Below are 106,249 nucleotides of genomic sequence, written 5' to 3' on the forward strand. Positions count from 1 at the left end.
AGTGAGCAGGTAAATATTTTATAGAAACAAGCAGCTTCAATAAGATAAAAGATCAGAAATTCGCATCAGACCAGTTACCCAAATAATTCCAGTTGACAGCATGCTCTGTTAAACCAGCATTTTGCACTACCCAATGCATGCTGCCCCCTATTTCATTATACATGGAATATTTTCTAATTCCTCTTATTTCATATATTCATTTTCCAGTTATTTCAAATTTTGATCATCACAAAAATATTTACAAGCCTAAAAGCATGCATAAACCTGTTGGAAACCTCAGGTTTATCTTTGAAGAAGTTCATATGTATTTCCAGAAGTTTTTTTTGTTTGTTTTCTCTTTATTTTATTTTATTCTGCATTTTAACCAATGGCTGTCATGAACTTGTACAACTCAAGTTTCATCTTTATCATATGTTTAGTCCAGATCATACATAGTCCTAGACTTGAGTAATATCCAGACTAATGCATGGACTGGGAGGTATGAGTCAGCTGGGAAGTGTGACTAAGAGTTGAAAAGGAACTGCTTTCTAAACCACTTCTCTCATGTGAAGACAACACCTTCTAGCTCTGTGGTAAAAGCCAGCTTAAGCCATCCCCCAGCTGCCTCTGCATTAAAGCACTCTGATGTCTGGCCACAAGATTTGAAATGTTTGCTTAAAGCACTGTGGCTTGAACTGGCGGTTTGACACTGACTTGTGATCAGCCCTGAACACTCAGGCATGGGTTGGTTTTCTTGTTCTCTGGAAGATGCCACCTAAAAGTAGAAATTCAGTCTAAGACACTTTAGTATCCTTTCCTATCTATTTCTGCTTCTCAGCACAAGTTCCTGTCGAATATTTCTCTTTCCACGCTGCCCATGTCGGAGCACATTGCCTTAGAACACCTGGCTCTTTGTTTCCTAGGGTGAGCATCACAACCAGGGCTTGGGGTGGGTGTGGGTGCAAGCATGCAGCGTGCACATCTCTGGGGACATGTGGTTCTGGTGGCAGCCACAGAGGCAAAAAGTTTGACAGAGTCCAAACAGCTGCACAGAATGAGACACAGAATCATAGGCCTCCTCACAGGCTGCTCAGGCTTCAGCATTGTCTCTGTCCTTCACCATGTCCCAGCCTGTAACTCCTTAGGGGAGGCTGGGGGACACACAGAGACATCCCTGCCTGAGGAACACCGCCTGCCAAGACGCTCCTACGGCTCACAGAGTTCGCTGGGGCTCAGGCAGCAGCATGGCACATTCACAAAGTGCCACCGCTGCTAAGGGACACCGGCAGCGCGACACACCGATGGCACGGCTCAGATTCACCGGGATGATCAGCACAGCAGCCACGCTGGGTGAGCCGATGGCACGGCTCAGATTCACCGGGATGATCAGCACAGCAGCCACGCTTGGTTCGCCTGACTCGGGTCCATGTCCCTATAAAGAACTGTGACCAGTGTTTAATCGTTCTGCCACCCTGTGGCCCTTTCAAGAATTTAAGTATGAAAATGCCAGTTAGAAAATTGTGGTGAATCGATGCTCCACAAAAGAAAAAGACTGTTAAATTAAGCTAATTTTATAAAGGAATAATTTTTAGACAATACAATCTCTGCACATAATTAAAAACACAAACATATTTGACTCCATCATTAATTTCCCTCCTCAATGAACATCAAAAATAACTGCCCAATCTAGTAAAAATGAAAAAGTCAGTAAAACACCAGATAATTCAATATTCTTTTTCAGGAAGGCACTTTGCAAGTATTTGTCTAGGACTTCCTGGGTTCTCAAAGTATTTCTGGAAGTCTTACAGTGCTGAAGCCATGAGATTAACTTAGTAGAACATGATTCTAAAAGAAATCAGAATCTACATTGTGCTGAGATATAGCAAAATGATTTGCTATGACCCATCCCTCTATTGAACTGAAGAGAAAGTATCTTCAGCGCTATTGAGAACCAGAATTCTTCAGTGTAGAAAGAGTTCTTCTGCAGCTCTGCATCAGGGTAACTGGATGCCAAAAACCTGTTGGAAGGAAGCATCAAAGACAGAACTGGCATGAAACAGAACCATATCAAGGTTCTCTCATAAGACCAAATTCAGGTGTCTTTAAATAGATAACTGGTAAACCATATTGCCAAGGGCTGAACTGTAGTGGGAACACTGTTCTGCTCTCAACAGCTCAGCAGGAAAATAGCATGTAAAAATCAGTCTGTAGTTGTTGAGTCCAAGAAGAAAATTTCACCAAGGTGTACTCCCACAGGGAAGAAGGGTGAAATGAGGATAAAAAAAAGTCCAGGAAGCACCAACAAAGAGGATTGGTGAGAAAAGCATCCCATTAAAAACATAAGTAAGATTTGGTCTGGAGAAAACAGAGGGAAAGAAGCTGGAACAGCAGCAATAAAGCCATGATGAGGGAGGAGATGGAAGGAATAAATTTTCTTTGTGAGGTTCCTCAGAGTTTTTCCTGGTATTACACTGCCTTCACAGCAACTGTCAGAGAGACAAGACCTTTCCTCCCTATCTGCACTGACTTCTCTCTCTAGAGAGGAGCCCTCCAAATTGTCACTGTTAAAGATGTCAATATAGAAAACTCACCCAGAAGCATCTCAGAAGGCCCACTTAATGCACATCCCCACCATGGAATAGGATCAGCTACACCTGTATTTTTTCTATGACACAATTTGGCAGACCCCGGTGTTCACTCCCCCAGGAATGGAACCTGCATAGAATTTTTAATTAAAGCTTTCAAAGTTTTTAAATTGCCTTTGAGGTTTCTCTCATTCAAATAATTAAATTTTGGAGGAAAACTCATTTAGCTCTCTGAAGATGGGCTTAAAGGGAAGTATTTTGCCCCATACCTCACACAGGATCTCTTCTGAAGCAGTTCATGATGAGAGCAGTCTCATCATCCACTTACCAAGCAATTTCCTGGGTTGAAGCAATTCTGTTAGGTTAGGTCTGTGTCAAAACTGATGACCCAGTCTCCAACACTTAGGCAGGAGAAGGTGAGAGGACAAGAATCTCTCCTAAGTGTACAGGCAGTGAACTTTTCTGAGTCAACAGTGACTGTGGATCTGAGATGCCAAAACATCCAGTGAATGGGAAAATTACTTGTTCTATCTGGTTATAACCTACCACATTATGTCAAATTTTTCAACATCTCAAGACATTGGCAGCCCTTTTGATAGTAGCCCCTCACTACTATTCAATACTCACAGAGTTGTAAAAAAAATTGAGATACTAATTTACACAGTGATTACAATGGGAAAATGGTTGTCCTCTTAACAAACTGGAATTTAATAACCAGTATGCAGCAGCAGAAGAAAAAAATTAAAGATGGTTAGCATCTTCACAGAAAAATACCAAAAATATAATAGACATGGGATGCTTTAGGCATAGGGCCTAGTACCTGATGAGGGGGTAGATAGAAATCTTCAGAATAAAATTTTTCCTGCAGAGATGTCTGCAGAATGTTTCATTTTCATGTCAGGTTGATGGTTTGGGGCTAAAAAGGGCATGGGATTAGAAGGGCTTCTAAGTATATTGGGGAGGAAGATGTGAAAGGTATAGCCTGCTCATCTAACATTTCAGCATTGGGAAGAAAGTTGAGAATAACAAAATCGAGTGAAATGGTAATTCTTGTACAGTTACAGCCTGAGATTGCATTATTCATCTTGACTGAGAGTGAAACTAGAAGGCCCTACAAGCAGAAGCATGAGAAGCACCTATAATGTAACAGAATCAGACATTTGCTCTGCAGCTCATTCCAGCATTAGATTTGTTGGACATAATTTTCATTATTTCATTTGTTCATTATGATTTACATGTTCATTTGTATTGCATTTTATTCTTTCCCATATAAGGCTTCTGCTCCCTTTGTTACATGAGCTTTTCCCATATGGGCTTATTCTCATTGAAGTTTTCATCTTGCCATTTTTCACTGTCATTTTCCTGTGCCACTCTATTCCTTCATTGTATTCTCTCTACAAATAAAATACTTGATTCATTTTCCTGTTTGGGTTTTTAAAAATATTTTGCATTAAATGGCTATAATTTTTGAATTAATTTGATTAATCTATTTATTTATTTTAGATTCATACAGAAAGTGCAAGGATGTAGTTTGCTGGGATATATTTGTGGTATATATCCCCAGCAATGTCTTAAAAATTAATGATAAACTAAAAACCATCCACTCTCTGAGGTTACTGCTATGCAGATAGCATCTAGTCAAGAAGTGAGATGAGAGGATAACTTGCCAGATGATACATACTGGTATTTAGTTTGTCAGTATTAATAAAGTCTTCAGATTGAAATTAGCCAAAAAATTCTCTATACAATATTTTTAAAACTACATTTATTTGCATCTATCTCATGTAACCTCTCAATATTAATAATAACACTATTTAAAATATCTCTAGCAGCAGGTGTTTATGTGATTAAATTTTAGGGACTGCAGTAAAGTATTGATGCTAATTTTCCCAACTAGCAAAATTATCTGAGTCTGAATTACAGGCTTTGCTGTGGTAGAAGCACTCTGGAAATCTACCCAGAAAATGATGTACAGGGAGCAAAAGATTTTAAGATGTACTCATGCATGAACTAACGTGGCTGACTGACATATATTCTAAATTTAAAAGGATCCCTGTAATTATTACATTATTGAAAGAAACAGCTTGCTTTTTCATGGCAATGTGAACAAAGATCATAGCACCTTCCCCCACCCATTGCACCAGTGTTTGCACTGGGAGGACGTGCTGTGCAGCAATGAATGTCCTGGCTGACTGGCTGAGACTGGGAGAAGCTCTGAATGTAGGCTGGGTACCAGCTTGCACAAGTTTACCACACCTTATCTTCAAATCAGTGTTGCATGACTGATCCTCTGCCTTTGTTTGCAATTACACATGCAGTCCCTGCAAAGAAATAACATACAAAACAAGTCTCTAATTGCTGGTTGTCTCATAAGCAATGAGCATCTGGGTTCTTGCTTGTCACAACAGTGTGCAGTGACATTCTCAAAGTCAATTCCAAATTTTCTTGACCATGTTTGAGCTCTGACTATTTGGTGTATGCTGTCCAGCTTTGTGGCTGAGTGTTTCTTCTCCACTATTTCAAGGCCAGAACCAATTATATGTCACCAAGATACTCCAAGATATTGTATGTTTTACACGAATATTTAGGCTTGGTTACAGCTGTTTATTTTCTCCTAATTTAAATATATGTGTTTTGCTGATATATGTATCTCCCTGTTAAGATTGACAAGACAGCCTTGGCTGAGGCAGCAATGAGCTATCTGGTTATTCTACTAATTGGCTGAAATTTTCTCTTCTTGAGTCTTGGACTCATTAGTTCCTGCCTTGTGATGCTTTTCTGGCGGACATCATCAGGTATGATGGTTTTACTGGGATACAGTAATACAAATGAACCAAGGTCTGTAACACAGAATATGCAAGCCACTGCTTTGCTATTTTACATTTCACTGCTAAAAAAAGAAAAAAAAATAAAAGAATTTGAAGTATGTCTCAATAACCATGGAGAGCAGGAGCGTGTGTGCTCTGGTGATTTAGGGGGTCTGAATTTATTTAGGATCCTGAGTTATGACTAAAACCTGAATATTGTGGTTAAGAGAGACAAGCACATCTTTATGAACTTGTTTGACTCTTCTGTGAATCACAGTAATTTTGACTTTCACACATCTCCCAGTTTCTCAATGTGTTGCACACAAATTTATTCTCTCCTGTTATCCATTACTTTCTGTTCTTTTCATCAGTAATCCCCTAGTTCTTATATTTAAGACAGACTAGCCAATCATTATCCAGGATAGGTGTGCACCATGGATTTATACAATGGCATAATGATATTTCCTGTTTGGTCTTTTCTCTTTCTTGTTTTCCTAGGAAGGAAATGTAACACAGTCATTGTAGACAGTCATTCTCCCACTGTCTCACAGGAGTCTGTGATGTGCTGAAAGAGCTCTAACCCCAGTCACACCTAGAGCTTTGGTGGTCACCTTCTGTTCTGAAACACAATGAGCACATCCTATGGCCAGTATTTCTAGACAATGAGAAACTGTCATTTAAAGAGTGAAAATGTAACACACATGCTAATTTTACATATTGCAGATGGCATTCCAGCTGAAAAAAGAAATCCTTGAACCGGGGTTATGAGGCTTTAATCAAAATGAGCCTCTCTTGTGGAATAATTCCAAGAACTGTAACTGTGAATTGTGTAATTATCACTGAGCTGATAATGTGTTGCTATATTCAACTTTGGCACTGTGTCAGTTTTTCCAGTGCTGGCTTTATCTTTTTTTTTCTCAGCTATCTCTGTTGTACTTTGAAGAACATCTGTAAATTTCTAGTGTGTACATCTTTGGCATTTGAACACCCCATTTCATGTAGCCCTATTTTCTCACTACATTTTACTGTAGAGCTCCCAAGCACTTGAATTGCAATCACACTGGGAAGTCATCCCCCTAACATGCTACCTAATGACTAGAGCCTGACAGTGGTACCGTGCACTGTTATCTCCTGCTTCACCATTCTGTGTTTCAGTTGTGGAGCTTTGGAGTTCTTTGGTTTGATTTGTCACAGATGCCCTTCATTAATTTAACAGCTCACATCCCTGATGTTTGAGTTCTGGGAAAGATTAAACAGGGCCAAGGACTTCAAAGGTGATCGTCAACCACATTCCATTAACACTAATTTCCATTAACATTTGTCAGTTGAAAAACTATGTCAAAGCTTCTCTTGCTTGAGGCTTGACTCCATTGCTGCCCCATCCCCAGCCCAGGTGAGGATGCAGAGGCTATGTGGCAGTTCAGCTTTATGCTGACAGGTGCACACCTTGTACCTCACACTCACAGCTGCATGCCACAGCAGCCACTTGAGGCCTCCAGTGGGTGGACTGAGAGCAGCTCAGGTGATTAGTTAAGTCAGGATGGCTGAATTTACTGCTTCCTCAACTCTTGCTTCCATTCTCCTACAGGTGAGTTTCACCCCTGCTTGTACCATGATGTTACATGCTCCTGACCCCTGACAGCTTCAGTCCACCAGACCAGCTCAAACTCAAAACAGAACTCATTTATGCTATAGCAACTCCAAAGCAAATAAATAACCTGACAGCATCAATATAAAATAGTTTCAGGATCCTACCAAGCTCTCTTGCCATAGCGTGCATTTCCTTATAAATTGACAGCAACATTGATAGTTCATAATCTCATTTTCTCTGCAATTCAAATTCATTAAATGATTAATCCATGTTCAAGAAACCAACTTCATGAGTTCCTAGACAAACCTGTTTTTGTCAGGTCACTGCTCTAAAGTAATTTCAGTGAAAACAGATGCATAATTTTAGCTGTTTCCTGAGAAATGAAACATCTCTATAGATTTATGTCCATGTGTTTGGTGATAGGTCAGTTGGCTTTTTAGAATGGATCAGAGCAGCATTCCCCCAAGTAGGGTTTTCAATATATCATCCAGCCACTGGTTTCTATCAAAATTCCAGGAAATTTACATGCCAAATTTGCTTGACCTTGAACAGCAGCTTCCAGAGGGGTAAACGAGGGACAGATAAAGAAAGATGGCAGGCAGCACAAACATACACGTTTCAGTTCCAAAATGTAAATATATATATAAAGCATCTTCAACCAGAACTATCAGGATAAACAAAATTAATTAGAAAAATTAGTAACTACTACAAATGTTCCTGACCATAGACCAATGCCAACTCTTGAATAACATCCAGTGATTTAATTCCTATTGAGTTTCTGTTACATAGCAGACCTCTTAGGGTACAAACTCCATGAATCCATGCCTTGGAATCAGTTTCTTGGCTATACCAGAACTTTTTTTTTTTATTTCACAGAATGAAAAGTAGAAAGAAGAAGAAGCAGGTATGCAAGGTCATTGGAAAATTGCACAAATTAAGGTAGCCATCACAAATAAGCTTAGTAACTATTTCAAGACTTGCTTGGTAAAAAGTGATTTTCTGGTTTACCTGAGAGGTGTGTGTGGAGAGATTTATATTAAATCAAAATGTAAGTCTCAAATAAGGCTATACACGTATCAGTTTGCGCCTAGCATTACTAGAAACTAGCCAAAGTTGGAGTGCCTCTGGTTTCCTGTGTGCACAAGGATGGTATTTCCACCTTCCAAAAACTGAAATAAAACATGAAAACATGATAGATTTCTAAGTCTTTGAACAAGCCACTGCACATGTGTTGTGATAGAAGTAGCTGCCAAATAACTTCAGCCAAAGTTTTCTCCAAGGCCATTGCCCCATTGGCACCACTCAGGCACCACCCTCTGAAGAGAGAAGATGCCTGACTCAGTCACATACAACAGCAACTGGTCTCTGCCAGGCTGGGACTGAACAAAGCCAGCTCCATCCCACCAGCTCCTGCTTCTGGCTCCCACATCATAGGGGTTACAACCTCCTCATCTGGGTCATTTGGTACAGACTTTTACCAAGCACAGAGGTACCCTGCAAGTGGATAGACATCGGAGCAATGAGTTAGCAATTTGTTAGCTGATGAACACAGCAGCTAGGGCTCACACACTACCAGGCTGAGTGCTAATATGCCCTGCAGCAAAAAGCAGTGAGTGTCTGAGGAGCCAGTTGTCCTGGGCAAGGCAGGGAAGAGGCATCCCGTGCTGCTCCTTGTAGAAGTCTGACTCTCCCTGCTGCTTAGCTGCTGTGTCCTGAGCCTCTGCTTCTGTTCTCTTCTTATGGTTTAAGGACATCAGTAGACTTCCCCTCGAATCTCTGAGCTGCGGACTATTTCCATTCCAATAATCACACATGCCTGTGGCTTCCACTCATTTGTGTTGTGGCTTCAGCTCGAGCACTTCCTCACAGCTTCCTCTGGCAGACATAGCCACATCAGGCCACAGCAAGAGCCTGAGCTGAGCCCTGAGTCATGGGGTGACAAACCTCTAAACCTCTGTGTGGAGGCTGTGCAAGCCTTTTCCTAAGGGGTCATGTATGGATGAGAGCCTGCAGGCAGCTGCCCTCGGTCAGACTGTCCCCAGAAGGACAAAAGGACCTGGGGTGAGTGACACCAGTGTGGGGCAGCTGCCTCAGCAGTGCTTTCCCACCCACTGTCATGCCCCACTCTGGTGGCTTGGACCCTCAATATCCCTCTCCCCACACTTGCTGTCATGCTCTGGTGTCAAGGAAAAACTTTGAGAGTGGCACAGCAATGCTCCAGGCTTGGGACACGAGGCTGGAAAGCTGTCAGGTGGAAAAGGGATGTTGGTCAACAGTGACTGAACATGAGCCAGGGTGTGCCCAGGTGGCCAAGAAGGCCAATGGCATCCTGGCCTGCAGCAGAAACAGTGTGGCCAGCAGGACCAGGGCAGGGATTGTCCCCCTGTACTCAGCACTGGTGAGGCCACACCTCGAGAACTGTGTCCAGTTCTGGGCCCCTCACCACAAGAAGGACATTGAGGGGCTGGAGTGTATCCAGAGAAGGGCAACAGAGCTGGGGAAGGGTCTAGAGCACAACTCAGGTGAGGAGCACCTGAAGGAGCTGGGGCTATTTAGGCTGAAAAAAAAGGAGTTTCAGTCGAGACCTTATTGCTCACCACCATTCCCTGAAAGGATGCTATAGCCAGGCAGGAATTGTCCCAGCTAAGAAGTAACAGGATGAGAGGAAGCGGGCTCAAGTTGCACCAGCCGAGGTTTAGATTGGACAGTGAGAAAAATGTCTTTACAGAAAAGGTGGTCAGGCACTGGAACAGGCTGGCCGGGGGAGTGGTGGAGTCACCATCCCTGAGGTGTTCAAAAGACACGCAGCTGTGGCACTCAGGGACACGGTTTAGTGCTGGACTTGCCAGTGCTGGATAAAGTGTCGGACTTTGTGATCTTGGAAGCCTTTTCCACCCTAAACACGTCTTTGATTTAATGTTGCCTCAGAGCTGGGCAGTGACTTCCATATTGGCCCTGTTTTTGCAGTGTTTTGTCATTTTACTTAGTTTTGCGCATTTTGTATATTTTTATTCCATTTTTGGCATAACGAGAGACTTTAGTGCAGCACAGCCCGACTCCTGTGCAGCCTGACAGAAATCGGGAGGTTTGTCTCAGATTAGGAGCAGAGGGAAGCGATTCCTGAGCAGTTCCCGCCCGCCCCGCCGTCCGCCCATCCGTCCGCCCATCCGTCCGCCCATCCGTCCGCCCATCCGTCCGCCCATCCGTCCGTCCGTCAACCGCGGAACCAACGCGGGCTGCGCGCGCTGCCGCCGCCCGCTCCCCGTTGGCCCGGCCCGGCCTGGGCGGGAGGAGCGGGGCGGGGAATGCAGGCCGCGGCGGGGCGGGGAATGCAGGCCGCGGCGGGGCGGGGAATGCAGGCCGCGGCGGGGCGGGGAATGCAGGCCGCGGCGGGGCGGGGAATGCAGGCCGCGGCGGGGCGGGGAATGCAGGCCGTGGCGCGGAGTTCGGAGCGGGCCGGGGCCGCCATGCGGAGCCGCGCCGAGGTGGACGCCACGCTGCAGACGGCCAAGCTGAACCCGGCGGAGCTGCTGCCGGCCGTGCACTGCCTCAGCTTCGGCCCGCAGGCCGGCGGCGGCGAGTGCTGCCTGCTGCAGCTGGAGCCGGGGCTCTGCGCCGAGCTGGAGGCGGGGCGCAGGTACGGCGGGCGCGGGGCTGTCCCGGACACGGGGCTGTGTCCGCACTTCTGTGTTCTTCTGATGCGGTGGGCGTAACTGCCCCTAAAATCCCTTAAACCTGTTTCAGTTACAGTGGAAACGAAAAGCCATTTCCTTATAAGCAGCATAAGAAGCGTGTTTTGGTTTTTTTTTTGGTTTTTTTTTTTTTTTTCCTCTGTGTCTGTGTGGTGTTTTAGTTTTTTTGTTGGTTTGGGGTTTTTTTGTGGAAAGCTTTCTGCTGTGGAGACTTCTGAACAGAACTCAGAAGGTGCTGGAATAGGCTCCCCAAAAAGTGGTCAGAGCACCAAGGCTGCCGCAGCTCAAGAAGCAATTGCTCAGCGCTCTCGGGCACCTGGTGTGATCCTTTGGGCAGTCCTGTGCCAGCCCAGGTGTGATCACCTGGTGTGATCCTTGTGGGTCACATCCAATTCGGGATATTCTATGATCAGAAATACAGGTTTAGAAAAGATATCATGCCTCTAAAAGAATTCCGCTGACTTTGAGATTTTCCTGTTAGAACTCTTGAGGCCTGATGGATGGCAGGGTGCCTATAAGTTAGAAAATGGGCAGGGAAGGATGTGCAGTATGGACGTGCAAATTGGCAGGAAGGATGTGCCCTTCTATGCATGGGCATGGGGTAGGATGGTTATGTGACGCCAAACTCTGAACCAAGAGCAGGTTCCACGCAAGGTTTTGATACTGTTTTAAATTTCTTCCTTTACTGCAATGCCAGTGACACAAGGAAAATCTTTGAGGTGATACAAAATGAGAAGTCCCTCTAAAGAAGGCAGTTCTCTGAGATGCATGTTAGTAAGCCATTCCTATTTCATGCAATACTGATGAAGTTTTATCTGTTAGAGGCCTGAATCGTGTGGATCCCTTGGGACACAGCTGAGCTTTGTTCGTGCATGCAGGCTTTGGCAAACAAGAGAAGCATTGAATTGAATTGAATCTGAGCACTTAAGTTAGTGTTTGTAGCCTGGGAGGAACTGAATGTTCCCCTGTCATGCTCCTGCTTTGGTATTATCACGTCCTCATGCAGAATCTTTACTTCATCAAGTATGTGAGCTGAAGAGGGTGCTTTACATTGTCTCTTTGTCCAGAATTGTTCTAGAAGATTATTTTCTTTCCTGCTTGGAATTACTTGCAAGAAAATAGGTATTAATTATCTGAAGGGCTCTGCACAATAAACACAATTTCTGTTTGCTTTCTTGTTTCACAGTGGGCCAGCTTCAGTCCTCATTAAAGAACAACTCTAGTTTGTTATCTAATTTTTAAGATTAGTGAACTAGTTCTCACATTAAGCATCACTTCAGCGGTGTTTTAGGGGGATTGAGAGAATTGGTGTATGACTATAGGCATTCAATTGTGTTCTGCATGAAAACTTGGAATGCTAGTCTTTTGAGTTCCCACACTAAAAGGAGAGGGAAAAACACAGTCAATTAGATTAATTTACATTTTTTTGGTGAACTGTGACTGCTGCTACCAAACAGAACTGCAGTTTGTAATTTCTTTACAAATGTGTATGAATGTGAGAAAATATCAAACAAGTTTAATAAGAGTTCATCCTGAAACAGAGGTAAAAATGCATCATTATTTCCACGTTGTTTTTTTTTTTTCAGCCTGATAATCCGTGGTGAAAAGGATGAACATGCAGTGTTGTGCAGCAAAGATAAAACTTATGACATGAAAATAGCAGATACCTCAAATATGCTGCTGTTTGTTCCTGGTTGCAAAACTCCAGAGGAACTGAAAGCAGATCAGGCATCTTGTAATATTATTCATTCACAGGTATGTCTTTCAGGGTTTTATTTGTTTGTTTTAATTCTGTGCTTTCTTATTCTCTGTAATTTCTTGTGTTTTGTCCAAGATGCATATGTGAAACCCAGCTGGCATTCAGTTGCCTAAACATAGACTTTTAATGCCATTTTAGACACCCTGTGGTATTGCTTAGCCACTATTGCAGGCTGCCACTGGAGAAAGGACGAGTCTCCTATAGCTTCTTTGTGTATTGACCAGTTCCAGGAGGATGGATTTATAAATGTGCTTTTTATACAGGGCCATGCTATGCCTTAGGGTGTCCAAAATGGCTTTAGAGCCTTTCTTCAGGCAGCTGAACTTTCTCTGTAATGTATGGTTATTGTTTCAGAGAAGTTAAAACTGTGCTTTATTTTCATTGCACAGTAATTACTTGTGGTAGGTATTAAAAGCTTGCAAAGAAAATATAATTTCTCAGTGTTAGCAACTGTTTTTAAAGTAAGCTATTTACAGGTTGATTTTTAGGAGTGCTTTTCCCAAAAGGGAGATTTTACCATGTTGTATCTGAATACTATTTTTAAAATATAGAAATGTATTCTAAGGTGGCTCTTTCAATTAGTGTATCAAAATATTTAATTATTTTCTGTAATGGACATAATGGCATCATTGAGGAATAATCCTACTTCAACATCAGTTCTTCCATGAGGTCTAATGAGCTAATGTAAAAAGTTAATTCAAGCTGAAGTAGATTAATGAGAAAGTAATATTCTTTCATATACTTTTTTTTTTTTTACTACATTTAATTGTTTCACTATTCCTGTGAAGTTACACATCATAGAAATGTGATTTGCTTAGGAACTATTTAAAAAGTTTTATTTCTAAGAGCTCTCAAAATTATATCAAAAAGGTAAGATGGTTCATTAACACTGCATATTGTGAAACATGGCAAAAGATACTATGTGTGCTCAGTACTTTGGGGCTTCACTGCCCTTCACTTGCTGTCTTGGTGCTCATCTTTGTATCACTTTCACACTAATACAGCCAAAGCATCTGCCATTTTATTCACCTCACAGAGCTTATCTCAGGTTATGAGCTTTGGAATATTAATTAGAATTATTTATTTCCTTTTCTATGCAGAGTATCTTCTTATTACCAAAATGATCAGAAAACAACTTGGCAGGAAATAAACCTAGCACTTAAGTAAATGCTAATTGACATGAAGCTTGGAAGTTTGTCAGGAAGTTGGTGTTTAGCTGAATTTTTTGCCAAGCCAGTTATGTAATAGATTAAAATTGACAGATTTCTGTGTATTAGAATTTGTATACAATTACTTCTATATATACGTGGTTTTGCTTATAGTTGATTTAAATGGAAAATGATTTTAAAGCTTTAGTTGTTGTTTTTGGTTTTTTTTTTCAATGGAGGACTTCTAAAATACCTCAAGTACTCCAGTAAAGCACTTAGGGTATTTTAAAGCACTGTCTAGAGGCTTTTTCATAGAAGCTGTTTTAACATGGGGCTGGTGATTGGGTCAGGAGTCACTAAGCTGGAGCCTGTTCTGCCTCTGCAATTCTATTCTCATTTCTGTTGGTTTGGTAAATAGTAGAAATGATGCTGAAAGGCCTTCAATAGTCTGGCTTCTTCCAAGAATCTTGCAGTAAGTCAAAGCTGTACCCTGTGAAGCATCTCAGGATTACTCTGAAAGTAAAACTTTGGTAAGTCGGTGTTGTTGAATCAAGAACAGCCAAACTTCCTGTTGCACACTCCTCATTTTTGTGTTGACTCAGGGAGAGGAACAGAGATGTCTTGTCAGGTGTGTGCAAGTGTAGCTTTCTGTCCTTGTTACTGTCTGCTTTGCTTGAGCTTAGGACTATGATGATTCATTAAAAAGACCATGAAGTAGATCCCAAGCTTGGGAAGAAGTGGGGAAGATAGACACAGGTTAATACAGGAAGGCTTTTATGGCAGTAACACAATTTACTGTTAAGGCAAAAAGCAGTTTTGAGGGGAATTGTGCAGAAATATATCCTGTGGTGGTTTCCTATCATTTGCAGGCAGAGTTGAGTTGTTATCTTTGTCTTATGCACTACAAAGATATATTTTATCAATCAGCTCTGGATTTTTATTCTTCATTGTCTGTACTATTTTTTTTTCATTGAAAACATTGCAATGATTGTTTTATCTTTAAAGTAATTACCCTATTAATAGTTACTTGTTTTCAATGACTGGGTTAACACTGCTTGCTGATAATTTTTGGTAAGCAGCTTTGAATCCAGATGCTGTATTAAAATGTTTAAAGAGTTGCTGTTTTCTCTTGTAGATTGCTGGTTTCTCCAAGAACTATTGGGAATTAAGGAGATGTCGACCAAAACTGAAGAAACTGAGGACGCTTTTAATGGAAGATCCATATGAAGGGCCTGATAGTCAGAAAGATCAGACTTCAACATTTTCAAAGGTAAATCAGCTGTGTAAATTGCTTTCTTGTAATTGGTAATGAGCAAATTAAAGTGAAGATACATCCTTAAGTAGAAAAATCCCTTTCCTCATATGATTCACAGTGCTTCTTTGAGTTAATTTTTTAACTCTTCTATTCTAAACAAGTTGATTGTTGCTAACACTTCCAGTGAGTACAAGTAAGCAGCCTTTTTATTAGTTAAAATGAGGGACATGGAAGGAGACTGGGCATTTCCCTTTTCCTGTAGGAAGTTTCTTGGAGCACAACCTTCAGAATCTTTTCTAAATTACTTGAGAGTTACATGACTGCTAAGGTATAGTGCAGCCTTTCCTTCTTTGTGTCTGCCATATATGAGGTCAGAGCACACCATATGCAGATTGCTTGCTAATCAGTAATTGGTGATGACAAGGAGAAGAAGGGAGTTGAAGAGAGTAACAGGATTATCTAAGGCATGGAATAAGACACACTCAAAGAAGGAAAAACACAAATGAAATCCTGTCCTGCTGTCTTACAGTGTTTCCAGGAAATTCATTTTGGGACCTAAAGAGTAATGGGGAGACCTGGACTGTGCAGCATATGATCTCAGCTAAAAGGCTGATAGAAATTATGGGATTTTGTTAGCTTGGTTGGTTCTCCTTTTGACTTGAAGACCAAAAAGTAGTTGTTCCCAAGTATTTTATGCTGAGGCATGATTGAAGCTGACACCACCAAACCATCTGCATGTGTTTGGATGTGCAAACACAGATGTTACTTTTCTCTGGAGAAGAAGGATGCTTCTCTCTTCCCGGATGATTTACAGGCTGATTTCTGATCAGTTACAGAATCTTGCCCCCAGAATTGCCTACCTGTGCTGTTCTAGGCATAGCAGGACATACAGCAAAATAAGGGATGGCAAAGGTTTGAGGGCTTAAATTGTCTGAAAATTATAAGCATTGTCAAAGGCTAGCAACATGAAAAAGTCATATGAAATAGTGTTTATTCATAATATTGAGTATTTTTAAAAGATGTCAGTGTCTCCCAAACATTAATGACTGATTTGAGGATTGATCACCATTTATTTTTGAAGGAGAATGCATTTCCTCTATGACCTTACTGAGTAACAACAACTAGGTATATCTGATAAATGTTGACAAGTGTTAACCTTGCCTCTGGTGGAACTCCTCAATGAATCTGAAAGCTCTCCAGGGGAAAACTCTTTCCTGTGGGACTAATTTTCTCTGAAATCCCAAACAGTATATGTGTAGTAATGATTTCCACTGTTTTGTTTGCTTATACTTAATATTTATTGTGTGCTGGGAATTAATTGGCCACCTTTAATCTGTTTGAAAACAAATTATTCATTTGTTTGTTTACTGTAAGCTTCGTCTCATGATTTTTCAGGACTGTATCATACACAGAGAACCTTAGCAGAAGAGCCATAAAGATCTATAGCACTGTAGGGAACCTGTTGCATTGTGTTTTGATTTAGCACACTAGAGGAAAGCTTAAAAATATATAGGCTAGTACTGAATTTTACTGTGAAATGACAGGGCATACTCAGATGATCACAGACATCTGATAAGAAAAAGAATAAGAAACATATTAAATACATTATCTGGAAGTTGCTGGTGTGGGCGTGGTGCAAGTCAACCCATTCCATTTTATGTTTGCAAGGGCAATGCAGCTGATAAAAGCATCAGAGCTGAGAGCAGTGATGTATTCAAAAAAGCTGTTGGGATTGCTGGGCTGGCCTCAATTCAGAAATGTGTCCCAAGGACTTCTGTGCAAGGCATCTGAATGACAACAATAAACTTCAAACACACATGCTGATTTGGGGATATTTTTGCTCTCAATTGCTAGCAGTGTGTTTTTTTTAAGTATTGTATGATAGGGTCATCCCTCATTGACATACTGATGGGAGCTTGGCTTGGTGATAGGAACAGTATGTTCCAATCATCTGATAGGAATAGCATAGCAGGAAGTGGAGGCCTTTCTGTATTTAAGTGTTTTTTTAACATGTGAATGTTCCATATTTAGTGTTGGTTTGTTCCATTTGTGTTCTCATAGTCTGATAGATCTTAATCCAATACTTAATCCAATGTTTTTCTTTCTGATAGGAAATAATCTTGAGATATAATCAACAGAACTTTAACATTAGAGTTGATATAAAAGGCTCTACTGTGAATAAAGGAATAGGTGTACTATTTCCAGTGCACTGATGTCTGGTATTTCTTCTATTTACTTCACTCCTCATGATAACTTCTGATCCAGCCACACCTTCATAAACCCATCACCACAGCCCCTTCCCATCTCACCACAGAAGCGTTCTGCAGGGAGGTGTTTGTGTTCTGGCTGGGTCTGTGCTGTGCGTGTGCCAGCTCAATTGGGAGACACCAAAACACAACATGTAACTGTTGAGGTGATGGTGGAGGAGACTTTCCCTCAGTGGAGGTACTAAATGCAGGTTCTGACTTCTATCCAAAAGTGATACGTGATTTTTGCTTTGCCTTTACTTTGAATCTCACAGATTAAAATATGTGATTTCAGAAAGGCAGAACACATTCACTTTTTATTCTTGCTGGGATAAGAATCTTCTTATTCTTCACTTGCAAGGTCTACTTGTGCTAGTTTGACATTCTGGAAATCTAGGTATATTACCTAGATCTGGTACAAAAATTTTCCTGTAGTTAGACTGCCTTTTATATTGAATAACCCTTTGAGAAAATGTTTTAAGTTACAAGAAGAGTTTCAGAGAATGTGGCAAACCTTAGAAAATTCCGTCTGGGGGAAAAAACATCTGTCTTAAGTCTTTCCTTCATTATAGCTTATAATGCATTTAGTATGGTCACTGAAGCAAAGAAGAAGTAAGAAAACCTCTTTTATTTCCTTTATTTTTCCCTTGTTGCAGTATACAACAGAAGATTTGTTAAATCTGATTCAAGCAAGTGAGGAAGAAATACTCCACCAATTGCAGGTCATAGATGCCTGCAAAATCGAAGGTATTTGTATCTAAAGAATATTCTTACCTATGAGGAAATAACCCTCCTATTTTCCCCAAAATACATGTCTCCCTTTTTTAAGGCCTATTCTATATCCTTGTCTTTCAAGGTGCAAGTTGCTTTAAAGTTCTAAGACTTGTTCCCATAGATCCATGTCCTCTGCTGCTGTGAATCTGCTCAGAAGGATGAAGCTGAGCAGGCACTGCCAGTCTCTCTCTTTCAGGATAACTCCTTTGCTGCTACAAACACTGGCATCAGAGTATCCCACCCACAGCATGAATATTTTTTTAGCTGGTCACCCTCTTCATGAAGGAGTGGGTGCTGCTTTCTGTAGTTCTAGAGGCAAAAATAGCTGATTCTTAGGTAGCCCTATCCTTTTCATAGTTCTTTCTTCCTCCTGGACTTGCTTTATGTCAGTGTCTTCCTACCACGTGAGGGAAGGCTGGAGCAATGCCTCACCTTGGGACAGGTCCTATTCATCCTTTACTTGGCCATGCCCAAACATTCAGTAGAACACAAGTTGATGGCAGTCCTAGAGTAATCTGGATTTCTGGAGTTTTGTGAACTTCTCTGGACCTGAGCTGTTGCTTTGCAGAGCCAGTGCAGCCCATCCTGTTCATGCAGTTCTGTTCCTCAACTAAGCATTAGTTCTTCCACATCTTGGAGTGATATTTTCAGTGTCTTTGTATCTGTGGCGGTTAAAGAAGTACTGAAGAATTCCAAACAGTTGAGATAATTAAGTTTCATTCTCCTTTACATATGCTCTTATTATTTAGTTCCTTTTCTGAGCTTTTAATCCTGAAAAGAACACAATGGTACTGCATATTATAAAGGTGTGACCTGAATGTCCAGACTCCAGTAATGTATCTTAATGACAACAGAATTAAGGTGTTAATGTTTTCCTTCTAACAGTGTTCTGTGGTGCTCTGTTTGGCAGGATATTGGAGAATTCTAGACTTTGACTATGAGATGAAACTCTTGAATCATGTGACTCAGCTAATAGACTCAGAGTCCTGGCCTTTGAGTAAGGTTCCTCTCTGTACCTGCCTTGAAGAACTTGGATCTCTAGAACCCAGGTAAACAATTATTTTAGTACTTAAAATTGCCTACATTCATTATTAACTATGTGTAATTACAGTACTTGTTAACTGTCTATTAGAATTATAGTCTTGCAAATCTGGATTCTACTTACTCTGATATAAATGATACATTTTCTTTGTTTCTAAAAATACTTAAGGGAATTTTTAGACAGGTTAGTAAACTGATTTTAGTGTTTATTGTTAGTATTTTCATTGATCCACAGTAGAAACATTACTGCTGAGTTGTAAATGATGGAAGGAGCATGTACTTAAGTTGTAAATTGCTCAGCATCTTGAAATAGTTGTTCTGAAGCTATAGCTAGCCAAAAATGTTTGGTTTACCTGTTGCATATTAGTTGAGAGGGGGTATGTTTTCTGGTGTAATTCAAAAGTACCATTCAAAGAAAGTCTTAAGTTTACAATATGTAGCATTTTCCATTTAATTGCCTTTTGGCTCAAAAAGATATCTGCAGTTAGGCTATAATTGATGACAGAGCTTCAGAAAATTGCCTATTATTCAGTAAGGGATAATTAATTGCCAAATTTTTGACTTGCATCATAGGATCATTCAGACTGGTAAAAAACATTAGGATCATTGAGTCCTACCATTACCACACCACTGCCAAGTCCAGGACTGAACCATGTCCCTAAGTGCCACATCTACACGTCTTTTAAACACCTCCAGGGATGGTGACTCCACCACTTCCCTGGGCAGCCTGTTCCAGTGCTTGAGAATGCTTTCCATGAAGCAATCTTTCTTATATCCAATCTAAATATGTCAGGCCATTTCTTCTGATCCTGTCACTTGTTACGTGGGGGGGAAGAGACTGACCCCCACTGGCTACAGCCTCCTTTGAGGGAATTGTAGGGAGTGATAAGGTCTCCCCTGGGCCTCCTTTTCTCCAGGCCAAACACCCCCAGCTCCCTCAGCTGCTCCTCACCTGAGTTGTGCTCCAGACCCTTCCCCAGCTCTGTTGCCCTTCTCTGGACACACTCCAGCCCCTCAATGTCCTTCAGTTCTGGTCTGAGGGACCCAGAACTGGACACAGGATTTGAGGTGCAGCCTCTCCAGTGCTGAGGGGAACAATCCCTGCCCTGGTCCTGCTGGCCACACTTGCTGATACAATTCTTTCTCATTGGAAAAAAAAGATATTGCAAGAGTCTATTCCTTATTTCCCTTACACATTTTAGTCTTTGCTAGTTATAACTAGATCGTGGTAGAGACTTTTGGGGGAGATCCTTCTCTCTCATCTATTTTTTACCAGTTTCTTCATTTCACCCACAAAAATGTATCTCATCATCTGTTCTCTTCAGTTTATTTTCTTCTCCATACCTGTTTCTTAATGTTCTTGGTAACTGTTTTAGTAGTGTCCTAGTAAACACTAGTATTAGAACATGTTTTCTGATTTTTTTTTTTTCCAGACAAATGATAGAACACGTTCTTTTAAGCTATGGCAGGAAATATGTTGATGATGGTAAGTTTGGGAAAGATAACATGGTTTAACTTTGCATAAAAGAAATAGTTCTTAGTGAGGAAATGTAGGTTTTTGAAGAACGGCCCAAAAAAATTACTCTGCTGCAGTGCAAAGGAGAGAGGGAGGAGGGAGCAAACTGGCTAAAAATCAGTACAGTTGTTAAAGGAAGTTTCATAGGTAAAAAAGGCTATTAAACTGTACAAACCAATTGTAAACAGAGGTACTGGAACTGATTTATTAGGTGTGTACAAGCCATAATTTCGTGACTAAAGAGAGCTCACTAGTAAAATTTAGATGACATCTCTCTTTAGATACCCTAGAAGATCTCAGATATTTAAGTAATTAATTGAGCTATTATGAGTAGTCAATGGCATGAATTCAGCTTGCCTGGAGTAGGTATCTGCCTGTGATCTCTTAAACTGCACCACAAGATCTGCTGGTTGTAGGGATTAGATTTGCATTGTCCATCTCATACACAAATACAATACTGCACTGCTGTAATTCAGTCTGAATTCTTCCCCACAGTGGCTTTCATCTCACCTTTGGCTGAAGCAGGAGTTGCACTCAACCTTAAAGAACATAAGGAAGTCATTGGAGTGACAACCAACTCTTGTCTTAGTGTATTTAGGCAGTTTGCACAAGGAACAAGTCTGAATTACAGAGGTGGCTGAAACAATAGAAGGAAGTGTTTATACCTGATTTGGGTCAGAAATTTTAGCCAAGTCAGTGTGAGAGAAAATGAAATCTCATCTCTTCATGATCTCATAAGGGTGATTAATGAAGTGAAAGTTTTGTTTACAAGCCATTCAGAAATAGGAGGAGGAACAGTACACTGAAAGGGGAAAACATGGAGGGCAAACACATTTATTGATACAAATTAATACTGTAGTTGGGACAGTACTGCTGTATTCTGCCTGATTTGTTCCTGAGAATGAGAAGATACCATAATTTATCCAAATTAATACCAAGTCAAATTGCTTCCCAAGGGAAAAAAAAAGGATGCTTGGTGTATAGAAGACTGTAGAACAGAATGGAAATACAAGGCTGTTCTTTTATCAAAAGGCAAGAACCCAAGATAACCTAGTTTCTGCTTCTCTGCAGGGGAGGTTTTCTTTGAAATGCATGAAGATAAAATATGCAGAGCTATAGCACAAATGCTTTTGCAAAATGCAGTTAAATTCAATCTATCAGAGTTTGAAGAAGTCTGGCAACAAAGTGTCCCTGAGGGGATGACAACAAGGCTTGATCAGCTTCAGGTAAACACGTAAAGAAGGATGGATTATTTTGTGAATGGGCTGTAACTGACTTGTGTCATATATAGATTTTAGCCATTATTGGGTATTGTGTTGCTTCTGTTAGCTTTTGAGTTCAAGTATGCTTTATGATATCCTCAATGAGCACGAGTAGTCTGGAATCATAATTCAGGTTTCTGTAACTAAGGCACGTTTCACTGTTTGAAGAAAGGTTGCAGCTATAATTTACTACTTGTAAATGTGACTGGAACAGAAGCTGAAGCTGTTGTTGAATAGATGGTAGTGACAGCCAGTAGAGTAGCAAACACTCCTGGAATCCTTTTGCTTAAAGCAGGCAGAGAGATGTTGGAACCCAATGGATTCTCCCTTCCTTCTTATCATAGAAGAAATGATAAATACTGCCTGTAAAACAATGCCTTTATGATACTTCTTCACTTTGCCTCTGGTAGTGCAGTTCTGGAAGGCTTTGGATCTGCAAAGAGAAACTTGCATGGGATGTTGCCAGAAAGAAGGAAGTTTAATTGTTCTGTCAGTACTTTTTATTTCATTTCTGATGGTGTTCTGCAGGGCTTGGCTCTTGTGGATAGAAGTTTAAGACCAGAGACCATCTTTCTGCTGAAAGTGGAAGACTTACCTGAAGACAATCAGGAAAGATTCAACAGCTTATTTGGCATACGGGAAAAGTGGACAGAAGTGGATATTACCCCTTATATACAGTAAGGATGTATTTATTTTTATTAAAACATAATTAGTACCATATTCTTCTCTTTTTGTATAGCTGGCTTCTGATGAGCCATCACTGCCTCAGTGATACTCTATACTTTGCATTTTAAGTTTAGTGGATTCTCTATGAATAGAATACCCACCTCTGGGATCTGTAACTCTCTTTTTTGGACTTAAATGTGTGTAAGAAGTTGATCCTACTGGGTTTAAATGGGTGATAACTCTCATTTGATTAAAGCAGACAATTCAAACTTGCTGACATTTACTCTATATTTACAACACTAGAACTATAAAGCAATAGTGCTTCCTGTACTGCATCCGTTGTTCCTTTGGTAGTTAAGACTTACACTGCACATTATCTGGAATGTCCAGCTGTGACATATGTGAGAAGATGTTGATGCTGTCCCAGAGGTAACTGCATCAATCCTTTATGAGTAACTCTAAATTTCCTGTAATATAACTGAATTGTTCAGAGCTAGCTAGATTGAAAACTCTGTTAGAGAACAGTAATAATAAAACTCTGCCTAAAACCCCAAATTCTTTTTCTGAAGTAAGTAATGTAGTTTTGCCTAGTGTGTAAATGTCAAGGTAAGTTCTAAACTTGAGGTAATTTAAAGCATTATGTGACAGTTACAGTAGTTCTGGTTTTTTTTCTAACATCCAAATCCAGTTTATTGTTGTAGTTAAAAATGTTTTAGATTAATTTTGTGTGATAGTATCTCTAAATGCTGATGTCCTGTGCTTGATTTTCTCTGTAGAGACTTGTGTGCAGAGAAGCAGACTGTTGGTGCTCTTCTGACAAAATATGCTCGCTCCTCAATGCTGAATGGTGTTAAAGTTTATAATTCTAGAAGACCCATCTCATAACAAGTATTGTTTGAAGAACTGAGGATACTGAATGTAGTAACAGTGAATGTTACTTGCTGCTGCCTTCTGGGGAAAAGAGTGGCCAACCATCATTATACAGCTACTTGAATATGTTGTGTTCTGTGCTCAGCTAAGGAGAGTGTGAGGACACTTGTGGCTTCTGGGGAATTATATTCAGTTCACCTTCCTTTGCCAGCCTTCTTTGCCAACCTTTCCTTTCCCAACTTCTACTTCTTGAATACATGTAATCTGTTTATCCATAAGTCTGAAATGAATATTAAAAACCTTCTTGATAATAATTCAATGAATTCAATTGAATAGCAAAACAGAAATTTTAGTCTTCTGCCCATTATTGGCCATTCTTAAAGATGAAGGTTTCAATGCAGTGTTCACATTTTGAATAGCAAAAAACTCATCAAGCTCATGAACAAATCATTCCCCACTGAGACTACATCAGTCTTGATTTTGAAAATGGGTTCCTTTTAAGGTCATGTCTATGAACAACATCAGCACCTGACACTTTAATACTTGGCAGAATGGCCTTATATATATTATCAAAAAAAAACCTAATTGCAGTGAAGTGTGAATATAAGAGAGAGTAGTTGGATGTTGTGTTACAAATTTCCTATAAACTGTCATTAAAATGTAGCTGAGGTAAAACTAACGCTTTACTGACAACTACTTGTGCTTTTTTAAAAAGAGCCTACAAAACATTGTCGTACAATTATTTTTTAAAATTTTGTTAGGGCAAATGACAGCACATAGAAATTGTGCCTTTCAGTTTTGTAATGATAATACTGTTTTATGTAAATGAAACATTCTGTTTTGATGATACTGCCATGAAGTGGTGTACCTGAGATGGTAATTTTGTAATCATTAAAAAGGATTGTTTGCATGTCAGTAAACCAGAGTTTCATATTAGATCGTTTTCAGATTTATATTTTAAGCTTAACAGTCATTGGTTATTTGATACAAAAAGTATTCTTTCCATCAGACTCAGATGTGAGGTAGGAAATACCTTGGAACTGCCAACATTTCAGCTGTAGAGTGAGTGGGGAGAGTAGAGAAACTCCTCCTAAATCAAACGTAACTCAAGATGCACACTGTGTGCATACTTGGAATTTGGTACAGATAAAAAGCTAAATAAAAGCTTCTTCCTGAGCTCTGTTTATTGTTGCCCAGTGCTGCAAGGTCAGTGTCCTTTGCTGCACATTGTTGGTGCAGGGCTGTGGTGTTTGACCAGCTGTGTGATGTAGAAGGGCTCTCTGCTGGGAAGGACTGCCTTGTTTGCTGTCTGGTTCCAGCAGCTCCGGTCCCCCAACAGCAGCAGCAGGTTCACTCCCAGAGATCAATGGTTATATGAACAGAAAAGCCTTGGAAATTCCTTCCTTTGCATCACAGAAGGCCCCTTAGTTGAAATACGCAACACAATTGATACTTTTATATTTGTGCTCCAAGTTTGTATTTACATAGGTGTTTCTTCGTAAAACAAAAAAGAAATTAAGTGTTTGATGAATAGAACTTTATTACGGCTATGAGAAGAGTTTGTTTACATTAAGTTTGTGTGTAATTGCATGTGTGCAGTGCTCCTGCTTGGTTTTGTTACACATTGAAAATGAAATGACCCTTTCAAACTCCCACCAGTTTCTTCGATGCGAGCATTTATTTTAACCTAAAATAGATGATGAATCTGAAGTTACTTATAACAGTCTTGGTTATAAAGGAACTGTGTCTCGCGTCACCTGCTCCCACCAGCGGCGCCCCCCGTGAGGCGGCAGGCGGAGCTCGCTGCGGGCGCGCGCCGTCCCGCCGCCCCTTCCCGCCTTCCGCCCGCCCGCGCCTGCGCCAACTGCGGCGCCTGCGCACGGGGACACGGCGCGGCCCCTCTCTCGGCTTTTGGGTGGTTCGGGAGGGTTATTTTATTCTTTCTTTTTTTCTTCTTCTTCTCTCCGGCCACCGCCGCCGCTGTAAAAAGCAGCTGCCTTTCTGTAAAAAGGAAAACTCCAGCAGCCTTTCCCGCTGAAGTGACAGAGCTCGGTCAATCGGGCCGTGACCTCTCACCCGCGGGTCGGAGGTGACTGCCAAGATGGCGGCGGCTGCGGAAGATCCGCGGCGAGCGCGCTGCTGAGGGAGACCCGCGGGGCCGACCCTGCCCCGGGCCCGGCCACCGCCCGGCCCGCTCCGCCCTCTGCCAGGCCTTTCCCGGCTGTCAGCGGACGGCGCTGCCCCAGCCGGCGCTCCCGGGAGCGCAGACCCCGGTGCCTGCCCGGCCGTCCTGGCCGCGGCCCTCCTGATTCCGCCGCTCTCGCCGCCCCTGCCCGCTGAGCCGGTTGTTTTCCGTAGTTCCCGTGGAGAGGAAGCGCCTCTGGACTGGTTCCGTAAGCCCAGCAGACCGAGGGGCTGCGTGTGCACCCACGGGAGCTTTTACACAAACACTGCTTGGTGGTGGTGCTGTGGCGATGGCGCTCATTGGAGCTGAGGATTCCTGACTGCTGGGGGGTCACACATCGCTGAGGAGATGAGAGATCAAATACGGCGTGACACGGGGGAAAATCGAAGGACCCGCTGAGTGAGGATGATGTTGGTGCCAGTCTGACGGTCAGCAGAGTGCGTTTAGTGCTGCGGTTCAGGATGAATAGGAAGAAAGGAGACAAAGGATTTGAAAGCCCAAGACCCTATAAATTATAAGTATCCATTTTTTTTAATTGTTGTACTTGAAACCAATGCACACTGATTCAGGCCAAAGGCTGATTAATAATGATTTATTTAAGAAGGAGCTGTTGCTTGTGGTGTAGCTTGCATTCAGAAAAGGTGTGTTGCAGATAAATGTTTGAGTGTGTAAATGGACTTACTCATGGGCAGCAAGTCTGTCAAACATGCAGTCTTATAAAGATATTTACATTATGCTCTTCAAACTTAGGACATCTCTTCACACAGTGTCAGTACTAAAGACCAGCCTACGATGTTCCATATGTACTGGTGTGTCAAAAAGCCTTTTGACTTAAGGGCTTTTTATGTGTAAAAAAAATGTTTGCCTTTGCAGCAAGCCGCTTTGTTAAGCAAATTGTCGTTTTCACACGTTCACTATTTGGCTTGTAACCAAGCTATAAAGCAGTTGGTGGTGGATTTCAGTACATTTTAATAGATTTCTTGTTATACCTCTTTGATTCCTTTATAAATCTGTTACACAAATGTATTGGTAAGTAGAATCAGTCTTCTCATACACACTTAATGTAAGTAACGTTGAATCTGTTTTTAGATGTAATTCTCTTATAAGAATTTTTTTATCTCATCTGAAGCAATTTCAGTTCTTAATGCACTGGATATGTGCAGATAAAGCATGATGTGCCACAGAAGTTGAATTACTTCAAGGTTTTGTCTTGAGTCATGAAATGCACTACTGTAAAGATGACACCCACTACAGAAAATTGCACAGAAATAACTTACAGGATTTTTAGAAAGTTGGCATTATATTATCTCCTACCTTTTCAATCAGTTTTATTTGCCAGGAGTTCTAATATGTCACTCAAAATTTAAGCAAATGCATTTGACTAGTATAAAATACCTATCTTGATTCATGTATTAGCATTATTTTAAATTATAAATTCTTATGGCATGCTAATTGTAAAAGCACATACTGTATCTTTTAATGTGTAATACCTGCTTATATAAATGATGTATGAGTGTCGACTTTCCACAGGTTTCTGATTGCAAGCTCATGCCATTACTGATACTGCTCATCACCACAGTGTTAGACCTGGACACTGCTATTTCTAATTCTTTATTTTTGCATAAAAATAGGTGTTGTTCAAAAATTATGTTATCTTCCTGTATTACTGGTAATGTTCATCCTGGTATGATAAGTGTTTTATTTTTTGGGGGGAGTTTCCTGACATTGTGGATAACTTCTATTCATTATTTGGTTTGGACCGCATAAAAGATTGGGACAATCATTAATAATTTTTATAGAAGTATTTTCTCTTGGCTGTATTTATGTACATATATCCTCTGTGGCTCTCTCTTAAACTGGGTTAAAGCATTATTTTAAATGCTGGCAGTTGTGCAAAACCTTACTTTGTTTTTTTTGTTGTTTTTTTTTTTCTTCCAGCACAACTCATCAGGTAGTTTGTATCAACAACATAAATTTTCAGAGAAAGTCTGTTGTAGTAAGTATTTCTTAATAAAGTGTGAAGTAGAAATTAAGTGTCTGGATTTTCTTCATACTTTTAGAGGAAAAAACTGCACTCACAAGCTATTTATGCTGTTCAGCTACTTTATATGTTATACTTTCTAATCTGATGCTTCTCATAAGTCTGTTATTGCTTGACATAAAGTTCTTTCTAACTGTGAGCACTTCTAGAAAAAGATTTCTAAATGAAAGCTGCTGCGTTGTAAATATTACAGGGCAATTTGCAGTTCAGAATTCATGCTCACACTGTGTTAGCTGATGTTTGGGATAGACTTACAGTTTCCTCCCTTGTATGTGAGTTCACTTGGGCTTTGAAGAGACTTTCATCATTTCAGGCCTAAAGTCTTCAAGGGTCTTTGTCAATTGACATATCTGTTTAAAAGCATTCTGCTTAGGTTTTAAGAATTCTTGTCTCAAATTCAAGTAGCAAAACATAATGATGCTAATAACTTGAAATCTAGTCAATAGAGGCAGATTTTCTCCAGTAAAACAGGCATGATTGTCAGTCACATTGAATTTTTTGTTTTGTCTGTTTCATTTACAGCTGCGAAAATTCACCTGTTAAATGGCATGAAAGAAAATGCAGAAAATCTAAAGGGCAATTCATTTTCCTTTTTAAATATGAAAATATCATCTTTATACCAGTGATTTTTTTAATTGTATTAGTAACAATTTTTCTGTATGTCTCTAGTTTTTAAGTTGTTAAAGATTTTACAGAAGATTTTGATTTGTGTTTTCGTAGGGTTATGTGGAACTCACAATATTTCCCACAGTGGCAAACCTGAACAGGATCAAGCTGAACAGTAAACAGTGCCGCATTTACAGAGTGAGAGTCAATGATTTAGAAGCAGCTTTCATCTATAATGATCCCACACTGGAGGTCTGTCACCATGAGTCAAAGCAGTAAGTGGTGTGTTTAAGACTCTGCACATGGAGTGTTTTCTGTTGCTCTTAAGTATAACCTATCAAGTTTTACCTGGTAATTTCCTAATGGTAACTTTTGGTCTGGTCTAATTTTGGGGAAGTATTTTGGCAATAATTTTGATTCTTACACTAGTCTTCTTTAGAGTTTCCTCTGCTCATTTATCTTTGTATTGTTTTGTGAAAGTATAAAAAAATTTTCTGTAAAGTACTTCATGGGGAAAAAGAGCCTGGGGTTTGATCTGTGTGCTTGAGACAGACACTGTGTATTCCTTTTTTCATCAATTATGCAAGAGCTTCAATAATTCGGTTTGCAAATATGGTGTTCATTTATACAGGACACTGAATTTATTATCAGAGTTATGAAATTTTCTTTGAGTTTTGATACTGAACCATTTGGGTATGTTAATTCTGTAATTCTGTTTGCTTTGTGACTTGATGTTTTTGTTGTTGACACTTTTGCTCATCATGTCAAAAATTCAGAATCCTTTATTGTAGGGATTCCAGACTGTTGTGAAGTGCTAAAAAGTAAAGCTTTTGTCCTTTCCTAAGGAATCAAACTTTCATTATTTATTGTTGTAGGTAACAGTATAAGTCCTAGAACCTGAACTCACTTCAAAATTTGAAAGGAAAAGTTTCAAATTTCTTCAACATCTCATATTGAAGAATATGTTCAAAATCATGTGGCATTCTGTATGTTCTAGGGAACTGATATGGGAAGGGGCTTTAGCAAAAGATCTTGTAGCCATTTCATTTTTGGTGAGAGCATGATGGGCAAATGTTTTCCCTGGATAATCTCTTTTGATTTGCTGGCACATTCATATTCTCACACCTTCTTTTGGCTGGCTTGGTTGAATTTACAATTTGCTGAATTGTCGAAAAACTTCTAGTGAAAGTGTTGTTTAACAGCAGCTGATAAAAAAATCAGTCCTTTAGGCTGCAAAAGACTGACTGAAATAATCCAGTCCAGGTCCCCTCAGGGTCAGGTAGAATCGATTCCACAGGGCTGTGTCCATTTGGGTTTTGAGTATCTTTGGGGATGGAATCTCTGCAGTTCTCCAGGCAACTCTGTCCAGTGTTGATGACCTTCTCAGTAAAAAGCATTTCCTCATATTCTGATAGAATTTCATGTATTTTAGCTTACATCCACTGACAGGAGCAGACACAGTGGGCATGAACTGAGACATAGGAGGTTCCCTCTGAACATCAAGAAACAGTTTTTACTGTGAGGGTGACTGAACACTGGGACAATTTATTCAGAGAGACTGTGGAGTCTCTATCCTTGGAAATATTCAAGTCATCTGGATGTGCTCCTGAGCACCTGGTTGTAGGTGACCCTGTTGGAGCTGAGGGGTTGGACTAGAGGACCTTCAGAAATTGCTTCCAACCTCAGCCATTCTGTGATTCTGTAATAACTGGAATACTGTGTAATTCCTGGAAGATGTGAAAAAGGAGCAGCATTTTAAATTATAAGAGTGAGCACTCCCATTATGTTAAAAAAGGGATTAGGAGAGAGAATTCTGTCATTTTGTGGAGAGGTGAGGAGTTTTTTGTTCAAACTATTCAAACTTAATGGAAAATCTCTGTATTTTGTAACTCTATGTTATTCATAGTTATGAAAGACAGAGGTCACTAAATATTCATAACAAAAAACTAGTATCTCAGAAGTTAAAGGCAGTGTGAGTTTCAAAATGTTAGATGAAGTTAGTTGTATTTTTCCATTGAAATACCTGGTCACAGTTAGGTAATTAAATACAGCATCTCTGCTCTTTAGGGAGGATTGCAAGCAGAATTACTAGAAATCTAAAAACTCTAGAATTAGTTCCTCAAAAAAATCATCAGTGTGTTTTCTCTGCCCTTCTTTACATAGAACTTTCTTTACATAGAACTGCTTCTAGAAACAGTGGTTTGTGACAGTAATCTTCAGTCTTTATATCTAATCATACTACTAAAACAGTAGTCTTTATATCTAATGATCTGGTCATCTCTTCCAGGTTCTCATTCGTTATGGCAAGTTTAGTGATGATGTCCTTTTGTGCCCTTGAAGCTGAACTAGCTGCAGCAATTATTTTGAGCAGGGCACAGATTAGACATGATGGTTTGTTTCTGGTCTTACAGGGATCATTACCTTTTGCACTTTTCTTAAGTAGTCTGTTGAACTAGTAAGTGGGAAATTAAGATGGTTCTTGGTAACCTGTTTATTTTAAATATTTTGTTTTCAATCTTTAGTTTTCCCTGTGATGTGTAAAAAGTATAAGTTTGGGTTATACATACAGGATTATATGTAGAAACATTTTCTTTTGTTTTGATAATACTTTTAGTTTCTTAGATATTGTTTTCTAAAAGACTTAAAATCATGGAAGCATTGAAATTGGAAAAGACCCATAAGATCATGTCAACTATCAACTCAGCACCACTATGACCAGTAAATCATGTCTTCAGGGGCCATGTCCACAAGGTTTTGAACACTTTCAGGAATGGTGACTCCATCACTTCCCTGGGTGGTCTGTTCCAACCTTTACAGTCTTGTCTGTGAAAAAAATTTTTCCAAGTAGCTTATCTGGGGCATAAGTGTTTGGAAAATTTGTTAATTTAATTTAATTCCCTACCATTTTATCAAAGTAAAGGGAGTAAGACTTCTTACTCCCTTAGTTAGCAACAGAATTCTACTTAAAATTGAAAACTCTGTACGGAGTAAAGATTAAAAAACCTGCTACAGTGTCTCTGACTTGAAAGGTTGTGTTTGCTGATAGAAGGTTAAGAGAGAAGTGGTTCACTGTTATGTTGTGCAAATTTTGGCATGCAAGAAAACAGTTAAAAGAGGATTGAGAAATTCAGCTTTATGTATGACACAATTCTTCTTCAGAATTCTGGCTTCACTATGATGTTCTTTGCTACTTCTTGGTGAGATATGTGAGATCACCTCTTTGTATTCTGAATTGAAATATTCAACTTGTTTTCAGTTGAAACAGTACTATTGGGTTTTAGCATATTTGAGGAAAAAAAATCTTTGACACGTGGTCTCTGTCATTTCACATTTTCAGTGTTGAAGAAGGTGAAACAATTTTTTTTAGTCATGTGTTTTTTCAGTTCCCCTGAATATTAGAAAAACTCTTACTAAAAAAGTAATTAAAATTTTGTGAAATTTGTAGGAAAGGTTAGAAGCCATTAATTAGCACATTAAGTATATTTTTAGCTTTGATGCCATTTTCATATCAGAATAGGTGGATGAACTTAGATAATGCAATCACTTCTTTCCTGACGGAGCAAACACCTGAACAGGGGTGTAAGGTATGAAATAATCCACAGTGCTTTACTGTGTGTACACAAGATGGCAGAGAATCCCATTTTACTTGTGCTTTTGAGAAGAGGTTCAAATCTTCTGGAGACTGCATGTAGTGTTGGAGATTGTCTGTTTGGGTCATGTTTTGTGGCTGCTGTTTTTGAATGTTACAGTTGCCTATCCTCCTCATCTTTCTTTTTCTTGTAAATTGTTGTGGTTTGATTCCGTCAGTATAAGAGAAATGAGCTTGCTTTTTCTGGGCTATACTTCTACATTCTGTGTAGAAGTCCCAGTACATATTCTGAATACTGAGACAACTGCTTGTATCTCAGCCCTATTTATTTAAAACTGGCAAGGGAGATATGTTTTTTCTTTAATCTTATGGTTGAGATTGTAAACTTTTAAATAGGTGCAGCAAAAGTTTGTGTGCAGTGGTTTGATCTGTGATAAGTGAAGTTTGTGAGGATCCTGTTGCACCTGCTTATGTGCTTCACCTTTATGAGATAATTAGGGTGCCAGGCTGAGAAGCTGTTGCATTTTACTGTTATTATTGTGTAAAGGAAGCTATGTTTTTGTATAGCTAGCTAATGTGCACATAATGCTTTCCTGTGTATTGCTGGTTAATTTGTCTTTTTTTTTAGCTTGAAGCCTGTAGTATTTAAACATTACAAATAGGAAGATGTTCTGATATCCCCTGACTTCACTGTTGCTTTAATTACAAGCAGCAGTAAGCTGTGGGAGGGAGCAATGTGGTAGCCTTAAGGGCACGTCTGTCTTGCAGTGTTTTTTCTTCTGGGAAGTCAATGATCAAGCCTTTAGACTTTGTACAAAATAGACAAATTTCTGGTGGACTGAGCATGTGTTGCCTTGCTGCAATAAATAGCCTTTATTTACACTGATATAATGCTTGTCTAATTGAAAATTCATTATAGACTTTGTTAGATATAAACAAAGTGTCGTGGCCAGGACATAATTCATTTTTGCAGCAGTCAGGAGCAGGGAAAGGCTAAGACCTGGAGATTATTCTCTACCACCTTGCCTTATTTTCCAGGGATGGGAAAGAGGCTCGCTTCCAGATCCCATAGCATGGCAGGGGGTCAGGTGTTTTCATGAGTTATGAAATGCCATATGAAATGCCGGATGAGCAATGCCATGTGAAACATTCACCTCTTTTCTCATACATATTGTCATTGGTATTGTTACTGTTCCTGTTTGTTGTCTTATTTCACTGCCTCTCTGGTAAATTGTTCTTATCTCAATCCGTAACCTTTACCTTTTGTGGCTCCAGTTCTCCTCTGCAGCCCACCAGAGAGGCAGGGTGGAGAGATGGGGTGGCACGTGGTTTTAAGTAGTTTCAATGGAAACACTAAATGGGACAATTCCTAGACCATGACACAAAGGTGCAGAGCACTTTTGAAAAGAGATGACAAAGCCCTTAAACATGACCAGGAATGAAAATCGGGTTTTTCAGCAAAGGTTCAAATCATTGTCCTATTAATAAATCACTTATCTGTGCATGTATTATATCTTTTACATGGTATATCATGTATGTACTCCAATATCAAGTGCTTATTCTATATGGGAAGCAAAGTAAAATAGTAATTGAATTACTGGTTATGAAGAGTAATGCATTACAGGCAGAGCAAATAACTTACTTGGCCAAGTTGATGTTAAGTACTGTAGGAAAACAGTGGTTTATAGACTATATGTTTGGCACATACATTTGTAGCACTGATGGAGCTACTAATATCAAATGCTATGGAAAGTTTGAAATCAATTAGTAATTTTAAAAATAAATCTCTGTAGCATTGCTTCTTTACAGTCACTCAAGCTACATGCACTTGGGCTGTAATTGTGTGTTTGTGGTGAATGCTGATAACAGAATGTATCTCTGCTGGGAAAAGACCATGAATACATATTTGTTTTTTCATTGTCAATCCACACTTAGCATTAGGAAAATTTATCATTGTTCCTTGAACTGTAACTTTTGGCATGTGCTCTGTTTTTCTTAAAATGGCCATATGTAGTTGATTGAGAATAGTTCAATCTATGAAAAGATTAATCTGTGGTACTGTGCCTTTAATGGATTCCTTTTACAATGAATCACCCATTTGAACTAGAACACTTCAAAAAAATAGAAATATAAGAATAGACTTATTTTCCATAAAATGTTAAGCTCTGGAGTCTCCCTACTTTGCTGTAAAATCATAACCTTTTCCTGTCTGTGAACACAGTGACGTTTGAAGTGTAGCCACAAGCTCATGACAATTCTCAAAGTTTGAACAAATTCTCACTGTGTAGGAAAGGGATCCCTATCAATAATAGTCAATTTTCAGAAACAGTTTGGAGTAAAATTAAACACAGTCTAACAGAACGTTACTGTGGTTTTCTGTTGCTGGCTTTTTTTTGATTACTAATAGTTCTTAGTCATACAGACTTTTTTTTAAATTGAGTTTTCCCAGTGGTATTTGTTTGCCTTTATATAAGGTATAGGGTGCCATTTGAAGGACAGCTTAAAGCAACTTTGCTCAGGGAGGTTCTTTGACCCCTCAGTATGACAGATCAACTAAAAGCTGCCTGATTAGAAAAAAATGACTTACTTTCCCATTTGACACTTTCTGCTGCATCCCTGTAGGATCATATGAACAATCTCCTTAGTGGGTGAGGGAGTAGTGATGTGTGAGTGAGGCTAGGAGGCAGCACATCAGCTGGAGTTTAAGTGGGCTGGAATTGTTCTGGAGCCATACCTGAACTTTTACTGTATTCCAGGGTACAAACTGAACCTTTTCCTTTTGAAACTTGTTGGCATTATATCCTACCTTTAGGTATAGTTAAATGTGAAAAAGGAAAAGAAAAATATATTCAAACTTGAGGTTTGTGAGTTTCTCTACTGAAATGTTCCCATTTGCTATTCAGAAGCTTTCAAGCAAAGTAGAAAAGTTTACTGCTTCTGACATTCTCGGCCATGGTAGTGATGCCAGGGAATTTGTGCACTATTATTGCCAAAGATGAAGAACTACATGAAAATATGTTCTCAATATATTTCAGAGTTTTAGCAAAATTTTTTATAGTTGCGCAAGACTCAGAATATTAAGCAGGGTGTTTGACATACCTAGACTTAGAGAATGCTGCTGGTGGCATGGTTAATTACACTTTGTTCTTCCAAGTAAGGTACTGTAATGTGGGTTGTTTTCTCTGTGAATGGAGAATGGTTAGATGAGAGCAGAATCCTGAAATGAGATCATGTCTGCTTTGTGTAGACTTCAGATTCCATGGAAGGTGGAGTCTCCAGCCAAAAGTTAATTTACTCCATTGTAGTGCTCTAATCCTGCACCTGGGTCAGGACAACGGCCAGTATCAGTACAGGCTGGGGGATGAAGGGATTGCAGCAGCCCTGCAGAGAAAGACTTCAGGGTGCTGATGGATGAGAGGCTCAGCATGAGCTGGCAGTGTTCATTTGCACCCCAAAAAGCCAGGGGTGTCCTGGGCTGTATCACCAGCAGTATGGGCAGCAGGGTGAGGGAGGGGATTCTGCTCTGCTCTGGTAAGATCCCACCTGCAGGGCTGTGTCCAGCTCTGAGGCCCTCAGCACAGAAGATCATGGAGCTGTTGGGGCAGATCCAGAGGAGCTCACCAGGATGGTAAGAGGGATGGAGCACCTGTCTGTGGGGAAAGGCTGAGAGAGTTGGGATTGTTCAGCCTGGAGAAGATAACAGCTCTAGGGAGATCTTACTGCAGCCTTTCAATACTTAGAGGGGGCTTTATAAAAAGGATGGGGCAAACTTTTTAGTAGGGCTTGTTACAGTGGGACAAAGGGTAATGGTTTTAAACTAAAAGAAGGTAGGTTTGGACCAGGTGCAAGGAAGAACTCTTACTGTGAGGGCAGTGAAGCCTTGGAACTGGGTTCCCAGTAGGTGGTAGATGCCCCATTCCTGGAAACATTGGAGGTCTGGTTGGACAGGACTCTGAGCCACCTCATCTAGTGCAAGATGTCCCTGTCTTCCCCCAGGAAACTTGGACTAGATACCTTGAGAGGTCCCTTCCAACCCAGAGTGTTCTGTGGCTCTGTGATTCCATGACTGCTTTCTGCTTGATTGTGTCCTGCTTGCGCTTGGATTCATCAGCAATACCTAAATTCTGTGGAAAAGGTGATAAGTTAGTCAAACACTTTCTCTTCAGGTATAGAGTTGTATAAGCTTTTGGAAAACTGCGTGTACTGGAGAATTAGAATTAAGAAAGACTTTGCTCCCATGCTTTAAACAGTTTAGAAATCCATTTTGAAAAAGTATAAAAGCTATCACATACAGCTATAAAAGCAGGGTTATTTTTGAACTTGACTGGTCATACTCCAGTAGTTAAATATAATCACATTAAGTAATAAGGTAATATCCTGCTCATAAGTACTTTAACAGAAGACAGATGCTTGTTCCTGCTCATTTCAGTGGAAAACAATTAATCTAAGTCATAACTGAAGTAATGATCTGAAGCAATGAAGTGAGCAGTTAATGAGCAGCTGATTTGTAGCAGTGTGGGGTTTAGATGATGGATGCTGCTACCTGTTTCCCAATAAGCATCTCCTGTGGAAAAGCAGCTTGAGTGAGCATTCAGGCAAAGCAGTCAAGTCCACACGCACCACTCACCACAGCTAGCTCAGCAAAGAGAGGCAGAAGGGCCTTTTGTATGCTAAATTCCAGCCAAGGTGTATTCCAGCACAACAAAGGGGAAATCAGGGACAGAAAACCAAGCCACGTGGTGTGCACAAGGTTAATTAGGGATCAGTGGTCTGAGGGCTCAGGGGTGGTACAGAGGGCAGGACTAAGAGTATTGCCCTACAGGGAAAATGGTGCTGGCCACCAGGGATACCACAACCAAGGAGGAGACAGGGAAAGGAGAAACCACAAGCATTGGGAACACATGGGGAATGAAAACTGGGGTGGATCAGTGCTGGGAGGCTCCATAGGGAAGTCTTCTCTTTCAGCCTAGGTGGAGGCTCTATGGTACATTCTTCCAAGGCAAGGCCCTGGGGATTTTCCTGAGGGGTTCAAAGGAATCCACACTGATACATAGTTGCTCAAACCTGATTACAAAAACTGTGTTTGCATCTTAAATAAATAATGGTACACTTTTAAAAAGAAGAATGTTTTGAAACTAAAAAGTATAGCACATATTTCTGTGTTTGTGTATTAAGGCCAGGACTCTTAACATATTTTATGTGTTATTTACAAGTGCATTTAAAAACCCCTATTTCTATCCATCAAGCTAAAGGGGAAAAATACCATTGCCAAGCTAAAATCTTACATTTAGAAAAGCAAAATAAGAGCAAGACTAAATATACGAGGATGCAGATCTTCAAGACAGAGCTTTAGAATAAAGATACAAACTTCATCCAAAATAAAACTCAGAATTTTTAATTTCCATTCCAATAAATGTAGTTATTACTCTTATTGGCGGGAAAACAACACTGAGCATTTCTCAGTTTATTGGGAGTTATTAATGTTTAAGTCTTTTTGATCACAGATCACTTCTGCAAGAGCCATATTTTAAGTTCTGGTTGTTGAAATCTAATCTTTACTCCTTTTCTCTTCCACTCCTCCTTTAAAAACAAAACAAAACACTTGGTTGTCCATGCACCTTGAAATTCAGTGCATAGAAACACAGTCTTAACATCCACAGCTGTTTTTTGTGGTTCACCACAAGTGTACTTTAAGAATTAACTGGCTATTTCTGACAGGAGGAATCTCAACTATTTCTCCAATGCCTATGCTGCCGCTGTCAGTGCTGTGGACCCGGATGCTGGAAACGGAGAGCTCTGCATTAAGGTTCCCTCGGAGCTGTGGAAACATGTTGATGGTAAAGAGACCATACTGAAAAATTAATTTAAGATGTCAGAGTTGTCAGCTACAAGTTTGCTTAGGAAGATAGTAGCTTTGAAGAAATAGATGTAGTATAACATTATTTTATGAATTTGTGACTACTGTTTCCTTTTTCCTCTCCACTTGAATTCTGAAAAATAATTTCACTTTTTAGTAATAGGGAGGAGTGTTGCAGGGCTTCTTGATACTATATACAAACGTACTCTTCGGTGGTCATGACCCCAGGAGAATACTTGGGGAAGTGGGAATAATGAAGCTTGCTGGGGAGTTAAATTGTAATTTTGAAGCTGCTTACAATATATATGGTCCAACAAAAAAATCATTTACAAGTATATAGTATATACATCTTTTTACAAAGCTCTACTAATTTTATGCCACCTCACTTCGAGGAATGGTCACTTTAAAATTGATTTGGTGTGAAAGTAGACTCCTGTATAAACTGGCATAGTAGATCCTGGAATAAGGAACCGTTTTATTAAGTTACTCTCTGGTGTGTGTATTTTCTTACCAGGATCTACTAGTTTCTTGTATTATTTCTTGCATGGTTTTATTGGTTTTTCCCATGGATTTATGAGATCTCTGAGAGAATAACACGAGGCTGACTCATGCAGTATTGTCAGATGCACCTTAATGGGAAAGACATTTTTGTTTATTTTAATTTTTGTGTAAGTTCCTGTTGCCTTACACAAGAGGAGCAAGACTAGAGGGGAAAATATTCAAACATGTATGATTTCACTTTTCAATGTTTGAATGCCAAAATATGGTGACACTTGTTGGATAAATTTCAGCCTATTCTTGGATTGCCAATCTATTAATAGGTGAGATTTCTGTGAACCTAAACCAAAGTGAAGACACTTAAGTTACAGGAGAAGTATTAACTATAATAAGAGATTTTAAGCAACTGAAAATGATAATAATATGTCTTTTAAGAATGTGCCTACTTCATAGAGTTTTTGGAGAAAATTTTTTCAGCAAGATGCCAAGATCATGGTTAGGATACAGACTGTGTAAATATGCTTTAGTGTTGGGGAATTAGAAGATGAAATGTGACACCAATTGCAGTTTTTATTAATTAGTAAAGATTTTTGTAAATGCATCTCCTATAAGTTGTGCTTAGGGAGGTCTCAGTTTTGTAAGGTTTGAGCTGTACTTTGTAAGTGGACTGGGAAGTCCATGAGAATGAAGTTATCATAGTCTTTAAAGACCTGGAGTCCAAAACTGAGTTACTATTCTACAATAACTTTCATGTAAGTTGTATATACTTACTCAGTTTTGGTCTTTGTGCTGCAGAGTTAAAAGTCCTGAAGGTGCATATAAACTTTTCTCTGGACCAGCCAAAAGGAGGCCTTCATTTTGTGGTACCAGACATGGAGGGCAACATGGCAGAAAGAGGGGCTCATGTCTTTTCATGTGGTTACCAAAATTCTACAAGGTAAGAAAACTGTCTTTGAATGTTAGATTTGTATTTCCTATTTACTCTCAAAGTGTAGGAAATACAAATAATTTCTTTTAATTATTTCAAGTTTAAAAAGTTATAAAATTTAATTTGTGCTTCAAAGGAGCTTACCGATGTGAAGTAGCATCTAATGACTAGTAATTAGAATGTCTCGTCTTTATAGCTCAGCAAGAGGTAAAGACAAAAAAGCTTGTAAAGCTTTATAAAGTTAATGTATTGTAGAAGTCAGTATGTCAACATTCATATATTCTTAAAGTATTTAGGGATATAATTTGGAACTTGAAAGAAAAATCACCTGTGAAAAAGAGTATGATTATTAAGTATAATTGATAACCATTTCCCCCCTAATCTTCACTTTTCTAGATTTTGGTTTCCTTGTGTGGATTCATATTCTGAGTTGTGTACCTGGAAACTTGAGTATACTGTAGATGCTGCAATGGTGGCTGTTTCAAATGGAGATTTGGTAGAAACTGTTTACACCCATGATATGAGAAAGAAGACTTTTCATTACATGTTGACTATTCCAACTGCAGCTTCTAACATCTCCCTGGCAATTGGACCTTTTGAAATCCTTGTTGATCCATACATGCATGAGGTAATCTTCATCAAAGAAGCCTCCTTTTTTTTTTTCTAAAGAATGACTGGTGTTTCATGTTGCAGTCAGTATATATTAGTCCAAGAACAGGTATTTCTAGATCAACCTTCATTAGTACAGCTGTATGATAAAGCTTGTCTTGTAATGCCTGCATTTAAATTTATCTCCAAAAAAAATGCCTTTAAATAAGCAGCAATTCCATTTATGTCTTAATTTATGGGGCAAATGTAGTTGAAATTGGGTTTCTTCCCTGAGATATATAATATACTTGATATTTATGTGTTTAAATATGTTTGTAGGTCTTGTAACTAATTTTCCTTTGTTTGTAGGTGACTCACTTTTGCTTACCACAACTTCTCCCACTGCTCAAACATACCACATCATACCTTCATGAGGTGTTTGAATTTTATGAGGAGATTCTTACCTGCCGCTATCCTTACTCCTGTTTCAAGACTGTTTTTATAGATGAAGCTTATGTTGAAGTAGCTGCTTATGCATCCATGAGTATTTTCAGGTTAGTATTTGAGAAAATGGCACCTTTTAAATCCACGGGCCTAGAAGCTCTAGATCCAATACTGTTGAGAAATGTGTGAAACTCTAGTTATTTTTGTAGCCTGACTGTTGGGCTTCCCAGTTTGAAAAGGCTTGTTTTTATTGACATTATGGGCTTTTAACGCCATTTCCATTTTTATCTGTTATAAAGATGTTGCATTTACTTAAAGAAAAAACTGGTGGTGATTTTCCTTCTGAATTAGAAATGCCATGCATGAAGTAGTTAATCTCAAATTAAGTGCAGAAATATGATTGTGTTTTATTTTGCTCCCGCTGGAATAAGGTATCAGGAATCCAAGAGAGTGTCACCAATTAAACTACTTAGACTCCATACAGACAGTTGTGTATAGATGATAATAGCAGGAGATCTGCCTGAATTAAGATTATTAAAAATTAAAAAATCTGTTACTATCTCACTGAAAAAACACTGAGGAAATTATTTTACTTGCTTTGGTTTTTAAGGCAAGGTCTCTTTTTGTTTCTTTGGAGCCAATGCTCATGTTGTGTTATTTTGTTTTTGTGGGGATCCAGCACAAATCTCTTGCACAGTGCAATGATTATAGATGAAACTCCACTGACAAGGAGATGCTTGGCACAGGCCCTGGCCCAGCAATTCTTTGGATGTTTCATATCCAGAATGTCCTGGTAAGTATTTTACCACAGTATTCTGCAAAAAATGGGGAAGATCTAGGAAGTTCAAAGTTTAATTCGCAAATTGCATTTTATCAAAAAAATAAGTCAAACAGTAATTGTAGAAGAAAGCAAAAATGGGAAAAATGTAAGAATAATAAGCTCAATAAATGAGAATCCATTAGTATTTTTTTGTTGTTTTGAAAGGAGAATAAAAGCTCCTTTTGAGAGATAAAAGCTCCAAAGATTGTATAGATTGAATATATCTTCCTGAATGTTGTAGTGTGCTTTGGTGTCTGAAAATTTTAGAAAGCTGATTCTTTTGCATTATCAATTTCTGTTAGATATTTTGGATGATGAAGTACAGCCTGCATGCAAAGTACTTATGGAGCACAGAACTAATAAGTTAAGTTTTTCAGGGAGGAGAATGCAGAAATTAGTGTCAAATAGGAAAATACCTGCTAAGGTGGCTATAACTCCATGTCTCAGAAAACCTCTCCAAATTGCTCTTGCAGTTCTGATCAGTATTTATCTTAAATCCTTTTGCATGCAGTTTACTTACTAGGGAAAAGTAGCCCATTACTTTTTTTAATGGCAAAAGTCTATGTCCCAGAGCATATTTGTCTTAAAAACAAGGGAAATCAACATGTTCTTAAATTGATGTTTGTACTGTTGTAATTTCTGTGGCTCTTTTCTTTATTTCTAACCTACTTCTGTGATGAAGGCAATTTTTTGCATCCTTCATTACTCCATTTTCATATGTTCTTGTTCTGTTTACTTCATCATATCCTGTGTACAGTGTCATTTTTCTGTTTAAGGTTCTAGTCATGATCATGATCTAGTTTTAGTTTTTGTCTATTTTTTCTCTCTTAGTACATAACTTACAGAAGGTGTGTTTAAAAGGGGGTTCACCAAATTGTGAGATAGGTATTTTGTCTACTTGCTGTCCAGGCCTTCTGCACTTCACAGAGTTGTGTATCAGGAAGTAAAGATCATATTGATTAGCAGTTGCCTTAACTTTAGTGTCCATTTCCACCTGTTTATTATTATTGTTTCAGCTAAAATAGGTTTTATATTTTAATCTGGATTTCTGTGGTAAAAGTTTAGTTTTCACTGACTTTTCAGTTTCATTGGTTCTGTCCAGGTGCCATGTTCCATAAATGGGTTAGCAGCTCATCAGACTTCTGTTGACTTAGAGAAGTTATACAACCTCTTGAAATTTTTGGCTATTTTTGAGCTGGTCAGAAATACCATCCCTTACAAAATATCCTCTGAAGTGATATAATTCATGTTTCTTTCTTATACTAGGTCAGATGAATGGGTGCTAAAGGGAATCTCTGGTTATATTTATGGCCTTTGGATGAAAAAAACCTTTGGTGTTAATGAGTATCGCCACTGGATTAAACAGGTAACATCATAGCATTTTCTATACCTTTCAGACATTTTGCATCAAAGAAAATACAGTATAAAACCTGAGTATAATATAGCTTTGCATTGCAATCTAAAGACCTTTATAGTAGTGACAAACCTCAGAGCTAAAATATTTTTACCACTTGCTGCAAGGAAGAACACCAAGCATACAAACCAACATAGATTTTTGTGACTGACATATGAATAATGAATAATAATTGTTGTTGTCTCTCCATGCAATCAGTTTTCCTCTTTTTGTTTGGACTCCTGAACAAAAAAAAAGAGTCAAAAAAAGATACTACTTTTGTAATATTTAGAATAGAATATAGGATTCATAAGAGTTTGTATTTGGTGAATGTCTTATACTGTGATGGCTATCCATATAGCTCAGAAAGGCTCAAGTATTAGCTAGGATCAGTGGTGTTTCAGGTATCTTTTAGTATCATTAAAGTACTAAATGAAGTAATGAAACAGTACAAAACTGCCTGTTTGAACTGATTTCTTTTCTTGGAAAAAAAATTTCTATCTAGAACTTACATTTCCAAATGTAATCTTTGAGACAGGTACTTTCTAGTGATAGCAGCAATGACTCCTCATTCTTTGCAAGTAACATTTACTCACAAAAAGATAGGTATCTTCTTTCTCTCATCACCTTCTCTTACTCTCCCTATTCCAGAAAGTAAATCCTAACTGTACTTGCTTCATTTACATCCCTTACTCACCTGGGGACCCAGTACCATGTCCTTCTCTGCCTAATGCTTATTCAGTTCACCAGTCTGGTGTTTTCTGTGCTAGAGGTGTGGGTGCTGCAGCGAGCAGTAGAACTGGGTGGAGGTCTTTTGGAAGAGTTCACTGCTGTCTGCAGCAGAAGTTGCTCATGTTGTTCCACATCTGTCCACACTAAACCAGAGGTGTCCACGTAGAATTTGAGGTGCTACTGTCACAGGCTCCAGTTCTGCCTTTTTCCTAGTGTATTACCAATATATGAAAGTGTGCAAGTTGATATGTATCAATAAATCTCAACACATATAAACATTTGGAAGATCTTTACAGTACACTGTAGACAGGCATCAGTTTCCATTTCCTGTCCTTAAGCTGACACAACTTGATTCATGTTGACTTTTGGGTGACAAAAGTCACCCTTACAAACATCCTGCCTTAAGGTGTGCTTGCTAACCTGGCATCACACAAGTTCAGACCCGGCACAGAGCTTGGGCCAGACATATATATATGTTTATTTATATCTATATTTAATATATTGTATTTATTTGTGTGTGTGTAGCTGTTGTTGTTTTCCACTGCATGAAATACTGATCGCATTTATTTATTTTGGTCAAAGACAACTTATTTATTGAATAATAATACTCTGGTTATAAGGTAGTTCAGCACTGTTGGGCATTAGCCCCCTGTTAAGCCCCTGAACAAGTATGAAATACTAATTTCTACTGTTTTATTATTGTTTGTCATTTGAGGAACATCCCTGATTTTAAAATACTTATCCAAACTTATTAGGAGGTATGACTTGAACAATATTAAAACTTTCCTGTCTTCTTTAAATAATTTTTCTGCTCTTCAAAATTATGCTTATGTATTTTGTTCTTAGGAGTTAGATCAAATCGTGGCATACGAACTGAAGACTGGAGGAGTTTTACTGCATCCAATATTCGGAGGAGGAAAAGAGAAAGACAAGTATGTTTATTTAAGCTGCAAGTCATTGCAGGGTATGTTTTTATGGGGCCATTAATATATGCCTTGGGTGTGTTGTGTAGCACAAGGCCAAAGGCTGAAGATGTCAAGCTGCCCGAGGCATGTATTACCAGTCCCATAAAGTACATCTTGAGTATATTCTAACTGTTGGGGTTTTTTTTCCTTTCAATTTGAATCTCAAAGGAAATGAAGCATAATGAATGTTTTTAATGCTGTTACGAAACTGCTTTTTAGTAAGAGGATAAGAGAGAACATGGAGCCAGAATTTTGATGTGAGCTGCTTCTGGAGTGATTAGTGATTTTCAGGCTTTTTCATGGTATCATCAGCTTTCTATTTCTTTGCTCTTTTTTCTTTCTACTCTCAGATACCACCTTGTAGTCTTAGACTGAGATTTCGTAGTATATTGGGGGTAGAAAATTATTAGATCAGTCATCTGTGAAGTACTGTTAGTTACCAGTGGGAACTGGCTGGGTTTCTATTTTCCCAATAATTGTAGCTTCGGTGTGTCCAGCTTAGAATTTCTGATTCCCCTTCCCTCTCTTGTAGTACTCCAGTACTACCTACTGAGAAGTGCTAAACACTGGAGGTGGAAAATACTGCTACATGTCAGATCATTAAGTTGATATGGGTTTCAGTGACAAACTTGCTGGGTTCTTCTTTTCTTGCAAATGTTGATCTCCATTTAACACAGCCTCACAAGAGTTGCTTCTGGAAACACACAAGCAGCCTGTGCACAACTGCAAGGTTGAGCCTGTGCAGGTAAACTACTATGTCAACTTCTGTTCTTTACTGCACAGAAGCCCTTGTCTTTGGAAAATACAACCAAAATTGTCTATAACAGTGGTTCTTTCACACTTGATAGTGTGCAAATCCGTATTTTGTTAATTTAAAGTTAAAACTCTGGGTTTAGAACTGAATGAATTTTGAAAATCACTACATTCATAGTAATAAGATCAGTTGACACTAGAGATAAGGGGCACATTTTTAGATAAGGAAATTCACTAAAATCAAAATCTCTTTCTAACTCTTAATTTTACTAGTTGCACTATATTTATTCTAGAATTGGACACAAATAATTGACAAAATCTGTCGAAGTGCTCTTAAAGTTGTGTTTCCTTGCTGTGATATATTGTTGGAAACTGTTTCTAGTTATTTTACTACTTCATTGTGTTGCAGCTTGTTAATAATAACCACAGCATCACTTAAGTATGAATTACAACTTGCTGTTCTTTGTAGATTGCTATGTAAATTATGGATGTGTTCCTGATTCTGAGAGATAATTTGTATTGAAGGAAAGTATTTTCATAATGGGGCCTAGAACATTTTTCTCCAGTACATTCTATGCATTTCATTTCTTTGTTCTACTTGTTATGATACAGCTGGCAAAGGTATTTGCAGCACAGCAGTTCCAATTAATAATAATATGAAGGAAATTTGTGTTAAGTAATAATCTCATTTTTCAGCTAAATTAGAAGTAAAATATAATAAATCATCAGGGGAAATAAAAACCGAAAACCCAACTTCCTTCAGACACACAAATTAATTTGTGTGCAAAACAAAGGTCTCAGATTCTTCCTGTTTATGTCTGGTGTAGTACCGACACTGCACTCCAGAGTACTTATTCTAAAAGTCAAAGTCCCAGAGCCTGGGAAAATGCAGGAAAGAAAACTGCAGATTAACTGCTGTGTGGATGAAAGCTTCAGAGGGAAGCTTTGTGTGTAACCTTTTCATTTCATGTCCTCCTCTCTCAGACTGTGGTTCTTTTCAGCCTTTGATTGTGCTGGTACCACCCTACTGTAAAAATTAAAAACTTTGTTTCATATGGAAGAAGCTTACTAACAGGCTTTATATGGAATGGCTGGACTCTTTTCAGGAGCATGAGCATTATAAAATTCTGTGGAAAAGGTTCTTCATTGTCTCCTTTGACAAAGGCTCTAGGTCCATATTGGTAATTTTAACACTGTTTTGGTGCCAGTTCAATAAAATAATGATTGAAGAAAAATATAATCTGAAGAAACGTATTAATATTGAGTGAACTACAAGATGTAACTGTCAAATGCAAACTTGTGTCAGTTTGTTTTGCAGTTAAATAATGTAACCAGTACCAAAATCAATCAACACTTAGTAAATTTAAAAAGAGATCTTGGAATTGTGCGTACTGGCTCAGTTGTAATTTGCAAGAAAAGAATTTTACAAAAGTCAATCAACTGTATAATTTGAAGCTGGATAAATAGTTTTTATTCTGAGACCAAATTATTATATAATGTCTGAGCCACAACCTCAGTTTCCTCCTTGAATTTCAATTCTTTCATGGTTATTAATCCTTCCCTACCTCAGAATAGAGAAGTATCCAGAATAACAGGAGAGTTGTGATAAGGAGAGCTTCAGCAATGCTTATCAACTACAAAGAAAGAGTTAACCTACATCTTTTCACAAAATTACTGTACCTTAGAAGGGTAATACTTGCTTAAATTTAGAAACAGTTCTCTTTTTGTATCTTCTTAAGATGTTTAAGCAGATACTCATGAGCAAAGTCAAGAGATTCTCCCAGTACATAGAAGAATGGAAAAGTTATGAAGTTATTGCAGCTACCTTGGTTCTTGCCATCTGAAATATTAAGGGCTGCAGTCAAGGAGCTAAGTGCTGGTACTGTCTTTCTAGAACACTTGCTAGTGAACCTCAGCAAACCTGGTTTCTTCAGATGTGTGTTACTCATTCATGGAAAACTCAGATGTCCTGTGAAAAATACTAAAAGAACAAACATAGCAAAGCAACATACAGTTGCCATAGGCTTGGTTCGTCAAGAAAATTAAGTCAGACTATTAATAATTTCTTCTTCTCAAATAAGAGTCTCTTTAAAAGGAGGCAAAAAAGTCTTCTTCTTCTCAAGGATTAAATATTACCTGCCTAGTGTTCTTTGCCATGTTACCTGATTTAGAAGATACCAAGTTTGCCAAAATATTGAAAGATAAAGTTGCTAACTAAAATAAAAGGAAAGAAATTCCTTACATCCATTACATGAAAGTATTCTGTGAATTGTAAAACTCCTACTTTTCTTGAATTGCAATAATAGTTTATTTAAATACAAAATATTTACTATATACAGTCACTATTAAATGGAAGTGGTGCAGGAAGATTGCTGATTCATGAGTAATTTCCAGACTCAGTCACAGGTTCCTTGCTCAGTGTGCTGGTGCTCCCATTGTCTCTACAGCCCTAGACATTATTATGCCAGCTATCTTGTGCCATTAATCTCTGTACAGTACTTGCTGTATGCCAGGTACATACACCCCTGTCACCTCTCTGGATAAGTGTGTGGTCATATTCAGAGTGCCATGATTTGTAACTGAGGCAGTACAAGAAATTCTAAGTAATTGGTGCAGCTCAAAGCTTGGTTGCTCAGGTACATTTTAAATTTCATTCAATAAAATGCAAAATAAAAGTTTTTTTGATTTTTTTTTTTCAGCCCTGCTTCACATTTACATTTTTCTATCAAACACCCCCATACACTGTCCTGGGAGTATTACACGATGTTCCAGTGTAAAGCACATCTTGTTATGAGACTGATTGAGAACAGAATTAGCATGGAGTTCATGTTACAGGTAGGTATTTAGATGATTATGTGGAATATAAAAACTCCTTGTCTTCAATTGCATTTCTGTTCATTAAACAGAGTTCAGAGAAGTAGAGAACAGGTCATCATAGGATTCCATCTGTGGTTTCAGTTTTAGCAGGACTGCACAAACATTTGGTCATTTGGGTTAGGATTCTTATGCATAACTTACAGTACTTTTTATATGGTGCATATTCTCTTTAATCTTAAGGTGTTTCGTTGGTTTGGGTTATTTTGATTTGTTTTTAACACTGAGAGCCAGTTTTCCTGTCCCTGACTGGTGTTGCTGTGAGCTAACCTAATGAAGTTATAAATAATGAGAATCCAGCTCCAGATCTCTCATTAAATGAAGTTTTCAGTGCTAGATGAAACTTAGATGCTTGTATTAGAGAAGCATTTGAATAGAAGATTGTAATTTTATTCTGAAATACTGAACTTCTGCAGAACTGTAGTTTCTCTTCTTCACTAATTATCTTTTGTGACATACTTTAAAAAGAATAGGGTGCTACAAATAAACAGTTAAAAATTAGTGATATTTTCTCATCTGCTTCAGGTTTTTAGGGGGTTGGGAGTTTTTGCCTTGGTTTGAGGTTATTTTTAAGGAAAACATACATTTTATTGTGCTAGAGCTATTTTAGGTGGTGGTCAGGTTGAAAATACTGCAGAGAATCTGATGAATGTTTAATTTCTGAAAAAGAAGATATAGTCAGTGATTTCTTTTACTGTAGATAATTGTTGAAAGTTGATGATCTTTTAATGGATTTTGTATATGTATGTGTAACTTGGAGGAAGATACATTTGGACTGAAAATTTCTGATACGGTCAAGCAAATAATTTCCTGTAAAGTCTTTATTTTGCAAAACTTTTTTTAAAGCCAGTTATCAGAAAGTGAGTTTATTGACCTTTAGTTGCAATTAAACAGAAATTAAACAGAAAAGCTTATTTTAAATATAAGTGTTTAGGGAAAGTAATAACTTTTTATCATTTTAGGTTTTCAACAAGTTGTTGAGTCTGGCCAGTACTGCTTCATCTCAGAAGTTCCAGTCACACATGTGGAGTCAGATGTTGGTTTCCACATCTGGGTTTTTGAAATCTATCTCAAATGTCTCAGGCAAAGACATCCAACCTTTAATAAAGCAATGGGTGTATCCTTTTTATTCTTGGTCTGGATTGTTAATATGGAAAATGAATTTGTTTTTTTAATTGGCACAATCAAAAGAATGTGAAGAAGGGCACGAAATATTTTTGCATAAAACAGTTAAGTACATTATTCTGTGAATTAGATACATGTGTGAGCCACAAGTTCGCAATCTTTTCATAGTCCTTTGAACTGCACTGGCTTTTCTACATGTTCTTTACTAGAAGGGATTTCATTATTTTAAGTTTTCATTTGAAAGAAACACAGGAACTCTGCTGGAATTTAAGGCCAAATTATACTAAAAGGATTCCAGAGGACACTGCCCATAGAAATATGCTGAACTGGGACATGGAAAATCCTATAGTCTGGTGCATTTTAATATGTGATTTCCAGTAAATCACCATGAAATTAGTAACCTAAAGCACAGACTATTAGTTTATATACTTTAATAGCTTGGTAGCTTGTGTTAATAGTACAGTTTCAGGTAAAATAAACCTCTGTGTGTTGATTCTTCAAATTTAAGTGATATTAGTCAAGAAACAGGGTTTCTTATTTTGAATTGATATGAGGGGCAATTTGAAGTGACTCCGTTTAGCAGGTTTCATTGTTAGTTTTATTTAATGTGACTCCAGGCTAGAGTTGTATGTGACTGCAGCAAAAACTTACCTTACTGTTGTAACAGACAACAAAAGAAGGTATTTAATTTGAGCTGACTCAACAACATTCATGCATCTCAATATCTTAACTAAAAAACACTATATAATTAGTATTTATAGAGTAATTTTTGAGATTAGTATTTTATTTGCATCAGAAGTGTTCATAAAATATAAATACACATTATTCTGATTTACATACCTTGCTGTGCCAAGCACTTAAGAAAAATAGGAGTTCTGTGTTCTCACTGCAGTGACAGCTAAATGTCAGCATTACTATCTGAGCTGGGTGAATCTTAACTGCATCTGTTCTGTAAGGAAGAAAGAATTGTACCTCACACATTTGGGGATTATTTTCACCTTTTCCATACTTCGGCCCCAAGGTTGATCCTGGTAACTATAACTTGTATTTAATTCTGTGATTGCAACTTCCCTAGCATGTTTCAAACACTGCTATTCCTGTGACAGTGGATTTCCTACCCTGTAAGATCCTATGATCTTACAGAAGGTCTTCATGTTGTTTGGGAGATCTTACTGCTGTTAAGTAGTGCTGGCTGTATTATGCCATTAGCAAGGGTTGTGTTGATGCTGAGTGTAAACCTCATGCTGAAAAAACACTAAAAATGTCTTAAACTGTACCTGATGACAAAGTCCCAGAGCTTCATGAAGGCAGCATCCATGAACAGAACCAGTCTGAGATATTTAGTCAAATGGCCAAATTTTGAGAGGAAAGTTAATAACCTCTGTATGAGAAGAAGTGTCTTTGAATATTGAAGCTCTTCCCTTAAATGTTGGGACATGAAAGAACAGATTTTCCTCCCTTGCTTTTGTCTCATATTGTCAGAGACTTGTGAGCGTGTGCATTAGAATAAAATGCTTCAGTTTAGGGTTTTAGTTTACTATAAGTCAAGTGTAGTAATGGCTGTGATACAGAAATGAAGAATGAAAATATTCACGGGAAAAATTGTCTTGAAGAACTCATGGCCGGGGCAAAAATTCAGAGTGAGATTGTTACTTTTTATCATTCATATGGTATACTTTGATGTATACCTGAACACACACACACAAACACACACACACACACACACACACACACACACACACACACACACACATATGAATGCTCACATGACCTAGTTTGGAAAATTATAATAAAATAATGGAGTTAAATGTAGTGTGGGTGGAAGACAGAAATTAATGTCTACATTTTCCCCTTAGTTTTATTTAACTAAAATACATAGTAAAACCATATTGAAATTACTGAAGTCTTACACAATTACTTTTTCTGAGAGCATGCCAAGGACATTGGATGTGGTGGAGTCCAGAATAGGTTTTCATAATTAATTTCCTCATACTAGGTAGTTTTCATTTCATTTCAGTTTTTCTCCATAAGAAACATAAAAGGGAAAAAAATTTAAGGAATGTAAAACCCCAGAATTTCGTGAATGAACATGAATGATTTTATTTCCAAATTTTCTTGGAATGGGAAATTCTAGGAATAAAGAAGCATAAAGCAAGTTTTAAGAATTGAGAATTATGGATTTTTATAACTATTGCATTGTGCACTAGAATTCCTATACTGCTTATTAGGGATCAGAGTGGAGTGGTAAAATTTTATGGTAGCTTTGCATTTAATAGAAAACGGAATGTATTGGAATTGGAAATAAAACAAGATTACACATCTCCTGGGACTCAGAAATATGTGGTAAGGTGCATTTTCCATATTTAACCTACAAGTACAAGTATGGTGTATACATTAATAAACATAAGTTTAATGTTAATAACAAAATCTTGTGAACTTGAAGGGTCCTCTTAAAGTGACAGTGCAAGAACTTGATGGCTCATTCAACCATACATTGCAGATTGAAGAAAACAGTCTTAAACATGATATACCTTGCCATTCTAAAAGCAGAAGGTAAGAGCTGAAATACTAACTGCAGATATTTTTACTATGGATTTATGAAAACATTTAGGGCATTTGATTATAAATATATGCTTCTTCTTAATCTTACTGAATAAGATTTACCTGTGATGTAAGTGGAGAATTTCATACTCTTTAAGGACAGCAAGAAACCTTACACAGTTCTTAATTATAAGTAATTTTGTAGAAGTTTTATGAAGACCTCATTTATGAGAATAAATTGAATGAAGACTCTAATTAATCAAATTATTCAAAATGTCTTTGAATGAGAATCACAAATTAGAGGGAAGACACACGTAGGCCAGAGGAGTGCCTCAAGTGAAGAGAGTGCTGGGACTGTTGGGTAAACCTAAGGAACAAGGAAAGTGACAAACTTCCCTCATAGAGTCTTTCTGTCTTCTAATGGGTTTTGATAGTTACTTTGAATTCTACTTCTCAAGCTTCTGTGTTTATCTGTAATTGTAAAAATAGTGGGAGTAAAAATTATGGAAATGGATACATAGCTCAAATTTGTGAATATTATGCTTTTGTGTGGTGAAAGGCACGGAGTACTTTTGCATTCTTAAACTTAATTTTTAAACATATATTTGCCAGTCTGGTAAGTAATACTTTTTTTTCCACTCTTTTTTAATAGAAATAAGAAGAAAAAGATTCCATTGATGAATGGAGAAGAGGTGGACATGGACCTTTCTGCTATGGAGTAAGTTGGCTTGTTGGAGTTTCTCAGTGTGAGTCTGAGCCATCTTCCCCTTGTCTAAAGCATGCTATTTCGAGGGATTGGATAATAAAGTTGTACTTTATTATATGACTGACAACTTTCAAGACTATCTCACATTTCTCTGTCTTTACTGAAACTTTTCTGCTGTAGCTAGGAAATGCTGGCAAAGTGTAAAAAGTATGGGTTAACCAATATAATCAGATTTTATAAAAAATCTGGACATTGTATGGTGATAATAAATTTCTTCACTCTAACACATTTCCAGTGATAACCTTTCAGCTGACTTCATAGGTAAAATGTAAACAAGAATTTGTTTGAAGCAAAGTGAGAGCAATTTTTATTGGATCTTGATGAAGACCATTTCACTGCCACTAATACAGACAGGTTCCTGAAATCTGTAATTACAAAAGAATTCCTCTGGATTAAAATAATGATGAAGTGCTTTTTACTGAAATCCACACTGACATTCATTTCAGTTGGAGCTGTTAAGCTCTTTGGAAGCAAATTGTTGCTCAATGTAAATACCTGCCTTACCCTCCTTGACTTGGAGCCAGCTGTACCCTCAGAGACAGTGGAGGTGTTGGCACCTGGTGTTCTGGCTGAGGGAAGTAAATATTCTGCTCTTGAAAGCCAGTGGTGTCTCTTTGAAGAAGGATAGATTGCTTGTCACCTTAAAAGTGTTGCAGATTCTCATAAATTTAACCTCATCTAATACATTATGAGAAAAAAATTTGTAATATGTATTTACATTGAGCAAGTCATTGCTATGATTTCCATATGACAGCTGACATATGAATAGTTTATTGTATTGAAGGATAATTACCCTTAATATTTGTGACTATTTCTGCTCATTTGTGTTCAGGTCCCTGCTGCATTACACTGAGCTGATACTTCAGTGATCTTAGAATGACCTTTGAACTGGGATAGGATTTTATGCAAGACACTTGCATTTGATCTGATAACCTGATCTGTGGTGTGGTCATTCTGCTGTCCAGTTTGGGCTTCTGTGCTCCAAGCATGCGTGATAATACACATTCCATTTTCTAAATCTTGTGTATACACTCTTGTACTGTTGTTTCTTCTCTTGCTACTCACTTGGTGGCAATTCTGGATTTTCTACAAACATATACAGAAATACACATCATATTTATAATGATGCTCTTTTCATCAGTCCATACTGTCTGCTAATGCCTTAATGCCTTATTGTATTTTGATTTTGTGATTTTGTATGGAAAAATGAGTAAGAGAATGTATTGCATAATTTGTGCTGTGTGAATAATAAAATGTAAAATGTGTGTTTGGATGGAATACAACTGAGTCATTTTATCTGTGGGATAACTTTATCCTGATTTTTATAATTTTCATGGTTACCCTTGTCTGCTTTCAACATCATAGCATGTGAGTGGTTGTAAAGGAGTTTCACATCTATTGATTAAAAAAAGTGTATTTACCACTAGATTTTTTTTCTTGGATTTTGGTTTTTTTTGGGTTTTTTTTGTAGTCTTATCCTTTGGAAGGTGATAAAGTGCTTATCAGTTAGGAAAATTGTAGCATCCAAGCACATAGAATTAGATATACTGGGATCATACAGTAGTTTACCATAAACAAAGATCTGTAGGTTAAAAATACTAAACCACTGTATTCACTTTGATATATTGGAGGTGTGGACAGATTGCCCTGGGAGGCTGTCGAATTGCCATCCTAGAAGCAAGAGATTGGAGCAGAAGACTTTCAAAAGTTCTCTCTAACCTGTATTTTGTTATGGTTCTTTGAATTTAAATACTTTCCAAATAACTCATAACAAGTTAGAATATCTTTAGAATTTCTATAGTCTTGAAATTTTGTAAGCTATTAATGTTTTTTATGTCTGTCTTAGTGCTGACTCCCCCTTGCTCTGGATAAGAATAGATCCTGATATGTCAGTACTGAGGAAGGTGGAGTTTGAGCAGTCTGATTTCATGTGGCAGTATCAGCTGAGATATGAGAGAGATGTGGTGGCACAAGAAGAAGCCATTCTGGCACTGGAGAAGTTCCCTACTCCAGCATCCCGGCTTGCCCTGACTGACATCCTGGAACAGGAGCAGTGCTTCTACCGGGTGAGAATGCTGGCCTGCTTCTGCCTTGCAAAGGTGAGCTTGTGTGCAGTGAGGGAAGAAATCCACTAGACTTTGTAAATGGCTCAAAATGGGTCAAAACTCATCACAGTTCCTAAACTGGCTTGAGATTTAGCTTCTTAAATGTATTCGCCAAGTATTTTTAACATGAGTGATTTGAAAGGAAAATTGTATTATTTTAGTCTGTAAATGGAGGCTGTAGAAGGCTTTCATAATTGTCAAAATTGAGATGTCAGACATGAAAACCACAAGGGATTTTTCCAGATTTCATTAAGTAGCTGAAATAAAAGACTTTTGTTTCATTTTTTTCAGAACCAAAGTATATTTTTTATTATTTTAGTGGGAAGTTCCTTGGCCAGTCTGTTGAGAACTCTGAAGTGCTGAAATTCATCTTTTCTTAATTGAACTTCAGGTTGCTGCTCTGTATCGTTTCAGATTGAATAGAGTCACAAAAGAAACATCAAGTTGTGATACAATTAAATATTAAAAAGCCAAATAATTGTCTTGTAAAGGGAAGATCTTTTTTTTCCTTACACATAAATTTAGCATTAAGAATGAAAGTTAGTAAACTCCTAATTTTACAAGTGGGTGGAAACACAGAAAAACAAGAATTTCTAAAATGGCATATTGGTGACTTTTATACACATGAAGACATATTGATAGACAATTTGTTCAGATTATTGACATATAGCTTACTTTCTGCTGTGTACCTGTTGGGAATAATTTCATTCCTGTACAGAAATAAAACCTTCAGCCATATTTTGAGAATGAAAATCCCAGTGTTTTTGACAAACTATTTTAATATGAGACACTGATATGGAACTGCCAGTTTATGTTCTAGTATTGGTGCTGCCAGTATTTGACTTAAAATATGCACTTTTTAAAACAAATTCACTTCTAATATTTGTTTGTATATATTCCAGAGGTAAATACTAAAAGTGCAGTGGTTGCAACTTTAAATGCTATAGTTTTTTCTATCTTTACTGTAACTTATTTGGCAGTTGGGCTGCAGATAATCATTGCTAGTTTTGTTCAGTTGTAATTGTATGGAGAATCTTGGGTCTGTGGATAAGGTGGTTGACTTGCAGAAAAGAAGATAATAAGGCAAGCAAAAAGTATGGCTGTGACATGAAATCAAGGTGAAGGAGAATGGCAGAACAAAGTTGTAGATATGTTTATGGAAGTACCTGGGAGGAAAGTGTAGTACATTCTATTACTGATTCCAACACCAGGACATTAATAAGAGTAACTTCCTGTTATCGTCGAGTTTCATTTTCTCAGGTTGTAAATATTCAGGATTTGTATTCTTTATTGAAAAAAGCCAAGTCCTTCATGATTATTCAGGAGGAGGGTTCTTTTTTTGTTGATTTACAGTTTCTAGCTGGGTTGCAGTTACTGTTGTCAAATATTCTCAGTATACTCATGTTGATACAGAGAAATGATATGTGACAATGCAATTGTCAAACTGAATTTGCTATACTTTTTTGGTATACCTCATTGTAAAAAAGGACTTCAATCTCTCAGCAGTGAAGTATCCAGGAGACGTATTAAATCCTTGTTGATAAATTAAGGATATGTGTGAACATGTGTGCACACACACTGTGAGTCTCATTCACCAGTCCTTCAGGACAAATAACAAATACAGAGAAAGGAGAAGATCATGTCACAGTCTTAATTCCTGAGGTTCCACAGGCTGATTTCCCAGTTCAGGTCCACTGCAGTGTAGGTGATGTGTTATAAACTTTGCAATAGGAACACTACCATCACAAACTTCTCCCTCCCAATTCAGCACAGCGTAAAAATGTAGACAAAGATTTAACTCACATGCACATCTATGAATGACGAGATTCATAGATATGCATGTGAGTTAAATCTTTGTCTACATTTTTACTCTGTGCTGAATTGAATGGTGCAGAAATGGAGTGTGCCTCCTGCCTTTTTAAGTAGAAATGCAACACTGGTCATTTGCACTACTGTATGGGAAACTTGCAGTTACATTTAGTTCAGAATGTGTAATGTCTCAGTAGACTAAGTAGAAAAATCAGATTCTGTCAGTAAAGAGAAAATCAAATGAGTGACAACGCATGATAAGACAAAAAAATACTGAAAAGATGATGGTTTAACTACTGTTGATTTTAATTGAAAATAGTTATCTGCAGACTTTGTGAAATTAAATGCTTACAATAAGAAGTTAATATTTTAAAATATACACCCTGATATTAATGGAATGGTGAATATCACGTAAACATAGGACACTTTGATCTTTTGGGGATTGAGTTTTATTGGACATTGCTACATAAATTTTGTGTATGTAGTTTTGAGTTCTTTATCGTGGTTTCTAAGCCGTCTTTGGGATTAATCTTCCTCTGCAGGAAGAGTTACTGTAGCTTTCATAAAAGGCTACATCTTCAGAAAAACCTTCATCTTTAGTTCAAACACTTCAGCTATTGCAAGGGGAAGATCAATTGCAGTATTTTCCCTCTCTGACTTTCCCTTGAAGCCTGACTTAGTGGAAAAATGGTTTTTAATTATAAAGCACCACACTTCCCCAAAAGCAATGATGAAGTGGATTGCTGTGGATTTTCAGATAGCCTCTTGATTTTTCTTCACTCACTGCATATGTAATAGCCTTTGAAACAAGCTACCTAATCTAAAACAAATCATCAAATTCAAGTTTTTCTTTGTAAGAACAGATTTTTCCTTAGTTTGTGGTGGGTCTGTAATGGGAATTCCTGCATCTTCGTAGGGTGCATTGGTCCCATTTGTGTGCACTCACACATCAGGCAGATTAACCATCAGCAGGCACAGGTGTTCTGCAGGCTTTCGGTGCTTCTTACAGCAAATGTGTGAAACCCAGGGTGCTGGGAAGGTACAAAAAGCAGTTCTGTCTTTGTGGAACCTTAACTGTCTTAAACCAAAGCAGACTGTAGCAATAAATTGTTCTCAGTGCACAGTCTTCAATAAATGACAAGTAAAGTTAGAGGGGACTCCTTGCCTTTAACTTTAGGAGTGGTCTTTTATTCTTGGGGTGGCTAAGGCCTGTTTAAAGTCTAGGCTGAGGTTACTGGCAGGGTAAATTTGGGAAGCTGGTATTGCAAAATCCCCTTTCATGACTGGCTTCCGTAGAGTCAGAGAACTTGGCTTAGTAAACACAGAATATTAATCTAAAATATATAAAAGAGGTAATAATTAAGAACAGAAGTTTATCATGGAAGGATAGTTAGTTGCAGATGTCTTCCAAATGGAACAATTTCCATAAAACTTACCTTTAATGTAGATAAGATATATTGGGAATGACAGTGAAAACTTAGCTAATATAAGATAATACACTCCTGAAAGTAAGTATCTATTTAAAGGAGAGAATGTTCTTGGCAATTACCCTTTTTGATTATGGGAAATGTGTATTTTTCTACAGCCAAACTAAACTTGCAGTGGTCATGTTAATATGATTTCCCTTCCCCCTACTTATTCAGATTGCAAATTCCATGGTAAGTACGTGGACAGGACCACCAGCCATGAAGTCACTCTTCACCCGAATGTTTTGTTGTAAGACTTGTCCAAACATTGTGAAGACCAACAACTTCATGAACTTTCAGAGCTACTTTCTTCAAAAGGTAAAATTAATTTTTCTCAATGAATGTTTTAAAAGAATTGTCAAAAATATAAAAATGTTCCTCCAGTTGACAGTTACAGGAATGTGGATAGCATAAACCTGATTTCCTCTTTAATAAAAATCAAAGTAACTGATTCTTTCTCATATGGCTTCAGTTTATTCAATCTTATTAAAATCAATTAACAAATTATTAGCTATTTTTATCTGATTAGCTGAAGTTAAATTAGCAGTTTCTTCAGAAGAATGGAGAATTATAAATTATTATATAATTACTTGCAATTATTTGTGAGTTCATTCTTAAATAGGACCGTAAGGACTGTACTTTTATCTTTTAGGTGAATTCAGCAACTGCCTTTATTCTTTAATAGCAGTTATACTGCAAGTAAAATCTTATAACTCTTAAATTGGTGGACATCTTTAGTTCAACACATTGCGTAATCCTTCTTGCCCTCTTCTTTCTACTGTCAGCATCACATATTGCCACTGTTTATTTTGGTGTTAGCACAGGTTTTTTTTGCTGTAACCTATGGTTGTTCATTGAATAACAGGATTCATGACAATGTTTTTCTTTCAAGATTCACTGGACTGGGTGATTGAGTTCTTATGTCATAGATTCCATATCGATGATTTTATAGAGGGCTCCAATTTTGGTTTTTTCACTCTGTCCAAAATTGTTTCATTCTTCATGTCATTCTTGGACCTTCTTTTTGCATTTTTCTGCTTTTTTGTCATTGTTCAGTCTTTACCACTAAATCTTATCTTCTTCTCCCTTTTTAATCCTGTGTGCCAAGTTTGTAAATCTAGAGTAAGATTCTTATATCTATGTTGAGTAGAGCCTAGAGATCTGCTTAGCTCACTCTAAAATAACTGCCTATTCAGAATAACAGCTGTCTGGCTAATAGTTCTTCAGGCTTCACTGACCCTGTTGGGTCTGTATATCTCAGTGAAAGTGGAAGCTTAGACATCATGTTCACATGAAAACTCTAAAATTCAGTGTCTATCTCAAATTCCATCACAATTTTCTGTGTCTTCTTGTTTTTCATTTGATACCTTTTTGATAATGTCTTGACTTAGAGTCTGTTTTTTGGATGTACATTTTTTTTAAATGTCTGTTTTGTGACTAATTACTGAGCAATAACTACGTACTTTATTTGATCTGAAAATTATAAAGTACATGGTCTTACTGTCAAAAATTATGTAAATACACCTGCTATTGTAAATTTGTTAATTGCTGATTTTCAGGATGTACCTCTTTTCAGGGTGTAACTATCATTTCAATAACGTAAAGAGTGATATTAATTAATTTTATTACACAGACTATGCCTGTTGCCATGGCCCTTCTGAGAGATGTTCACAACCTTTGTCCTAAGGAGGTTTTAATGTTTATTTTGGATTTGATCAAGTATAACGATAACAGGAAGAATAAGGTAAAGACAGTGTTTATTTTAATCTCTCACTGATTTTCTTTTGGTGAAAAAAGTTTTAGTTAGTACACTGCATGATCTTTGATGCCACTACTGCAAATACCTAGCTCAGAGTTGATGAAAAGGTGATGTGGTAAATGTTAGAGAATGTTCTGTAGCTGACATCTCTATGGCAGCACTTCTTGGATGTTTCAAAGCTCTGTGTGCTTGTTGTTAATGCTTGTCTTCCTTTGCACACATACTTTTCTTGCTTTACTCTTTTTCATTCAAAGACCCAAGTGTTTGGAGAAAATGTAGCATGAGAAGTTCAGCACTAGTTTTTTGATGTTTATTTACCTTGAGAGGAGTATTTGAAAGAGCAAGGAAAGGAAATAATCTTTTTTAACACTATACAGGACTCTAGAATTCTGTGTTCTGAGTATCATTTCTAGCTCACAAAACTAGATTGTCTTCATCTGCTTAAATAACAGGTGAACCACAGGTTTATGTTGTTCCATCACTAAACTGAACCATCTGAGTTGGAAATGTTGTCACCCCAAGTTTCTTCCCAAACAGATCGCTTCTGAAGGATGATTAGAGGACCTTTAATATCCTGAGATGATACAGAATTCCATCTCTGTAGCTAGGAGCCTAGCACAATCTTCCCAATAAGTATTCAAAGTGAAGTGGAACCAGTCTAATGTGTCTTAAACTTCATTTTTTTGTGTGTGTAGAACACATACTGTAACAAGACACGTGCTGCTTGTTACTGAAATAAGGATGATGGATGGAGAGAGGTAGAGAGTTGGACATATGAATGCAGGCATCAGTAGTCACATAAAAGGGTGACCTGTGCTGACATCTCAGCCTCACCTTTCCATGTGTCCCTTCTACACATGTTTAACATCCTCTGCTGGATCTGACAGATGTTGGGTTTCTTTAGGTTAAAGTAACTAATACTCAAAGCTAGTACTTCTTTCTGATTTTTTTAAATTTTATATGTTTTGCTGCTTATTAACACAACCAACAGATGCAAAAGACAGCATAATGGAAAGGGTGAAACTATGAGCCCAGGTAAGAAGGGTGAATGAAGAAGAAAGATTTTTTTTCACTAAGCACCAGTGAGCTTACTAGTTTGCTTCAGAAGCTCATGAAGTTGCTGGCTGGATTAATAGTATGATTTTCAGGACCTTTTTTTTCCTGTTTTCCTTTCTTATGCAGTTTCTCCCATGGTCTTGATTTTAAGATCTGTTCTGTAACAGGGCTTAAACATTTCTTAGCTTTGAAAAGATATATATTTTTATATTTTCTTGTGTTAAATATTGGTTTTATGTAGTTTTCAGACAACTACTACCGTGCTGAGTTGATTGATGCCCTAGCCAACTCTGTGACTCCTGCAGTCAGTGTGAACAATGAAGTTCGAACATTGGATAACCTAAATCCTGATGTGCGACTTATTCTTGAGGAAATTACCCGTTTTCTGAATATGGAGAAGCTTCTTCCCAGTTACAGACATACTATCACAGTCAGGTATGGTTTAATGACATTGCTTTTCTTGGGTTTTATGTACCTTTCTGTAGTTAGCTTTTGAGATTTTAGCTTGTATGTCTTAATCTTAAATGTCAAATTCCTTTCAAGTTTCAAAAGCTGATAATGCAAGTTTGTCTTGATTGCTTTACTTTTCAGCATTAATTTTTGTCAGTGTAGTGTTTGTAGATCTTTTGTAGCAGTCATAATTTGATCATCCCATGCCTCTTTAAGAAGAGTATTTGTGAAAGTTTTGCCTTGTAACAATAACTGTAGGGCATGCAACATCATCTGAGCTGTGTTTTCTCTAAGTTATCATGGCTATACTGAAACCAATCAATGGATTTGACAGAATGGAAAATTTTGTTTGTGTTTCTGCCTAATTCAGAGATAATAAGAGCTGTGTGTTAATGCTGTGAAAGAAATTGTAACATGTTCATCATGTTAATGTGGATAACATAATTCAGAAGATTTGCAGTTCTTGATTTGGAAGAAAGTAATTTTATTTTCTTGGCTGATAATCCATAAAGCTGATGTGTATTTTATTCTGCTACCATTTCCAGCTGTTTAAAAGCCATTCGGGTGCTTCAGAAGAATGGCCACGTCCCAAGTGACCCTGCTCTCTTCAAGTCGTACGCAGAGTACGGGCACTTCGTTGACGTCCGGATAGCGGCGCTGGAGGCTGTTGTTGATTATACAAAAGGTACTTTCTTCCAAGTACTTTGACATTTTGTAACAATTCTCATACAAATGTAATGCTTACCTCATTAATATTAGGTTGAAATAGTGTCCACCATTAATGCACCATAGGTATATTAATAAGAAACTGAGGTTTCTATTACTGTTTTGTCCCAGCAGGTACAACTGTTGTGAAGATGTGCTGAGTATTGTTTCTCAGTGCTTTGCAAATTGAATCAGATACCAATGTTTTGAAATAATGATGGCAGTAAGGGGATTTGGTAATTTGTCTTTAACACTGCAGTGACTTTGATTTAGTTGATTTCAGCCATAATTGCTAGTCAAAGTCACTGATTTTGCTTTACCTTTTTCCCGATATCTTAATTGTGCTTTTTGCATGCATTTTGTGGTTATAAATTTTAGAAACTTAGATTATTGTAGAGATATTTTTGCTGATTCTGTTTTGCCATTCCTTATGCATAGCTTACGTTTGTGAGATGCATTCTTTTAATGTTACCTTAATCCTAGTTGACTATTGCAGGTCCAAGAAAAAAAAATCCCACGACAGTTTCTTAAATGATCTGTAGTTTATACACACTCCTGACAGATTTCTAATGGTAGTTAGAAATTACAGCTTCAGTGATTTGCATTACATAAAGTTAATTTAGCATTATATTGTCCTGTTCATTTATTTGGGTTAGTCTTTGTTTGTTCAGGAGATTTGTAGTACTTTTGTGTTTGGAGGTTTATACCTTTCAAAGTAGCCAAGTCCTTCAGCTCTTCCTCTGTAGCAGACTGGTGGATCTAGATTTCTAATTATTCTGCTTCAGATTCCATGGGTTTGTTTTGTTTTCAGGGTAAAGGAGAATTTCCTTTGCTTGTTACACAAATAATTGTTTTCTCCTTTTTTTTAAGGGCTGTATTACTTTGACATTACTCCTGTCTCTCTATCCAGAGACTTCTCAAAGTAGATAAGCAGTGGGAGGTTTTAAGGCAATTGGAATCTTTGAGTGAATGCATTCGGTGAAACTCAGGCATCCAGTCACAGACTGAAAGCAGGCTGTCATTCCAAACAGCTGATAACTGTGAGGGAGGCTGTGCACCCAGCAGGCTCCCTCCTGTAATCCACCAGACACTCTGTATCTTTAATCCACTGGTGATCCTGTGAGTGATACACTGCTAGAATTCAGTGCTGTGCTAGTGCTGTGCATATCTCTCTCTGGTGGGCTAATTGCTTACTCATCAGCTCTTTTCCTTTAGAAGAATCTCCTCACTAATTCATCCCCCCTTGTGGAAAGACAAACTGATAAAAATAATGTTTTCTCATTGAATTCTTGACCTTTTATGGAAGATATTTATAGTTAATAACTGGCTCGAATAAGGAAGTGTTTGTACTACAAAGTAATAAAGTACATATTTAAAACAGCTGATCAAACGGGGTGTTATATAAGCAAGACAATAGGGTAAGTTGCTTGAAACCTACAGGAAGCTAAAACTTGGATGGTGAAAAGTAGTAGATTACTTGAAATCAGTGGTTGAACTGAACAGTTTTTGACTGAGCTCACTGAGATCTGATAACGACAGACTAGACTACTGCTGTACCTAACTGCCTTGCACCTTGCTAACAGCTTTTTTTCTGATGCAGAGGTAGCAGATGCAAATATCTACCTTCTATAAAGTGACTGTAATTCACCACACAGCCTGCTATCTAGCTGGTCATCAGTCATTTTTCAAATACAAGCTTCCAGCAGTGAGCACAGGAGCTCCTGCTCCTGCTGTAAGACTGGTGGGTTTTTGGTGGAGGGATGATCCAGAAACTCAGTGTGCTAACTGACTTCTTCCTTTAGCCATAGAGAAGTTAGCAGTGCTTGTCTTGCAGAGCCCTAAACCTGGCTTTGGTAGGAAAAATGATTGGCCCTCTATTGCCAAGAGATCTGATTCTTGCTGTTCCCAGTTACCTGGTTTCCAGTTCACACTGGATGCAGACCAGCAGCTGTCAACGCCTGTTGCTTGTGCCAAAGCTGGCTTTTAACAGTTCTTGTAAAGGAAGCTGACAGATTTTGTAATTTCCATAAAAAGGAAAGTCTGTGTTTTCTGGGTGGAACTTTCAGAGTAGGAATAACACTACCTTTTTTTGAGTTACTTGAAAAGAAGTAATTTCTTCATGGAACTGAATAACTTGTTTTCTTTGCCATTAATAGCAAGGGGTTTTTTGAGAAATGGTAACTTTTTAAAATGCTTGAGGCAGCATACAAGGGCTTGGACAGTTTATCTAAAGTGGCTTGAAGTGGACAGAGGTTATTAACTTTTTAAAGTTAACTTGTGAGAGGCTATATTACCATTAATAGTTACTTGTATAGAACAAGGCAGTTGCATACTTAGAAGAGATAACAAACTATTCTAAATAAATAACCATTATCAAATTTGATGGATGTTAATGTTCAGTGTCAAAGATATCTGCTGCAATTGAGAACTGAGACAACACTGCTTGTAATTTGAAAAAAAGAATCGCAAGGGGATTTTTGTTTCAGAAAGGAATCACATGTGTTTATATCTACCAGAAGTATGAAAATCTACACATGTTGTTTTTCCCACAGCCTTCTCCTAGACAAACTGGCAAGCTACAGACAGGATGGGTGGTCAGTGCAGTGGGTAAGAATTCAGATCATGGGCCACACTCAGAGGGTGGTGATCAGTGGCTTTTACTCAGGCTAGCAGTCTGTCACAAATGGGTGCCCAGGGAGCATCTTCAGAAATTATGTGGAGAACAACATTGAAAGCAGCCTCACCAGGTTTATTGATGAGAATGCTGGAGATTTTCAAGATGCAGTTGGACAGAGTGCTAGATAATCACATCTAGGCTCCCTTCCCCATGGAAGGCCAGAGCAGATGATCTTGTGAGGTCTCCAAACCAGGCCTAGTATGTGGTTCTTCTGGCTAATAAGATTTGTTCTGTCTGAGGTCAGGTTTAATTTGTCATTGCTGTCCACATTGTTTCATAGTTCCTATATAAATTTGAAGAGCAGGTCAAATGCATTAGTAGCAAAGCTTTGGAAGCCTAGAAGGCTTAGTTTACACTATAAGGCAAATAGCAGGGAAGACTTACTTAATTTCTAGCAGAAGTAAGTTTAAAACACTTTTTTTTAATCACAAAAGTGTGATGTTAGCTGGTTTTGTTATCCAGCACAATCAGCCTAAAGGATTAATCTCCCAGACTTTTCATTTTCTAATTAAAAAGCATTTTAAAATCCATTTTGTTAGTCAAAATAATTACATTTTCCTAATGAGTGTGACTTCATGTTTGCAGTGTTGCAATTCGTTGCTGTGTGGTAATAAAGTACTGTTTTTGTTTCATGCAAAACAACTTTTGTTTGCAGTGTTCTAGCTGCCTTCTCTCCCAAGCCAGAAAGAGCAGCTGTGCATTGAGCTGAGCACAGGAAGTCACTAATCCCTTAAAAGTATGTTCTCTGCATAGTTTTTCAAAGGTTTCTGGTTTTTAAGGCAAATCTGAGATTGTAGATCTGTGTGTATGGATACAGATTTGCTCTGGCATCATCCAGAACTGTGTGGCCATGCTCTGAGCAGTGCACTGTGGGAGCTACACACAGGGTACATTCTGCCTCCAAACAGGGCTTAGTGGAGCCTCACCAGTGTAACCAGCGTTGTTTTGGCTGGGAAGAGCAGGGCTGGCTTGCAAGTGGCCTGCAAAAGACTCTCCAGCCATCCTCTAAGCAATATTTTAATGTAGTTGATTCTCCTAGCCCAGAAAGGGGTCTTATGTTCTAGTTGTCCAAAGCATTTTTAAAACTTACAATAGAATGACATGCTGGTTCTTATATTATAAACAAATGCCTCTTCTGTTAAAAGCAACTTACTGTAGTGAAATAACAAAAAAATAATAGGTATTAGAATTAATTGGACTAAACAAGTTATATTTTAAAATTGTTGGCTGAAAACAATCCAAAATAAGTAAGAAATGTTGAAGTTAGGTATTTAGAGCTAAAAAGACAATTAGCTAGTGGAAGAAAGAAATGTATTGCTAGGACCACAAGATGGAAAGCAATAGAAATGGTTTTGGACCTCTCTATTCAGTAATGATTAATACACTGTCTTCATTGTTTTGAAGAAATGAGAAGAGAATGCTGCTATAAAAATCTTTACAGTTATGCACCTGACAAAAAGATCACAATAAAAATTCTTTCTTGTTTTGTGTAATGAGTGATGATGATTTCCTGTGTAGTTTCCTATTCTGCAGTATTACTCTGATAATCAAAGAAATTTTGTAATATAAGTTACATTTCAAACTAACAAGCTGACTTTGTTTCCAATTTTCTACAAGCATGTGCTGATAGGTTTCAAAATCCATTTTAGCTGCAAAGTATAATGATTTGTAAAACTAATGAAGGCTAATGAGGGGAGCATGATTGCAGTTTTATATAATCCCTGTAGTAGTCCTCCTTCTGTCCTATGTAAAGATAGTAATCTTTCACAGATTCCTGTGTATGAGAATTGCATATTCTCTGCAGAAGATGTTATGCTTCTGATTCTTGAAAGGATATTAGAATGTGTTCATTTTAGGAAGCACACAATATCTAGATCAGCCTTTACTCTGATTTTCCCAATCAATGCTCATGCAAATAGTCAAATTGATTGGTATTGAACCACTGAAGCATGTAAGAGTTTTGTAAATGTTTATATTTCCATGTAAAGTAAGACACTTTTTACTTTGAATTTACTCTGTAATTAGTGGAATTCCTCTTTAGTTGCAATGATTCATGCTCTTTATGTGCTAATTCACAAACTCATGATTGTCTTCATCAAAATCCTTCCAGTTTATATATATTACTAGGCATTTTGTTTTATTTTGCTTTGCAGTTGATAGGAGCTATGAAGAATTACAGTGGCTGCTCTCAATGGTTCAAAATGATCCTGTACCCTACATAAGGTGAGTTAATAAAGAGACAGGTTTTTTTACTAATGCTGAGGCTATTAAGTAAATTCTTCACCTGGAATCACTAGAATAGATCAGATCCTTAAGTGCTTCTTCTCAAAACTGTTTTTCCTTCCTGTTATTTTACATTAATTGAAACATGTTTAGATGTTTCAACAGTTCACATCTCAAAAATTAGTATATTCTGTTCTTATTCTGCATAATGTTATTTTTGTCTTTTTTGTTCTACCTTGTGGCAGAAGTCTGAAGTTAAAGATTCTTTCCTGATCATAAATAAAGAGTATAAATATGATGTTGCATATGGCAAAAAAGTTCTTCATGATATTTAGAAAAGACAGAGGCTGAGACATAGTGCACACAATATTTGGACACCAAGGGGTGTAAAACAATTATCAGACTGTAGATGGGGTGAAAGGATCATGTGAAAAATGTGGTGAAATTTCTAGTATTTCTTGTTTCAACTTCATTTTCACATGAGTGGTTGGGTATTTCAGCCAACCATGTTTATTACAAACCTTTGAACACCAAGGTTCATAATAATTGTTTTTTCCCAACACTTTATTGTTATTACTACCATTGAAATACTGAGTTTCAAAGTTAAATAATATTACTTTTACTATCTCTTTATAGGTGATTTCTTAAAATACCATAGCTGCAAGGTTGTTCTGTTTCATTTCTGTCATTCTTGTTAATGGAAATAAATACAGGTTTAGCTTCAGTTTAAGAAGGAGATTTAATTTTATTTGTATCCTTTTAAAGAGGAGTTTAAATTTTGAATTGAGTGCAATATTTTAGCCTCTTCTAAAAGAAAATGCAAAAAAAAAAAGTCTGCAAGTCTTCTGTTCCAAATGTGTCAGACTGCAAGGTGAAAGCTGGCTATACAGAGAAAAATTGTTAAAATAATAAGTAATGAAACAAAGAATTCATTAAATGTTTTCAAGGCCAGGTTTGAAGAAACAAAAATGTATCTCCTTTCAGCTCAGTCTGTAAATACTGTAAGCAGCATGGTAAGTTCAGGATCTTCAGAAACCAAGGTAACATAAGAGATGGCATTGTTTGTTTCCAGGAAAGCGTGCAAGTCACTGGTTTTGGGCCTGCCATTTTGTATCAGTCATAAACATTTACACTAATTTAAAAACTCTTTGATATCAGTATGTAAGGAGTTTATTTGCCAGTGTTACATCTTCTTGGTAAATTTCCAAGTTAATGTGCAAAAAATGATCGTGACTAAATAGAAGAGCTTAGTGTAGCCTACAACTGTTAACAGTTATGTCTAAAAACATCCTGCTGCTTTGCACCTTACTTTTTATCTCTGAGTTATACTGCTGATGCTGAATGTGTGTCTAATGCTTATTGTGGACAGAAGGAAGAAGAAAGAAGGCATAAAACATTGGTTAAAAATTTGGAAGTAATCCTGTAAGTTTAATAAGTTTGTAAGAATATTAGAAACTGAACAGACTTTGTATCCTTAGGGTTTTTCTTTTGGATTTAATAAAGATTATTTTTGTGCTTCTTTCAGACATAAGATTTTGGATATGCTGACTAAGAATCCACCTTTCACCAAGAATATGGAGTCCCCTTTATGTAATGAAGCTTTGGTTGATCAGCTTTGGAAACTGATGAATTCAGGTTAGGGTTTTCGATTTGTTAGTGGTTTTGTTGTGTTAGACTTTTATTGTGAGGTTTTTTGAAAGAAGTATTAAAAACTTGCTGCAGAATATGCCAAGAGCTCTCTTAGTTTCAGTAGTCAGAAATTGAAAATCCAGTCTCACAAGCTGAATATCATCTATGGACTTCCAGAACACTCTTAGTGACATAGGCTACCAAACCTTGTTTTTAATTCTTCTGGTTACTGATGTAGTGTGCTTTGATGTCCTTCTGCACAGAATCATACTTGGAGTGTTCAAAATTGTACAAAGCAAGTGTTTCCTCAGATAACAGTGTCTGTGTTACACTTAGAGTTTGCTTTACATTAGATGGTCTCTTTTTGTCCTCTTTTTCTAAACTCTCAGAGAATATGAGAGGACAGCATTGATACAGATAATTTAAATGAGATTTTTAGAAGTGCATTATAGACCTAAAACTCAATTTGCCGTGTGAGATTACGAAAGATCCTAGTGAGAGAAGGGCTTGCATCTTTACCATTGACTGTTCTTCATTACTGAAGCAGTTTTAGCCAGTCCTGACAAACTGCCCTTTAACATTTGGCACATTTCCACACAGATTATATGTAAACATTTATGTAGCTTTTTTAGGTCATTGCAGGCTTTCTGTTCTCTGTGTGTCATTATATTCAGTGTTGAAAAGTTTACAGCTACACTCCAGGGGTTGAAGTGGAGAAACTACTAGTAGTTCAGTTTCATAGGAATTGCCAAGTGTCAGACACAGAAAATAAACAATTTTGATGTTCCCATCAGAGAATTTGTTTTTGCTTTTTCATGAGAGAAGAGTGTGTGCAGTGTTACAAGCATTACTTCTTTTTGCAAGTAACAGATAAGGTATACATGCTTATTAAGGTTCATGGGGCTTTAAGCACCTAAATTTCTGTGCCTCAAGATGACATAATGTTTCAGTTAATTTTCTGTAAGGGATAACTGTGGCATTTCAGGGTGCCTTGAGAAAAATTGTTGAGATGTGACAAGCTAGCAGCCAGGTTTAAAGGTGCATGATTCTAGAATCATGAGTTGCTTTCATTTAGCATAAGCACATGTAATGGAGAACAGACTCTGATTGATATATGTAATGGGTTTTTTTCTGTGTAAATCTGAATTAAATTGATAATATCATAATAGTTCTACAATTAATATTTTTGAATGTGTCATTCTCTGGGGAATATTTTAATATTAAAAATGTCCAGATTAATATTCATGTTGCTGTCATTTGTAACTGGGTATGTGTAGCTGGTAATTTATAAGGTGATTTGCTCTGGTAAGGGCAAGCTAAGCTTACTCCAAACACTATTTTGGCCCTATAAAACTACTATTTACAGGGATAGATCTTGTAATTTTATTTTGTGCTAAGTCTTGCACAGCCACATTAATATGGCAGTTGGCACATCTGTGTCTTGTTTACCAGATATAGTTCAATTCCTGCTAGGGAACAATATGTTCAATAAACTTGCAATCAGTCAAGAGCTGGGCTGAGTTAACACCAGAACTGCTGTATTTGCAGCACTGCACCAGATGTTAAATGTCTTTCTGTTGTGATTGGTGCCAAACGTGCTTAGACCATTTGCCTATGAAGATATTAAAGCAGTACACAGTTTGTAGTGAAAAATAATAAAAAAATAAAGCATTGCTTTATGCAGTAAGAATACATACTTTGAGTATGAATACAGATTAAAGTATTGAGTATTCAGTGAAGCTCATGACGTAGTAATGATGTTAAAAAGCATGCTTGTGCATTTCTCTTATTAGTGCAGTTTCCAGAGAGTAAAAATCTTAGTCATGCTTAAAGCTCTTGCTGTATTTTGTGGAATATCCAGAAATATTGGAAATAATATAATACAGTATAATAATATCCACAAATATTTGTGGATATTCCAGATTTATGGAATATCTGCAAATCCATTGATACAGGAAGCCAGTTTGGTAACAAAGTCTTCTATTTACTTGTCCAGTAAAAAAAACTTAAAGAGTGCAGCTTGAAAAATAAAGGCATGTGGGTGTGGTTATTTTTCTTCTATTTTTCATTATGTTATTATAGCATTTACTTTTCCAGTCTTGGTCTACTAAACCTGTCTAACTTGGAACTCAGGAAACTTCAAGCCTTCCTTTAAAACAGGAAAGTTTACAAAGAAAGCAATTAAGAGCTAATAAGAGGCAGGAGTAATGAAGGAAGTGTATCTTAAGCACAGAAAATGCCATACTCTGGTGGGCCTGGATTACTTAAACTGTTATATTTGTGGGAGAGGAGGAGATTTTATCTCTGTATTAACAATCTCTTTTGTATTTTAGGAACTTCACATGACTGGAGATTACGATGTGGTGCTGTGGACCTCTATTTCACACTCTTTGGCCTCAGCAGACCTTCCTGTTTACCATTACCAGAGCTTGGACTTGTTCTTAACCTGAAAGAAAAGAAGGCTGTACTCAATCCAACAATTATCCCTGAATCAGTTGCAAATAATCAGGAGCCTGTGATCAGTTCTAACAATCATGGGCAGTCAGTAGGATTTCAGAACACCGTAAGCACAAAACATCTGCATCCATCCTATTCAGCTGGCTCTGAGTTCTTGCATGGGTTGCTGATTTAATTTTGTATTGTGTTCAAGCCTCTCATGCTTTACCTAAGCTACCTTCTGACCTCATTGCTCTTTATTCTGTCCTCTTGAAAAGCTGGTGTGTACCATGACTTTTTATACATTTTTTAACTGTTTTGCATTGCGTATGCAAGCTTTTTACTTGGTTTTTTTTTCTAGTCTCATCATTTCTGTTCTTTATGAAACTTTATATATTGCTTATGAGATATGAAATGATTCACAGAAATGTTTGATGCTGTGATGAAAGCTTTTTTCATGAGACTGTTTCTTATAGGCAAGTTATCCAGTTTTCCAAAACAAAGCCTTTTATCAGTAAATCTATTGCATCTTAAAATACATGGATACTCCTCATTTTAAACAACTTAAAGTGATGTGAAAGTTGAAATTTTAACACATCTGCATTGAACTTTGGTATTGTGCTCTGAAGGATTTGTAACAACTTCTGAAGAATGGCATACATTCCGTTTGGTATCTTTCTGGATTTGGAGGCTTCAGTCCTAACACATATTCCATTGCATAGTTAGAAAATATTCCATTGCATAGTTAGAAAATAAATTTTTATGAGCTATTAAGGTCATACTTTCCTCAAGAATAACTGCCACTGCTGCAAGACCAAGTATTTTTTGTTGGACAAATTTAATTGTGAGGGGGGGAAAAAAGTCAACAGACATGGAAATAATAAGTGAATTTTTTTTAAGTTTCAAAATCAGCATGTGATTAGCATGTTTGAAACTCTTTCCACCCTTTTGAATAGGATGGTTTACTCTTACTTTATAATAGTTAATGTCTAAATAGTTTTTATTGAAAAGTATGCTGAGAGTACTAATTAACAGTACCCTGCAAGCCCTTTCCAGCAGGGGGAGAAAATGCTGGTAGTCAGATATTGTTAGACTTGTCCTGCATATTTACAGAGCATGTTGTAAGTCCTAATTTGCTGCACCTAATCATTAGAATTAAATAGCAGGAGGCATTTTGTTGGCAGATTTTTAGGCTGCAGTTTAATGAACACCCAAACTTTTTTTGCAACCAGACTAACAAAAGATTTCTTCTTCTTCTTTTCCTAAACTTTCCTCTCCCTTGTGCTAGCATAGTAGTGGTCCCTGCTGGATCAGGGAGGATCTGGTTGAACAGTACCTTTTTATGAACAAATATTTGAGTTTCCTGAGCCAGTTTGTCACATAGTTGTAAAAATGCTTGTGGCACCCCAGGAGAGAACCGTGTATGGATGAGGCTGCTTCATTTAGCAATGTACTGGTTTGCACTGGTGTGGAAATACAGCACTGGTATAAGCCTCAGTTTGTATTTCATCCCTTGTATCTTCTCCTATTCCTCATCTTCATTTTCCTACCCCTTACCTTAAGGTTACCATTTTCACTGTAACTTCCCCAAAATTCGAGGAACTGATTTTCCAGTAGTGTAAAACAAAGACTGCCTCTTACATCAGACAAAGTTAATCCAGAAGTGTTTCACAATAGCAGTGCCTTGGACAAAGTAATAGGCATGAAAAAGGGAAATGCATATTTGAGGGGAAATAAGAGTAAACAGGTGATTAAATTTATCAGATTAACTAGATTCTTTAAACTAGACATACACTGAGAGCATAAATGTGTTAAAATCAGTACTGATAGAGTAGTGCCACTGAAGCTGCTGAGGATGATTGAAGTTACCCACTTCATAAAATGGAGCTTGAATTGTTCAGGGCAAGAGTTTTGGGGCTCGAGTGCCCTTTGTAGGATAGAAGAAGAGCAGTTCAGGGGAACAGTATATGCCCTTTAGAGTATATGGTATCTATGCCTGTTATACTTTTTAGTGAGCTTTTAATTATGTTTGCTTCTGTGGATGCTTTATTTTACCTTTTAAATTTAGTCTGTTGGATTTCTTGAAACACCTATCTCCTATTTTCATTACTATATGTGTAACTTAGGACTCTCCTATTTTTCTACTTCTTTGACCTTGCTCTTTTTATAATCTAAGCAGTAATTTACAAAACAGTTTTATTCTTTTTTTAATAAATATTGTAGAAAAATAAAGAAAAAATTATAAGTACTCATGATTTGTACTAAGTAAAGTAAGCTTTAGCTTTTAAAACAAACTAAAAGAAGATTTAGCTAAATCCCATGTGTAGATCAGAGGCTATCACAGTTTTTCAGCTGAGATTTGTCCTGAGGAGAGTCTGCAAGGCACAGATTTATAGACAGGCTATTCAGAGGCAGCAAATGTTGTTGCACACCAACAGTACCATGATTGTGGGAAGCGACAGAAAAGATGCCAATGCTAGATATGCAGAGGGAGCAGATAGAACTAAAGAGAAACTATGTTTGTAGGAGTGGTTGGCACAAATCCATACAGGGTTTTAGAAAATACTTCTTGCCAGAACTACAGAGAAAACTTTGTTCAAATCACCCACTTTACTCAGAAGATTTTTCAGGTATCAGGTCGCTTTCTCTGAAACATGGATCTTGCTATCTTCTAATTTTGGTCTTTTAATGCTGCTTCAGGAGGATGATCATCTTATTAAGGAAACAGCATCCAGCATTTCTGGTCATCAGCAGGGGGTGAAGAGGAAGGCTGATATGCCACTCGGGTCTCCATTGGAGCCAGGGCAAATACTAGAGAAGAATGAAGACAGTAAAGTCAAACTCAAAATCAGAGTAAGAAATGGAAATTCAACTTGCACAATGTGTAGGGTGTTCAGAATAACAGCAATGGCGTCTGCTGGCTTCCCTTGAAGCTGTGTTGAAACAAAAGGCTTGCTGTGTATATATGTACAGCAGTTGTTTTGCTTACTTTGGCAAAATCATTTCCTATCAGATTCTTTATTGGCTGGCAAGAGCTAAAGTTGACAGATAGTGCTCTTGTTCACACAGCTTCACAGTAAATTAGAAAGAAGGAAAGACACTGACCCTTTTTAATTTTACTGAATTTTTATTCTTTTGCAGTGGTAGATATCACTTCCTTTCCCTCTCACCCCCAGTTTACCTCAAAAATAAAATATATTAAATTCTGCTTAGTAATGTTTTTATGAATTATTAGCATCTGCTTATTTTTTTTCCTGATGTCTTAGTTCTCAAACTCTCAGGAGGAAGAGGAAATTGATATGGACACAGTTCATGACAGCCAAGCCTTCATTTACCATCATTTGAATATGCTGGAGAGACCATCCACACCAGGTATGAGTAACTTTATGGGCAAGGTGGTTGTATTTTTTTTAACTACTTCAGTTGTGAGGTGTTTTTTGCTACTGCTTATTTTCATACTTACAGTGTTGGTAAGTGTTAAATGTTACTGGAATTCCAGGAACTGCAGAAAGGGTGCATAAGAATATTTCTTTAGGTTTCAGTAGATGCACAGAAAAGTGTATACATATGTATTTTTACACATATCTAAGAAAAGTATAAATCATGCTGATGAAAGTGAAAAGCTAAGGAATGAATAGAATAGCACCAAGTTTAATTAGAATCCCATAAGTAATTAGGTAAAACTTGTTTTGAAATTGTTGTCATTTAAAAACAATTTTGAAGATTAAAAAAATAGAAAGAGTCCTCAGATTAAAAAACCTCTCAGATATTAATGATTTATACCTTAACATTGGCAAATGTTAAAGCCTCAAAGATATTTAGAAGATATTTAGAAAGTTGAAAGGATTGCATCTGTGAGTGAAATTGTTTCATTTCAAGCCCTTACTTTCTTTAATTACTTCTCTTAGGATCTTTTTTTATACAATACTTGACAAAATTATTCTCAAGGCATAGTGTTTCTTAGAAACTTTAAAACAGGTTGAACTTCCACCTTTTTTGTTTCTCTGTCTGTAGCTAAAAAAATTGCTGGTTTGTCTCATTTTCTCAAAATGTTTTAACCATGTGTCTGAAGTTCAGTTCCAGAATGTGCCAGTGGAGCAAAGCTGAGGTCATGTGACAATGTACTAATCATTTTGAGGGATCTTCCATAGAGATTCAGAACAAGATTTTAAGGTTGCAGTACTGTATTGTGTAAAAGTGAAGTTTTTGTGTTTAGATTTCAGAGTAATTACCCTCTTGGTTGTTTTTCTGTTTTTATCCAGTGACTGCCCAGTGTAAAACAGAAACAGACCTTAGCAGCAGGATCTGGAATGTTGGTTCCATCTTGAGTTGCCCTAGGTCCTGAGCTATGCTGGCAGGTGACCTTACCTGCTTTCCCTGTGACCAGGCAGTTTAGTGGCCCCATTTAAGAGAAGGGCTGGTGGGAGCTGCTGCCCTGAGGATCCTGCTGAGGTTGGTGCCTTGGTGCCAGTGGTGCAGAAGCTGGAGGCTCGTATCCCGTTATGAGCCTTGGACATAACGTTTTTCCTTCCTTGGCAGATGTTCTAGCCACTAAGGGAGTTTATTTCTTTCTTTTGATTTTTATTTTTTTAATAAAATGTTACTCCTGTCACTTCTCAGCTAAGAAATTAAGGTCATATGGGGACATTAAAACACAGGGAGGTCTAGTTTCTGGATTCCAGATGGCCTTCAGTTAATGACATGTGCCTACAGCCAACTCCACCAGGACAGCTTTGCTGTTAGGTATCTAGAGTAGCAAAACCCACGGCTTTTTTACTAACTTCAACAGGGTAAAGGGGCAGGTTGCATATAGGTTACTCTCATGAACTTAGGAGCCTATATCTGCAAAGCTTTAGTTTAAACTTCTCAGAGCTGCTTTGAGTTTGTTCTCAATGTTATCAACCATCACATTTTCTGTTGTGGCACAGAATAAAGCATCCAGGGCATGCAAGTGCAAAGCTGATCTGCTGAGGATTAGTATCTATAACTCTTACATGATATTTTGGAACAAATTTTTCACTAGATTTACACACTCTATGGAATATAAAGTCATAAACAAAAGTCTGCCAAATCCATCACAAATGGGACTTAGGGGACCCTCTGTGCGCCAGCTCTGTGCTCCGGGACTGTTGTGGGTTGAGTTTGTGCTGGGGGTCAGGAAGGGTAAAGTCTGACTAAGAGTGGAGCAGTGGCCACTTAACTGGTGCTTTTATAGACCCCCAGCAGACACAAGCTGCTTCAAGTCTCACTTGTGTCCTGAATGACCTTCTCACCTCTGTTGTTTACACATTCAGCACGCTCGGATGCATTTTCTTTCATAGGTAATAATGAGACAAATGCCAGGTTTTGCACCAGAATTCATTTTAAATAGTAAGCCTTTGAAAAACATTGTTTTGAAACACTTCAGATTATTTTATTCTTTTTATTTTTGTTTGTGTGGTTAGAAACAGTTCCACGTCACATATTTTTTGTTTCTAAAATTTCACCTCTTTCTTATTCATGGCATTTTTCTTAGAAGCAGAGATATATGCTTTACAGACTGAGTATATAAAGCTAGTTCAATCTTTAGGAAATGGTATACTGCTGAGAAGAAACAGATGGGGAAGAATAAAAGCATACATAAATAAAATTGTTCACACATAGCAGTGTTCTGTTTTACAAAGGAATCCCAGGGCCTGTGAGGTTTTACAGCAGTGATGGAGGATGGGTGCATTTCAGGGAGTGATTATTGTGAAGCAGTTTGACAGGAGGCTCTGAAATGGTCTCAGTGTCTTGTTAGTAAATCTGCCTCAGTTCTGACTCCTTGGAAGGAGTGAGCTCTTAGTCTGCCCACAGTGCTCCTCCCCCAGCTGTGGGCTCTGTCCCCACGTGTCACATGAGGTGTTAGGTCATCAGCTGAGCACAGCATGTGAAAAGCAGCTGCCAGGAGGAAGTTCACGTTGGGTCCTGTAGTATCTGTATTTTTTGCTGGATTGTTGTGTTATTGTTTTTTTTCCATTTCCCAGACCACCCCAAATGATCATTTGGATTTGGTCAAGTTGATGTAACCCCCCTAACAGGAAAATATTTTCCTTTAAAAGTCGGGGTTTCCTTTAAAAGTGGGGGAGTGAGGGTGAGAATGTTTTTGCATGGTTCTGCCCATGGATGTGGAAAGTTAAGGCTGAGACAATAACAAAAAGTTTTCTAATACAACACGTGCTGGATTACAGGTTTCAGTGTTATAATTACAACACCTGTCCCAGTTCATACAGAAAATAATTGGTTTAAATCCTACTAAAGCATCCTAACTATGATAGTAAAACTGTGGACTCTGGCAGTTATAGGGGAATCTAATAATTTTATCAAGAAACTATTAAAACAAACAAACAAAACAGTTGTGAATTGTTTAAAGAATGCTGTTGTGATGATTACTCATCTGCCCTTAGGGCTGGAAACTTGGTAGCCTCCTTTGAACCTCCAAGGCTCTGCAAGGTTACATTTCTAATGTGAGAACAGATTTTATTTGCTATTAATCATCAAGAATATTAGGAACACTCCCTTCACTTAAATCTTAAGATAAAAGACTTTCAAGATGAGATTTTCTGTAAGCAACAGATTTGATCTCTCAGGCTGCAAGGTGACTTGTCTTGCTTTGTTGACTTCAGTGAAATCAGATAAAGGTACACTTCTTTAATATTTCACTCATCTGAAAGTACAGTATGTCAGAAGTAACCTTTAAAAGGTTCTGCTGTATCTGTCAGTGGTTATTGATTGGCCTGGTCTTTTCTGCTTCCAAAATAAATGCCTGGCTGTAGGCTGGAAATGAACTTTTTCCGACTAGTTTTGATGGTTTGAAAGTTGATAAAAAGCAGCATCCAATTCTCTCTTTATTTCTGCAAAGGAAAGAAAAATAAGATACAGTGATGTTGTCTTAGTGCACTGGCATTCTTTTTCTGATGACATTCAGGGGCAGTGAGCTTTGAGGACATCCTGAGCATTCAGACTCAGATCAAACAGATTCCTTGGCCATTCTGTTAAATCTTTTGCAGTTTTCTGGGATAGTCAAATTGGAAATTGGTGCTGCTGACTTTGTGGTTGCTCTGTTTACTGTGTAGATGAAACTTTGGAGGTCTAGACCACAGTCATAATGTTGATCAGATTGTGGTCTTGTTTATCACAGTTACTGCACTTTCAGGCAATTATAGTTTATCTGGATTGACTTTTTTCTGAAACATTTTGAAACTGGACATACTGCATATGCTGCAGTAAAGTGTAAACTACTGTAGTTATTATGTTTAAACAGTACTTTTACAGCAGCAGATCCAAGCCTGGGGTGCAAATCACTGCACCTGGAGTTTGGATGCAGGAGTAAATAGGAATTCAGTCCAAGCTGTGTGAGAAGCCCAGTCCTCTGCAGTTAGGTGAGAGTGCACCAGTACCTCAAAGTCCACCCTTTAGTGGCTCTCTGCCAAAAAGTGCTCTGAAAACATCAGCACACAGACAAATACATAAATGAACACTTCTTGAATTTGAGGGCACCACTGACAATGATGGCTTTTTGCTTTACATTCTAAGGAGGTAAATGTTGTTACAACTGTTCTGATAGAATACCTTTTCGTAACATATAGTATTAATACAGTATCTGTTACACTTTATTACTCAAGATATAACTGTTTCCAAAGTGGTAGCTCATAGGCTTTGAGGTTTTAGATAAATTTGTCTCACTAAAGTAGTATGTGGTTAATAGTACACTTCACAAGGAATGGTGTTTTCCAGTGATTTACTCTAAAAAAAAGCAGCTTTAATAGAAACAAACCCTACAGATAGTGACAACAGAAATGAGAATTGCATCAGTATGTGGCTGCAGTGTGGCAACTCCATGATTTAATAAAAAAAAAAAATACTGTAGCTATGTCTCTGAGAAAACAACTAATCACTCTCAAATCTAGTGGATGAGTAAGGCTAGCAAGTTTTCAAGTGAACTACCTGAAACTGATAGAGGAACACAAAGTATTCTGAATTGGCTTCCTGATTTAGATGTTCTTTCTTTCAAAAACAGGGATTTCACTAGAAAGTTCCAGAATACTAAAATAAATATAGTAAAAGTAACACCTCATTTAAGATATTATTTTAGTCTAAGGCAATATAGTTGTTAAATGAAAGTCAGATGAGAAAAGCAAACTTTTTACCAGTAAAAACTGCATTTTAGTTAAAACACCAACTTGTCTATACAATACTTGAGTTTTACCTGTGGTATAGGTATAAGAAATTGTCTATCTGGTTTTAAATCCCACTAAAAAATTGAAGTCAAATTAATCTGTAAATTTTAACTAGTTAAAATGTTTATGTTGGTTCCAAATTAACTGATTTGTTTACCATATCTTCAGAAAACCTTTTGGCTGGTTTTGTTTTTTTAACTAGACCTTTGTTTTTCACCCTCAAACTTTAATTTTTGTCCCATGGACCTTAAAAGAGCACTTTTCTAGAGAGAAAATTGATAACCCTTTTCAGAGATGTATAATTTGAAAATTCTGGTGCTTTAGACTAATTACAGGACATGGCATTCTGGAAACCTGAAATCATTTATGCTTGGTAACTTTTTCTATGTACTTTGTTGGTGGTTCAACAGATGCATAAACACAGCATTAAATTAAAAAATAGTGTGTCTTGGATGTTTCCAGAGTAACACTAAAAAGAAAAGAAGAAATAAGGAAAAACAGGGTCATTTTGAAACTGTTTTTATGGTATTTTCCATTTTCTGAATGTTTTCTCTTTAGAGAAAATGCTAGTCAGAGATGCACGTCAGCTGCTCTGCAAAGAGAGTGCATTACCTTTCTCATTGGTCAGCTTTCTTTGGCTTCTGAGGGAGACACATGAAGTGTTTCTGCACTTGTATCAACCTCCCCCTCTTCCCAGAGCCTGTCCTTGTCAGGTGCTGCAGCACCAGCCTGTCCTCAGGACCAAGGGCTTCAGACTTTGCTGTGATTTGTGAACTTGTCTTCTCCCTCTCTGATGTTTCAGTAAATTAGGGTGCAAATGGGATTTCAAACAAGTGTCAATTTGTAAAAATCCTGTATCAGCCAGCTGTTTTACGTTTATTGGCCATGCAAAGAAACAGAGGCTGTAAGTTTGTGGCATCCCACTCTCTTCACACAAAATCAGAAGCATAGGAGGGACCATATGAAACATCTCACAGAAGCCTTTTGGCATGTTAAAGTCTCAAGTTACAGGTTTTCATACTGTAAAAGTTCAAAAACAAAATATGGGAAAAATAGGTGAAACACTCTACCCAACAGTATAGTTCAATGCTAATGCACCAATGAGCACTAAAACTTAAGTGAACAGGGTGTTAGAATTATCTGACACCAATTTGTATTATGACAGCAAATGTTACTTTAATGCTTATCAGGATCCAAATCCCTTTAATTTACAGCATCTGTGTTTTCATATTTTATTCTCTCTCACAACATCTACAGCATTTGTATTTGTCCCTGAGGCAAATGGTACACAAATATTCTGATCTTTCCCCCATAGGATCATAATCTTGTCTAATTTTAAGCACCTACCCAGCTAGCTGGAACACCACAAACCCAACAATTACATTGGCCTCTCCACATCCTAAACAGGAGGAGATCCATGTGGACAGACACATGTATGTGCATTTTCTTCCAAGGAATGCTACTAACCACTTCAGAAGGAGCTCCTGGGCTCGCCCTCCACTCCACTTATTTTGTGTTTGTGTGTTTGTGAAACCCGGGTTTCAGTCATGCTCTCTGTGCCAGGAAGAAGTGGGTTCCCTGCAGGAAGAGGGAGTGCTCTGTGCCTCTTTGCTGTTCTTCCCCTGTTGATAAAAGGATGATTATACTTCCCTGTGAGGCAATTTCTATTTAGTCTTATTTTCCTTAACTACACTTGTCATGTTCCTGGCATAGGCTTTAAGTAGGAAGAAAAAAGGTTCTGTAGATTCAACACTGAATTTTATGCATGGAGATCTGTAACATTTTTGATAGAGCTTTTATAGGTCTGTCCATTTTGGCACACAACTGAGTTTAGTAGTTTGTGACCAGTCCTTTGGAGCCATCATCCAGGATCGATATATTTGATTCTTGGTTTCAAAGCACTCTTTAACAGTAGGAGGAAATTTTCTGGATAGCTTTTATTTTTGCATTTAAAAACCCAAGAGACTAGTGTCACAATTGTGGCTCTCTGAAGAAATGGTGTGTGTACTCCTGTTGCTGGCTCAGTAGAAGCAGATTTTTGTAATGTCATTCTTTCATTTCTTACTGATGTCTTTTCCATATTACCAATGTTTACTGCCTCCCTTAGTGTCAGTAGCCCTTGAGTTGCAGTTGGATCTCATTTCTCCCTTTCCTGAAGATCATCTTGCCTCTCTAGGTGGTCACCACCACCCTTTGGTCCTGATAGTTTCAACTACTGTTGCATTTGCTCCCTCACTTACCCCAGTCACTGGTGTTAAAATGCTTTAACAAACAGATTTCTTGAATAACACACCTAAAATAAGTAATGAGGTGATAATACAGTGTTGCCTTAGCAGAGCTGGAAGTTAGTAAACTGCGGGAAATTAGCACAAGTGGCAGGTCATGTAACAGAGTCAGGAAAGTCTGTTTGGTTGCATCCTCCATCTTCACTTGACACTACTGCTACATCATCCCTGCAGACTTTAACCAGTGTTTTTATACCAGTTCTGGTTAAAGTTTTTTAAGTTCAGAGGCTTAGCTTCAGTTTGAGGTTGTTACAACTGTAGTGTCTAGACTTACAGGTTTAGTTTCCATACAAAAATAACTCCACAATTCAGAATTAATGGTGCTTAGAAGTTTTAAGAGTTTGTGTCATGTTGTGTGGGTTTTTTCTTCTATTTGAAGTTGGTTTGATTTTGCCATGTGTATATTAATGTATCATGTGCCTGTAGCTTGAGAACATATGAGAATGTCTTCAGGACTTTAGGTCATCTTTTGTACATTTTCCATACAACCAACCAGTGGTCTTCAGGCTTTTTGCCAAGACCTTTATTTCTGTGTTTCTGGGAGCTCTGTTTGTGTCACTGCCACAGTTCACCTGTAACTACTGCAGCTTATTTTAACAGTATCAAATACTGCCTGCTTTGGCTTTCTGAGATACAACCTCCACCCTTTCCTTTTCTAATGCCCTGAGCCAGATATACTCCTTTTTTCACCATTGTGTCATCTGTTTAATGGCTGGTTTTGTATTCTTGCAGCTGCTAAATAAAGTTGTCTAAACAGTGGATGTTTAGAGGAAGAAGCCCAGGTTATGGGGATAGATTTAGATATGGGAGGAATTCCTTTTAAAAATAGAATTGGAAATAGTTACATAGTAAAGCAGTCTTGTACCTTTTTGCATCAAATGCAGTATACTTGCACACTTGTCTTCATTGTTGAGAATAGCACCAGACAATGTAAAAAAAATGGTAGTAGAAATGCATTAAAGTCAGCAAGTGGAAATTGAAATTGGTGTGCATCTCCTCTACCTGCCATAAGATACATAAAAAAGTAAAGTTGTGAGTTCCAACAATAAATTTTTGCATTGGTAACATGAGCTTACTGCTGCTTAGGTCTGATTAAATAAAATTTAAAGCCTTTAAAATAGCTTTATATTAGAGATATATATTTCAAGTTTATGCAAAACTATTGTACTTCAAACTAACCTCCTTCATAACCTCAACAGAATTTTATATTGCACCATATTCCTCTCTTCTGGTTAAGACCAAACATATTTCTAGAAAGACATCATTTTGCTGCTTAAGACTTCAAGCAATAGAAATTCCACCATGTCCTGTAGTAGGTTATTAACTATCCTCACTGAAAAAAAAAGAAAAATTCTGTTTCTATTCTGACTTCTAAACACTTCATATAGATGTAGATTTTGTTTTTCCCAGACATATTTATAAACAAACAAAATCCAGAACAGCTGTGCATATATGTATGCACATATATAGGAAAATCTAGAGTTTTTTCATATATATATGCAGGATTGAATCAGTCTTCAGTCTTTCAGGTGAGGATAGAAAGATTGCATGGAAATTGTTCTCAATACTTGCTTGTCATAGTACAAGGAGCTGTCTCTTTAGACTTCCAGGAATCATTACCATAGACAAATCATTCTTGCCTTTAGAGTTACACAACCAACCAACAAAAAGATGTACTGGGAAATAAATGTGTTTTCAAATATACAGAAAAAGATAACTGCACAGAAACATCAAATAACATCATTTCTTGTTATTTAATTGGGATATTTTCACCAAAAACTGGATGGGAGAAAGCCCCATATTTAAAGTAGTAATGAAGAAACTCTGTTGTAAGTAATACTTAAAGGATTAGTTGCCTTCAAAAGTCTGCTGGTGCTTTTCTACATTTATGGAGTTGTTAAAGCATCCTTGCAATGTGAGTGATTTGATTCAATTTCTGACTAAAGGAATCAGTATTCCTACCTTCCAAGTGTTTCCACTCTTCAACAAAGGTATCCTTAGAGTAATGCCCTGTAATCTCTACTATTGGAGCTATTGCAGGCTGTCTGAAATAATGAAATATTAAATTAGCCAGAGAGAGAATGAAAAAGTCATTCCTGAATTGAGATGTCATGGATCATATCTCCTTCCTCAGGTTCAGATACCAGGCTTGCTCAGTAAATAGCTAGTTCTAGTCTACTTGTGAAATATATAGTGATAAAGATGGTATCGTTATCTTTATTGGGATTTGGTTGTGTTCAAGAAAAAAACCCTTGCATGATCTTTGAAATAAGCTAAATTGGTTGCAAGAGGCAATTTTTAGAAAAATCAATTTAGTTTTCCACTATCAAAAGGTTTGTGTGTTCTTGCAGGGAGCTTTACCTCCCAACTAAAAAGAGTTCACATCCCAAAAATGCACTTTATTATGCCAGTCTTAGCACTTTATATGAGAATTTTCACAAGCAATTATATTCGCATCATTCAGTGGCCTTCCTACTCTATTTAGAAGTGAATTTCAGGAAGCTAGTATGACTTAAAGTTTCTTAGAGCTCTTTACAGTTCCCAGTTGTCTGGGACACTTTTATGCTATTGAGGAAATAAGGATCATCTCTAAAAATTGTCATAGTGTGAGAACTTGAATGGACTGTTCTGAACCTTCTCTGAAGCTAAATGGTACAAACATTGTAACAGATTCCATGATTTTATGTTTAAATGATAATGTAGGTTTTATCTAATGTTTCAGAATTCCTTATGTTTGGAAACAATGCAGGTTAAACATTTGCTAATCCCACTGAATCCATTCTTTCAGGTAAGGAACAATCTTCAGGGGAGATAAACATGCACCCTGTCTCAGCAGCTCCACTCTCTGTGTTCAGCAAAGAGTCCAACTCCTCAAAACACAGCGACCACCATCACCATCACCACCATGAGCACAAGAAAAAGAAGAAGAAACACAAGCATAAGCATAAACATAAACATAAACATGATACTAAAGAAAAGGAAAAGGATCCTTTTGTTTTCTCTAACAGTCCAGCCAGTGCACGATCAATCCGTTCCCCATCACTTTCAGACTGATACCGATGGCTTCTCTGAAGTTCAACTTGAAATACTCTTGGAGTGGTTAGAAGGATGTACATAACTATAGCTTCTATCTTTTTCTATGGAACTAAGAACATGTGAATTGTCTTAGCAATTCAGAAGAACCTTTGAAGCCTTCTTTTTGCATGTGTGGTTGTTGAAATCTGATTCAAAAATATGGTTTATGATTCTGACTCATTTTGTATTTCACTGTTCTCCACACCTCCCACTCTTTTTTCCATTTTAAACAAAGAAAACAGCCCTTTATGTAAGGGCCCCATGTCCACTGGCAACCCCCTGCACATCACGCTTACCATGTATTGCCAGAATCAATTATGGTTTAATCCTTTGAAGAATGTTAGAAGCAGAGTATGTTTTGAGCAGAAGCCAATTGCCAAGCCTTTGGTGACAGCCTGTTTCCAGAGCAGTATTGTATAACTAAGTGTAGGTCTCCTCAAAAGACAGGGATTTTCTTTAGTCTTCAGCTGACCTGTTTCTTGCTTTAACCATTGCAACGTAATGTCAGCCTTCTAAAAGAACAACAGTATGTAGAACATTTGCATTTGCCTGATACTAAAACTCATGAAAAATTTCAGGCTGCTTTTAAGCTGGTGGTATTTATTATGGATATGAGCCTTTTAATATGATTAAATTCTGCAATTGTTTTTGGAATTTTAGCAAAATGCATAATGCATGTTTTGTCCTGTAATTAGGCTTTTAAAAATCCAATAAAGTTTGCGAATTATTTTGACAGAGGCAGGATTTTTTCTTTAAGCTTACATTGGAATATGTTTTTGAAAGATGCTTGCTAAAATTTTAAAAATTCTGAAAAGTTTAAAAATTAAAATACTGAAAAATACATATTTCTTCCTCCTGACGGGTGGTTTGTTCGAAAGCAAGATGAGCTCAGGAATCCACAGGAGAAATACGTCAGATTTAACTAGGTCTGGGAATTGAAATGATGGATGCATTTAAATTTCTTTAGCTGTGTTTTATGCAGTGTACTGTTTACACCTAGGAAGTGTTTTATTTAAAAATTTTAAAATAGTTTTAATAATAGAGATAAATAATCTCTGCTACTTTTTATCTCTTCTCTTTATATGTGTAGAGGCAGTGTTTTTATTTCCATGTACTGGTTAGCTTCTGTTGCCCAGAGTTCACATAGCATTCTATAAGACGATTGTATTTGGGTTAAATATTTTTTTTTTATCAATTTTCACAAATTTTCATGAGAGACTGATTCTCCTTCTTAGAGAAAGAGAGAAAGTTCAAGAGGGACCTAATAAGACTTTTTTAAGCCATATTCTGTTTCATGAAAGTTAATAAATACTTTTGTATTCTATACCTGCTGGTGAATCCTGTAGTTCTTGGAATAAAAAGTTACCGGTAGGCTAGAAAGATGATAGGCTCAGGTACTTTGTAATATGCACATACTTACTTTGTTATTCAAACACCACATCCTTTTAATAGTGCACAGATAGTTGTGCTAATCATTGCCCTTGGAACCCATTTGGGCTGGATTCAGACACAACAGGCCTGGGCAGCCCTGCAGCCTCTCCTGATTTGCTTTGCCAGGTCAGGGAAAGCCCTCCTGGGTTTCCTTTTAGCAGTAACTGCGAGCTCCTGGAGCTTGGGTGAGCTAAAGGTGCAAGAGGAACACCTAAGCATGGGTTGGATGACGTGCTGGGTGTGTTTTGGGTACTCACCATGTGCACAGCTCAGCTCAGCTCAGCACTCCTTGTGAGACAGCGAGTCATAGCTCAATGGAAATATTCTGAGGTGTTTTTCCCTTGGCTAAGCAGTGATGTAACAGTGCCAGGGCTGTTTGTGGGAGACCTGGGCTAATAAGCAATGAAAGTTGGCATTGTTTGGGAGATTGAAGGCAGATGCATTTATGTTTTAAAAATGAGGTCATGGATAATTTATATTGGTGTAGTTTCTACTTTCAGAGATGTGGATTTACACTCTTAGGCTGAGAGGAAAAGTATTGTTCAGTGATACAGGCACAGAACTGAGGCAGAGCTGTAGCACAGGAATTCTGCCATCAGAGGTTTTGCTGTATGACTAATTGAACTATTAAATACATGCTGAGACAATATGGTGAAGATACTGCCAACAGAAAATTGGAAGGTAAGGGAGGGAGGGGGAGAATCTAAAAAAACTTTTTCTAATGCAGTTTCTGAGGTTACATCATGTTCCTGGTTCAGAATATCCATTAGTGTATTTGATGGAATACAAAGTTTGAGGTCTCCAGGTGGTGCAACATGGACAGGCTGTGTTCACAAACTGGTAAGTGTGCTCAGAAATCAGAATAATTTGGCAGATTGCACAGGTGATTCAAAGAAAGCAAACTGGAATTCAGAAGGAATGAATGTGAAATACTGAACTCCAGGGAAAAGGAAGTGTATGAAAGCAAGCCATTCTCCCCATCTAGTATGCTGCAGTGAAAAAAAGCATCTGCTTGCACAGAGGTGAGCAGTTTGATACTATGGCAAAAGTAGAAGTTACTTAAGGATTAACAGGAATTTTTCAATATAAGATCTGAAAGTAATTGTTCTATTGAGTGCCAGTGATTTGGGGCAAAATATTTTAAGAAGTGGGCATATGGAAACAAGATTGCATATAAGAAAATATATAAACAAAACTGAGTATTCCTGTCTAGAATAAATTAGGTCTGAGGGAGGAACTCGCCCTTCACGTACCTAAAATATTGCTACAACAAAAAGTGTTTTTCAGTTGTTATATTTCCCTTGGGATGGGAGGTATTACCTTTATTCACAAGAAAAAATATTTTTGTTGAATATTAAGATAAAAAGCATTCCAGCAGGCACCCAATGATGAGGTGAAAACTCATTTCTTGTAGGCTTTAAAGCAGCAGATTGGCAAACGTTTGGAGGCGATGTTTATGGGATGCTGCACCCTGCTGTAGTGCAGGGACCTCACTGCTATGGTTGTTTTTGTGGTTTCTTTAATCTTCCATTTTTGTCAGTGAAGTTCTTGTGGTGCCTCCCTGGATGTGACCAACACTTGCAGAAGGTTTAGGAAACTGAGATCTTTGCTCTCACTAATTGTGTTTTAGGTTGAGTTTTTCTTCTGCTGGAAACCTGATGACTATTTCAAAGTTATAACCTGACATTGATTCAAGTTAAAATTTGATATTTGGACAGTGGATTAATCTCTCTGTTCTCTCCACCTTCAAACCTCATAGGTTGCCTGTAACCCATGCAGTTGCTTTTGATCTGATTTTTAGTTAAAACTCCTGCTTTATAGTGCACTCTTTTTAGAACAAAAGTAAAAATATTTTGAGTGGGGTGTTATCCAAATACTGCAAGAATGCACATTATACATATAAGTAGAAATTAATGTGTTGTTGAAAATAGGCAAAACAAACTGGAGAATTTATTTCTGTATAACAGCTTTTAACATTAATTCCTTTATTTTGTTTATTCTGTAATATAAACATTAGAACCCACATAAGTATAGGGCAAACATGTAATGCTGAAATATCTGTATGTGTTTCTAATGCAGACTTTTCATTGGGTTTTTTCTTTATTTCTCAGTATAATTATAGAATAAAATGTCCACAAAGTAAATCCTGCATCTCTTAAATTTGTAGGCATGCTGAAGCATCTAGTGAGGACATAGCTCCTCTCCTTCGGAGTCCAAGTAAGCAGGAGTTTCAGGAGTGTCCCAGTGCTGTGGAGGGAGGGACAGCAGGATGCTGAAACCTTCATGGAGTCCTTGGGTGAGCTCAAAACATCCCTGTATCAATAAGCTCTGCTGTCCATAAAGCGCTCAGGCTGACACAAGGACTCCTAGCAATGAAAATTGGTGTCTTACACTGTTCAGCCTTTGGGAATAAAAGAGCTTCGTAGTTTTAGTTGATTTCATATTCATAGAAATAGATTTTTTTCAAATTCTAATACAAGAAATTTTGAGTCATGTCATTATTTTCAGTTCTTTATGATAGTTTATTCTCAGAACTTAAGAACCCAGATTTTAATGGAACATTGGTATTAAACAACAGCCCTTAAAATACACAAAGTAAGTAAAAATGTTTTAGATGAGATTGAAATACTTTTGTATGTTTCAATTTTTATATATTCATTAAAATATATATTCTAAAATACCTGTGTACTTACTGATTTTATAATTTTAAATGACAATAATATATGAGTGCATATGAATTAAGTCACAGCAGCTAATATCTAAAGTTGCATTATTGCATAGGCATCTGGTACCATAAATATACATATTCTAAACACATTTCTAAGGCTTTCTTTTACTATTATTTTTGTCCTGGTAAATCTTCAATGTTAGCAATCTTTGTAGATGTAGAAGAGTCAGGATTTCATTTGAACCACTTTGCATTTTACTGAAAAATCCTTCAGTTAGTATGGTGCTTAGGTTGTGATAACCACTATAAAGTGACAGAGCAAATGAAAGCATATGTAGCTGGATTTCCTTAATCTCTGAATGAAAGTGAATCTCTGTGGGTATGCTTTGGGCTGGTTTAACAGCTTGTCTCTCCTGCAGCAAGAAGCTCTTTTTTCCCCACAGCTCCTGACCCCACAGCCACATGTAGGATTTTTTTTTGCTATCATGCCACTGGGCTCTTCAGTGAGCCTAATTTCACTGGGCTGTTAGTGAGCTGAAACTTTTGAGCAGAGGCTGAGTAGGCAGCAAGGCTCATGCCTGCCTTGTGAAGTCAAGGGTGGAGTGGTAAGAGGGAGGGAGGGAGGGAGGCGTGAGCAGGAACAAAACCCTCTTTGGCAGCAGCAGCCAGTTCATCTGGCTCCACTGCTTCTTGGGACTTTGCTCCGAGAAAATCATACAATGGGGAGAATTCAAGTTTTCACATCTGCACCTCTTTGGGAGTCTTAATTTTGTCATGAATTGGTTGAGTGATTGTTTTGAATCAGATTCATTTTGGACATTTTGGAAGGTTGGAGCGAGATGAGCTTATGACTGGCAGTTACTTTTTTTAATTTGCTGTGTTAAAAAAAAAAAAAAAGGTCTCAATAATAGAGTGGAAAAGAAACTCACTTCAGAAATTACTCCAAAAGTCATTTCAGGTCAAATAGAGTTTTATTAATTACTTTTGTTATTATTATTAGTAGTAGTACTACTACTAATAATAATAATGTGTTTTTCTTTTATCCACAGAATTGAATTTCACAAGAGTTAATCTGAAGCAATTCATTCTGAAACTGCACTTTTCATTTTCTAAATATTCCTCTGTTTTGTAAATAAAGCACACTGTGAAGTGTAAGTAACTGGTTAAATCTCTAAATTTAAAAATTCCCTGAAAAAAGGCAGAGTTTGAAAATAGAGTACAAATGAAAGCATATTGCAAGACCTGATTGATTCTTCCCCTTTTCAAAACCATATTTCTGGGGAAAAAAGTCTCTTTTGAAATTTATGTGCTTTGTAGCTCATTCCCCACCCAGAAGCTAAATCAAAGCATATGAGGGAAAAAGGTTTCTTAGAAGTTTTGAAACTATTTGACTACAACTTTTCAAGCTGATACAGAGCTCAAGGAAGTTTTCACAATGCTAGTTTTAGTCACTTAATTCCTAGTTTTTCTGTACAGAGAAAAACTTGAGATAGGGAGGAAGAGAAGGGTCTGGGGTGGTCTGTTACCTCAGGGAAGAGAGGCTTAGCGACATTAAATGTCTCCCATCAGCTCTGTCACTCATCCTCCTGAGGCAGCTTCTGCTGCTTTTAGGTATCACAGATACTGCTGCTGTCATCACTTGTTTTCCTGTACTGTTTCTTTGCCTTCAAGTCTTCTTCCAGTTTATAGATGTAATATAGATGTAATAGATGTCAGAGGGATGTCCAAGGTTCCAGAAAGACAAATCACTCAAAGACATCCACTAAAGCAGAGGGTTTAAGCTGCTTAGGAGCAGCTATCCTACACTTGAGGGTTTGAGTCTTGTCATGGCTTTTCATGGTCTGTTCCCAGTTCTGTGGCCAGCAGGCTGCTACAGCTTATTTCTCCTCTCTGAGAACCAAACACAGACATTCCTTGTCCCTTACAATTCCTTGTCCCTTTACAGTTCCTGAGTCTGTGCAAGCATCTTGCTTGCGTTTGAAGCAGTATGTATAAAAAATGCTTTTTCATCTCAAATGTCATTTTATAATGTTGGAATTCTGTTTGTTACTGAGTAGTTGACTAATTTCAAAATACTGAACACTTTCTGTTGCTTTTATTTTGAAAGTTGGATTTTTACAGAGACATATTTTTTATAGCACTGAAAATCTTCCAGGTGTTCTGTGAAACACAGCACTTAAGTAGAATTAAGACACAAAGTAAGAGAGAGAACAAAAGTTTTTTGTACATCTCTTCATGGAAGAGAAATACAATTACACAGTAGGAGAACTGATAAAGGACTTCAAGGAATTGGTTGTTGGCTACAGTTATGATGAAGAGATATGAAAACCTCAGAGTAAAATAGTATGGAAAGGGCAGCTGATAACAGTAGTCTTTTTGCAAAAAAAAAGTTTAAAAATTTAATTGGAGATAAAATCACTTGGGAAATGAAAACAAGAAAGTGGTAATGTATGTAACGTACAACAGCTGCTCAATTTTTGACCACTGTCCTTGAGTGCTGTATTCTTTAACTGAGAACCCAGCAAGAGCCCCATTTCTTTTTCAGAGTCAAGCAGTTTATCATGACTGAATATCTGTCATCCCACACAATCTAACAGCTTGGAGGTTCACTTTTCATTTTCCTTTAGTGATTTGTGCTATCAGTAATAGAGAAAGCTTCTAAATACGTGATTTACAGCTGTTTTACAAAAATCAAATAGACTTTGAATCTGATTTACCTGTTCTGTAATAATGTATGTGATGTATACTTGGGCTGCACAGAAACACAGTTGGGAATTAACCTTTGAGCTGTGTTTTTAGCAGTATGTGTTTCTGATTGTGGCTGTGAGTCGAGGCAATGACTTGTACCTTTCCCTAGAGTCTGAGATGATTTTGGGTAATCAGTGCCACCATTTGAAGAGATATTGCAATGCCATTGAGAGCCCCTTCCAGCTTCCTCAGTTTGAGTGCCAGTTTTTCTCATTCATCCGCCTGTCCTGTACTTAAATATGATGGGGGCTTCACCCAAGGATGACTGGAGGATTCAGTCTGGGCAGATTTTCAGGCTGAGGTGATCCTGCTCCATGTGCTGGGCTTCTGAAGCAACTCCTGGCAGTTACTTCTCTGCTACAGAAAAGAGGGAAGCTGTAAATCCTAGAGTGTTTTTTGGTAACTGATGTATAATGTAAAGATGAATTAGTATAAAGCATCCACAATGCTATTACTGTTAAAAGAAGGTGGTGAGTTGTTGCATGTGTAATACTTAATATTCTCGGGCCTTTGACATTCATTGGAGGGATCTGACCATCCCAGCTTTTTGGATCCCAGTATAATACAGAATTTTTTAGTTTCTTTTTGTATCTGCAGAGTTCATCTCTGTGAAGGCAGCATCTCCCTCTTCCTTCAAATTACTGCTCAGATCCTCTGTTTACATACTAATTACTTCTCTGCCCTTTCAGGGGGGCAAAAAAGCACTTGCAGGTGCCTGGGCTGCAGTCACAAGTTCCAGGACTTTTTCTCCAGCACACCTTCTGCATTGTAACTGAAATGTTCATCAACCACACAAATGAGCTGTTTTGGACATTTCATGTGGCAGCAGGTGCTGTAGCAGCACCTTGCCAGGCAAGGAGGGGATGGGCTGGAAGGTGAGCCCCTGTGTACCTCTCACTGTGTACCTCACACCCCATCAACTCTCAAGCTCCTCTTCTCCCCAGCCCCATCCCCCTGCTCTTCTGTCTCCCCTCTTCCTTCTCTCCATTTTCTTTTCCTCGACTATTGTTTCACAATCATCCAGCTCAGACATGATTTCAAACCTCCTTGAGATGAAGAGCTAAACCAGAAGATGGAAGTACCTTTATGCATAGGCCATCAGTACATGCCACCAAACAGTCTCTCATGGCCTTGAGACCCTTACAGAGGTGGTAAAATCTGCACATGCAGTGTGCAGTGAGGGCACTCTGCTCATTTGCCACTGGTCTACTCCCCAGAACTTGTTGTTTTGCTTTTGCAGAGGTTTTGACTGTCTCCAGTGTTTTCTATGGCCCAGATGGATGCAGTGTTCTGCCCTTGGCACAGCTCTGGGGTGCTGGAGTGACTGGGGACAGGGAGCAGCACCAGTGCCTGGCATGCCTCTGCTTTCTGGACTGGGGGTCATGCTGGTGCTCCAGCAGCAATCAGAGATCTGTTTGATCAAAATACAGGCAGCAATTCACCTCCACATACTGCTCATGTCCAGCACTGTCTACAGGCTGGCCAGGGAGCAGGTGACTGAGCAGCATTTTCAGCCTAGAGGAAAATAGGTCATTTTGTTTAGGATTGGGTATTTTTTCCTTTTTGGAAGGCTACTCTGTTAAACATCTTAAAATTGACCTAATAATGTACTATGTCCTTTCCATTCAGAGACTGTAGATTTCCTTCTATATATGTAAATAAATAAAATTTATTCTGAATAATTGCAAGATTTCTATATAAATTGACTTTATATGGCACCGATCATGCCCCTCTGGGTTAATAATGCTCATACTAAGGTTTGATTCTGAAATATAGCAAAACCTTAGAAAGGCATAGGGAAATGAGAGGCCCCATTGTGAGCTAATGACCTCTGTGAATGAACCAACATGTCAGCACTGTAAAATGAGATACACTTAATAGCTTTTCACAATGAATGCTTGTATACGATACACATCAGCGTACTGTGAAGTGGCTTGTTATGATAAGACCATAATATAGAACTTTTTTGTTGAAATGGTTCTCTCTCCCTACTTCTTGGGAAATATTTGTTCAAATAAATATGTGGGTTAGTGAGGCAACAGATAGTTATTTGTCTCTCAAGTGTGAGTAATGTAATATGAACAAGCATTAATGACCTAACTCTTTAATTCAACAGGAGATCCTTATTTTTCTTACACGCTAGCTTATTTCTTAATATTTTGGAATCGATTGCTCAGTGTGTGTTGTGTGTTCCCAGGGGAGCTGAGAGCAAGTTACAAGCTCTGGATTAACTTTCAGTTTTGCTCAACTTTATTATCTCTTGACTCTTTCTGGGGCTTCTTCAACTCAATGGTTGGCAACCATGTGTATCTGCTCCCTGCATCATCCACTAACATCTGCCTGAAATACTGAAAAACTCACATTTTTCAGTGGACGTGAGAGGCAAAACTGGCCAAACCATTCACGTGATTTAGAAGTCCTTGCCTGATTTCCAGAGGAGACTCCAGCATGGCAAAACCAAAGCCCTGTGAATTTCTGTGAGTTTGCACCTTGATACAAGGCTCAAGCAGTTCACATAATCACTGCCACCAGGGCAGAGGCAGCAGAAGTGAGGGAGCTAAGTGAAGCAAATGGATCAAGAACTGTGAAAGGGAGCCAGTGACAGGCCATAAAGTCAAAGAAATTCTGAGAGGCAATAGCAACAAGGAAGAAAAGCTGGGCATCAAGGAACAACGGGCAAAGATGATGAGACAGAATAATTTAGAGCCACAATCCACTGGGTTGTAGCCAGAGGTTCAGGAGTCTCACTGCTCCTGGCCAACAGGTTTCATATCCATTTGCTTAAAGCACGTGTTTTATTCCTCTGTAGCTGTGAGTTACCAAAGGGATGACAGCCTACAGCAGCTGTGGTTGCCAATCTCTTACCTCATGCAAGCCAGACATGTTCCAGTACTGCTCTTGAACCATGAAGGAGGCAGCACATCACCAGCACAATAGGAATTGCTCTTCTTTTTCAGTCTTTTAAAATTCAATATTTTAAAATAATTTTTAAAAAAAAACAAGCCACAGAGCACTCTCTTTGGAGAATATGAATAAGGCCATTTGAATGGGCATAAGACCATCTGGGCAACTTTATGCAGTACCTTGGCATTCAAGTACAATGAGACAATCTCAACACAGTGTCTGAGTGGGGAATGGGGCTGCAGGGAAATCTGGTCATGCTCAGATCAGCTCAATCTTTTTCTGGAGAGCCGGATCCTGTTTCTGTGTCTCCATAGACAGAATTGTTATGAGATGCTGCCAGGTCTTTTAGAAAATTTTTAGAAAATGTTGGCTTTTAGCTTCTCTGTTTAGCACTCAGCAGAGCCCAGCTCTGATTAGGAGAACTGCTGAGTCTTGATGGGTTCATGTGAAGGTAACAAGTCTGTGCTGCACACATCCAGTACAGCCAGTCTCTGGTAGTGCCTATTACAAACTGTGGTAGTAGTGTATTCTTGAAATTGGCATTCTTGAAGTCTTAAGATAGGCTCTTAAATGTAATAGAAATGGTTTGTTAATGTCCCTGTCTCTTATTTGCAAGTGATGCTGCCTTTACCTGAAAGGAGTGCTGTCAATATATTTTGGTAGCTGCTTGGACACCACTGCAAGGACATTTTTTGATCATCTTGTCCATAGAGAAGCTTTGAATGGTGCTCCTTAATAAAGAAGTAAGGAATTTGTATGCAGTGACTGTGCTGAGCTGCTACGCTGCTGTCAGTACCACTGGCAGCACCTGGAAGATTCAGCTGGTCCTACAGCCTGATGTGCAGCTCTGTAGCATTTGAACAGCAAGGGTGTGTTCTGTGCCCTTTTTTTTTTCAGCAGCATTTAGCATTGCTAAATGGATGTGTCTGAGAGCAAGCTGGTTCAACATTTCTGATCTGGAACAGCTCTCTGCCTGCGTTTGCTGAGTGGTGTTCATGTGGGAAGCAGATGAAGCAAGGGTGTCAGAACATCTGTTTGTTGCTGTGGCTGATGTTGCCTTAAGCAAGGGTCTACAGCACCAAGACCTGTACAGAAAGCACCTGAACAGGACATATATGAGCCAGAGCAACAGACATGAATCAGTGTCTGACCACAGGACAGAGTGGCAGTGGAAATCTGTCCTAGTCTGAGTGACCTAGAGTAAATTTTGGGTGATGTATTTGAAATTTAGGTGATAGTGCTGATACCCTAAGAGCATGTTAAAGCTGGCTGTTGCAGAGATATGAACATACTAAAAAGTGCAGGAGAATTGTGGTCCTACACTGGATGTCTTCTACAACACAGAATTGGTTGCCACCTTGATCAGGTCCCCACTAGCAGAGAAGCACAAAACCAGCTGGGAGCTCCTTCTGCATTAGGCACGAGGTTTTCCCTCAGCCACACTTCAAGCTCCCTTCAGCCTTGTGCTGCTTGTTGAACACTGTGTTGCTTCTCAGTACTTGATCACTGTTTGTATTTGACAGGTGACCTTCGAGTCAAGTCAGCGGCTACTTGCCATCCCTTGTTAAATCCGCCTGGTTTAGGGTCATTGTAAAACTTTAGATGGACTTTTGGTGAATATAATTGGTTTTCTCTTTGGACAACATTCCAAATTTAGCACATCTTCTCCAAAACTTAGCATAGCACTTTGCTGGAGCTGCATCAAATCCCAGCACTCAGTGTTTAAAACTCAGTGTTAATGCCTGTTGGAGATGATGTTGTAATAGCCTCTGTCACACTTTGAGTGATAGTCTTGTTTTCTTTAAATCTCTCTTACCATCTTGGAGATATCAAATTTTGGAATCAAACACTGACTTTAATGCAGGAATGTTCCCCATGAGCCCTGATGTTTTATCCAAGAGTCCCAAACTTTGTATACAATTGCTGCTGTTGATTTCCAGTTTAGGGGACTGTCTCAAACTCCCTCCCAAGTTCGGTGTCACCATAAAAGCTCACATCTCTTTGCAGGTATTCAGAAAGAAGGGCTGGGCATTAGGACATCATCTGAGTTTGTAGACACTGGAAGAACCCTTGATTAGTGGCTCTTGAGCTGAAGATTTATTAAGTGCTTTTATATATTATATTCCTTTTTGAGTGACTGAATGCATCTCTTGACAAAATGAGACATCCCTTTTCTGCTTCTCTCCATTCTGCACAGTTCACGCTCCCCAGGGATGGGAGGAGTTCCTTCAATGAAATACAAACAAAAAAGTCAAGATTCAGTTGCTACATGGGAATAGCAATTAGTATTTTCAATGTTTTAAACCTTTAATATGTTTTAACCCTCTCATTCTTGTTTTCTAGGTGAGGAAATTGTTTTGGCTTTCCTCAGAAAGGCCTGGGTAATCCTGTTGCTGAAATATATAATTTCTTTGTGTAATGGAAAGTGCATGAGCTGGGGAGACAGAAAGTGCCAGCTCCTGGATTGTTTTGTCAAACATTTGCAGTGGATTTGGATTAATTCAGGGAACTTCTTGGTTTTGTCATGAAGGGTGAACTTGACAATCATGTTGTTGCACCTTCAGCTCAGACGTATTTTGATGGAAGTGAATTTTTTATATAAAATTCATGTCCAAGCTGCTCTGTGGCCCCATGTGGGGGTAAGATTTAGTATCAGGTAAAGGAAGGAATCCCTGCTCTCAATGAACAGCCCAGCTGTGTGTTACTGTTGGGCCTGTTGCTAATGTTTTTTCTGATGAGGCATGTTTACTTACTTTCACCATGACTGTCCGGAAATCCCATGGCAAGAAATGTCAGAACATTTGCCAAATCACTACTTCACCCATCAAGCTGATTGTTGTGTGTTACTCAGTCTGGTTCACATTAAGGGTCTGCTCCATCCCTGCCTTTGCTCTTTTTGGGCATATTGATTACTTGTGGTGGGTTTTATAAGAAACAGCCCTTTTTGAGGGATTACTCCCCCCTTTTCTCCCTGAGCCTGTGGCATGTTAGTAAATACAGGACTAATTTTTTCTACTTCAGACACAGTCTATCTAAGGCAGTTCATCCAAAGCAAATCAAAAGCAAACTCCTTCCAGTGGCTGATTATTATATTATAATGTCTTTTGGAGAGCAAACAAAAAAGAAAAAGCCTACCTATAAAATAGAAGGAATGTAATACAACCGGAAGAGGCTTAATTTCTCTTCCTGACAAGTATCTTGTTTTTCTCGATATAAAAAACTTTTTCAAGAATCACAAGTCCTGCAAGCAGAGGTAGGCTGGTGCTGCTTGAGAGCTGGCCTGTGTAAAGGGAAGGTTTGGCAGCCTGGGGTCTGGCTGGCTGGGGGTGCACACAGCCAAGCCCCCTCGCGCCAGCACAGCCAGGGGCCTGAAGTCTCTCCAGGGGTTCCTCCAGAGCACAGGAGGAGATCTGACTGATAAAGACAGGCCTGAAAGGCTGTCTCAGATCTGCTGTCTGCAGTCCCTGTGAAACTCTGCAATGGACAGAGGGGGCCTTTCATAGCCTGGGTTTGGAAGTCTGGCATCCTCCCCAGCCTCTGATTTAACAATTTCATCTTATGTCCAACCTGAGATGAATGGCAAAAGCATAAGGGATCAGAGAGAGTAGGCTGGTGCTTTGCAAGAGAGAGGCAGCACTCTTGGAACCCTCTTGATGTTGTATTATTGCTGTTATTTATTTGCATAGTTCCACATTAATCCTGCTGGTTTTACCTACTGGTAAAATATGAGCTGAATTAATAGATGGGTGAAACTCTGCTGGAGAGTACATGCTCCAATAATTAAATTTTAAAAATTATTACTTGTTTTATTTCTACTATGCATATATTGCATTTATACCTAAATTGGCTTTTTGTTGTGCATCAAGTATTCCTGCATGTCTTGCAGGTAACTTGGGAAGGAAACATGATGGGATTGTGCTCTACTAATCCTTTTAAATGGAGGAAGACACCTTAAAAAGTCATCTCTTAAAGTATATTTGGGCTTAATTTTACTTTTGAAATTCTTATTGGTTCCCTGGAAGATGTGTGAAGACTGACAGTTCAAACAGCAAAATTCTACTTCAGTAGTAATTATGTATTTTCTGAAGGTGCTACCTTGTTAAAGGTAAAATATGATTTTTGCAGAAAGATGTTTATATGCTAAAAATTATGTGGAAATCACTGTCTGTGAGGCAAGAAGAGAAAGTGGAAGAAGGATGGGTGCTGTCACCTGTTAATTTTTGCCAGTCTTCTCTTCTCTTTTGCCAGTCTTCTTGTTCTATTAAATGTTTTTCCCTGAGGTAATGGATGTAGGGGTGGGATGATAGCAAGAGGCATAGCAGGCTGAATCTGGAGGTGTTTTCACCTTTTGAGCCAAAAGTGGTGATAAGAATCAGCAGTGGTACTGAGAATAATGGATCTGGATCTTTGAGATTAAGCAAAAAATTCTGAAACCTGAAATTAGGCTGTGATGAAGAGCTTTTTGGAGTTTTCTAAGCTCAACAGCTCTTCATTAATGCAGTCTGACATATGTTTATTTCAATACTGTGATCCATAACAGCTAACTCCAAATGGAAGCTAGAAACTCAGCTGAGCACAACTTGGCAAGTTGGTGGGGTGTCTGAGTTTTATATGCTCTTCTGGCTACATGGAAGAGATTGCAACAATTTAAACTGGAAATACTCAAAGCCCTAATGAAAGGTTTCATATTTGAGATGTGGACCAAGATTATACTCTAGGCATGAGCCAGAAAATGAGAGGGAGTAGCTGACATCACCTTAGCTAGATTTGAGCTTTTGTTGGCGGAAAAAAGGTCTGAGAAAAAGTACATCTCTGTAACAGCAAATTGTGTTGCTTAGGCCACCTACAGGGACTCCTTGCTGTGCTGTTCATTCGCTGGCATCCATGTCATGAAAGCAGCTGAGATCTGTCAAGAAGTACAGTGCTAGGAAATGTAAAGAAAATAGAGGTGTTCAGCTCTCACCTGCCTCAGGCCTCTTCCTGGGCATCCCCTCACAAGTGCATTGCCTCTCTGTTCCAGTCTCACAGACTCCTGCCCTGTGCACATGGACTGCCAAAATCAAAAAAGGAATCAAAACAAAACCAATCAACCCTGGAGAAATGGCTTTTAAATTCTTTGTTTAGTGAAAGGTGGCTAGGCAAGTGATCAGCACCTCACATTTACTGTATGGGTCCTTGTCTCTGCTGGGATGTTTGGGAGTCTGGTTGAAAACTAATTGACAGAAGTAGTATTGATGGTAAGAGATCCTGCAAGAACTAAAGCAAAACCTCAGGACATACAAATAAATATCCATTTCTTGGTATTCCTAGACACTAACTTGCTGCTGCTTGTGTGCAACATGGCGCAGCTAAAAACTCTGATCACATTACTCAGGTCCTGCTTACCCTTTGCAGGGATGGGAAGGGATTGACTAGCTTCCTTTATCTAGGCCACTTTTCTGTAGTATTTAATCTCATCATACAGCTAATTAAATATGCAAACACTTATTATAAATTATAATAGCTATCGCTGGGAAAATTCAGCAGAAGATGAGTCTCCGAGTTTTCTGCTGTAAATCTTGATGCATTGGCTTGCTGACACATGGTTAAAACACAGCCATAAATCTCCTTGTGAGACATGTTGTGAGGAAGGAAACACACGGAGTTTTTCAGCAGAGCAATTACAAGGAAAAAGCTCGGAGCTCCTTGCTGCTGCCAATCCAGCCCCACTGGTGTCCAAAGTAATTAACGAATTCCTGGCTTTTTACCAAGGCTGGAAAGTGATAAAAAGAAACAATCAAGTTGCTTTTACCTTGATTCCTGTCACTGAAAAGTTCAAACACCCACAAAAGCCTTCAGATGTTTTCACTTGGGTTCAAGTCAAACATTGCAGTTTGCGGTTCCCACCCCCCACTTTCTGACCTGGAGTATGATATAATCAAACTGTTTGCATCCTTACCTTAAAAGTAGGCGTACAGCTAACATGCCAGCTTTGAAATGCATTTAGGTGCTGCTAAAAATCTGTCCAGGTCCAAAAGCTGCCATTGTTTTCAGGAAATCTGCACTATTTTCTTACACTTTTTGTATTGTAAAATGCTGACAAAAAAGGAGATGGTGTATAGAGATATGCAGCCAGAAGGATAGATGGAGCTGTGTCTTTCTCTTCCCTAATTCATGTATGATTCTACAATTAGTTGATACAGGACTTCTAAATGTGGTGGTCTTGTCCTCCTCCCACTCCACTTCTGGGGATTCCTGAGAATCAGCCCAGAGGCTCCGCTGGATCTGGTGAGTCAGTTTGCTAAACAGCCAGAAACCAGATCCAACCAAAATCACGGGGGAAAAAAACAATTTGTGCCTTTTGAAGGACTAAACTATATCCCCTGGGTGCCAAGTGGGAGCCAGAGATGGTACAAGAAGGGGGCAGTGGTGCCAGCTGGGGGCTGCCAGCTTCCAGACCTGCAGGGCTATGGGTGAGATCCTGTTCTTGGGCACTAGGAGGGAACAAACCCCACGGGACTTGAAGTGTTTGGTGTCCAGCACTCAGCAGTACTCAGTAAAAGGCAATTCCATCGTGTGAAGGCCACGGGCACAGAGCTGCAAGCTGGAGGCAGCCATGACGCAGTGGATTTTGTGAGCAGATTTGGAAGGCAGCATGTTTGGCCACTACAAGTGGGAGGCTGTTCCCTGCGTGCAGAGTGGGGACACAGCTCTATGAATGGAGGCATTAATTGGGAGCGCGGCTGCAGCACCAGCTCAGGAAAGCTGCTTGGTACTTGCTTGTGTCCCTTCGATTCCATCAAAGCTCGAGCACTTCATGGAATAAAGGCATATGGGACCAATAAAGCAGATTTAAGGAGATGGAGTCCAGGTGGCAAAAGTGTATAATGGGAAGTGACTTATGGGAAAATGTTGCATTCAAAACTCCTCTGTTGGTTTAGGTGACCCTGTAAATCCAGGCCCGGCTTTTATTCAATGGGACTACTCATGAGAGCTAAATTACTTATGTTGCAGGATTGAACTTACTGAAAGGAAGACTTTTCAAGGAGGTCCAAATAAATGTTCTAACTCAAGCTTACAGTGTTCTTAGTTTTAGCATGAGCCCAGTTGTGAATACAGACAACCAATTTGCTGTAATTTGTATATTTGGTTGGCATGTGTTTACAGAGGGGAGATCTGGATTTATTTAAAGAACTATTTTGCCCCTGGTTTCCATATGCTTCCCTTAATCTCTCTTCACAAAAGAAGCTCAAACAAAACCCCCATACCCTCCTTTCCCCCACTTAATGCAAAACTTGAAAGCAAGCCCTGCACAGTGTACCTTTCATATGCACATAGGTACCTTGCAGTGAAATGAGAAACAGCAGAAGAGCTCTTCAATAACCATGACTGAATGTGCAAGGAAAAAATCAAGCCTTCAGTAGAATACTCCTTCGTTAGATCTTAAAAGCAGAAAAAGTCCCCTAGAAATAAATCCTCAACATGATTCTCATATGAAAGAGAATCTTTCCACGTTGAAACCAAATGTTCAAAAGCTCTGTGCTTTGTTGTATTAATGCCCATAATTTATTCTTCTTAGAAACTATCCCTCACAGGCTGTTACAGCACTCAGTGTGGTACATCATAATAAAAACAACTTAGAAGGCAAAAACATTAGAACAAAAACAAAACTCTGAAAGCTTTAGTGAATAAAGACTTGTAGGGGGGTCTGGAAAAAGGACACAAACGTTGTGAGAAATCAAAAACAGAAGTATGAATTGTAAGCAGAAATATAAACTAAGCTTTGTGAACAAACAAGTCCTTTTAGAATTCTCAAGTAGTTGCATGTAAAATTGATTTGTGCAACCCAAAAACCTTCACTGCAGTCAATTCCTCTCTGCAGCATCCAAAGGTAAACAAGCCAGTTCACTCTTGGGGTTTTTTTTTCCCAGAATTGAGTACATTTCAGTGCAGGAGGAGCTGTCACTGTGATTGATACCTACTCAGTCTAGCACTTGTTAGGCCCTAATCCATGTTGCAGCTGGGCTTGTAGCTTCTTCTCACAATGGATTTTCACACAACAAGGATGAGTTGTTAAATCATGTGAAACAGCTTTTAGACCCCATCTGTAGATGATAAGAAATAAGAAAATTTTATTATTATTATTATTAGTATTAGTATTAGTATTATTAGTATTAGTATTTACTTCTTAAAAATTTATCCAATTTCCCCTGTCCCAAAAAGACTGAGATGTTTATTTTCTCTGGAGATTCAACTTTCTTTTCAGGAAGATGAAAATCCAAGCACTATAGTAATGGTGGCCAACCCCCTGATTTTGAATTACAAATGCTGCATCTACACCCAGGTCATGTCACAGCTTGGACCAACAGCTTCTTGCTGGTACAGCAGATGGTGAGTGGTCCAAATTCCTGACTGTGCTTCAAAGGCTGATCTTGGTGTATCACCTGCAAATCCATGTGTATTTTCAACCCCTGCCCTGCAGAGGGACCCTTGGAAGTCATCAGTCCTTCCTCTGTAAGCCTTGTCCTCTAGGGTAAACCTCTGTTCTCTGGGGTGGATTGACTATATTTGTTGCTTATGTCTGTTGGCTACTGTCACCTATGGATTGGTGTTAACATCTGGGAGTGTGAATTCATCATCATATTTTTTATTATTTAATCTTCATAACCCTCATTCCTAATGCAGCATCTCTTGTCAGGCCTTTATAGTCAGGTTTCAACACTGGATTTTCTGTAGCAGGTAAGAGCAGCCTTGAAATTTATTGTGTTCCCTTCTCTATGGATTTTACTAACTTGGTCCCTAGTTACAATTTGTGAGTTACTGTTTGATTTAAGAAATTTGTACATCTTGTTCAAGATGTAGACTTTGACTTCACTTGAACATATTGTGCAAGACTAGGAACTTCAAAATTAGGTGGAGCTGTAATTGTGTTAGATTAAAGAGATGTTGTTTGGGATAGGGCATAAGGGATTGTCTTTGGGACAAGAAAACCAGTAGAAGAAAAGGATTGAAGGTGTAGAGAGCAATGTCTTAGTGATAAGGCAGGTAGATAAGGAGCCATGGTGTCAGCCCTCAAGCCAGGGAACAGGATCTTGGCTGATGCTGCTAATGCTCTGTTCTGCCCTGTGGCTCTTTGCTGGCCTTATCCAAGGCTTGGAGTGCCTTGCATGATGCCGAAGTGATAAAGCTGTGAGCTATCTCAGCTAGTTCTTGCTTGCTCTCAGAGGAGAGCTGCAGCCCATGCAGAGTCTTCTCATGTTGGTCAGGGAGAACTAGGCCTTAGTTTACAATCTTTATGATTCTTCACACATCCAAACTTTTCCTCCTCACACACATTTACCCCTGGCTACAGTTTATGGCCATTTCTTTTCCATCCTAAACTCCCCATGGCGGACACCCTCACAGAGGTGGATCCTTCTGGTGAAGGTTTGTAAAGTTGTGATATTTTATGACTGCTTGTGGCCTGGTATACTGTGGTTAACACAGCCCAGGACAAGATGATTAATATTTTTACAGATGATTTTTAGAAGCTCTGGATCTGATGACGTTTCAGAGGGAAGACATGTTTTTATTTTAACTGAGGAAAAAGGATACTGTAACATCCCCACTGGTGGGCAAAGTCTACTGGAAATAAAAAACATTTAATAGCAGGAAAAACATTGTTTAACAGAAGTGGTAAAGCTCTGGAGTTTGAACAAAGCTTTTATGTAGCTGTAATACTGCCAATGAAGGGTTAAGAACAAGAAAATATGCCAAAGCAAAATCAGAGATACAAGACCACATAATCCATTCAGATTGCAGACGGAGTAACTCCAGCCATGCCTAGAAGGTAACTGGACAAAGTATGTTTTTTCCATTAGCTCAGCTCACACTATTATGCTGGTACAGGATTACATATTTCTGCACAGTTCTGGCCACATAAGCGATTTCTTCATGCTCAGATCTGCTTGCTGGAGGTGAAACTGAGCCGGGTCATTGGAGCTGCAGAGAAACTTATAATGAAACAAAATCGCATGAGGTTGTGCTTTGCAGGGGGTGGATGGCTGGATTAGGCAGCACACTAAGTAGTCCCTCGGGATATTTTTCAACTGCAACGCAAGCTCAGTGATCAAATATGGAACAGATTAACAGGAGGAGGGGTTGTATATTTCTTGTAAGTCACAATCGTCTTTTATTCGTGACTATCTGCAGTGCAATTTTTTTGAAGCACTGGTTTTTATGGTTGATTTTAGTGCTGTAATACCCATGGCACATCAAGCTGCCAGTATAATTTTCTGATGAATTTATTTGCATTAATACTGTTTAAAATGAGTGCAGTAAGTGCAGAGATTAAAAGAAGTTATGTTTAAAAGGTCTTTGTTTCTAACTGTCTGGCTTATCTGTAAACACAGCTTTTAAAAATAGGATGTTAATGTTAGCTCCATATATATCCATATATAGTTGCTCAATGTGTGGCCTGATTTAATTATATAGCTACTCCCTCTGATTGCATGAGATCAGATTTCTGATTCTGAGGAGAACAGCTTCTTTAAAGCTGAGCTTGTACAATCTTTTCTCCTATGTGTGCTGAATATTGAAAAATAAATAATATTTTTTATCCTTTTCATTAAACCTTAGTTACACATGAAAGCATGAGCCTATGCCCCTTATAGTGAGTACTCTATACTCTCCTCAATGCATTTGTTGTAAAATCAAATTCCTGAATACTGATATCCGAACCCAGAGTACCAGGGAAGTTACCACTTTTGTTTTCATTATTTTGGATGTTTTGCATGATCAAAATAGGACCTTGGTGTCTGACATGTTTTACTTACAGCTATACCTGTGCAAGTGCAGCCCTGCCCTGATCTAAGCAACTTGTGCCTTGCTGCTGCCTAAAGCCAGGTCCAGAAGGCAGATCCAACGTCTCTGATCACAGCTCACTGAGGGTTTGCTGCAGCAGAGGCTCTTTGATATTTTCACAAGGGCATGTAGTGGTAGGGCAAGGAGAAATGGCTTCAAACTGAAAGAGGGCAGGTGCAGATTGGATATTAGGAAGGAATTTCTCATTAGATGAGTTTTAAAGTCCCTTCTGGCCTAAACCATTCTATGATTCTGTGAAAATGAAGTGATGGCCCCAGCCTGTGAAAGGGTGGTGGTGGCAGTGCACAGATCACCTTTTAGGGATGCTAAATAACTCCTTATACATACACATTTCAAAATTTTGTGTTTTTGGTTAGTAATCCATTCCCAAAGCCCTTCAGGGCAAGCAATGGCTTCCACTTCCATCATTGTGTGTCCCTCTGCCCCAGGCCACTGCTCCTGCTTGAACTGAGGTAGTTAATTCTGGGGAAGCAGAACCTAAAGCAATACCCACTGCTCCCCATGACACCGAGGGACAGCAGCATTTGTTTTGCTAAATAGCCTGAATGTGTTTATACAGAGTGAGAGTTGCCTAAGATTTATTTTAATTGAGTATGACTCAAAAGTGAGTAGCTGTATGACAGAGAATGTTGTGGTGTTAAACTGATGTAAAGATTGACCAAAATATTTTTAGAGTGCAATGAATATATTGGGAAATGCTAAATCTTGCCAGTTCCTGCAATCCATGCTGGATTGAGACTAAGTAGGGAAGCTTGTGCTTGTCTTCAAATACAGGTATATATTAACTCTGTAAATGTGGAGAAATAATTTAATTTATAATGTAGACATGTCTTTATTCAATAGAACACTTGTAACACTAAGTTTAAGCACCTCTGCTGTAGAATAGATTCGTTTTCATGGTGTAACAAATAATGAAAAGTGATAAGCTAAAATCAAATTTAAAAAAAAGGAAAATTATATTTAAGTGAGATGGGGTTAAAAGGCTGTCAATGGCATGGCAGGCTGCACATTAGCTTCTAAGGCAAGTGAAATGCATCTTTTTTCACACGGAATTCAAGCAAGTATAGGGAGCACAGTGTTGGGAACAGCCTGCTATGTATGAGGTGGAGATCTGTGCGTTTGCTAGTTTGTTTCTTCTTCTCTGGTACTTTTTTGCTCCCTTTGCTCAGATATTTTGTGTTTAGATATTGCAGAATATATGTATATATTAATTTCCTTGCGTTCATTGCTTGTAGTACTCTAACTGGATTTGTATCTAAAATTCTTTGCAATTTTAATATTCCTCAAACACTTGAAATCTGTCTGCTTCTGTGTTCTCTGTGCATTATCACATACTCTGTGCTGTTTTTCCAACAGACACCCTGTTTATCACAGGACCTATGCAATAGCTCCTCAAAGCTTTGATTTTATCCTCCTTCTCAATGTTCCCTCTCTTAAAAGACTGATGTTGAAGGAAGGGGCTGTAGGGAACAGGGAGGATGGTTAGGAAGATTTCACAGTGGGGTTTGGGGTTTTTTGGGGAGTGGGCTGAGATTTATTTCAGCACAAGAAATTTGCTTTCCCAGCATGCTCAACACCACACTTTTAATGGGAGAGACTCAGACTCTGTGTGCAACTGTGCTGAGGGAGTGGTGTGTGAAAGACAGCCATGACCACACTCCTGGACCTGGCTGAGACTGTGAGCACCTTTTACAACTGCTTTCCTTTGAAATAAACCTGCTGTTTTAATTCACAAATTGCTGTTGTGACCCATGGTCAGTGAGGGCCTCAAAGTCACCCAGAGAAGATGATCTCCAGAGAGCTCAACCACTGGGTGTGAGCAAGTTGCACACAGTGCTCAGCATACACATAGATCTCTTAAAATCTATAACTTGACAAAATTTGTAT

At 38.2% G+C, this 106,249-nt stretch overlaps 2 protein-coding genes across 5 annotated transcripts; both read left to right on the forward strand.

Annotated features, from left to right (window-relative positions):
• The first annotated feature begins 10,363 nt into the window (after positions 1 to 10,363).
• DSCC1 (DNA replication and sister chromatid cohesion 1) lies at positions 10,364 to 24,111 on the forward strand. The gene is made up of 9 exons (XM_059477555.1): positions 10,364 to 10,599; positions 12,241 to 12,409; positions 14,697 to 14,831; positions 17,719 to 17,809; positions 18,747 to 18,885; positions 20,311 to 20,363; positions 21,465 to 21,619; positions 22,184 to 22,332; positions 23,098 to 24,111. Exons 1-9 carry the CDS (start codon positions 10,364 to 10,366, stop codon positions 23,204 to 23,206), a joined length of 1,236 nt encoding a protein of 411 aa, XP_059333538.1. The 3' UTR covers positions 23,207 to 24,111.
• Positions 24,112 to 25,115: 1,004 nt separating this feature from the next.
• Positions 25,116 to 85,095, forward strand: TAF2 (TATA-box binding protein associated factor 2). Of its 4 annotated transcripts, none has more exons than XM_059476077.1 (26): positions 25,116 to 25,890; positions 27,318 to 27,372; positions 28,138 to 28,298; positions 37,331 to 37,449; positions 38,763 to 38,904; positions 39,292 to 39,523; positions 39,853 to 40,037; positions 40,607 to 40,720; positions 42,014 to 42,113; positions 43,719 to 43,804; positions 47,290 to 47,425; positions 48,427 to 48,581; positions 50,818 to 50,932; positions 51,033 to 51,142; positions 51,783 to 51,848; positions 53,743 to 53,995; positions 57,454 to 57,594; positions 58,910 to 59,020; positions 60,333 to 60,526; positions 61,087 to 61,226; positions 66,077 to 66,146; positions 67,672 to 67,781; positions 70,109 to 70,338; positions 72,912 to 73,064; positions 73,478 to 73,583; positions 83,483 to 85,095. In XM_059476077.1, exons 1-26 carry the CDS (start codon positions 25,838 to 25,840, stop codon positions 83,746 to 83,748), a joined length of 3,603 nt encoding a protein of 1,200 aa, XP_059332060.1. In that variant the 5' UTR covers positions 25,116 to 25,837; the 3' UTR covers positions 83,749 to 85,095. The 4 variants fall into 4 exon arrangements, with proteins under 4 accessions (XP_059332060.1, XP_059332082.1, XP_059332071.1 ...); XM_059476099.1 differs by having other exon boundaries at positions 73,493 to 73,583; XM_059476088.1 differs by having other exon boundaries at positions 37,334 to 37,449.
• The last annotated feature ends 21,154 nt before the right edge of the window (positions 85,096 to 106,249 follow it).

Source organism: Ammospiza nelsoni, chromosome 1, assembly GCF_027579445.1.
Source record: "Ammospiza nelsoni isolate bAmmNel1 chromosome 1, bAmmNel1.pri, whole genome shotgun sequence".
In the NCBI taxonomy this organism is placed as follows: domain Eukaryota; kingdom Metazoa; phylum Chordata; class Aves; order Passeriformes; family Passerellidae; genus Ammospiza; species Ammospiza nelsoni.

Excerpts from the sequence above, each read along its gene's own strand:
- TAF2 (XM_059476077.1), top strand. The coding sequence starts at position 25,838 with ATGAATAGGAAGAAAGGAGACAAAGGATTTGAAAGCCCAAGACCCTAT. Across the intron at positions 28,299-37,330 it reads TGTCACCATGAGTCAAAGCA|GAGGAATCTCAACTATTTCT; the intron begins GTAAGTGGTGTG and ends TATTTCTGACAG. Across the intron at positions 39,524-39,852 it reads TTGATCCATACATGCATGAG|GTGACTCACTTTTGCTTACC; the intron begins GTAATCTTCATC and ends CTTTGTTTGTAG.
- DSCC1 (XM_059477555.1), top strand. The coding sequence starts at position 10,364 with ATGCAGGCCGCGGCGGGGCGGGGAATGCAGGCCGTGGCGCGGAGTTCG. Across the intron at positions 10,600-12,240 it reads GAGCTGGAGGCGGGGCGCAG|CCTGATAATCCGTGGTGAAA; the intron begins GTACGGCGGGCG and ends TTTTTTTTTCAG. Across the intron at positions 17,810-18,746 it reads AGATGCCTGCAAAATCGAAG|GATATTGGAGAATTCTAGAC; the intron begins GTATTTGTATCT and ends TCTGTTTGGCAG.